The sequence below is a fragment of the Amblyomma maculatum genome, chromosome 3 (genome assembly GCF_055883805.1).
Source record: "Amblyomma maculatum isolate TAMU_Amacu chromosome 3, ASM5588380v1, whole genome shotgun sequence".
In the NCBI taxonomy this organism is placed as follows: domain Eukaryota; kingdom Metazoa; phylum Arthropoda; class Arachnida; order Ixodida; family Ixodidae; genus Amblyomma; species Amblyomma maculatum.
In genome coordinates, this window is record NC_139346.1 from 29,344,872 (window position 1) to 29,489,050 (window position 144,179).

Consider the following 144,179-nt stretch of genomic DNA (forward strand, 5'->3'; position numbering starts at 1 on the left):
CGAGTGTAGCTTACAGTGTACTATTTTATATGTGCTGTCACGCCCCTCCCTGTTCTGAAATGTTGGTGCTCCTGTTGCGGAAGTTGGAAACTGGTTTTCGTAGACTATCTTATAGCGCGCGGCGATATAAAGCGGAGGCGCTGAGATTAGCGTTACCAGCCGTGTTAGAGGGAAATAAATATGTACAGCGCATGCTCGGAGCGCAAGCTCGGCATGGGCTGTTCAGAATGAGAAGCCTGCCGCGCTGGGCATCTTGCTTTGGTGCTCCACTGCAACCCTGCAAATTTGCAACAGTGGTGACTCCTGCCTAAAAAATGACAGACCCCAGCAACCTACCCGCCCTCGGGAGACCTTCCTCCTGACCCTACCTTGCGCCAACGGGACGTCGCAGCTCTCCAGCTCCGCCTACCAACATTCTGGCCTAAGTGTCTGCAGATCTAGTTCGCCTAAGTGGAAGCCATCTTTCATATGCACCACATCACCTCGGAGGCATCTCGGTTTCCTCATTTACTTTCCAACCTGCCTCCTGAAGTGGCTCAAGAGGTGGCGGACATTATCGCTGGGCCCTTGGGCGATGCCCCGTGCCAACAACTAAAGCAGGGCCGTGTACTGCACCGCGGCGTCCGAGAGTGCTCGCCTCCAGCAGCTGCTCACCCACGAAGAGCTTGGAGATCGCCGCCCCTCCCAGCTACTAACTAGCATGCGGCACTCCTGGGCGATAGCAACGCCGACTCGAATGGCACACTGTTGAGGCAGCTCTTCCTTCAATGCTTGCCGCCGTCCATCCGCCTCATCTTGGCTGCTGCGGGGGATTTGACCCTTGACCACCTCGCCCAGCTCGCTGTTCGATTCCACGACGCGACTTCTTCCGTCGCTGCCCTCTCTTCTCCACCGGAGACCTCCGTCATTTCACGGTTAGAGGCCCGGATCGATCAGCTGGCCGCTTTTATCGATGCCCTTCGGACGTCCTCTCATTCCCAGCATGCTTTCTCCTCGAAACCTCGCCGCCGTTCGTATTCGCCGAGCGGTCCGCACTCGTCCAGTCCTCGCAGCCCGCATCACTGCTGGTATCACCGAACTTTCCAGCCCCGTGCCCGCCAGTGCACTCCACCTTGCAACTGGCCGGGAAACGCGGAGCGAGATTACTGACGGCGGCGTGTGACCTCGCTCTTCAACCTGGCCGCCTTTTCGTCATCGTAGATCGGATTTCTGGCCAGCGCTTCCTCGTCGACACTGGTGCTGAAGTCGGTGTACTGCCGTCCTCTAAGGCCGACCGTGCTTCCAAGTCACGTGGAGCTATTTTCCGTGCAGCCAACTAAACCTCCATCGCAAAGTATGATTTCCGATCACTGGTGCTGAAGTCGGTGTACTGCCGTCCTCTAAGGCCGACCGTGCTTCCAAGTCACGTGGAGCTATTTTCCGTGCAGCCAACTAAACCTCCATCGCAAAGTATGATTTCCGATCCCTCAGTCTGGACATTGGCCTGCGGCGCACATTTCGATCGGTCTTCATCGTCGCTTATGTACATCAACCCCTCCTCAGATCCGACTTCCTGACGCATTTTGATCTGGACGTCAGCATGCGTCGCCATCGCCTCATCGACAGCAAGACGCGCCTTTCCATCACTGCCGTTATATCGGCTGTCGCTTCCACTGGCATCCAAGCTCTGATTCCATCATGCCCGTACGCTCAAGTCCTGGCAGAATTTCCCGAGGTCACGCGGCCTTGTAATCTCCATCGGCCACCCAAGCGCTGTATAACCCACCACAATGTCACGCGTGGTCCACCTGTCGCAGCTCGCGCGCGCCGCCTCTTCAGTGAGCGTCTGGCTATGGCAAAAGGGAATTCGACCACATGCTCCAGCTAGGTATTATTCGCCCTTTATCCAGCGCTTGGGCCTCATCACTCCAGCTGGTGCCCAAGAAAGAACCGGGTGACTGGCATTCGTGCGGCAACTACCGGGCTCTCAATGCTCACATGGTCCACGAAAGCTATCCCCTTCCAAACATCCAAGACTTCCCTGGACATCAGGGAAGCTGCAAGATCATTAGTAAAGTGGACCTTGTCAAGGCATACCACCAAATCCCTGTTGAGCCGGCCGATATACCGAAGACGGCCATCACTAGACCCTTCGGACTGTTTGAGTACGTGCGCATGCCATTTGGACTATGCAACGCAGCTCGAACTTACCAAAGATTCATTGCTGAAGTGATGTTTGGACTCCCGGCGGTATTTGCCTACATCGGTGACATCCTCGTCGCGAGTCGTTCTCCACAGGATCGGGAGTGTCACCTCCGGGAATTATTTCAACACCTCCAAAGTTTGGTTAGGTCGTCAATGCCCAGAAATGTGTTTTTGGCTCTTCTGAGCTCAAGTTCTTTGGCCACCACGTCTCAGCGCTGGGAATTTGTCCATTACCTTCTCACGTCCAGACTGTTAAGGACTTTAAACACTACCCTACGCAAGCTCCGTGAGTTCCTGGGCCTAGTTAATTTTTCACGGTGCTTTATCCCGCACTGCGCCGAGCTTCTTCACCCCCTGACTGACCTTCTCTGCACCACCAAGTGCTCATCCTCCGCGATTTCCTGGTCTCCCGAAGCTCAGGCCGCTTTCATGGCTGCAAAACAAGCCCTCGCCGATTTAGTCGTCCTCATCCACCCTAGGGCTTCCGCGCCAGCGTGGCCCTTGGTGTGGTTCTCCAGCAGCAGATCGACTCCGAGTGGCACCCACCGGGTTTCTTTTCTCAGAAGCTCCAGCCTGCCGAGACTCACTACAGCGTATTTGGCCGTGAGCTGCTTGCCATCTACTCCACCATCCAGCACCATCGCCACTTCTTGGAGGGACAGCCATTTTACGTTCTCACAGACCATAAGCCTCTGGTGTATGTGGTCCGTACGAACTCCTCAAAGTATGTCGCCCGTGAACTTCGTCAGCTGACCTACATATCGAAGTTCACAACCGATATTCGACATATCAAAGGCACCGTCAACGAGGCAGCTGACGCACTTTCACGCATTACCACCGCCGGCGTGTCTTCACCTGCTGTGGACTGGCAATCTCTGACCCGGGCCCAGCTTGAAGACCCTGAGCTGCAAGCCCTGTGTGCCCACCCGCGCGCCTTCCATCTGCAGCTCGTGCCTCATCCGTTTGTACCCTGATCGCTCTGGTGCGACATATCATCTGCCCTACTGCGACCGTTCATCCCGGAGGCCTTTCGTCGTGCCATTTTCCATTCCCTCCACGACATCTGTCATCCTAGCATTCGAGCCACGCAGCGCCTCGTTACCCAGCGGTACGTGTGGCCGAACATTAACATCGACGTTCGCCAGTGGGCCCGCTCGTGCCTTGCTTGACAGTCCACCAAAGTGTCATGCCATACCATGACTCCCCCTCTTTCCTGATGTCTAGATTGCGCTTTGGCCATATTCATCTTGACCTCGTTGGACCGCTTACCCCCTCTCAGGGCTACAAGTATATCCTGGCGATGGTTGACGGCTTCACCCGTTGGCCCGAAGCCATGCCACTTCCGGACATTACTGCGCAAACAGTTGACAGAGCTTTCGTTTCAGCGTGGGTTTCCCGCTTCGGCTGCCCCGGCATTGTTACCACGGATCGCGGCGCCAGTTCGAATGTGCCATCTTCACTTCGCTTACACGGCTACTCGGCACTAAACACTGCCGCACCACATCATACCATCCCTGTGCCAACAGCATGGTCGAGCGGCTCCATAGCCAGCTCAAGGCTGCACTCACTGCGCGCCTGGATCACGAGTACTGGGTCGACCACCAACTCCCTATGGTATCCTAGGCCTACATGTCGTCCTGCGTCGTCATGACCTTGGCTGTTCGGTGGCCGAACGCGTCTTCGGTACATCCTTGCGGCTTCCCGGAGACTTGTTCGCACCTTCGGGTCCCTCCTCCCAGCCCCTACAATACCTTCATCACCTACAAGACTGTCTTCAGCATCTTCGCCCGGTGTCGCCTCGCTCATCTGCCCATCAAGTCTTCGTGCACCCAGACCTTGCTTCCTCGACGCATATGTTTCTCAGACGAGACGCTGTAAAGGCGCCTCTCACCCCCTCATACGACGGCCCGTACCGCATCCTGAACAGGACGACAAAGTCAGCGACAATCCTGCTGGATGGTCGTGAACAGGTCGCCTCTTTAGGTCGCATCAAATCCGCGTTCCTCGAAACACCTCCCCAGGAGCTCCCCTCAGATGTCTCCGGCTTATCTGCAGACCTGCTTGCCGCCGTGGCACCCCCGTCTATGCCGCGTTGGCGCGTACATTTCGCCGTTCCATCTAGGCGAGGGGCCCTATAGCGCTCGCCGATGCTATAAAGCGTAGGCGCTGAGATCAGCGTCACCAGCCGTATTAGAGGAAAATAAAGATGTACAGCGCATGCTCAGAACGCAAGCTCGGCACGGGCTGTTCAGAATGAGAAGCCTGCTACGCTGGTCATCTTGCTCTGGTGCTCCACTGCGACCCTGTAAATTTGCAACAATCTCAATTCATCATTGACGTGGGAGATGTTAGTACCGACTTCACTATGGTGGGCATCAGAGGCCCACCATGGCGATTCTTATTGCAGAGTCGCATAGGAATCTGCAATAAGAACGAAGAGAAGGAAGACGTGGTGTGTGAGGAGGGGCGCGTGAGATTGAGTGCCATGTTGGCATATTGAGGATCGAAAGGACAGCCGGGCATTAAACGCATTCAGAGGCACATCCTGGTGCCTGCCCTCCTAACTATAGTCATGGCTCGCCATAATCAAAGTAACCATGAATAATGATAGCCATGTTTTGTCATCCTCATGTTGTTGCAGACAAACATCGACTGACGAACTATTACTATCTATAACTGACTAATCGTGACTACAGTTATGACTACCCATAAAAATAACTAGCGCTGAGTATGATAATGACAGGCCATTATAACTAGTAGTAATAGTGATGGTTAACCACAATTATGGCTAGTCATGATCATGATTCGTCACTGTCATAGTAAAGGCATACATGTACTTGTACTTTATCATGATAAGTGGTAATCATAGTCATGTATAGTCATAGTCATGATTATTCATACTCATGATTAATCAGACATTCTCAGTAATTGGTATTTATATTGCCACTCAAACCTGACTTTCGGGTCTTACCTTCACGGTACCGTGTACCTCGACGGCTCCCTGTGGCTTGAGTCGTGACAATAATCATGAACCGTCATCACCATCCGGACTGTAGCCCCGGCAGAGCGAAAGCCTCTCCAATTTTCCTCCAATTAGCCCGGTCCGGTCCTAGCTCAATCCACTTGACCCCGGCGAATTTCTTGATCTCATCCACGCACCTAATTTTCTGCCGCCGCCTGCTGCATTTTCCATAGCTTTGAATCCAATTGCTTATTTATAGAGACCACCGGTAATCCTCTCTTCGAACTACATAAGTCCTGCCAATACCCACTCCTTAATTACGACTAGAATCTCAGTAACGTGAGTGATTTACCTTATACCTATATTTTCCGTTCTATAGCCCTCCGCATATTTATGAATACTCATAGTCATATTCATAAAAGGCATGGCTATTCATTGCCATAGTTCACCATAGCCATAATCAAGTAATGGTTAGTCGTCGCAGTCACAGTCATTGCAAAGTCATTGTAGGTCAGGATCATAGCTACTCATAGTCTGTAATAGATAATCAGTCATTTATGGTCATAGTCATGATTTATACTGGTCATGGTTAGTCATACACGCAAAAATGGCTAGTCTAGTCATGGTTGCGAACAAATTATGACTATAAACTTTCCATGACTATAGCCAACTATGACAATGGACAGCTATACATATAAACAACATGACTGAATAACAATGACTAATTTAATCATTATGATCATTAGGAGTGACTAAATTTATTATTGATGTCTCGGTAACTGACAGGTACGAAGGACATTTTCAGATCACCTAATCTTGAAACATTTTCTGGTCAAACGAAGCATAAAGCCATAAATTTCGTTACACTAAATGGAGTACTGGCTGGGTGATACCTCGCCGCAAAAGCCACACAACCTAAAAATGCCTTGACGGGTTAATTAATCTTTCACTTTATGAAACCTCACTGCTGCAACAAGAGAATGACAATGTAGAGCATCAGGAAGGCGCAAGAATTGCAACAAAGGAATCGATAATGAGAGAAACAGATTTTGAAAAATATTCGCCTTCTACATACTAGCGTGTAGCTTGCGGTTTATATATGTAGTTCAGTTTTTGTTTGGATTCTATCTATTTCACCTCCCAAGGCAAGCGCTTACCGAACGCAACAGCAGATGACGCAAGGCTGATTCACCTTTCGCACTCGCTGAGCACGTGTCTGATGTTTCCATTACTCCCCGGTTATCGAAAGGGGCGCTCCGCGCATCACTTTGGTCCCATGCCACATACTCTACGTCATAGGGTTCAGTGATGAAACTCAACATTAACAAAAATAATTAGTCATTCTTTTAACGCATGATTGTAGGCGCCACTAGAGGAATTGAAGGCCGTCCATGTCGAATCTGGGTAGTTAATTTTTTTATTTGCGACGCATACCGAAATCTTCAGTTTCACTAGTAAGCATTTTTAGCCTGTAGGGCTGGCTACAATGCACAATTTCGAAATAGCGTCGTCGTTCTGCTAGTACAGCAATTACGGAAGTCGTTTGCCATTTTTGTGCTATAAAATTAGTTTACTAAATTTTTTAGACAATACTTACAACCAGGTGTGCCATTTTACAATGCGCATTGTCGAAGCCAAATTTAGTAGCTACAAAGGGCGTGTTTTAGAACTTCAAGTGGTTTTTGGACTGCGACAACCCATTTTGCCAATCACAGTGCATACCTTGAAACTATAGATGGCGCCACCGTCAATCCTATAGAGTGGATCGGCAGCCAGGGCCGCTCGCAGAAACGCACGCGGTGTTTGTCTGCTTCCAAGATTACCGCTGGTATGTTGCCCAAGAAAACGTGCCTTGTGCAATGAATGAACGATTGCAGAAAAAAAAATTATTTGGCCCATGCTGCGATAAAACAAAAGCGAGGATTTTAGGAAACAAGGCCCTGAACGACCCGTCCTTCAGATTCACTGGCGTCGTTTGGAATGCGTTTGCATTCTACAACGCTCATTGGCCTAATATTTTGGTTGTGTACCACTTGCCTAATGACAGCTGTTTTCGTATCGCCTTTTCAGTAGCGTGAGCGTATTGTATACGTGTGTCATACGGGCAAATTTAGTGTCAAGCCCACCAGATCCAAGTTTCGTGCTCTGACCTGCAGTACTTTCCAATGAATTGTAACCTTTTCAGTAGTGTGAGCGTATCTTATACGTGTGTCATACGGGCAAATTTAGTGTCAAGCCCACCAGATGCAAGGTTGGTGCTTTGACCTGCAGTACTTTCCAATGAATTGTAACAGCCTGGTTCAAAATATTCTACTTGATTCGAGGATTAAGTTGGTTATATGTAGCACTGACAGTACACTCCCCGGCGGGGTGCCGTGGACTGAGTGCACATCAACTCTGGCTAGACAACCAGGCAAAAAATGAGCTTACTCCGACACTCTACAGGAAATCTCGCCGCACAGGAAAACTGACTATCCCGTGTACAGCGTTGCGTGGATTGTGTTTGCCTACTTTACAACAAGGCGAATGCTTCTTGCAACCAATGTCAGAGAATGTGATACTTTAGCACTGCGCTAATGACGAAAGTTCCTGAAATCGAGGAATATAAGGGGTTTCTAGTGTTGTCGATGCTGCGAACTTAGAAGTATATGGTTTTCTTACCATTTCCATAAATTTCGCTAGGTGACAGAATTTTTACACACTTTACAAAACTTCGAACTACCAGCGATTAATTTTCAATAACATTAAAGTGCAAGCTACGAATAAGTTGCTGCGCACATAGCAAAAAAGGCGCGTGGCGCTGTCATGCTTTGGCAAGAAACTTTGAGACGCTAAAGATTTCTTTATCACTATAATTATTGCGCAGTTATTCACTCTTATGTGTAGCAAAATATTAGTGTTGTTGGCAAACCTGGTGCCAGATATAAAGCTGTCACAAAACCAGTGGAGTTCAACGTATTATGCGATAATAAAGATGTATTTATTCCCGAACAAAACACCGATATAATTAAGCCCGTATGACCATTTTACTCGCTTTGTCAGAAACATCTACTTTGCTTGGTAGACAGCAGTAACACAGAAGAAAAGGGATTTTAAAGGGCTACCAGTAAAGGATATAGGTGTATTCTGTAATCAGTGTAGCAAATAGCTGCTGGAAAGATGTGTCTGAAATGCTCGAGGATCTCCCTACAGATAAATTTGCTCACTGGCCTGTTACAGATGTGTAGAAGCCTTCGTCAGCAAAAATAAAATGCATATGCACTCTAAAAAAAAAAGAGTGTAAAAGGAGGGTAACTTCGGGATTTATGCTATCTGAAACCGCATGGCTTAAATATACCCTGCGCAATCACCCGCACGGAAGACGTTAGTCTCTTTCGCATGAGGTTACACCATTTCGTCCCTGCAGCTCAAGCAAAAAAAAAGTTTGCCGCTTGTTTCTTCTTTTTTTTTTGTGATGGTAACCGGTTTCAAGCTGGGTGCGGCTGCGTTTCTTCTTCCGGTCCGATGTCCTTTCAAGAGCTACCACAAAAAGAACCCCCCTTTTTCCCCATAGGAGGTGGGGAATCGTCGAAAGTTGGGAGCATCTTATCTTCTTACAAAAAGCGGTGCCTCCCCCCTCACCTCCCCCCCCACACACACAGACACCCCTTGGTCGTCCCGTCTTTTGACTCCCACGCGAGCTTGACCGTGGAGGGAGCAAGGCCGAACTCAGAACAAGAGCGGACGGACAAGTGTGTACACTGCAAAACAGGGAGAAAGGGGAGGTGAGGGAGGAGTGGTGGTGAGGCGAGAAGCGAAGCAGTTGTTTTTTAGTTTTGTTGCTTTTATTCTCAACACAGCGTGACGTGTTCGTCGTTGCTTGAGCCTGCCTGCGTTCCCTGCGACTCTGCCAGTCCGAGAAGACGACGACGGCGATTGCCGCACGAGTCAGGTTCGTGCTCTTTGTCGTTTTCAGAAAAGTTCGGTTGCTCTCAGCGATTATTTCATCGAGTGCGCTTATCGATGCCTCACTCTAAACGACTTCGTGAAAGTGTGAACTTCGGAATGAAACGGCGGATGGCTGGTCGTCGCGGTGGTGGTGTTCCAACGGATCCTTGGCGCCAAATTTCAGCCGCGCAGTAAGTGACGTTTTCCATTTTGTCTTACGTGTTTTTCTCTGCTATTTAACTTGGCCTAAACATGTTTTGTTATTGCTTACGTCCGCGACGCTGCTTTGCCTGTGAAACGGCCTCTGAGCACGACGTCTTGGATCATGTCCTGAGCATACCACTCCCTCAGTTCAGACTTGAGGAGCGGCGCATCCCAAAATTTTCAGATGGTCACGGCCTTTTTGCAGGATGTTAACGCTGCATCTTTAGTCGTCTACGACGCTCACTAGCATATCCTTCGGTCGAAAGTATGCGTCGACGAGCGCAAATCCAGTCCCGGTGATACATATTGACGTTGTGTTTGCATGCCGCATTATTTTACTCGCTGCCTACAATCGATTTTAATCGTCTGTTGTTGCTGCTTTACGGGAACGTTGCCATAAATGCGGGAGAGCACGCAGGATGATGGGATAAGTCTACGGTTTTTTTGCCAGCAACCTGTACGTTCGGAGGCAGCGCGCTTGATATCCTAAAGCCACGCTTTCAGTACGCCGATTTAACCCCGCAGTTTTGAGCTGATGGCGTCGAGACCGGAGGTGGGACCGAGCCGATTCGTGTGCATACTGTCGCAGTGACGCAATGTGCAGGAAAGACATATCTCACGCTTTTTTTTTTCGCTGCAGGCTCAAGTCCTTCGTCTCGTCTGCGCAAGAACGTAGACTGTCGTTTCTTCAAAGAATTTGCACCTGGTCACTGCTATCCGTGCTGGTAAGTCCAAACCATTGTTTTCGTTCAGAAATGGGCGTTTAAATTGACACGCGCACTTTTGTGGCACATATTGCTGATCACTGCACATCTGCCTCAATGGATACTGCTTGGGATTCTCGTCGGAGAATATTTATGTCGCGTGCCATGTGTGTGTCTCCTTGTGTGTTGCCATTTTCGCTCATGCCATGAAATATGGTGCACGCCCAGACAGTGACTTATCAATTGAGTTTCACTGTGTTTGAGGGCGTGTGCGAGTAAATAGTGTTAGTTAACTTGCTTATCACTTATGTTAGGAACTGATCATAAATACTGGACTCGATCAAATTACTTAACAAGTGAAAAGTCTGGGTTAGCTGGTGATCAGATGTCTTCAGCACTGAAGCAAACCATGTGTCACCCCTTCTCTGCTTTAATACTGACTTTCTTTTTGTAATTGGTACATAAAAGGACCAGCGCAAAAAAAATAATAATTACGGGGACGAAGGAACAAAAAATGTCAGGACGGGCTCTGAAATACGTTTTGTGTTCCTTTGTACACGTTTTCTTTTTTTTTTTTCGCTGGTCTTTTAGGGTGATAAGTATGAACCAACTGGCCCAAACAGCTGTTTTGATTAAATGTGTTAATTTTTGTTAGCGAGCTAAGGCTAACTTTTATATCACTAATATTTTTCATTTGGGGATTTGCTATAGTTTCTACTCAGCTATTTCCATTCTGAACTTTTCAGCCTCCTGACCATAACAACACATTCTTTTCCTTCTGTAGTTTCTGTTGTCAGACATTGTGTTATACTCATTACTTCAATTCACTGGTACTGAGACATTCCCTCATTGAAGTTAATGTGTATTGTCATTGTGCTAGCAGTTTGTCATAAATATGCTATTCTAGTTTATTTTAGCAGTTATTTGAACTGTAAAGAGGTGGCAGATATTGTTACAGATATATCTAGGAACAGGAGTTGTAGCTTTTAAGCTCATTGTCAAAATATTTGAGTCATTGTTTTGGCATGTGTGTTGCCATTATTTTTTGTACTATAGTTATGTATTTACTAGTCACGAGTACCATGCTAATGTTATGAATGATACCTTTGCTGCAGCGTACCTGCCAGTGGGAGGAATACGGTGTAGAAGTGCTGTTACTCCTGCTGCTAAAGATCAACCTGCTTTCTTCAGAGCTGGACGACTACTTACGGCAAGATTTGTGTGGTATGTATTTTTCGACATAGCTGTGGCATTGTGGTCTGTTCATTGTTGCTTTATGTCTATCAAAGAGCATATTTTTCTATGCTGAGGAGCAATAGCCCTGGCATTACATTGATTTTGGAACCATTCAGTGCTATTGAGCAAATTAGCAAGGGAGGAAGTTTTTCAGGATGTAATCGATCTGAACATGGTGACTTCTTTTTATTGAGTGAGCTGCTAATGTATGCCTTTTTTCTTTTTTCTTCAAAACCTAATATTTAAATTGTTTGCACTTGGTTCTCAGCAGTAAGGTTATGATATGCTCTCTGATGTGTATAATTTTCAACAGCTCACATGCTCTTATGTTGCTAGGTATGTCCGCAACAGAATGAAATTAAAAATGAAGTACTGCAGGTGATATTTAATGGACGATATTTTAGCACTTTCAGCTTTATTGTTTCTTTTGTGTTGTTTATATTGTTTTTTTGCCATTTGTACCCGGCGTATTTTCTTTGTGTTCCACCACTACCATTTAACTAATACATATAGATATATATGCCCCCACCCCTTATGTCATGTCTATGGGCCTATAAAAGGAGAATAAATGAAATGAAATTTGCAGTAAAATTAGAACTGGATTCTTCAGCACAGTGGACACGTCTGTGGTAGAGGATAATGGTTGAATGGCTAATCAACCAAAATTAACTTTTGCATCTTAATTTTAGGGGACAGTATTATATACCAGAACTGAGGGCCCCCAATATTATAGGTGAGCCCAGTTCTTAAATTTACTTAAAGAACAATGTAGTTCAGAATATTGAACAAGGAAATGCATATTTGAAACTATTGTAGTCTTGCTTCCCCACATTGCATGTAAAAAATGTTGCTGCACTTGGTATTGTTGCCAGAATATTGTTGCTTCTTCTGCATCATCAAAAACACAAAATATGTCCATATTCTCTGAATAAGAAATGTCAGCGACACCATTTTTTAGTTATGTAATGTGGGAAAACCAACTTACAACGCTTTTAAAGGAATATTTTTGATGCTCATTGTGTTAAACCACATAGATGATTAGGAGGGTTTTAGACCTAGGCTCACTCATTAATAGCGTTCAATTTTGCAGTTTTCATATTGCTTCTTATAAACAAAAAAAATAGATAATTAAGTCTAATTCTGAAGCTGTACCAGGTACCCAAAGTCCACATTGCTGCACAACCCACCGGCAGAGACTGCACGGGTGTCTCTTCATAGTTTATGATTTGCAATCTGTAAATGTAAAGAACATAATCTTAGACAAATTTGTTGTAAACGCTTTTTAATAATCATTCTTGTATAATATTGGTCAGTATTTACAATTTCATTAGTTAGGCATCTAAAGAGATAAGCAGTGGACAGTTCTGGCAAATTGCAGTTTGAGAAATTTTATTCCTGCTGCTTGTGCTGCGAGCATTAATGAAGCAGCAATACATAAAATCTCAAGCTTTGTGTTTTGTTCAAGGAATTACAGGGGTATTGAAGGGTATTGTTTTTTGCCTCTTGAGCAAGATAATGTAGTTTTGAAGTGAAACGGTAGTCTTGAGAAGTTTTTGGCATCGGCATAAGCTGATGTGTGGTGTGAAACTAGTAATGAACTTATGTAAAAGTTGCATTTTATTGCCATGCTTTACATAATTGTGCATCTGTAACATCACTGCAGTAATGCACACGTGCAGAAGGTGCTTTGGATGTGCCTTACTATCATTACGCTTTTAGCATGAAACGTTCCATCTTTCAGAAGTGGTATCCCGCATTTTATAAGGCATAGCCTCTGTGGTATAGTCACGCCTTTTTCCAGGAATGTAAACTGCACTAAAGGCAGAAACAATAGAATGGCCTTAGACATACTCCTGTAGGAACAAGCTTCATTCTTTATATTCATGGGAAATGACAACAAATGCAAGAACAAAAGAACCCCCCCTCTCCCCCCCCCCCAAAAAAAAAAGAAGAGATTTGCAGTTGTCACTTGTGATGGATGATCAGATGACTAAAGACAGTGTAGTCTCAGGAAAAAAAATTAACACTATAGGCAATATAAGATAATGTCATGAAGTACCAGAGACAGTGTTTTCTAGGAGGGTGAGACCATAGTGACTAGAAACAAGACCACTGGTATGGTCAAGTGTGAAAGTAAACTATTATGTTTGGGTGTTGGAGTGGAAACCAGCAAACAACAAAGGTGGAAGTGAAGGTGATAAAACAAAGTTTAACATAAAAAGGTAATGATAAAAAAAAGGTCAACTGCACATATGAACGAGTAGAGGGAGGGGTTTTTTAAATCACATCTTTTGCCTTTATTAGGCTAGCTTCTATTTTATCAATATGTTTTCATTCATATTTCTTTAAATGACCCTCTGGATAGTCCAGCATCAGTGATGCCTGTGGCTTGACCCTGCTCCTAACAAGAATACGTCTCATTATATATTGTGTCTTATTGAGCATATTGTCAATTTTTTCTGAGATCGCAATGTGCTAGTTGACTATGTGTGTGCTAGTGGCACAAGTATAGCTCAGATTTGGAGGATTTTCATTCATCTATATATTGTGTGAGTTCACTTCTCATTATATAAACACTTGGAAGCCTGTACTAGTGCACTATTTCTATCTGCCTTCCTTTTTACTTGCCCTTTGTGCAGTGTTACTTTTATATGTGAATTAATTACTCCATAAGCATGTTTTGTGAGACTTTGTAAGTAACCAATTACAAGTTCTCTTTTCTGTGCAGGTCAAATACGTGGTACATCCCTTCCCTGACTGTGCGGAGAAGATTATCCAGTCCGTTGCAGCAACTTCGGTGTATAATGAGGTGAAATAAACACCACGGTATGTTATTTTAACTGATTGTTCTGTAAATTCTTTTTGTTCACTCTGCAACATAACTTACGGCTTGAACACAACATGACACAGCCTACCTCACCTGAAACATTGCTCACTGTCACACTCCAGACGACACAAAGATATTGCAATGTTTCAACATTATCTTTCCTTCCAGAAAATCTTGAAATGTATTGGTTAGCTTTATTCCTGCTTCCAGTGACCAAGTTTATGATGCAGATTGGTAATAGTACTCTTGCGTGGATAGCGTATATATACCACAAGATGATGCTTAGATACCCTATGTAATATGGCATTACTTTAAACTGCTTGAAGGGCAACGTTATCCTTCTCCTGGTGGTATAATCTTGCGCCATAAGGGTGCAAAACTTTGCGCTCTTTGTCGTAATATAAATTTATACTCTAAAATGGTAACTTTGCACCTGTGCATACAGGATAAGTTTACGCTGTCAAGGTGCAAGTTTGCACCTCTGATGGAAGGGCATGTTTATGCCATCGACAGACTAAAACTATGAAAGGTGCAACGTTATGCCTAGGTAGAATACAGTTACACTGCTTGTGAAGGTGCAAGTTTATGCTACCAGAAGCGTAATGTTACACTACATGCAATGGTATAAATACTTAGTCTTCAAGAAACAGCGTAACCTTACCCCCATAAAGGTGTCAGCTCAGCGACAAGCAGTTTACCCCCCAAAAAGACTAAGATCACACCTTTTTTTTTTAGAGTGTGGGGTTTAACGCGCTAAAGCGACATCCGCTATGACCGATGATGTAGTGCCGGCCTTCTGTGTGGTTGACCACCAGGGATGTTTAATGCGCCGGCAAATCCCACAGCAGAGGAGGTGATGGTAGCGTAAACTTATTTGACCATTAAAATGCAGATGCGGGGCAGAGCCCTCCTTCGGACCTATGGGAGGAGGAGGAATCAGCAGTTATTAGGCCTGAAATAATTCGGTGGTGCATGCAGGCACCAAACGAGGTGGTTCCCTTGTAGCGGGGCCCATATGTTCTCAGCAGCTCAGGTGTCACGAAATCGGCGCACGTGTTTATTAGTCATGACGGCACGAAGGAAGCCCGCGGGGCGCCGCATAGAAGGTTCCAGCAAATTGGAGAAACGCCTCCTTTCTCGCATGAGAGCACGTGGCATTGTACGGATCAGTTTCACCATCCTTCTCGTCTCATCTTATCTGGAATTGTCGGTGGTGCCTAACCAATGACGACGCGTGGCTAGGCGGGAGAAAAAGGGAACACTTCAACGAGTGAAGCTAGGTGTATGTACGCGTGAGCCTTGGCTCGTCGTAACAGAAAGCCGCGCGCGCGCCCTATTTATTGAAGACGTGTCGCTTGTGTGAATCAGCCAGTGTTTGAGTTACTATTTAGGCTACTTCGCAAGTGCTACTGCTTGGCTCCAGGAGTTCACCCGCTGCTGGCAAGCCCACAGGTCTGCCAAGGAGCGGCGCTTGTCTTACATGGCGGCCACATCATGATTCTCCAGGCGTAGGTCTGCGACAGTACCCGGTGAACAATTTGGTGCTTGTTTATTTCACTATCTCGTGTGTTGTTCAGTGTTGTAAAACCTCTGTGTTATTGAATGCCTCTTTAGTGACATGCTTAGCGTTGCCTTTCTGTAAACCTCTTGTCTGTGCATTTTAAGTGTTTGTGTGAATTCCTCTGATCGTCTGTTGCTGTGAAAAAGGTTGTCTATTACTTCTGACTCTGACTCTTACTGTGGCTTGAACCGGAGAAAGCTGGGCACCAGACGGCCACCCCCTTTTGTCAATACAAGGTAGTTAATTTTCGGCTGTGCTTGCCACGCCAGTCGAGGGCATCTCCTCTGAGACCGGTACAGCTACCCCCACTCACTCTAAGGGTGTCTGGGAGTGTGCGCACCATTTGTGGTGCATTGTTAATAAGTAACAATTATTAATGGGTGAAAATTATTCTGGCGTCTTCAATATTACGTTTGGTGCACTCAAGCTCGGAGGACGGAGAACAAGCTGCAAGAGTTTACAAAGAGGTCGTAAACAGTGTAGCAGCAGAGCGATAGCGACAGACGGTGCCGCGCGGAAGCGGTTATGTGGGGCTCGCTAACTAGATTTTAGGCTACATCCAAACGTTTCGCAAATCAGATATGAATCTAAAGGAGCTGATTGGGGCTGGCACCCAGCTGGGTTTTTCCGGTGCCGAACTGCAAAATGGGTTAGCCAGAGAGGAAAAGAGGAAAACAGAGAGAAAAAACAGGAAAGAGAGAAAAAAGACGGGAGAGGGCTCGAACGTAAGCAGAGGAAGAGAGAGAGCAGAAAAAGAACGAGAAAGGGCTCGAAAGGGAGCAATGCTTCCTTTCCAGTCTTGTCTTGGGTTAGTGAATCGTCTTGTGTTAAAGTTGAGCGCGCCTACGTGATGATTCTCGAAGGAAGCCGAGGAAGAAAGAGAGAGAGCAGAAAAAGAATGGGAGACGACTCGAAAGGAAGCCGAGGAAGAAAGAGAGAGAGCATAAAAGGAAAGAGAGAGGACTCGAAAGAATCGAGATTTTTCATTAGGAAAAGGAATTGCTTACTATGAAACTTCAGCTCCAAAGTTCAGAGGAACAGCAACGGTTTAGCTGAAGTGCATAGCCACAGTGAAGGACATAGCAGCTTGCGGATAGACGCAAGTAAGTTGATTCCAAAATGTCAAGTGAGAAACGACGATCTCGACGCGCTCGTTTTGCGCCTCAAAAGGATCACCACAAACACAAATTGGACAGACAGTGAATGTGCTATCATCTTGAGCGCGTGCCTTTGCGGCGAAGCACTAAGCGTATTCGGAAAACTTCATTCCTCCTGAGGATGCAGCCAGATACATCAAGGTGAAAGCTGTATTGCCTAAATGATTTAGATTCACTACAGATGGATTCCGTGCGAATTTGAGGACTGGAAAACCTATGGACGGTGAAACGGCAACGCATTATGTTGCCCGATTGATACTATTTTGACCGTTGGGCGGAAGTGCCAAAAATAAAGCCGGAGTATGGCGCACTTCGCGAGCTCTTGATTAAGGAACAATTCCTCAGCAGCTGTCACGCTGGTCACTCGTTTATTTAAACGAAAGGGAAGCTCATACATCGTGCGAAATGATGGATCTCGCAGAGCAGCCTTTGGAAGCTTAGGGAGGTGCAAATTTGAGCAAGATTGTAAATTATGAAAACCCTCGAAAGTTCGAGTTCCGGCAGACGCAAACTAGCATGAAGTCTTCCCCTAAGTGCTACCTCTGAAACCAACTGGGTCATTATGCACCTAACTGCCGCAAACGCCCAACCAACAATCCATCCGGGTGTTGTAAATGCAGACAGAAGGGCCACAAAGCGATGTCGTGTCAGGACGCCGACAACCAGGCGGCCTCCGCAACGGTTCTGTCGGAGTCGGAATGTCGATTAGAGAAAGAGGATGCTTATGACTTTGTTGAGCTCAAGAACGGCCACAAAGTCAGCGTGGTGCACAGCCTAGAGGAAGAGGAAACAGAAAAGGTTGTCGGTCTAAAGGGAAAGAAAGTCCGCGTTGTGAACACCTAGTGCATGCGCAGCCTAGGTCTGCGATGAATCGGATGCCGGTTTCGAGGGGTAAGCTATGAGGCAAATCAGTTACCATGCTGCGAGAAACGGTAGTTGTGCCGTTATCGTTTAAGAAGTTTGACTCAGGAGAGCAATCCGACTGGTGAGAAAAGCCCTGTGAAATTCTTTGACGGCTCTATACAGCTGTTGCCAGAGGCTAAATTTGATGTGCAGAATTATATTACAGTGGACCATTGCCAGCACTCTGCATGGAACGCCCTATCTATGATATCGTGTTGGGAAACATCAAGGGCGCAAATTCTCTCGAAGACATAGATCGAACTATTCCGCATGTCTGCTGCAATGAGCTTAAAAACAAAAAGGGAAGGCAAGAAAACAAAGGCCCTGAAAATTTGAAAAAAATCCCCGAAAAAGTAATGATGAAGCGTAAGCACCGCATGGTTAGGCCCAAATGAAAGGGATGACACATGAAATTGAGCCACGAATGACTAGGCAGAAGTTGGTGCAGGTGGCACAAGCGTTTTTTCGGCTCGTGTATGCTCTTTTAAGATTATTCAGCCTTCGGCAAAAGGAATACCGATGCCTAGGGAAAATTGCTACTATAGTGAGTCTTTTCATGAATCTTTGCTCGTGTACGCAGGTTAACGAGTATCCGCCAGCGCTAATGGTTATAGGTGTATCTATCGGCACCCATTGGCTGTGTGATGGGCAAAGTGACTCACAATCATGCCTTACTAAATATGCAGTAGCCCGATCTAGGAACATGGCAGCACCCCAAATGATTAAGCCTAGAGCTAAGACAGAATCCCCGACAGACAGAAGCGTTTCACGCACTGACAGCGTAAACAAGTTGGAATTAATAACGCACAGAAACCTGAATTAGGTTTGGTCTGGCGCCTACAAGTGGGGAACGGTGAAAAAGTGGTATGTATTTTACGCTGCCACATGGCGCGTTTAGTGTGAATCAGAGTACAGTGATCTGTGGTTGAGTTTGTGCGACTCTGGTCGTAAGAGGGCATTACAGTGTTGCCGAGCGCACACGAGCAGAACAAATGCTTGTGCCACTTGCTTCAAATTCTGCCTAGCAATTCCTCACTCAACTTCGCGTGTCTTCCCTTTCATTTGGTCTTCCTGATGCAGTCCTTTCGTTTCATCATTACGTTATCGGAGATTTTTTTTTTTAACTTTTCAGGATATTCCTTTCCTCTCCTTCCCTTTATTTCTTTAAGCTCATTGCAGCGCACAGGCGCAATAGTTTGATCTGGGTCCTCAGGAAAGTTTCTGTCCTTGATGTTTCCCCACACCAAATCAACGATAGGGCGTTCCATGCAGAGTGCTGGCAATGGTCCACTATAATATTGAGTGTGCACATCAAATTTAGCCTCTGGTAGCAGCTGAATTGAGCCGTCAATTTGCCTCACAGTGCGTTTCTCAACAGTTATATCAGTCTCCTTAATCAAACTTTATTTAACATTAACGACACCGCTACCTGTTTCTCGCAGCATGGAAACTGATTTGCTTCCCGTATTCCCCCTCGAAACCGGCATCCGATTTATCGAAGATCCAGGCTGCGCATGTAATACGACGTTCATCACGTGGACTTTCTTTCCCTAGATCGAAAACCTTATCTGCTTCCTCTTCCTCTAGACAGCGCACCAATAATAGTTGTCACCCGATATTAATTATTCGTTACTATACTATCGTTGCGCCAATAATGGTGCGCTCACTCCAAGACACCCTTAGAGTGAGGGGGGGGGGAGGGGTAGCTGTCCCGGTCTGAAAGGAGATGCCCTCGACTAGCGTGGAGGTCAACCGGAAGTAAACTACCTTGTAGTGACAGAAGGGGGTGGCCGTTTGGCTCTCAGCTTTCTCCGGCTCATTCCAGATTAAGGGTCAGACTCAGAAGTAACAAACAGACAAACTTTATGCACAGCAAGAGACTATAACGAGAAATTAACACGAACGCTTAAAATGCACATACAAGAGGCTTACAGAAAGGCAATGCATTCAATAGCGCAGAGGTTTTACAACACTGAGCAACACACGACATAGTCAAATAAACAGACACCAACTTGTTCACCGGGCACTGTCGCAGACCGATGCCTGAAGAGTCACCATGTGGCCGCCATGTAAGACGAGCACCGCTCCCTCACAGATCTGTCATAGAGAAAGAGATTGGTAAGGAGCGGTCACTCGGCGAAAACTGGCCCCAGGAAATGACGCGCGACTTTTTGCGCTGCCGCCGATTGATGGATGGCGGCACCAACGTGCGCATGCGCGGACGCGCGCGCGACGGCACTCTCTGCAGCGGTAGCCCGCCGGAGCGCTAGCAGACGACAAGAAGTTGTCGTAGGTTGTGTGCTCGTGCCTCGCCGCGCTTGTGCGGCACAGACCTTTTGTGGGCTGCTGCGCGGAATGACAGCGGTTTGGAACGACGGAAAGGTGAGCAACGTTTTTTGCTTAACTACGCTGCATTTCAAGCAGTTTACGCTGACCATGCCGGCCGGTGCCAATAAGTTTCGCAGCTCGTGAACAGGCGCGCCGGCTGTTCAGGCGCAGTTCGTTATGCCGTAACTCTGGCGGTTCCCAACCACGGCAAGGTGTAATATGTTGTGTTCCCGAGAAACAGCTTCATTTCGAACAGTTTAGCTCATCACGCTTGACAAAGTGGCATGTGAAGGCACCAAGGCAGGCCGTTGCGCCAAAATGGCGTGTTCGCCGGCCGGTGCGGCCATGGTGACGCAGTTTGCCGAACGGCTAGTTTTACTAAGTGTCGCGTTTAGCCGAGCAACGGTAAAGTGAGAAACGTTTCATTCTTGACTTTCTTGTCAAACTGTGCAGTATTTCAGGCAGTTTAGCTCAGTACGGCGGCGACTGCGCTTCACAAAGTCGCATATGAAGGGCAAGCTAACAGGCATGACAAGGCGTGCTGACCGCCGCGGTGACGTGACATGGCGATTTTGCGAACGGCTAGTTTTGCGTGGTGTCGCGTTGCATGTAACGGGACAACGTTAAAGTGAGCAATGTTTTACTATGCAGCAAGCTTCATTGCTTCAGCTGTTCAGTGCCCTTGAGGAAGGTTGTTAGTTTAGTGGCTGTTATTACACTGACTGTAGAAATGCATTTTCAGATAGGTTCGGTTATGCTGCATTTCCTGACCTCTACGTTGCAACAGTAGCTTTTGTATCAATTTTACAAATCACAGCTTTTCTGTTCTGGACCATAACTGCTGCTCACCACGTCTACAGTACGCATCCACATGCACATTTGTGTGCGCGGTGCAGTGGCCTTACATTTCATTGCAACCTGCTGCATCATGTTCATTCCTTTTCCAACAGCACTGAATGGACCCACGGACTGCATCCGAAGCGCGGCAGATGCGACGAGTGAACGGAGTGGCCTTCCCCCAACCGTCAGTACTTCTCTGCCCTGAACAATACAAGTTACTCTTGTTAAGGTAGCCGCGACTGAGACTGTGTAGTTTATGTATAATGCCTGTTTTGTTACATATCATTTGCTATAATTTGGAAATCAATGTTATGCTATTTTTTGTCTCAACCTAAGTGCTGTTTCTCGCCTTGTGTATTTTTATTTTTCTGTATTTTGCACATCGCCTAATGTGTGCCAAGTTTTGTCAATGCATCCGTCTACATCTGTTGCGTCTCTTGTGTGTTTTATATGCAGCAAAATAAATGTTCTTTTCACAAAGCACTTGGCGTCTTTTCTGCAATACTGTTTTGCAAAGGCTGTGGCGCAGCTGCGTTGATGGCCAATTTAGAGAACTGGGAATCTATTTTTCATGTTATGCATGCTGAACATAAATAGAAACACTAGCAGACCATGTAAAACCAAAATAATGCGCCAAAAGGGCAGCAAAGGGCGCAGCGCATGCTAGCCTTCAAATAACGCGCCTTTCAGCAAGATCCGAAGTACTTGCCGCCGGCCGCTTGGTGCACTACAGTCAAATGGGCCGCTGGGCCCTATGGGAGTGTCCTCTCTTTACCAATCTCTTTCTCTGTGGGTTTGCCAGCCGCCGGGGAGCCCCGGAAGCCAAGCAGTAGCACTTGCAAGCTACCGAACTACCCTCAATATGAAATCAAACACTGGCTGACTCACACAAGCGACGGGACCACAATTAACGGGGCGCACGCCGCGTCTGTCTGTTACGACGCGCTAAGGCTGACGAGCACATACACAGCTTTGCTCGTTTAAGCATTCCCTTTTTCTCCCACCGAGCCGCCGAAAATTCTAGATAAGACGAGCACTTTCCGGCCGGTGAGTAACCGTCGCTGCTGGTTGACGAGGAGGAGGGTGAAGCCGATCCATAGAATGCCACGCACTCTCCTCGTGCAGGGAAGGAGGCGTTTCTCCAATGTGCTGGAAATGTCTATGCGGCACTGCGCGGGCTTTTTTCGTAGCGTGCCTCCACACTACGTAGGGTTCGCCGCTGCGCCACAAGGTGGCGACTATGCTCAGTCTCGAGCCCAGTAGCTGCAAGCAACAATTCCCTTACGAACGGGCCAACCGCAATGTCGCACCTCCACTCCGATGGATGGATGGAATATAGGAGCGTCCCCATTGAAAAGGGCTAGAAGCAGTAGCTATCATGCTCATTTTTATTCCCATATCTTAATTATTGATTTTGATTGCTTAACGAAGTCGTCATTCTATCTATTAAAATTTTGTTTCTACATTACTGAAATTAGTAATTACTAACATTACTAACATCCTTCCACTAGAGCGAGTGCCATAGCCGCTGCGGCGGTAGGAGCTGGAACTTCATCACCCGGGCAGCGCCCATTCGATAGGCCTCCCTAACGGTACATGAAATGCATACGCAACAATTCTTTTTTTATACCCAGTCTTAAAAGCACAGCGTGAACAGTGAATTTGTTCCGAAATGTTAGGCAGAGCGTCGCAAAATGCCAACGCAAGCATGCTAGGTGCACTTCACCACTGTCTACCAGGTTTTAGTAATAGGGTATTTCCGCAGAATGTATGTCTTGTCAGAGAATGGCGTGCATTCAAAATAGTTTAAGTCACACAGTATATTTTTCGGCAGGATTGAATTTTACACTGCCGATTGAAAGTTAGTCTGCACTCGTCCTACCCGTCATCTCTTCTGATTGCCTTCATGCGCAATTTACCTTTCACTCGTAGCTAACCAACTGGCCCAACAAGCATCCTCTTGAATTATATTTACACAGTATGCGCTTTTATATTTAGGAGAGACTGACTTTGTTTACAGGCTTTCGAAGCCTATCGAAATGGATCCGTATTCAAATTCTCCTGTTGTTCCCTAGACACTGGGTCAATTTCAACCCGGTACTGCGCGCACACTTCCAGATTATGATGTTCTGCTTTTAAGCAGAAGTTCTTGTTTACAGAAAAAATGCAGTGGTAGGTTCTAGGGAAATTGAACTATACTTCTGTTTCGGCTAGAGGGTGTATAGCTTATTTTGAAATGAATTCAAGCGCACAAGAACAGACAGGACAGGCGCTAACTTCTCTGATTTATTCGCTCGTAAGAGAGCAAAATATATACTTAAAAGGAAACATGCGCAGTAAAGAAACACATCGTCAGTTCACAATGCTTGCTCACGATACCTGTACTCTGCGTACTAAACATTAACAAACGTGTCACTCACGCAGTCATGCCCCCTCTTCCTGATGTGAAAGGCTTCTAATAGCTCACATGACATCTTATCACCGCCTCTGCTAAGTATCTTTATCTCCTTCAGCCGCGGCTCGCACGCTCTGCAGTTCGCACAGTGCTCTGCCAAATGTGTCCCTCCACCCCTTAACTCCCGCAAATGAAGGAGCAGCGGATGAAGGAGATAAAGATACTTGGCAGAGGCGGTGATAAGACGGCACGTGAACTCTTAGAAGATAAAGATACTTGGCAGAGGCGGTGATAAGACGGCACGTGAACTATTAGAAGCCTTTCACATCAGGAAGAGAGGGCATGACTGTGTCAGTGACACATCTGTTAATCTTTTGCACGCAGAGTACAGGTATCTTGAGCGCGCATTGTGAAATGACCATGGGTTTCTTTACTGCGCATATCTCATTTTATGTATATATTTTGCTATCTTACCAGGGAATAATCAGATGAAGTTAGCGCCTATCCTGTGTGTTTCCTCTCTTGTGGGCTTGAATTCATTTCAAAATAACGTCTAGGGAAAGATGGCATATTAACCCCTTCCTGTTTCCTGTTATTTCACTAAAAACATGCGTGGCACTGGCAATGCTTCATGCTTTGGAGGGATTTCTAGCGATATTTGGCAGCGATGGTTATCGTATACTGCATCCGTGACCGTTTACAAAAGAAAATTGAAGAGCCAGGGAGTAAAAGCCGTCAAAGTATCCTTTTCGGTTTTGTTTTAACTCTCAGCACAGTTCCGCATGTCCTCATGGGTACCTTGTAGCCTAGGTGCCTCACTCCTGAGGATGTGAAGTGCAAGTATTCTGAAACTTTGTGGACAAAACAATCAGTTCAATTGTGTCCGACTCTTCGTGACCCTATGAACCATATCAGGCCATGTTTTTCGGTCTCTCACTATTTTCCTAACATCACATAACTTCATCTGCAGCGCCTCGAGGATATGCTCTAATCATCGCATTCGCTGCCTACCCCTTTTCCGGTGACCTACAACCTTTCCCAAGATCAAATCTTTCTCCAGCGACTCCTCTCTTCTCATCAGATGACCAAAGTAGCTGAGCTTTAACTTTAGAATTTCACCCTCCAATGAGTGGTCAGGGTTTATGGTCGACAATATCGACTGATTTGATCTTCAGGCCGTCCAAATAACTCTCAAGAGTCTCCGCCAGCACCACAAATAAAACACGTCAATTCTTCGGCGGTCAGCCTTCACCTGTCCAGCTCTCCCATACATACATCACAACTGGAAAGACCATAGCACGAGTTATACGGATCATGGTTGTTTATATGGATAAGACAATAGAGTTTAAAAATTGAAATAAATATATTATTCCTGTACCCAGTGCATATGGTTAAAAACTACTGGCGCACAAAATTGATTTTGTGAACGCTTTGACGTTCACAAAGCCTAACTATAACCCTTTCTCATGTTATGAGGCAAATCGAGCCTGCAAAAAATTCAATTGTAGAAGCTGTTACGATTCACTACCGCCATATGCGACAACCGACGCGGTCTCAGCGCAGCATCAGGCAAAGCCGCGAGCGTTTCGGCTATTTCGGTGCCATCCGGTCGGTCGCCCAACGCTTCCTCCCGCGGGCGTGCTTCGGCACGCCGAAGTTGAAGCTGGTCAAGCCCGGCGTTCGAGGGGGAGTGCGTCGCCCTCGCCCGTCTGCTGGAGGTGGAAGAGACGTCTGTCGCGACACCGCGGACTTGGTCATTTCAACTTGTTCGGACATGAGGTCTCTCTCTTTCCCTCTGAACTGACAAGAGCATAGAAAGCAGTGGCAGACTCTGCTGGGATAGAGACTACTTGAGACGCTGCAGAGATGACGCCAGACGCCAGCTGTGTGACAGTGTCAGTTTTCTCTCCGGGCAAGCTTCTCTGCCCGTTCCTTCAAGATGTTGTATTAAACGTTTGTTTTGTTAAACGACACCTCGTCTTTTTTGCGACCGCTGTTGCCGTCCGCCGAGCGACGAAGCCGCCAAGCCAACGCTACCGAAGGGCAGCGACCCGCAAGTAACAACCGGCAGGCAGCGGTGGGACGAGCCAGGCGAGACCGTCATCCAACAACTGCTGATCAGTGGTGGGGACGACCAAGCTGTGACCGTGGTCTGTAAGATGAGCCAGGCCTGACCGAGCTGCAACATCTGGTGGGAAGAGCTGAGAAGTTCCAGGCGTAACCTGTTCAACAAGCAGCTCAGCGGAAAGCGAAATTAGTGCAACGAGCCTTGTGTGATGACTGGTTGTCTGCGGCGGAACGACTGCGCTGGATTCTCGGCTGCGAGGTTTGGTGGGTGCGGGACTTTCTTCTGAGTTTTGCCAGACTTTTCTTAGGTAGAAAACAGAGATGGTAATTGTATTGTCGTTGTTTCTGGGTGTATTTGCAGCAAGGCAATAGTGGGTAGTAGAGAAGGCAGCACTCGGAACAGCCATGGGTTCGGATTTGAAGTTGTTGCGCAAACCGAAATTGTTGGGCCTTGCGAAGGAGTTGGGCCTGAATTTGTCCGACAAATTCAGAAAATCAGAAGTGCTAAAGGCTATTCTTGCGTTGGAAGCTGAAGATGACGCGCTGTCGGAATGCCTTGAGATCATTGAGGAGCGGCAAGATAAGAGCAAGAGGAGTGTGGACGTAACGAATGGGTAGAAAAAAGGAGCGAGACCGTCAACTCGCTATGGAACTGAAACGTATCGAATTAGAGGCGGGACGCGCTGGTATTGCAAATCGAGCTCACGGTGCAGGAGAATGGGAATCGTTCAAAATGAGTGACCTTCCGCATCATTTAAGCTTCGAGAGGACATTGGTTTGTTTCTGGTTAACTTCGAGCGAACGTGCGAGAAGCAAGGTTTTTCTCGGGAAACGTGGCCACAGTGCTTGCTCACTTTGTTACCCGGTGAGGCGGCAGACGTAATCGCTAGCTTGAAAAACCAGGAAGCAGAGGATTACGACAAAGTGAAATCGAGTCTGCTAAAAATGTGCATGTTGTCAGCAGATGCATTCCGTCGGAAATTTCGGGAGTTTGAGAAAAGCAAAAGTGAGTCGTATACAGATTTTTCCTGCAAACGTATGTATAACGTGTGAGTGGCTCAAAGAAGAAGCATATGGTGACCACGATAAGGTTCTGCAGTGTTTCGGGCTGGAACAGTTTTACAGTCGGTTATCCGAGAACGTGCGGTACTGGGTCTTGGATAGACCAGATGTTAGTACGGTGGATAGAGCTGCCGAGCTAGCTGAGGAGTTTATGGCGCGTCGGGCTCGTGGGTTTGAGGACGGTCAAAAGGGGGAATTCGGCTCGAAGTTTGAGGGACCGAAGCACACTCACTTTAGAGCCAAGGAGAATAAAGTGGTGCGGATGCGAGTGAAAGCAGTGCGGCCGACAATAAAGAGACGGTGGTAGCCGAACGGAAAAAGGGGTTCGAGGCAGGCAATCGCGCGTCTGGTATACGTGCCAGAAGCCTGGTCATTTTTCGGCGCAGTGTCCAGAGAAAAAAAAAACAGATATCGTGGTTTTGTCGTTATGTAGCAGTGACGAGAACATGAAGCGTCTCAAATCATACACTCGAGACCTCCTCGTTAACGGGAAAGAGTGTCGAGTGGTTCGCGATTTGCTGCTACCATGGATGTGGTTCACCCCTCGTACGTAGAACCAGAGATGTTTACGGGTGAGTGCGCGTGGATCCAATAGGCCGTGGAAGTTCGCAACGTGCGTTTGCCAATGGCCATAGTGCTTACTGGGGGGCCTTTCGAAGCCCTTGAGACAGAATCGGCGGTGTCATCTGTTCTTCCTCCTCAGTACCCGTACCTCTTTTCAAACAAGTGCGATGACCTCTTACGCGAAAAGGTGCTTGTGTTTGGAAAGGGTAGCGTACTGGCCTTAAACAGGTCTAGAGCTCAGGAGCTTGCTGCAAAGGCAGCAGGTCCGGAGAGGTTGTCAAGCAATAAGAAAGGGTCGGAGGCACAGCACGCTGAGATTAAGACCACGTACGCTGTAGACACAAGTGAGCCTGAGAGGTCAAAGGTACCAGAGAGTGATCTACAGCTTGGGGAAGTGACCGAGCAACGCGACCGCAGCAGCGAGCCGACCAAACCTCGAACAGCAGAGTATAGGGTTATATTGGTCGAGCCACTAGCAGCTGAGACGGTTAGCGTCGGCTCCATCATCGAGAAACCCGCAGGGACGTCGCCTACTGAAGTGAACTGCGCGCCGGCTCAAGTAGCTGTAGCTGATCCGGTTCCATCAAATGAGAGTTGGGAACAGGTAGTAACTGAACCGACACTCGAGTCAAAAGCCGAAGCTTGTATACAGCGTGGCGGACAAGGAACGTGCTAGGAAATGACAGAATTGCGGTTTCCAAAATCACGGCACGCAGAAAAACGAAGTACCGATCAGGAAAATTGCGCAGCCCACGAGTTCTGATCAGCCAGGGCAGACTCATGATGAGTGCGCGTCTACTGTAGAAAGCCGCACTTGCGCAGTTGACAGTGAACGACTAGAGCGGAGTCAGCATCATTCGTGTCCTGACACACCGGTTTGTATCCACGAAAGCAACAACCACTGCGGACGCGGCATGCATGGCCCTCAGGCAATCCGAAGCGCCCCAGCTGTCGAAAAAGCTTGATCGTGCACCGGTTAGCGCTGAGATGCGGCACACCCGGCGAACAGGGCAAACTGAGTGGCGAGCCGCCAGAGTAAATTCCTATCTTGGAGGCTGGCTTGAGTGGTGGTTGTTCGTACTTGACTAAAGTGAGTCATGCGCTGCTCGCCGCGATGCAGACGCGGCACCGCAATTTGACCACTCAGACGACGCCGGTGCCCTACTCGCTCCGGTTTCCGCCAGCTTGTCAGAGATGGCGCAGAAGAAAGCAGAAAGCTAGTATTCCAGTGCTGCCGTCGAAAAACGTGAAGGCAGGCGCGAGCAAGAATGCTGCCATTGTAAGGTGAGGAAGATGAAACTGCGATTGCGAAAGGAAAAGAAGCGACTATCCCAACGGCACAAATGCGCCCGTGCCGAGAAAATGCCTGACAGGTGCGCAAAGAGAGGGATAGGTCATTCAGAAAAGTGAGTGACTCAACCTCACGTGTTTCTTGGCACAGAAAAAAGAGGGTAAGGTTGCTCCGAAAAACGGACAGCCGGAGCTTCATTGAAAAAGGGGAGTCAGCAGAAACGCCGATGGCTTAACTCGGAGCCCCTAACCTGAGAAGCCTCAGTTTTCACTTGTTTTTCTTCCTGACACCGGATTTTGAACATATTGTATTGATTATCTTTGTTTCAAAGAGGCGTTTTTTTTTTTTCGAAAGTGCAATTTTCAAATTTGTGGACGCGTTCCAAGTGCTGCTAAGCTATCCCTTAATGTAAATGAGGGCGTAAAAGGAAACTAGTCTGGCATAACTTAGTGAAGTCCGTGCCATGCTTGCTGGCTGACCGGCTGAGTTTTTAGTGTGGTTGTGACGTTATGAGTGTCAGAAAACTGTAGCAAAGACCATTTTCAGATTATCTTGGGAACCAGAATGTGCCACGGAAGTCTTGGGCTCAAGAGAAGAAGAGTCGGACGACACCGGCTAGCAGGATCATCATAACAATCCTACTGGACAGCGGATGCAGTCCCCTGCCCTTCTGGATCTCCCTCCCCCGGCGGGGCAGTCTGTGTTACGTTTCGCCACCGCCATGTGCGACAACCGAAGCGCCGCAGCGCAGCACCAGGCAAAGCAGCGAGCGTTTCGGCCATTTCGGCGCCGTCCGGTCGGCCTCCCAACGCTTCCTCCTGCAGGCGCGTCTCAGCACACCGAAGTTGCACGCGCCGTATTGTGTGGGCATACGCTGGTTTATCCCGGCGCTCGAGGAAGAGTGCATCGCCCTCGCACGTCTGCTGGAGGTGGAGGAGACTTCTGTCGCGATACCGCGGACTGAGTCATCTCTTCGTGTTCGGACATGAGGTCTCTCGCTTTCCCTCTGAACTGACAAGCGTATAAAAACAGCAGCAGACTCCGCTTCGGGAGAAACTACCTGAGACGTCGTAGAGACGACGCCAGACACCAGCTGTGTGACTCTGTCAGTTTTCGCTCCGGGCAAGCTTCTCTGCCCGTTTCTTTTCTGCCTCTTCTTTTCTGGAACCGCTGTTGCCGTCTGCCGAGCCACGAAGCCGCCAAGCCAAAGCTACCGATGGGCCGCGACCCGCATGTAACAACTGGCGGCAGCGGTGCGATACCCAGGCGCAAGTCAAAATCTAACAACGCAGATGCAAAGGATGTTTCTGGCTAAACATTTCGTTATACTTCAACTTGCTGAAGTTATGAAGCATTGCATAAGTTACCCCCTGTGCCCTGCGCGTCTCACGTTGGAACTGATAAATACGAAGTGTAATCAATCTTAACAGGTTTGTTAAAAGGAAACCAAAAGACTGGCACGTATATTTCGACCTTCGTAGCTTTGCTTTCATTGTGCTTTAGCGAGCACTTGGCGTTCTATTTCTGTATGTTTCATTTCTGGTGATCAGGATAAATTTCTTAGGTGATATATGCAGCCACGTTAAGCGCTGAACCACAAAAGAGACACCAAAGGTGCATTTGCTTGGAAGATGACTTGTTCAATGACTCGATATACCTTCAACGCTTACAGCATTGAACGTTCAGAACAATGATAAAGCCGAGGCAAAATACTCTACGATTCTAATGACTGGTTCTTGATTCCACTAAAGCTCAAAAGCAAAATTATTTGCAATCGTATCACAAAAGACGTGGGTCAAGGTTGAAGTTCAGCGACACAAGCTAGGGTTCATTTGGCTGTGACTTATGTCGCAAGGTATTCTGAAGGAAATTAAATCCTACATGGACACAGAAGCCACTACGCGTGTCCACACACATCGGGGAAAGGACTAATGGATGCAAAAAAAAATACTAAATTGCTATGAAAGAAAGGCGTGTACGAACAAGTGTGCCGATTTAAGAATTGAAATTTCACAAGAACCCGATATGTACCAGCACCGTTAGTTAGAATAATACTGCCTCCTCGATATAGAAGGTGCGGCATGTGGCTCCCATGGTCCGTACGTGCCACAGACGCCGGAGATGGACGGTAGAATACTTTCGGTTATCACTGGGGGGGATCTCGCGTTTGCAAATCCGTGGTCAGTGTACGACCCCATTGTTATGCAACGCTGGCCTTCATATGCGCACAGCGTTGACCGACATAGCCCTGTGGCACCGTCGGCCGCGTTATGATAGCAGGGAGAGAGAGGTTGTTGATGTCCTACAAATTGGTCCTCGACTGCATCGCCCGGCTGCCCGGGATATGTGTAGTCTTCGATGGATCTTGATTCTTTGCTGCTGACTCGGAGTTGCGTTTGCTGGCTCGTAGACTCATTGACGAAGGACATCTTCTGGGAGTCGGAGAAAGCATGCGTCTCGTCGCTGCTGTACCGGTCCATACTGCGATGTGGTTCTGTAGGGAATGAAGGTGTATAAAAGTGAAGTTTTGCCGGTTCAAGAAATAGTCTACGTTCGTGCAATTAGGGTTGAAATCTTAGTGGTGATAATGCGCCGTATCAACAGTATTAATTTTATATGTGCGAAATTATAATTTCATTTTTTAGTGTTTCTGAACGCAACAAAGATAGGTTAATTTTTTTCTATACCTAAACAGACATCTATTAAAACATAGGTGTCATTTGTGGAAACTCGCTAAAGCGGGAAATAATTCCGATAATAGCGTTCTATCTGGTACACAATATCGCACCGCGCTTTTTCTCGCATCATCTTTCTCTTGATTTAGAAATATCCGGAGCCAAGAGTGGGGACTGCGCTCAGCACTCGATAGATAATAGCCAATGGATCTTAATATCTTCTGTCCGAGGTTATGTTTTGCTGCGTGTTTTTAAACTTCGAATCTTTTAATGCTTAGAATGCTCTTTTTTATAAGGCGAGGCAGAGCTTTGCACCGCTTGGTCACACATACCGAATGCGCAGAAAAGTGCCCTTGAGCAGGATAATATGTACATTAGTGCCGCTTCACTCATATCTACGCCGGTGTTTAGGCGGGACGCCTACCATTGACCTTATAAGCAGGAATTTGCGCAGCTCTCAAGTTTTGCATCGTACCAATTTCGCTTTGCATAGGGGACTGTTTGATGGGCAGGCTTGTCTTTTCGTCTTCGGGATCTTCCTCGTCGTCGTTTGAGAGCGTGGTCGTCACGGTGGTCTCGTCGAAGACGCTGTCCTCTGATTCCAACTCGTCCGTAGCAATGTGGTGGACTCCTTCCTCCTGGAAGGTGGACGACTGGAAGGCGTCGGACAGCAAGTGCAGCTCGTCACTGAATGTACGACTGCACGTCCGCCCGGCGGAGCACTGGCCACGCAGGCTTTCAGCGGCAGCTTTCCGGTCTAGAGTGGGCAGAGGGACGTCGTGTTGGTCTTGTTCAGGAGTCGCTCGGATTTGTGACGGCTGCTCCTGCTGCCGGCCGCTGATCACAACGGGCCTACTATGCTGGCCAATTGCTTCACACGGCTGTACCTCCCGAGTCAGTCTGCGAAAGAACAAGAGTCTGGCACTCTGCAGCGTAGATTTGAGTGAAAATAATATACATGTTTAGTGTGTCAGAAGAGGCAAAATTAAACTTTATGCACACTGTCAGCCTTCTCATGCTGCTATAAAATAGCGTAAACAGTTAAACCACGCATTCATAAATACCGTATTTCAAGAACCTAAGCTGTAAACATAAAGTGAGATAAGGGGCACGTCATTATACATGAAAGTGAGAAGCCAACACTCGGCGAGGCCAAGCAAAGCCTCGCCAACTGCTGGCTTCTCTCCTTCAGCTTTAAAAAGAAAAGAAAATATGGCGGAGCTTGTAAACGACAAACGTGTTCAGCCTCAAATATCAAACAAAGACCAAATTTTCAGTCGAGATCTCAGCATTTATATTAAGTACGTTACCAGAGAATCAAGTGACACGTTCAGGTGACTATCAAGTTTCATAAAAATGGCACGTTTCTGTGAGATAATACGTCGCAATAATAAGGGAGAGACAAAATGCATGCAAACGCCAAGGGGCAATCAGAACGACACGCAACAGGAGCGACGGCATACCTTCCAGCATACCTTCCTCAGTTAAAACGTAACGTCATCCCGTAACAGGGCCATATATATATCACACGAGCAGGGTGGCCATGTTGTGACATCATCTGGTAACACGAATACCCTCCATGGGTAGGTATGTAAACGATAACGCCATGAGCAGCTCTATTCATGGCATGTGGGGCTCGTGGCGCCGCAGCGGCCTTGGGTGAAAATTTAGCTTAATGCCCTAGGAATACATAGAAGCGAAAGTTTTCAAAACAGTTTTTTTTTTTTAATTTCGCGGTGCATCTGTCAGGTCTTTTTTGGATTGAGAGCAGCCATGAACATAAAACGCTATTTTAGACGCACAGTATCTTTAAAAATGGAAGTGGCTTATCTCGGCTGTGCCAGGATATACATAGCGAAAAGAAAATTTCCTAGGCTAAGCTTGCTGTAGTCATGGATGCTTAGCAATGAGAGACTTAGGGTATACAAAGCTTTTATCCATCTGTCTTGGCAGAGACGAATACTGCCCGGTAGTATGCGAAGTAGCATTCAGCGGTCCCAATTCTGTCTATACAGTATTTAGATTTGGTAGAGTCTCCAAACGCAAAATCTCATACGTTGGATTAATCACTGATGTCAAGTCCATATGGTGCCACACTCTCTCCCACACACTGCACATGTTCAAACGTATTGTTTGCAAAGTCTGCTTCAAAGTCTGGGTCGCAGATGCACATTCGGAAGGCACGAATGGCGTGATCAGTCATACGACGTGACCTCGCATCCTTTTCTGTTGGTTCCCGTTGACTGAACTCTTCCGTAGGCCCCATTTCGGCTGTTATGCGCCGTCTATTACGCTCGGAAATCTGGCATCACCGTTTGGCAAGCCGATCTTCTTTCTTTTCGGGCGTCTCCGCTGCATTATTAGACTTCTTACGCTACACCGCGAAACCTTTGGGGGGCGCGGGGGGTCAGATGGGACAGCGGCTAATAGAAACACTTGTAAACCACACATATATAGCGCTACATTTTCATGTTTCACAGAGCACCAGAAGGAGTGGACAGGCGTTGAACGTTGGCGAGAGTTTTGAAGAAATATGTGATAAATTACATTAAGTCATTCTGTGGAGAAAATATTTTTAAAACGCCGCTGCATATATATGCAGTGAAGCCGTACACACCGCAGCCAGGCTGCTCTTTATCCGCTGCGTGTCTTTCCGAATCCCGCAAGCTTTTCTTGCAGCCTGATGTGCTATCATGTGCAGTGAATTAGTTTAATAATAACAGTCGTGAAAGGTGTGCAGCCTGCAGAACTAAGTTCGAAAAGAACTTCTGAAACTGCATGAAAAAGGAAAGAGAGAGAATGGCCAGCTGTAACAGAGGGCGGAATAGGAGACGCTATTTGTGCACGCACGACGCCAGCGCCCGCGGACACTTTTGCAAGCAGATGGAGCCTTTTCGTCGTCTGCTGCTGCGTTCAGCTTAAGTGATTCTTTAATTGACTTCTACTAAAATGCTTGTATGATTTTAATGACAGTTTATAAAAGGGAATATAGCCTACCGCTACGCCATCAAGCAGCGGTGGCGTAGCACTTCTACTTCCGGCCACCGGCGTGTACGGACGCAGAAGCATGAGCTCCGGCGGAGCGGCGTTTGCGGCCCAGGCCGGCCGCGGAGACAGGTTTTTTGACGCTTCGGCTGACGAGTATCAGGTGATTCTGCCAAGTTTGCCAACCGGGCGCATTGTGCTTAATACTGTTTTCATGCATGGCAATGTGAAGGCTCGACCGTACCGAGTTGAAGACTTCAGGGACGCGTTGGTTCGTCTTGGATTGCTCCCAGAGGTGGTCGCCCTGGGGGCGTACCAAATGAACCACGTTTGGGCAGTGACGTTTAAAGACGCCGAGGCCACACGTAAGCTGCTCGCTGTCAGTGATGTGAAAGTGAAGGACCATCGCTGTGTAATCGTCGACCCCAACGACCAGGGCGTCCGGTTAAAGATTCACTGGCTGTTGCATGGCGTTCCTGACGAAGACGTGCGAGCCGCACTGTTGCCGTATGGGACGGTGTCTGACATCGCAAGGGAAAGGTGGCGCGCACAAGGCGTCACCGACAAAGGGTCAACTACGCGCACCGTGTGCCTAAAGCTGAAGACAGGGGTGAAAATTGACGACATCACACACCAGCTGCGAGTTGCCGGTGAGCCAGCGCTCGTCGTCGTTCCGGGCAGGGCTCCCCTGTGCCTTCGCTGCAAGACGACGGGTCACATCCGGAAGGAGTGCCAGGTTCCGCGCTGCGCTCGTTGTCGTCGTTTCGGCCACGACGAACCGCAGTGTGTAAAGACGTATGCAAACTTCGCAGGACCCGTGAGGAACGACGACATGTCGGAACACCTCATGGACGAGGCGGATGCGGAAGAAGCAGCTAAGGAGACAGGCACCAACCAGCTCAGCAGAAACAACGGTCACTCCCCCCTCCCCAAACGCGGACGAGGTCAAGGAGCAGGGTGTCAAGAATTTGCAAGCGTTTTCCGTCGGCGTCGCGGCCGCTAAGGTGGCCAGCAGCAGCAACTCAACTGGGGACACGGAGGTCAGTCACAACACAGTATTCACGAGACAGACAGCATGGTCGAATCTGAGGCAGCGAACTCGGCAGCGGTAGCGAAGCGGACACACGACGACACGGAGGACCGAACACCAGGTCACGAGAACGCAGATGTCGAAGGACCGCCGACAAAGACTTCCGCGGCGGTACGGCGGGCGTCCTTTCGGCCTAGGCCGAACTTGTTAGAGAAAAGAGGGGTGGCTGCACCGCTCCCACCTCAGACTTAACACCTGCCACCATGGAGGGGTGCTCGGCCACAAACATCACTAAAGGTATGACCATGCTCCCGGGTATTCGTTCATCAGCAATGATTTGTCTAGACAAAGCCGTTAGATTCGCGACTATTAATGTTCGAGGGCTCGCAGCAAGGCGCAAGCAAAATCAACTGTTTCGTCTGGTTAGCGAGCTGGAGCTAGACGTCATCGCGATTCAGGAAACTAAAGTTGATGGTGAAGAAGAAACCGGGAGAATGGTTAGCCTTTTTACTTCAAGATACAATGCCGTTGTAAGTCATGCAGTTGGAGCAGCGGCTGGTTGTGTGCTCTTTGTGCGTCAGTGCCTTGGTGTCAAAATTCAAGCGGTCACGACTTGTGCGTATGGCCGCTTCGTTGTTTGCGATCTCGTGCTGTATTCATACGAATGGCGCATCATTTGTGTTTATGCACCGAACAGCGTTGGCGAAAGGCGCGATTTCTTTGAAGGTATTCGTCAGTATTGCAACTCTGAAAGGCTAACTGTGAAAATGGGAGACTTCAATTGTGTACTCTCCGCATCAGATAAAACGAGTAGAAGGCCGCATAGTGATGCCAGCATCTGTGTTCTCGCAGAATTGGTAAATGAGTTTAACCTTGTTGATGGGGCTGGATGTCTGGAGGGTGGACGAACTGCTCAGTTCACTCATTTCCAGGCTTCTAGCCACGCTCAACTCGATAGGATGTACATATCTCTTGATCTGGTGCCTGTATGCCACGAATACCACGTTAAGCCAGTATCGTTCAGCGATCACTACTTGGTCACCGTCACTATCGCTGAGAACAAAACTAAAAGTCAAGGATTTGACTGGCAAATGTGGAAGTTAAACTCAAAATTATTATCTGATGACAGTTTCCAAGCCGACGTTGAAAGGCATATAGCAAATATGAATGACAAAGGCGTAACAAAGTTAGGGGCTAAATGGAGGTTTTTAAACAGAATGTCAAAATGACAGCATTGGAAAGATCCAGCGCTATAGCCAGACAAGAAAGGGCCGAAGGAAGGTCCCTTCACGTGAATCTACAGCGTCTAATCGATGTGGAAAGCAATAACCCCGGTTTGTTCATAGACGACATACGAGTCCTTAAGGGCAAGTTTGAACTACTCGACGCTGACCGATATCGCGGTGCCCTTGTCAGAGCTAGAGCCGAGCGGCTGATAAGCGGGGAAGGTCCGACAAAAAGGGCGTTAGGCACAGAAAAGTGGCACGCTCGAAGGAATCCGATAGATAAAATTGAATACCAAGGGACCATTACCAACGAAAAGAAAGAAATCCAGCAAGCTTTCTTCGAGCATTATCGTCAGCAGTTCGCACGGCGTGCAGTTGATATCGAGAGTTTCAAGAGAGTTTATTTACCTTTAATGCCACAAATCGACGAAAAGACAAGTGTGCTAGAGACCCCCATCACGGAGGACGAAGTGAAATGCGCTGTTGGGAATTTGAACCCCGGCAAATCGCCTGGGCCTGATGGACTTAGCGCCGCATTTTATAAAGCTTTCCAGGATTTTCTCTTGCCGGTACTGGAAAAAGTGTATAATGAAGCATATGAGCTTAATGTGCTGCCGCCGTCCTTTGCATCTTCTCATACTGTGCTAATTCCCAAAACGGAGGACCGAGGTCAATTACGCAGTGTTACCTCTTACCGGCCGATTAGTTTAACCAATGTCGACTATAAAATTTTTATGAAAATACTAGCTAAAAGACTGCAAACAGTTATTAAAGATATTGTTGGAGACCACCAAACGTGCGGTATTAAAGACAGGTTCATTTTTACGAACATTCACATCGCGAGGGCCATTCTTGAATGTTGCGATGCTGGTGGACTTGGAGTAGCAATGCTCCAAATAGATCTTGAAAAGGCTTTTGATAGAGTGCCCCACGACTTGCTTTTGTGTATATTAGACTATGTCAAGGTCGGATGCGTCATCAGAGAAGGAGTGGCTATGGCTTACAGTGCTTGTACAACTAGGCTAATTGTGAACAAATCTGTCGGTGACAGTATTGCTGTCCAACGCTCAGTTCGTCAAGGTTGCCCTCTTTCACCTCTTCTCTTTTGTATCTATCTTGAACTTTTATGTTTAAGCATTATCAAGCATGAGAAAATGCGGGGCTTCAAGCTGCATCAAGCAGAAGTGAAGCTTTTGGCTTATGCCGATGATGTCGCAATGTTTTGTGTAGACTACGAAAGCATCGTAGAAGTTGTGAAAACTGTAAAAGATTTTTGCGCTGTAAGCGGCAGTGCTGTTAACTGGGGCAATTGCCTGGGCTTCTGGCACGGTGACTGGCCAGCGACCCCAGGCATTTTTGCTAACATGAAATTCGTTACCAACCCTGTCAGCTACCTTGGTGCCCCTCTTGAATCGTATCGGGACAGTGACCCATACTGGAAAAACCAAGTCGGTGAATTGAAGGATAGAGTGGACAAATGGAATGAATGGCAGTGGTCGGTGTTTGCTAAGGCCACGATTTGTAATTTGTTTTTAGTGACAAAAGTTTGGTATGTGCTTCAAGTGTTATATTGTTCAAGAGCTAATGTCCAAAAGATGCATCGTATCTTTGCCGTCTTTGTGTGGGGGTCTTCGTGGGAACGGACAAGTCGGACAACCTTCCGCCGGGTGAAGGACGGCGGGCTTGGTTTGGCACATCTGTTTCTGCGCCAGTTAATCAATCGTTTCATGTTTTTGAGGAATGTGAAAAATCCATTTCTTCGTACGGTCTGTCAGTTACGCCTGGGTCAAATTCTCCCGGGAATTGTCGTTTCTTCTGACCGCATGTCAGGAGGTGTCCACGGGTATCTAAGGGAAGTGGTCTTAGCGTACAGGTTCTTGATGGTGCGGTTTACTTTAGGCTATTTGTGGAGTGTAAACCGGAAAAAACTGTATAAAGACTTGTGCGATGTGGTGCTTCCAGAACCGTTGTACAGAGCTGTGTACTCGTCCACAGGGGGCAAAAATATTCTTAAAAGAGTGAAGAGGATGATGGTGCCGGCAGGGGTGAAAACGTTCTTTTTTAAGCTGCACACTGGAATATTGGAGGTAAAGAAATGGAAGGAACAGAAAGGGCTTTTTGTACCCTGGGGTGTCCACTGCATAATATGCAGGAAAGAGGAGACGATTGAACACGTGTTTCTCGAATGCTGGGATGCCGTATTTTTATGGGACGTGCTCCAGAGGACGCTTAAAAAGGAACTACCCATAAGCCCACATGGTATCCGATTCTTGCCAGTAGGAACGAACAATGATACACCGTTGGATCTTTTGATGCTACTGGCTCTCCACAGCATATGAAAAATCAGAATGGCTGTAGAGCACGGTGATGTCGATGAACGTTCAGCGAGACAGCTCTTTAGAGAGAGCATACGGGCATATGTGGACGAACAGAAAGCTTTAAAACTAGAGCCAGAATGGTTAGTTAGTTTTGAAGGGTTGTCACATATGAGGGATTTTTAATGCGACAACTTCAGCTAAGGAAGGCTGAAGCTTTAGGTCAATGCTTGATCTTTTATTTTGTCATGTTATTGATGTCACATGTGTCTTTTTTTCTGTACGTCCTCGGTCAGGAAATAAAGAAAAAAAAAGCAGCGGTGGCGTAGCGGTAGAACATCCGCCTCGCATGCAAGAGGACCGGGGTTCCAATCCCTGTGCCGCGCAATTCTCCACCGGATGAAAAAAGAAATCCGCGTGTTGATGGAATTGCATAAACAGGTTTGGAGTGCGACCTGATGCCGGTGAACACCTCCGGCAACGCACTCCCTCACCAGAACAGGAGTTGGCCACCCTGGTGCAGTAATTGGCCGCAACCTCCTATGATAAGCTCCATAAAACCCCGGCCCTCAGTCACCAGCGGCTGCGGAACAACTGATCACGGCGGCGGTCAGAACTGTGACGCAGCAGGGGGTGCTAGAAAGCCTGGTTCCGCTGGACAGGCCGCCATTGGAAACTGACCCTGGCAACGTTTAATGCTAGAACCCTAGATAGTGAAGCTAGCTTAGCAGTGCTGTTAGAGGAAGTAGAGGGCATGCAATAGGATGTCATAGGGCTTAGTGAGGTTAGGAGGCCGAATGAGGCATATACTGTACTGAAGGATGGGCATGTACTGTGTTATCGAGGCTTACCAGAGAGGCGACAACTAGGAGTAGGTTTCCTTGTCAAGAACTATATAGCGGGCAATATAGATGAATTCTATAGTATTAATGAGAGGGTTGCGGGTATCGTAATTAGGCTTAATAAGCGGTATAAACTGAAGGTTGTACAGTCCTATACACCTACATGTAGTTATGATGACCAGGCAGTTGAAAGCTTCTATGAAGATGTAGAATCGGCAATGCGAAAAGTAAAGACGCAGTACACTGTACTAATGGGCGACTTCAATGCCAAGGTAGGGAAAAAACAGGCAGGAGACAAGGCAGTAGGTGACTGTGGCATTGGTTCTAGGAATAGCAGGGGGGAGTTACTAGTTGAGTTTGCAGAGCGCAATAACTTACGAATCATGAATACCTTATTCAGCAAACGGAAGAACCGGAAATGGACATGGAAAAGTCCTAACGGAGAGACTAAAAATGAAATCGGCTTCATAATGTGTACAACCCCCGCCATTATGCAAGATGTAGAGGTAATCGGGAAAGTGCGATGCAGTGACCACAGGATGGTGAGGTCCCGAATTAGCCTAAATCTAAAGATGGAACGTAACAGATTAGTAAGAAAGAAACCCATCAACGAATTAGCGGTGAGGGGGAGGGCAGAAGAGTTCAGGATCTCGCTACAGAATAGGTTTTCAGCTCTAACTGAGGATGGCGACATTACCCTAGAGGCAAGGAACAATAATTTCAGAGATATCATTACTGAGTGCGCGGTAGAAGTAGGCGGTAGGATAGTTAGAGAGGATACCGGCAAGCTGTCTAAGGAGACGAAAGATTTCATTAAGAAACGCCAGAGTATGAAAGCTTCCAATCCAACAGACTAGATCGAATTGGCCGAGATATCAAAGAATCAATAAGAGCAAGGTGGCCGATATAAGGAAGTATAAAACGGAGAAAATTGAGCATGCTGTAAAGAACGGGGGAAGCCTTAAAGCGGTAAAGAAGAAATTGGGCATAGGCAAAAACGAGATGTATGCGATAAGGGACAAAGCGGGCAACGTTATCACTAATATGGAAAAGATAGTCAAAGTAGCCGAGGAGTTCTATAGAGATCTCTACAGTAGCCAAAGTAGTCAGGACCGTAATGAAATTGGCGGTAGGGAAAAACAGTCAGACGTTCCACCAGTGACGAAGGACGAGGTCAAGAAAGCACTAGAAACTATGAAAAGGGGGAAATCAGCTGGAAAGGATCAGATAACTACAGATTTGCTGAAGGACGGGGGGGATATCGTGCTAGAAAAACTGGCCACCCTGTACACGCAGTGCCTGGTGTCATCGACGGTACCGGAACCATGGAAGAATGCAAACATTATTCTCATTCACAAGAAAGGGGACTCTAAGGACCTTAAAAATTACAGACCAATCAGCTTATTGTTTGTTACGTATAAGGTATTTACTAAGGTAATCGCTAATAGAACCAGGACAACCTTAGACTGCAATCAAGCAAAGGAACAAGCAGGGTTTTGGAAACGGTACTCTCCTATCGATCATATCCATACCATCAATCAGGTGATAGAAAAATGCTCGAAATATAACCAGCCTTATACATAGCAATGATTGATTACGAAAAAGCATTTGACTCAGTTGAAACCACGGCGGTGATGCAGGCATTGCGAAATCAGGTGGTAGACGAGCCGTACGTGAAAGTGCTGGAAGATATATATAGTGGCTGCACAGCAACCATAGTTCTGCATAAAGAAAGTAACAAAATTCCCATAAAGAAAGGTGTTAGGCAAGGAGACACAATCTCCCCAGTACTATTCACAGCTTGTTTAGAGGAAGTATTCAGAGACTTGGAATGGGAGCAGTTAGGGATAAGGGCAGATGGAGAATACCTCAGTAATCTGCGATTTGCTGATGACATTGCCTTGCTAAGCAACTCGGGGGATGAACTGCAAATAATTATTGATGACCTAGACAGCAAAAGTAGAAAGGTAGGCTTGAAAATTAATATGCAGAAGACTAAGGTAATGTTCAACAGCCTCAGGAAGGAACAGCAGTTTACATTAGGTAGCGAAATACTGGAGGTAGTAGGCGAATATGTCTACTTAGGACAGGTAGTAACCGCAGATCCGGACCACGAAAAGGAAATTACAAGAAGAATACGATTGGGATGGAGCGCATTTGGCAAGCACTCGCAGATTATGATGATGCGGATGATACCACTTTAATGGCAGAAAGTGAAGTGGAACTCAAGAGACTTCTCACGCGCGTACAAGAAGAGAGTGAGAAGTTTGGGCTTAAACTGAACATTAAAAAGACGAAGATCATGGCGTCTTGCCCTATCAAGTCCTGGAGCATCAATGGACAAGTAATGGAAGCTGTGACAGATTTTCTGTTCTTGGGCGCCAAGATTACCTCGGAAGGAGACTGCAGCCATGAAATTAGGAGACGCCTGCTTCTGGGAAAGAGAGCAATGGTTAGCCTTGACCGCCTAGTAAAGAGCAGAGACATTAGTCTGCCAACCAAGATCCGTATAACCCGTGCTATGGTCTTTCCAGTTGTGATGTATGGATGCGAGATTTGGACTGTGAAAAAGGCTGACCGCCGAAGAATTGACGCGTTTGAATTGTGGTGCTGGCGAAGACTCTTAAGAGTTCCTTGGACTGCCAGAAGATCAAATCAGTCGATATTAACGACGGTAAACCCTTACTGCTCATTGGAGGGTCAAATTCTAAAGTTAAAGCTCAGCTACTTTGGTCATCTGATGAGAAGAGAGGAGTCGCTGGAGAAATATTTTATGTTGGGAAAGGTTGAGGGTCGCCGGAGAAGGGGTAGGCAGCGAACGCGATGGTTAGATGGCATTCTCGAGGCATTGCAGATGAAGCTATGTGATGTTAAGAAGATAGTGAGAGACCGGAAAGCATGGCGTGACATGGTCCATAGGGTCACGAAGAGTTGGACACGACTGAGCGCCTGAACTGAACGCAGATTATGACTAGCAGCCTACCGGTATCGCTCAAGAGGAAAGTATACAACAGTTGCATCTTGCCTGTACTCACCTATGGGTCTGAAACGTGAAGGCTAACCAAGAGAGTTCTACTTAAGTTGAGAACAACCCAGAGGGCTATGGAACGAAAAATGGTAGGGGTAACATTAAGAGATAGTAAGCGTGTAGAGTGGGTCAGAGAAATAACTCAAGTTACCGACATTCTAGTAGAAATTAAGAAGAAGAAATGGACATGGGCAGGACATGTAGTGCGAAGAGAGGATAACCGGTGGTCGCTGAGGGTAACAAACTGGATTCCAAGGGAAGGAAAGCGTAGCAGGGGGCGGCAGAAAGTTAGGTGGGCGGATGAGATTAAGAAGTTCGCAGGGGTCAAGTGGATGCAGCTAGCACAGAACCGGGTTAAGTGGAGAAATATGGGAGGGGCCTTCGCCCTGCAGTGGGTATAATCAGGCTGATGATGATGATGATGATGATGATGATGATGATAGCCTAGTTGGGAACGTAGCATGTCGGAGAGCGCGAGAAGCTGTCGCTACTGTGAAAAGCACTCAGCGAACAGTCAATTTTAAGGTGTATATCGGTCTTTACAATCCCATCTCTTGAGGCACATGAAAAACTGAGCCCCACTATGGTAATACAGTGGTTAGGGTACTCCATTACTGTCTCGGCCGCGGCGCCCGTTTTTCGATGGAGGCGAAAAGTGACCGAGTGCTGCGCGATATCAATGCACGTAAAAGAACCTCAGGCGATCGAAATTTTCAGATTCCTTCACTACGGCGGCTCTCATAGGCTGAGATGCTTTGAGAAGTAAAGCCCACAAAACCTTAAAAATTGAATCGCTTGAAAATGGCGTAGCATGTGCTGTCACTTTTTCTGTGAAACATCAGCTAACTTCTAACCATCTGCCTTGTTTATTGAGGCCCTTCTAAACCGAGAAATTGTTTTGGTAATTTTTCCTTGTATGTCTTTCTATGAGCCGTGCTCCCTACTTACATCCTCAAACTTTTCGCGATTTTAAAGTATGCTCCGCGTCTGTGATGAGGTTTCATAATGTCACAATGTGTGGCACGATGTTAATAGCTAGTCCGCAACGAGAGTCCACATAATAGGCGCACGGTCAAATAAGAAACCTGCTTTAAATATTTTTGTTTCATGTATTCGTATCGGCGCTAAGTCTTCTTTTCACCACAGTTGGCTCAGCCTGGCGACAGCACCGCTACAGCAACTTGCTTACGTCACAGATTGATGTTGGCATATATCTACGAAATTTTACTTTCTTTTGTCTCAGTGAGCTGTACACATTTATTTAGTGCACTTTAAGTTCACAGAGCGGCAGCGAATAAGGCACGCCCAGCGCCGCAACGAAAGAGTTTTGGTTTCCTCGCCACAATGGGGGGGAAGGCTGTCGCGATCAGCGCTAAGCAAAGACAAGGTTGCTCCGTGTAAATATTAGGATTGATCCTCCAGGGCAATGAGTAAAAGTGAGAGGTCATAAAGAAGCTCGAGTATCACACGATACAGACAGGGCTTATTAGGTGCACAGCAGTCAAGTACAGAGCCTGAAATTGAGAAAGTTCATGACTATAGTAAAGAGATATGTGATTATCTGAACAGTCTAAGTGACACCATACGTGAATATTAAAGCGAGGGAGAGGATAGACGTCCTCATATGTAAATGCATAAACAGAGCATAGGGCTACCATGTCTACCTGAACGGAGCGACTGCTTTCTTTCGGCGTACGGAATATTTGGATAGAGTTAGCTGAGACGGTTAAAGACTCTCATATAGAGATTCATTTCGATGAATACGGTCAGGATAATTCTTGGAATCCTAGAAATAAACCCAAAGAAAGCGTTGAGAAAGACAGTGGACATACAGTGAGATCAGGAACGCCCCAGTAGGGCCCTCACTCCATAAACATATCCGTCCGGAGTTAATAAAAAATGGGAGGGAAGAGAACTGGGGTCTTCGAACAAGGTTCCGTAACAATGGAAGATAATGAGCTAACCTATGGAGATGTGGCCGGAGGACAATTTTGGGCGACAGTGGATCGGTCGTAAACGACCGAGAAGTGCCAGTCTCCACTGCAGCTTTCCGTAGACGCAATATAGAGGCTGCGGAGGAAGTGGATATTGCTTCAGCTTGCCAGGAACCAAAGCAGAATTCATCAGAAGCAATAGTTAGACTGTCATTCAAAATTTTAAAAATGACATAATCTCGCCACAGGAGACAGATGCTTAGCCAACATCCCCTGAACAGGAAGATTCAAATAAACGACACCCACGCACACTGCAATCCCTGGCAACGAGGCCGCTCGTGAGCTAACTGAGCAATCTTTTTTCGGGCAGCCTTGGGACCTCTCGACGACTGGGGTAATGAGGAGCGGTTGCTAAATTATAAGGAAATAATCAACCGTTATTGATTGCCGCGTTCGCTGGTACCCACGGTAGATCCAAAATTTAAGAACAAAGAAGCTGCTGCACGGAGGCGCTTGCAAACTAATACGCATTTGAATCCAGTGTTTGCGTACCTTACGTACCCTAAGAGGAGACAACATGATAGATGCGGTCATTGCGGAGCGAGAGGAACCCATGACTAGATAATATGGAAATGCCCAAAATCTCCCGGGTTGGGAAAATAATAGCTAAACGCGGGAAGAACTTTCCATGACAATCTGGTGGAAGCTACGGAGCCGAAACGCCCCAGCTCCCTCCGCGGAAGAATATAGTGCCTCCAGAAATTCCGCAGGTGATGCTCTGGAATGCTATACCATTACGGAACTATTAACCTTAATATTGTATCAGGCGTATACTACAGTACTAACCAGTACAGCGTGAGTTTATTACGTAGCGCCCATGTAAATAGCTGCGCGGCCTGTCTATAATCTAGCAAGGTGCAAGCAGCGTACGCGGGGCTGGGTGGGACGCGTCTGCCGCTTTTCTCCGCCCATTTCTGCTCGCGTTGTTAACAAGTCCGTAACGCAGGTCTGTTTTTGACAACGTTCGTCGTACGCGCCTTTGATTACTCGCGACTTTATCTTCATAAGCCATCAGCAGCCTAAAGGAACATGTTGCTGCTTAGTGGGAGCCAAGAAAACTGTTAAGCTGAACACGCATTGGCTCCGGGAACTCGGAACTACATGCTGCAGTAATACAGGGAAGCCCCGCCCCTGTAGCTTTGTCTTCATTGTCATAGAACGTTGTCCCCGAGCATAGCAGAGAGCACTTCGAGACCCTAAGCTATATAGCGAAACATCGTCCAGCTGGCAGAGGAGGCTGCTATTGACCAAGGCCTACCAGGCAGCTTTTAATGTGGCGGCCCATGTCTCCCAGACCAGCATGAAGTGATCGGCGTTTCTGGCGGTTGGTTGGTTGGTTGGTTCACAGGAAGGGAAAGGCGCAGTATCTGTCACACTTGCTCTGTGGACACCTGAACCGCGCCGTAAGGGAAGGGAGGAAGGTGGAAGTGAAAGTGAAAAGAGAGAAAGGGGAGCCGTAGTGGAGGGCTACGGAGTAATTTCGACCACCTGGGGATCTTTAACGTGCGCTGACATCGCACAGCACACGGACGCCACTTCGTTTCGCCTTCATCGAAACGAAACGAAGTGGTGGCAATGAAGTTTTTCAATCAAGCGGTCTATGTGCAGCAGACCCCGCCGAAACCTCGGTCCCGGCGTCCGTGCTGCTTCTTTCATTGGCGCTTCCTCGAACGCCGGACGATGCTGCAAGCGTTTTGAAATGTTGCCGGCGTCAATACGACGAAGCGTCCCATTCGCATGAAACTACGTTGCCACGCCTTAAATTTCAAGTATCTAGAACACAGTTGAGGCATAACAATGACGCAGCACGTTTTGACGATGCACACCGACTCATAGCGTGAGCAAAAACGACTTAGCATTCTGACACCTTTGAACGCATTTTTTTTTTACTTTTTTCAATCGTTTCGATTGACCAATAAAGTCACTGAACTTTATATCATCATATGTTTTCGTTATAAACATTTTAACACCTTTGAATCTCCTTTTGAACAGGGTGGAAATTGGGGCTGGTTGGTGCATGATCTGTCGCTAAAAACAGCGGTAACACGAGACGAAGCAGAGAGAGGGGACATGACGCTCAAATGTTCTTTTTTCAATTATTTAAAGCTATATATATTATAACTAGCGTAAACCACCATTCGCTTTTACTTATGAACATTTTGACCCCTTTGAATCCCCTTGTTCCCATGTTTATTTGTTGACTTATTTCAATTAACTTCTCTCTTCAACTGGCCATAGGGTTTTCTTGGCAGGAAATACTGGAGTGGGTTGCCATTACCTTCTCCAGTGAATCACATTTTGTCAGAACTCTCTGCCGTGACCTGTCTATCTTGGGTGGCGGCGTGACATGGTCCATAGGGTCACGAAGAGTCGGACACGACTGAACGCCTGAACTGAACTGAACTGTCTCTTCAACATTTTAAAATGTTATAATCAGCATCATCAAGTATTGGCTTTCCTTGTGAGCATCTCACTTGTTTGAACCTCCCTTTTTCCTACTTTTTCATTTTTCATTTCCTTAATTCAACATTTAATAAAATATCTACATTTCTACATTACTCGTCATCACGTATCGCAGACCAATAGATCAACAACAGCTAGAACCACATATTGCCATGATACAATTGTTTTACGCAACCCCCGATTCTTTCTGAGGTACAAAGCCGACAACTATTATCACGTGGGTGGTTTTCCTGCCGAACGACCTGTATAATCGAGCTGAGGTTAATATCAGGGCCCTACATGTTTACTAGGATATAGAGAACAAAAAGCCTAGGCTTGAGGGAATACCCAATATAGAAAGGGGTTTCAAAATGAGCACGAGGTGCGCAGTTACAGATGTGCTATGGTGACCGCGCACGCCAAGATCATAAAAACTGAGCAGCGAAGTATATGGAGCGTTTATACTTACTTTATTATGTGCGGCACCTATGTTCGATTCGAGGTGATGTACGCAAGCAAAGCAGTTTTTTTTTCGGCACTGATTAATTTGCTTCGTGCTCATTTGCTTATATGAACTATCTCAAAATCGCCCGTTCATAATATCATAATATTCGCACTCGCATTCAGGCAGTTTCTCCGAGGTGCGAGTACTTTGTCTCACGTTAGCAAAACTGGCGATTCTGTGGGAAAGGTGAGCCTCAGTAAGCTTTGCATGCATTGAGATTGCTCTTTTTTTTTGGGGGGGGGGGGAGGGGGGTTAGCATAAAGACTTCACATTGTGTTTGTTAATTTGCAGGGTAAACGGGATGCAGCTTTTATTTCCGCATAATAATTTATAGCTTGGAATGAATTTTCCGATCTTATGAGTTTCGTTTGTTTTTGAAAGCCAAGCTTATCACGACTGATAACGAATTTGAATATATCTTGTATAAATTTTTAACGTAAGTTTGAAACACAAATATTGAGCACTACTAAGTCTTTGATAATTTTGTGTTCCAAATTATACGCTTACAGACAATTTCCTGCTGGTTGCCTAAGCAAATATCTGCACTTCTGATGAACCATCATTTAAATCTAACCTTCCAGACACACCCCTACAGTAAGAAAATTCCGCTGCGTTTGGCTCCTCACGTGTTTGTATGATCCGGGAAGAGGAACAGCCACGGATGCCTCATCACCACCATGATAGTCGCTCGTAGCGTGGTCACCGGCTCCATCAGAAGGCGCACCAGGCTCCGATACTGATGCGTGCAGTTGATGTATTCAGGGAAACGAATAGCGCGGTTCATCTGCAGGCGTACCTGCGGTGATTGAGACGCTTTCTGTAGTTGTTGAGCGATGTGTAATTGTTTGTCAGCCACTCCACGACGACTTGGATTCATTCCCCGGGCAGCACAAACTTTGTGCCCAGTGTTGGTACTACGTTGGCCCAAGAATGTGATGCCTGGGTCCAAGCTATGAATTACCACTAGTATGTGTAGTTAATAAAGCAACCTTTTACTGGTGTTTAGGAAGTATATACACCAAGTTCGTATTTTGTTTCCTTCTAAAACAGCGCACATAAAACACGAAACACAGAGAAGAGCAGGACGGATAAGAGCGCACTAGCAACTGATACGTGGTCGAAGAAACACCTCTCACTCGGTACTCATACGCCAGGAAACTCAACACGTGTCTAAAACATAAACCCAAATCCAAAAAATGACGTAGTTGTGCTACGAACATATGGAACAACCCCCCACTAGTAGAAAAAAAAGGAATATAAAACCATAGTGTGACCGGAGCAAACAATCGGTACATGAGATAAGCGAAAACTGGATGAGTGTGCTGCAAATATAGCTATCAGCTATCCAGTAATCTGCGTTCTTTCTCTAGCAATAATACCGATACAGAACCAGCGCACAAGTCGTCACCTGCGGCGATTATGTTCCAGGCCTCCAATATTTCTCTGTCAATTATTTGCCTTCCGCGCCCGATGATGCTTGCCGCTCCCTTGTTGGGCACCCGCTTGCCCTCGCAGTCCTTGCATATTTGGCAGTACAGAGGACCATGAGCGGTCCTTAATGATGTAGCGTGGTCGCGCAGACTCCCGTTCACGCATTTCCCCGTCTGTCTCACGTAAATACCGCCTCAGCTAAGGGGAATGCCATACACGACACCCTTTGCACTATGAACAAACCTATTCTGGTGGTTTACCCCCCAGGAAGCTTTTTTTGTGTGCCCGTCATCAGCGAGCCTGCACAGCTTGGAAAGCTTATGCGGAGCGGAAAACACAAGACGAAAATCCGCCTTCTCGGCTACCTTCATAAGATTATGTGACACCCTGTGCATGTAGGGTATCACCTCCAAGGCCTGTTTGGAAGGATTCTGTTGCTGAGTGCACGGTTCGCCTACCGGTTTTTTCCTCTTTCGGCAGCCCTTCCGTAATGACTCAGACACGACACTAGTTAGGTCCAACGGTTCTGTGTTAATAAATTACTAGGTGTTTTATGTGCGCTGTTTCAGATAGATCGCTACCAACTAGCCCAAATTTCGACATTACTGAACTGTATTTTGTTTCGTACTCATTTTGTGGTACTTATTACTCAGTTTACCGCGTATTTCTTCAACTGCGCGACTGTTCAGTAAAAGACGTGGTGCAAAGGTGCTGTCTTGCAGCGTGTCATTAATTGCAACTCCTCGCAGAGTTCATGGCCAAACCGTATAACCACTGCATCCTGTATAATATCGCCTGACAGGTAATCAGGTTTTCAATGCGAGTAGCGCGGGCACATCAGAAGCAGTTTGCAGTTTATTTTGTGCATTTTGCGGGGGGCCCTATGGACACGAAGGCTGTGCTCATGAAGGCTCATGACGCTTGCTTCAGGCTCCCCGACGCATCGCAGTAAAGAGGATGCCTGGCATATAATCAGCTTCCTGACGACCAGTACGCCACAGTCTCCTTCACCAGTTACTTATCATGGCGCACACTCCGCGCATCTCCACCCGGCTTGAGTGCAGCACAGTCCTTCCTAGTGGCGTAACATGGCGCCTGTATAAAGTGATAGCTTATTGTCGGTAAGGACAATAAGCTTTTAGCCTAAGCAGGGATGGACAGGAGTTATCTCACCAGGAAGAAACCACAGGTGATAGGGGTACAAATAAATTTAGTCGTTATTTTTTAGTAATATTATCAGAGGAGTGCGTTTATTATTTGCAAAATAGGCTGGAATGTATGAAAGCCAGGAACAGTAAGAGTAAGGCTTGTCTCAGAAGCAGCCCTCGCGAAAATTCATCTCGTCCCTCTCTTCCAGATGCGCAACGCCGAGCAGCGAAGCATAATGGGTGTAACAAGTGTCCCTGGGGCAGATGACGCTCGTCTTCGAGCTAGTCGAGAAGATTTGGAATAGCTGTATTTCATTCGTGCCACGTCCAGCTGAGTCTCCCGCGAGCAGCGATTTGTCATGTTACTTCAGTGATAACGTACGTTACTTCACTCAACTGACTTGGAACAATAAAGGGTCCAGCGTATTGCCACAAGAACTTCAATACAGTTCGCGGCATTGAAATGGCGTCGAAATCCAAACCAAATCTCCGGTTCGTAAGTGACTGCAGCATGGGCTGCATAATATCTAACCCTAATACGGAGTTTAATCAATCAATCAATCAAGTTTATTTTGAATGAGCAAAAAAGGCGGCGGGAGAAAAAGCTGCACTGTTTGCAGCTTGACGAGGCTCCAGCCGCCAATACAGTAGACACTTGAACAACGTAGACAGTTGCGTGAAAAGAGGTGAACAGTGTTAGTAAATAGTTTTTCCACTACACAAAGCTATTTCAGGGGGAACAAATAAAAAACTAAATTTTGTATCACAATCTTACAAGGCATACACAGTGTCACAAGAACATCTCTAAAACACTCTTTTATGGCATCGACAGGAAGTATATTTGATTTCGATTTAGGGAATTGAGTATGTATGGTAACATGTTTTATTCTTTGCCTTCTGTACATTGTGCGGGAAAAGGGAATAAATATTGTTTTCTTACATCTGACGAGTATGTATTCGTATTTTGCATCAGATCTGACAAGTTTATAAATTTGTCTAATTTGCCTTCAACAGCAGAATTGCTTGTCCTTAAAAGGCTATAATTGTGCATGTTCTCAATTTTTAGTGTCATGTTTATTGAAAAGTGGCCTTTTATGTTCAGGAAAAGTATTTTCCGCAATGAAAATAGCCATCTTTTAGATCATAGTTAGTCTGTTTACGTACAACTTAGTTGTATTCCCCCACACCAATAGGCCGTACCATAGCTGGGAGTTGAGAAGAGCCTCAAAAAGCTTCCTCATTATTCCTGGTAGGTTGTGTCGGTTCGAATTCAGCAGGCCTACGACCTTGCTTAATTTGCGCGAGAAAATTAACATGCTTATTCCAAGTCGTGTGCTCGCAGAAAAAACATCGAGAATTTTTACAGATTTTTCAAGTTCAATTGTGTAGGCATAGAAAACTATTGCTCATCATCATCATCATCATTATTTAAACTATACCCACTGCAGGGTGAAGCCTCTCCCATACTCCTCCAATTCACCCGGTCTTATGCTCGCTGCATCCATTTTACCCCTGCAGACTTCTTAACCTGCAATAGAATTTTTTTGCGGGCAAGTTGGTTCATTGCAGATAAAAATGTAAACTGCGCGAAAAACGGGACAATAGGCGAAGGAACACAAACACGACAGCACCTGATCCGCCCAACTAACATCTTACCGCCTCTCCTACGCTTTCCTTCCCTTGAAATCCAATTTCTTACCCTAAACGACCATCGATAATCCTCTCTACACACTGCATGCCCTGCCAATTCCCATTTCTTCTTCTTGATTTCCACTAGGATCTCATTCACACCAGTTGTTTCGCTCACCCAATCTGCGCGCTTCCTATCGCTTAACATTACACCGACCAATTTTTGTTCCACAGTCCTCTACATTGTCTTCAGCTTAAGTAGAACCCTTTTCATTAGCCTCCACGTTTCAGCCCCATATGCGAACACAGGTAAGATGCCACTGTCGTATACTTTCCTCTTGAGAGACCGCGGTAAGCTCCTAGTCGTAACCTGCGAATACTTGCCATATTCGCTGCATCCCAATATTATTCTAGTTATTTCTCTTTCATAGTCTGCATCTGCAGTTACTACAGTGCCTTAAAGGGGCCCACAAACACCTCCCGAGCATTGCTCGCAAACTGTCGCTAGGTTATGCTGCGATACACATCTGAACGTAATAAAACACGTCTACGCGCAGCACAGGTCCCGCAATCCTATTCGAAGGTTCGCGCTCTCTTTCCTTCCACTTTTGCGGTCCCTCGCCTCCTCCGTGCAACGCGTGTACGTACACGCGTTTTCGAATGACTATTGGTCCGCTTCTTTGCGACGTCACGCATCCATGAAACTACCACTCATGCCAAAATAATTGTAATACGCTTAACTTTTAGTTACCAGGAAATAAACTTAGAATGTTTTGTAGACAGAAACATTTTTTGAAAGCTTTTTTCCTGGCACTTCCGGTGTCACGCAGGCACCGCGGTAACCACGGTAACCACGGCGCGGTCGCGCACGGCGACTGACCTCGTTTCCGTTCCCTGCGGGGCGCTTTCCGCCTGTGTATGCTCTCGTTTCTTGTGTCTCCCATGCGAAATGGACTTCGAAATCGGCTTACCGGTCTCCAGCATTAGGTCTGTGCCTTAAATGCCGTGCCCCAATGCTCCGCGCCGTACGTAGTGGAGCAAAATTTCGGAGGCAACCGCTCCGTTCCCGTGTCCACCAAAGCAAAATACGCACCTCTGATCGAGTGAAGGCGACAACATACGCTGGTAAATAAGTAATGTGTTTACTAGCCTGAATATAGCGCACAGATAAACGACGGTTTCACGGGTGCAATGAGTTAGTCATTGTTGTGATGTATCAGTACTATGGCGGCTTTTAAAATCCTACCGCTTCAACTGTTGACTTGATTGCATCAAACTTGTTTTGTCACGTAGTAAGTTTGTAGCGTATGAACGTTTGTCTTATAGTAAATTAGCTAAGACAACTGTACCTACCTGGCTCGGCCATGCGCGATTCGCGAACTCTTGGTATCATGTGCCGGCGTTGGCAGCTTTCGGCCCCTGATACTGGCGCAGATTGCGGGTTCGCATTGTACGCAGCAGCAACGAATTAAGCACCCTTACCTAACTTACTGCGAGCAAATAAAAGTTACCGCAATATCAAAGCTCCGTGTGCAGTTTCACCACAAACTACTGAGCGGTTAGGCCGGCGAGATACAAGACGCCGCGGTAAACACGTATTAGGATTCGTATGCTGTATCTGCCCCTTGCAAGGTTTCACATGACGTGCAGTGATGAGGAGGCACCGAAGAAACAAAGAAAACAACTTTATTTCGAGAGAAGGCCTACAGCATTTCTCTAGATAAGTCCTAGAGCATATTCCATTATGTCCTGAGGCAGTAAACAATTGACGTTATTAAAAAAAAAACTTCTCTCCGCAGCGAAGCGTTGTGCTTTCTTAGTCGCTCAGCATTATAAATGAGCCCTAAGAAAGCAGTATTATATCGCGCACATATTAATAATAAGCGCATGTACACTGTTGTTTTGTAACTGTGGACCTTATCGGATGGGGAACAGCGAGCCTGTGAAAAGAGAGATGTGACATGGTCACTTGTGAAGTCGGCACACTTTAATTACTTCCATTTACTTCCAGCTTGACCTCAAGAAGCTGAACAACTCTGATCGGCATAATTATTCGCTATCTAGCTTTACACACACCCTGAACCCACAGTTGCTCTGTCTTTCCTACTTTTTGTTTCAAGCGGCAGCTTTGATGAAATACTTGAAGGGCCTGCGAGCGGTCGCACACCATGTGGAGTTGCCGCGATAAGCAAACAGCAACATATTTTGTGCACACGTTTGCTTGGCCGCAGCCAGAAGCGAAACACAGAGACATGGGTACAAGACTGCACTCACTACGACAAAAAAAGTCATATGAAACTGCGCTCCAGCTATTGTTAGTCGCAGCAAACATATTGAAGCAATTGTTTTGGCTCCAGCGGCCAATGCTGTGCCTCGCTGATGCCAGTCTGTTGAGCATTTGGGTTAAGTATACTGACAGTTGTGCTGTGCAATTGAATAGTCATGATGAAGCACAAATCTGTGCCTGTGTGCAGCAATTAGTTCTTCTTTTGATGGTCTTTAATGGGCATTAGTCATAAGGTGGCGCTCTGAAGCTATGCTTGCAGCTGAGTCTCTGTGTGAAGAGCACTCAGACCGTTTCTCAGCATCCTGGAGGAGCCTCTGGACGTACGCTGCGTGAAATAGTCATCGTGATTACAACAGTTCACTTAATTTTTTGTGTAGTAATATAAGTAAAACGAAGTTTTAACTTACAAAAAGTATGCTCCATTTTCACTGGAGCGGCACTGAAATGTCATTTTCTTGGTTTTGCCATTTTCACTTTCCAGCCGTCCTCTCCTTTCTTTTTCTGTGCCTGGAGCTTAGACGAATTTTCATTGAATTTAATAATAGCCAGATGTGACCTAAAAAGAAGGTAACTATGAATTAATTTCTCATACTTCGGAAAAAATGTGTTTTTTGGTTGCAAATTATGACAAGTAGAGGCTACTATAAGAAACCATTATGCATTATATTCACATCACTGCAGTAGAGATTGCTTCTGTTTTAACTTCTATATCCAGCACCTTTAATCAAATTAAGAATGTGATGCAATGATCTTCCAGCAGCAAAATGAATGTATGACATTGGCTATACAACTTCATATCGTGGATAACCCGTGTTCCCCCTCCCTGCTCTTGTGTTCTAGCGATCATCATTAGTCCAAGTGATCAAGTGAACCTTGAGCATTCTTTCAGTTTCAATACATTAGCTTCGGGACATTCGAGATGGTTCTAGAGGGGTCGGAAACTTGCGCTGATAACTTCCAGTTCTTTAAAAACTACCTTTGTCTTGGGACTGCACTAAGATGAGGAGCACATAAGAGAGATGAGGTGTTTTTCCAGCCAGCCCTTCATGCTTGCCCTCAACTTTGTGTCATTGCAGTGTCTCAGCTCATGTCATTTCTGTCTGTATGTATTCCTGGTGCACTGTTCTTTATCTCATCCCATCTGCCTATTCTAATATAACAGCAATGACTTTCAATGAGGACCCTTGGTGGCCTGTGCAGTACGTATATAGCCTCCTGTCTCACTTTTTCCATGGAAGGGGATTACAGAATGGCTTGTGCTACCATTCTACCAAATATGCTTTTACCATATTATATGAAGCATGCTTGAATGTCAGAAGTGTGCGGTGCAGTCTCCTCCAAATGTATGATAACTACCTTTGACATGGCAGTGTTCCAGGTTTCGAAAAGAAAGACACAAGATAAGTTCAGCTAATTTTACAGCAGTGTATTTACTATCAGGGTGGAAGGATTGTGGCAGCTGGCTCATAAGGTGCTTTGGGAGCCTACTTTATGCAGAAGTTGAGATTGAGTTACGTAGTGGGCACTTTTTTTTGGCAGATGTCAGGGTCGACTCCTGTGAATCGCAATTGTAGAGTCTCATTTTACCTGGCCTGATAACATGAGAGCTTCAGATCAAGCACTGTACTAAGGAGACTGAAGTCAAGCCCAAATTCCATTAAAAGAAGGCGCCAAATGCGTCCAGTAACACAGCAGCTTCCCCCTCCTCACATTAAAAAAACAAAAAAACCCTTTGAACTCCTTTTCTCTAAACCTCAGCACTATACCATGAGTGAGACTGTTTTGAGGTGCTTGAAACTGGTCACAAAGCAATTTTTCACCCCTCCAGGGCTACTCCATAGCACGAACTAAAAGCGATCTGTTTAGTTGCAAGTTCCAATGGGCTGCTTAGCAAGTTGAAGAATCAAAAGGAGCAAAAGGAAATGGAGCAAATGTTATGAACTTCTGTTTTTCTTTTTCGCACTGTGTTCTATTTCCTATGGTCTCTGTTCCTTTTATAATGACAATATTATGTACATACATTAAAAGCTTCATGCAAGGACTTATTGTTTGCACATTCCATGCAGAAAAGTTGGACTACATAGTAACACTGGAGGGAAAATAATGTCTTAGTCTTCTCTTTCATTCAACAAACCCTAATTGCATCCCATCATCCGAGTATGCAATTGATTTGGGAACAAACTTGATGACAAAGTTGTGAAAAGATTCAGGGGAAGATGTTTGAGCTTTGGGAGACAGTTGTCGAGTGTCAATCAAAAACCTGGAGTTCATAATGGCGTTCAGCTTCTTGAAAGCACATGAATCTGTTAAAAATCTATACATAAAAAATATATATATAAATATTTGGCTGATGAGTTGCAGAGTTGATGTGTGTTCTAGTCAATCGTAGATGCTGAACCTGCTTACAGCTCCTTCATTGCAGCTGAAAACAGTTTTAGCATCATATTCTTAAATAGACCCCAGGTCTTGTACTACTATATTACGGTGAAAAGAAATCTAAGAGATGTTGTCGAGCAGACATGCTACACTTTGTCTTCTTTAAAATTGTCAGTATAGGACAGCATGGAAAATCCCATTGTATTTGTGTTCCATACTGGCATGTATAACCAAGCTGCCTCAGTATTAAAATATCTTGTAGTCTCAGCACTCACATTTACATTATTTTGTTTCTTCACTTCATTAGGGGTTTCTTTCTCGGCTATGTCATATGTGAACTTGCTGGTATGTGCGGATGTGTACAAAGTTTTTTCCGTGAAGTTCTATTTGCATTACCTATATCTTAAATTTATCATTGGTTGACAAATGACACAAGTGTGAGCCGTGCACCTTCCAAACAACATCAAAGTGAAAACTTTACAAAAAAAAAAACTATACCAAACAGATTACCTCTGCTCATCCATTGCTTGTTTTTAAGGAGCTAATGCAAGCATTTGCTGTATGGTCTATCATGGCCATTAATCTTATCGCATATGTGGTTCAACAGGCTGCACTACATGCTGATGATCAGGTCACCATTAACCTGGCCCAGGGCAGCAACATAGACTTGTGAATGTCTGGAGCCATGCGTCTATTGCTTCACAGCCCTTTGACCTGCTCACAGCTTCCAACTTCTTAAATGCAGTATAGAGTAATGTTATTACCATGTATTCGCCCTAATTATTAACGCAAGCAACTGCATGCATCTTTAGTAATGCGCCAAGCATCAAAGTAGTGTTGTATGGGCGATTTGCTGCTCTTGCAATATGTCCAGATAGCTAGGTGGCGGTCTGTAGATAGATGAATTTAAAAACTCATTACTTAATAATATATGTCAGAAAATTTACCTCTTCCCCAATGATTTGCAACGATAAAACATTTTGTAATTCAATTGTTTGTATTATATAATGATTAATTCGATTCTTTTTATGCATAGACATGCAAGCAGCACTGGCCAAGGGCACTCTTGGTGAGGCTGAAAAGAATTTCTTCTAATAATATGCAGAAATTGTCGCCTTTTGTTAAAGACTGCACTGAGACTCGTTACGTTGAGGCCATGCCCCATGCTCACACACTATTGGGCACTGCAGCTGACTTCACACAGTTAATATGAATTGCAGCTTGCCAATTTTCGTATCGCAGCATTGCCTTACCTCTCCTATTCTTACCTGTTCCCGTTGTAGAATATGGTCAGTCTGAATGATAACAACGTTGTGCGTGCAGTATTTGGCACTGTAGCCCGGGGAGTCGCAACGCCCATCTCCTGCAAGATCCCCTTCCATTCCATCCAGCTGGCTGATGATCTGCACCCGCTGTTCCTGGAAAAGCTGGGACAAAAATAAATGTGCACTTGTGAGCCACTTGTAACATTGTGCCTAACTGTGTCACTCGATCGTTGCACTACTGCATGCGCGCGCTGTTTTTTTTTTTTTTCTTTTTTTATTACGCAAGCTTGCAATAAGGCATATTAAAGAATCCGTGCAAATTATTTTCCGTTAGGAACCGGAGAAGGCTCCTGCTATTATTGCTGTCGGTGAGCCATTTGGAGAAGTCCTCTTCCCTTGTTGCGGTTTATTCCCCCCACCCCCTTTTCGCAGGAAAAATCTAGTTGTGTATAACTCCTGTCTATGCTCCTGTCAAAACCAACTCTTACACTTCCAATCGGCAGCTCATCGCTTAGGGATAAAGAGGCACAACTTTGAGCGACTAAGCCAGTTCACGCGAGTGATAACGTTTCATTCGGCCTCCCCCCCCTCCTGCTGAAGGGTAAAGCCTCTTGGCAATTTTTTTTTTCTATTTCCATCTCTTCATTCCTGACAGCGTCCCTCCTTTCTTCTCTTTCTTATCAACGCCCATCTCGGTTTTCACGTGTTTCTAATTCCTGGCCGCCTCGGTTGGTGAACTTGGACGTGGCTCCATCCGCGCGACATTTCAGGGTGCGCTCTGTACAAACCCCACACGGCGTAAAAAAAAAGAAAGAAAAGGCTACAGGGTGGGAGTCATGCTGCGATAATAATCGGGCACCGAACATAGTTTGTTTACTTCCTGTCGGCGCGCGCGGTCGCCGTTGCAGTCAGCTGACGCCGAACCGCGGCTGACAAACTACACCACAGCGCACAACTACGCAGTTCCCTTCTCCTCATCCCCTTCCTTTTTTTTTCTTTACGATCGATCGTTATCTTTCACGAAGGGGCGTCGTATAGTCAAAACCAAGAGGAGCCTAAACACGGAGGTTTCAAGGTTCGGGCAAGGTGCACTAGAGAGTTTCCCTCCGCAACGCCCGGAAGACCGCTCTCTGCGATCTCGATTCTGAATTGCTAGTCTTTCGCTAACATCTCATGCCCTTGCTGTGGCACGGATATTATGGACCCCGACCTCGAAAAGCGACTTCGGCGAATGAGTACCTAGATGGGACTCGACCCCCATAAGTACACGCCGTTGAAGAATCCGCTGCTGAACCCCGACGATTATAGTATACGGCTTATATGGATGCATTAGTGCGTGGAGTGGACTAGCATAACATTAAAAAATACTAAAATCCCATCGTAAGCTCGCCACTGGTTTATTTTGAGCAGTGTAGTTCACAGTGATCATGACAAATCTTGCTATATGCATGCCACAATGTCGAGCAAGATCGCCTGAGTTAAAAAAAAAAAATCCACACTACTGTGATAACGCGTCTAAAGCTAATATTATCACAATCTTTTCATTTTACACTTACCGGCAGGGTTGGAAGAAACAGCGTTGGTACCGCTCCTTCACGCAGACTCAGTCTTGTTGGGATCCCCAAATCGCGAACCACATATGCGGGTAAAGCAAACGTAGATAAACGCTGTCTTCACCGATGCTGGCTATCCGATGAGCTGTAGCCACTGTTTCCGGAGGTTGGCGTTTTGAAGCACTTGATGCAGAATGTTTTCTTTGATATCTCTGCCAGTTCCATCATATCCCTTGGGTTGGAAGATTTCAGGTTATGGAGTTTCTTAATCGAATCTTTCGTCTTCTTAGAGAGTTTACCGGTATCCTATCCTACAGCCTACTTCTACCGCACACTCAGTAATGACCTATCTGAAATTATTGTTCATCGCTTCTACACTATGCACATCGTTCTCGGTTAAAGCTGAATATCTATTCTGTAGGAATATCCTGAACAATTCTGCCCTGCCTTTCACCGCTAATTTGTTATTGGACTTCTTTTTACTAATCAGTTCCGCTGCCTCTTCAGATCTGGATTAATTGGAGCCATTACTAACCTGTGGTCATTTCATTGCACCTTCCCGATTACCTGTACATCCTGCATAATGCCGAGGTTAGGACACAGTATCAAGTCAATTTCATTTTAGTCTCCCCGTTAAGGCTTTTTCATGTCCACTTCGAGTTTTTCCGTTTGCTCAGGAATTAATATATTCATGATCCTTATGTTATTGCGCTCCGCAAACTCAGTAACTCCCCTCTGCTATTCTTAGAACCAATGCCATAGTAACATACTGCCTGGTCTCCAACATTCTTTTTTCCTATCTTAGCATTGAAGTCGCCCTTTAGCCTTCACTTCCCCCACTACCAATTCTACATCTTCGTAGAAGCTTTCCACTGCCTGATCATCATGACTACATGTAGGCGCGTAGGCATGTACAACCTTTAGTTCTCACCGCTTACTAAGCTTAATTACGATGCCCGCCTCCCTCTCACTATTTTTATTGAATTCTTCCAGCTATATCCTTATTGACAAGGAACTCTACCACTAGTTCTCGTCTCTCCGGTAAATCTCGATAACACAATACATGTCCGCCCTTCAGTATATGCTCATTGGGCCCCCAACCTCACTAATCCCTATAACGTCTCATTTCGTATCCTCTAACTCATCTTATAGCACTGCCAAACTACCCTCAGTAGCTAGGGTTCTAGCTAAGATTCTTTTTACTATCTTTAAAAAATATGGAACAGAACATGGACATAGGGTATAACAGTCACATGCCTTTCGGAGTTACTATGCTTGACTCTATCACCAAACTTTAGCTTCTTTAAAATCCCATCTGCTCCTGAAGCAAGAAACTCAAGAAGGTATGCTGCTTGAACTACCCGATCCCCTTGACAGGAAAGGCTGCATGTAACTCTGTGGGTGACGGATTTTCCATAGCGTTGCTTGAGCATGACCCCGGCCACTATGCCCCTTTTTCCAAGTTTCGAGTAAGTTGAGCTGTACGGAAGCAATGGTTTTTTTACTTCTGTGCTTAAATGACCAGCAACAATGGACAGCAGTAAAATGCAATTGCATGTCAAGGAACTTCATGTGGTCGTTAATTGGCACTTTTTGCATTACTTCGACCGGCGCTATATGTTCAGAAAAAACAAAACAAAGTCATTCACGTATTTACTTAATCCCGCCGTGTGGCATTCATGCCATGGCATAAGAATGTACCAATTCCTAAGAACTGAGTAGCAATGGCCATTGAGGCTGTGCAGGACCATCTGAAGCTCCTTCTACAGTCATCGAATCAGCCGGGCGCTTGCACAGAGCAGTGGTACACGATAAGCCGCATCATCAGCATCAGCACTGAAGTCTTGTGTCAGCAGTAGCTCACACTACTTCGAAGGCTCGTCCCAAAAAAACCAGAAGGGACATCAAACCAAGTACGCAACAAAGAAGGTGTTTCCTAACCGGAGGATGTTCAACTAGTTCTACAACTGTGCCCAATGTTTTCTACTGAGCGTAAGTTGCAGCCTCCTGAACTGCTGGCCATGGTAAGGCGTCTTTTCTCACGAGCCAAGGAACCTGAATCTTGCAGAGCCTTTCCCGATAGAGTGGACGTCGTGCTGCGCCCGAGATCACGCCAGGAAAAAATTGCCAAAAGGGAGGACAATTAGATACTTGCAGGAAAACTCTCTGGTTCTCTTAACGGCGGACAAGTGTATTGGCTTTGCTGTACTTTCAAGTAATGGCTTCACGTGGAAAGCAGATGAAGTGCTTTGTTCTCTTTTTCAAGAACGAGGAAAGATTAGCCTCGCGAACGCTAGATCGCAAGAGAGACGATTCTGTAAGAAGCTCAATTTGGAAGCGTTGTGTACTTAATAGAAAGATGTGAAAAACTGACTCTCCATATATTCTTCAGTGCGTAAACATAAATTAGACATGCCTTTACACGCAACTTTTTAAGAGAACGGAACATGGAAAAACTACTTCGGGTAAATTTGCAGAAGACCCTAGTTCTAACCATTGACTGTCCTTATCAGGTAAAAACCTCAGATTAAGTAAATGGATTAAAAAAATGATCAGGCTAAGCAATTGCAAGCGTTTCCTATTGACATTAGATTTGTGTTATTCCAACCCTCATGACAAATTGTTAAAATGCATTAGTGAAGGGATTGATAGCTATGGAGCAGTAGAATTTGAGAATGTTTCTGGCATTGCGGCAGGTAACGTTTTAGATCTACTACTTACCTGACTTCATTCTACCTATGCCGAATGGGAATGGAGAGTCTTTATACAAAAGAAATTGATATTGTCACGTAGTGGTGACAAGGCCGTACACACTAAAAGAAGACACCGGCGTGATGGTACTGAAATAGATCTTTATTGAGGCTGGCTTGCGTTCGTAAAGGAACTAAGCAACTCGGCGGCGGCGATAGCAACAAACGTGCTCGTCGGTCGTCAGACGAAGAATGCTCGTCACACTCGTCAACGCTCAGTTTAAAGGCTGCGCAGAACAATCTCGATAACGTCGCAAACAGCTACCAGCACGGGCTGGAACATTGTGGAAAGACACGAGTGGCCGGAATCTTCGAGATAGATCTCAGTGCATCTTGCGCTACAACGAAACTGATAAAGGTGTGACTCGCGACATCGAGCATTAACAAAGATTACGGAACTGATACGCAATCCAGAATCAGAGTGATAAGCCTGTATGCCGGCGGCTGTTGAAAAACAACAAATACAGTTTTGAAGCTTTCGCGGCACCACTCCCCCCTTAAAAAACATCGTCCCGATGTTCCAAAACAAAGCAACTTAAACATAAACACTGCAAAGTTTAAACGCCACAGATTCTTTAACGCGCGTAATATGGCTTCAGTCGTACAACGTGTACAATTTCTGGGCATGCGCGTCGCCGCTGTGATGCTGACGTTCCGACGCGGCGAATGATTTTGTAGTATCGGCGCAACAACTTTTCACTTAATCCGCGACGGCGAATTGGTGTCCAACCCCAAACTTGGTCTCCTGGATTGTACTCTGCGTGGCGTCGTCGTAAGTTGTATTATCGGCTGTCGGTGCGCTGTTGGTCTTTAATACGTAGCCGTGCGAGTCGTCTGGCACGCTGCAGGTAGGCGGCGACGTCAAGGTTGTCCTCGTTGGTTACGTGCGGTAGCATTGCGTCGAGCGTCGTCGCGGGCTCCCTGCCGTAAACAAGCTTAAACGGGGTCGCTCTGGTCGTCTCCTGGACTGCCGTGTTATACGCGAAGATCACGTACGGCAAGATGGCGTCCCAGGTCTTGTGTTCAGCGTCGACGTACATAGCGATCATGTCCGCGATCGTTTTGTTCAGGCGCTCCGTAAGGCCATTGGTCTGGGGATGGTACGCAGTTGTTCGTCGATGGCTTGTGTGACTGTATTCCAGGATGGCTTGCGTCAACTCTGCCGTAAACGCCGTTCCCCTGTCCGTGATGAGCACTTCTGGGGCGCCATGTCGCAGGAGAATTTGTTCCACAAAAAATATCTCGACTTCTGCCGCGGTACCATTTGGTAGTGCTTTTGCTTCGGCGTAACGGGTAAGGTAGTCAGTGGCCACGATGATCCACTTGTTACCCATAGACGAAGCTAGAAAGGGGTCGAGGAGATCCATTCCAATTTGTTGAAAGGGCAGGTCAGGGGGCGGAATCGGGTTTAGTAGTCCTGCTGGTCTGATAGGCGGCGTCTTGCGTCGTTGGCACTCGCGACATGTCTTCACGTAGTGGGCAACTTCGGCAGGCAATCGCGGCCAGTAGTACTTCTCCTGGATTCGACGCAACGTGCGTGCAAATCCTAGATGGCCTGCTGTGGGCTCATCATGCAACGCCTGCAGAATTTCCTGCCAGATGTTTTTAGGCACTACAAGGAGTTGCGCAGTCCTGTTGGGTGCGAAGTTCTTCTTCACGAGGAGGTCATTGCTTAACGCTAACGAAGATAATTGTCGCCTGAACACACCAGGAGGGGATGCGGTCTTTCCTTCTAAATAATCGGCTAGCGCTTTCAGCTCAGGGTCTGATCGCTATTGTTCTGCGAAACTGGTGGCGCTTACCGGTCCTAAAAAGGCGTCGTTGTGATAAGCAGTCTGCGTCGGAATGCTTCCGGCCCGACTTATAGACTACAGTCAAGACAAATTTTTGAAGTCGTTGGCTCCATCTGGCAAGGCGGCCGGAGGGATGTTTCAAATTAGCCAGCCAGCAGAGCGCATGATGGTCACTTACCACCTTGAAGGGTCGGCTGTATAGGTATGGACGAAACTTAGAAGTGGCCCAGATAATCGCGAGGCACTCCTTCTCGGTCGTCGAGTAATTGACTTCGGCTTTTGTGAGGGACCTACTCGCGTAGGCGATTGCTTTCTCCTGTCCGGTACTCTTCTGGACGAGAACGGCTCCTAGGCCCACACTGCTCGCGTCGGTGTGAATTTCGGTCTCGGCGTTTTCATCAAAGTGGCCAAGTACAGGAGGGCATTGCAGGCGGCGTTTAAGTTCGTCGAAGCCTTCTCCTTGCGGCGCTTCCCATTTTAAAGGTACGTCAGCCTTTGTAAGCTGCGTCAACGGTTCGGCGATCCACGAAACGTTTCTGACACATCGTCGATAATAAGCGCACAGAACAAGGAATCGGCGCACAGCTTTCTTGTCGGCAGGCGGTGGGAACTGTGCGATTGCAGCTGTTTTCTCCGGGTCTGGGCGAATACCGTCCTTGCTAACGATGTGACCTACGAACCGGAGTTCTTCGTAGGCGAAGTGACGCTTCTCTGCTTTTAGCGTTACACCCGATGACTTGATGGCTTCCAGCACTGTCTGTAGTCGTTTTAGGTGGTCTTCAAAGTTTGACGAGAAGACAACAGCGTCGTCCAAATATACCAAACAAATTTGCCAGAACAGTGTCCATTACTCGTTGAAATGTGGCTGGTGCAGAGCAGAGGCCAAATGGCATCATCTTGAACTCAAAAAGACCGTCCGGTGTGATGAATGCTGTCTTCTCGCGATCTCTTTAGTCGACCTCAATTTGCCAATATCCGCTCTTCAGGTCCATCGATGAGACGTACCTTGCATTGCAGAGCCGGTCGATAGTGTCGTCGGTGCGGGTAAGCGGGTAGACATCCTTCTTAGTAATACTACTCAAGCGGCGGTAATCAACGCAGAAGCGAAGTGTGCTGTCTTTCTTCTTGACCAAAACTACTGGTGCCACCCAGGGGCTGTTCGATGGCTGGATTACGTCATCACGCAGCATTTCCTCAACTTGATCGCGAATGGCCTGCCGTTCTCGCGGCGATACACGATAAGGGCTTTGGCGCAGAGGTCGGTCGTGTTCGTCCGTTATAATGCGGTGCTTGGCCAGTGGTGTTGGTTGTACCTTCGATGATGACGAGAAGCACTCCCTGTAGTTTCGAAGAAGACTGCGAATCTGGTTTTTCCTGCTGTGGGTCAGTGCTGGGTTGATGTCAAATGTGGGCTGACGGAATTGGTCCGGTGCGTCTTCCAGTGGTTGGTCGTGGAGGGCGAATACGTCTTCGAGGTCTGCTAATTCATCGAGAAAAGTGATGGTCGTGCCCTTATTGAGATGCCGGTATTCTTCAGTGAAGTTTGTTACCAGCACCTAAGCTTGTCCTCTCCGGAATTTCGCGATGCCTCTTGCGATGCCGACACCTCGTTCCAAGAGCAATTTGATATTTCCTTTCGACGATGCCTTCAGCGGTTGCCATGTTTGTCCTACCTACGCTGACGGCGACGCTTGATCAGGGCGGCACGGTCAATTCTCCGTCGAGGACATTTAGAGCGACATGTTGCGTCGAAGTCGTCGTAGCAGGTATGGCTTTGTCTGCAGAGAGCTTGATGAGTTTGGATCGGAGGTCGATGATAGCACTATTTTCATTTAGGAAGTCCATGCCTAAAATCACGTCGCGCGAGCACTGCTGCAAGACCACAAAGCTATTGGGGTAAGTACGCCCATTTGCGGTTATTCTTGCAGTACATCATCCCGATGGAGTAATCAGGTTGCCACCTGCGGTGCGAATTAGCGGGCCATCCCTAGCGGTCGATACCTTCCTGAGCTGGGAGGCTAACGATCCACTGATGACTGAATAGTCAGCTTCGGTGTCTACTAGGGCAATGACTCTGCGACCGTCGACATCAACTTCAAGGTCGCTTGTTCGCGTCCTCACATTGCACGTGGGCCTTGGTGTCCGATCTCGGCTGCGTCGTTTCTTCAGGTTATGGCCGGGGCATACCGTTGTTACTTCGCTGGGCGGCGGTGTCTGCATGCACTCTGGTCGTGTTGTCGTCGATGTCGTCGTGTGGAGCGGCAATAAAATAGCTGTGCCGTCGTTAGTGCTCGTCGGAGACGGTGGATCTTCGTCTTTTCGACGTTGAGCAATCTCACCTCCAAAGGTTTCTGCCTTTAGTTTCCCCTACTGGGGCTAGGAGACCGTCCTTGCACGTAACTGCGACCCGGCGATGCAAATCGGGCATTGTACGGCGATGGGGAGCGTGACAGACGCCTCGGCGACGAGTGCTCTCCGCTGCGCAGGAAGTCATTGATTTCCTGTGGTCGTTCGCCAGGACAGAATCGTGGTGCGCCGACAGAGAAACCACGAAGGCCGATCCGCCTGTAAGGGCTGTGATGGAGGATGTGTCCTGCCTCACCACAATGGAAACAGAGCTGTCGGTTGTTAGATGTCCTCAAGGCGTCGCATTTTCTGGGGCTTGGAGATCGTTTGTAGACTTGGCGGGCGGGGGCCAAGGGGCGGCTTTCGGAAGCAGGATGGTAGCGACGAGGGCTTGTGAGGTTGCGTCGGCTTCGGAGGTCGCGTCGGGGTGCAGGATGACATAATGCAGCTGCATAGTCCATCGCTGCTGATTCATGCTCTGGTGCCGTCGGCGTCGTCGCCTTAGAAACACCCAGCGCCTGCCGAACTTCACGGACGACGTCCGCGAGCGTCGCCACCTGGGGTTGCTGCGATGATGGCAGCATTCGGAGCAGCGCCTCTCGCACGATCTCCCGGATGAGGTCCCGAAGGTTCTCTCCGCTTGCAGATGCGCTGAGGTAGTGGCATGAGTAGTCTGGTTGAAGTGCTCTCTCGTAGTGGCGCATCCGGGTGTCCAACGTCTTCTCGATGGTCGATGCTTCACTTTCAAATTCTTCCACACTTCTCGGTGGGCTCCGGACAAGCCCCGCAAAAAGCAACTCCAATGCCTCGCATTAGAAATTTCACTCTCTCACCTTCGGTCATGTTAGGGTAGGCGCGGCGAAACAGGCGTTTCATCTCCTCTACGTAGACCAGGACGGGCTCGTTTGGTAGTTAAATCCTTGATTGGAAGAGGGCCTGAGCTCTTTCTTTTCGGACAGAACTTGTAAAGGCCATCAAGAACTGTGCTTTGAATATATCCCAATCCATGAAAGAAGTCTCTTGATTTTCATACCAAACCCGGGCATGTCCTTGAATAACAAAGTAGGCCTGCCTGAGTTTCGCAGCGTCGTTCCAAGCGTTGAATTCTGCCACATGGTCGAAAAGGTCCATCCAGTCTCCTGCATCTTCATCCGGTCGTCCATGGAAGCAGGGGGGCTCACGGGGTTGAACGAAAACAACCGGTGCTGTTGGCTGGGCCATTGTTAGCGTCGATGCCTTCCGAGATCGAATGGGGTCAGGCAGCAGACCGTGTTCGGGTTGTAGGCCTTGGAGTCGGCGGCTGGCTCGGTGACCTGTAGACTGGTTTTCCAGGGCGACTGGAACAAGGCTGGGGCCTTCGCTTGAAGGATCAAAGGCAGCACCTCCACCAGATGTCACGTAGTGGTGACAAGACCGTACACGCCAAGAGAAGACACAGACGTGATGGTACTGAAATAACTCTTTATTGGGGCTGACTTGCGCCCGCAAAAGAACTAAGCAACTAAGCGGCGGCGATAGCAACAAACGTGCTCGTCGGTCGTCGGACAAAGAATGCTCGTCACACTCGTCAACGCTCAATTTAAAGGCTGCACAGAACAATCTAGATAACGTCGCAAACAGCCAACAGCACGGGCTGGAACATTGTGGAAAGACACACGAGTGGCTGGAATCTTCGAGATAGATCTCATAGCGTCTTGCGCTACAACGAAACTGATAAAGGTGTGACTCAAGACATCGAGCATTAACAAACAAAGATTACGGAACTGATACGCGATCCAGAATCAGAGTGATAAGCCTGTATGCCGGTGGCTATTCATCATCATCATCAGCCTGATTATACCCACTGCAGGGCGAAGGCCTCTCCCATATTTCTCCACTTAACCCGGTTCTGTGCTAGTTGCATCCACTTGACCCCTGCGAACTTCTTAATCTCATCCGCCCACCTAACACTCTGCCGCCCCCTGCTACGCTTTCCTTCCCTTGGAATCCAGTTTGTTACCCTCAGCGTACATCGGTTATCCTCTCTTCGCACTACATGTCCTGCCCATGTCCATTTCTTCTTCCTTATTTCTGCTAGAATGTCGGTAACTTGAGTTATTTCTCTGACCCACTCTGCACGCTTTCTATCTCTTAATGTCTGTTGAAAAACAACAAATACAGTTTTGAAGGTTTGGCGGCAATATGCATTGGATCAATCATCTCTCCATTGCTGAGCGACTTCTTCCTTGCAATGATATACAGACCACTCGAAATGCGTCTCCTAGGTACAAACATTAAACAAACGTTCCGTTAGGATGAACTGATGACCTGTGTTCTGTTTTTTCTGACGTTATAGCGCCACTTGAAATAACACACAAACAGCCAGTTATTGACCACATGAAGTTCCTTGACTGGATATTGCATTTTACCGCTGGTCGTTTGAGCCTAAGAGTAAATAGCTATTACTTCCGTACAGCTCAGCCCACTCAAAAGTTGTAAAAAGGGGCGTAGTGGCATCATGCCTAAGCAAAGCTATGAAAATATCCTGCACCTGCAGAGTACTTGGAGCTTTTCCTGTCATGTGGATAAGCTAGCTCAAGCAGGATACCCTTTTGAAATTCTTGCTTCAGGGCCGGAAGGGATTTTAAATGTTTTAAAAAGCTAAGCGTTGGCGACAGACTCAACCATAGCAATTCCGAAAGGAATGTGGCAGTGATTCCCATTCTTATAATCTGATGCTACGTACGTCGACATTTTGTTGATGAGTGTCCCGTTTAGGTGCTTGGTAAGGCCATTTGTCTGAAGGTGGTAGGGAGTACAATGACGGTTTCGGAGCACTAGAGCTGCAAACGTTCTTCCAAGGTATCTCCAGTACATAGTCAACCGCAGTCACTTATGATAACTCGAGGCGCGCCGTGACGAAGAAAAATTTGATACAATGAAAAGTTTGACCGGCGGCTGCTCTGCCAGAAGCGAACGCAGACGTCTCCACATATCGGGCCAAATAGTCAACCGCCATGATAATCTAGTGAGCAAAGGACCAATCAGATAATTACAATTTTCTCAAAAGACGATCTAGGGGGCTTGACCGGCTGAAGAAGGTCAGCCGGTGGCGGGCTGCTTCGCTTGAGACGCTGGCAAGGGACACAACCTGCTACGTAGCACTTTGATGTCGTTCACAACCTTGGCCAATAAATTTGTTGTCGGACTCTCGCGAGAGTACGGACAAAGCCTTGATGACTTGATGTGATGTCGTCATGCATCGCAGGACGGCGCTGCGAAAAGAAGCCGGGACGACGAGTAGCAGACGGGCACCATGAGCTGCGTAGCTCTTATTGAAGAGTAGTCCATCTCGAATAACGAAGGATGTTGTAGTTACAGGCTTCCGCGCCTTATCAAACAGTGTAATCAGAGCAAGACCTACACATTGCTCTTTGCGGATCTTTACAAGGGGTGGTAATGTTTCAACCACAGGCGTCAGACAGTGGTCAAGGTCATTTTCACTGACTTCCGTACCAGGAAGAGGAAATCGGGAAAAAACAGCGTCAAAATAGCGGCGACCGCTTTTACATGACACAGAAAAGACGCATTGTTATAGACTTAAGCTCCACCGAGGTAGTCAACCTGAAGTTGGCACAGGCCAATAAACCAACATACGGAGGGATTGTCGGTGATTACGTTGAAGTGGCGTCCGTACAGCTGGAGTCGGAACGTGTTAACAGCGAAGATGACGGAGATATATTCCACTTCCGTTACGTGAAGTTGCGGTCGGATTTTTTATAGTGCGGCTTGCGTACGCGATTATATGTTGTGCGCCATTCTGGGGCTGGACGGGTACCGTGCCCGCGCCCACGCCTCTCGCATCCATGTGAACCTCAATGGTAGCAGCCGGTTCGAGGAAAAAACAAAGGAGGCGTCTTTTTGCATAAGTCAAGTGAGCGGATGAGCAATTTGGGCGAATCCTTAGATGAAAATGTGGAAATATGAAAATAACCTCAGAAAGCTTCTTAAATGTTTTGCAATTTGAGGTATCAGAAAAATCTTGCACAGCAGAAATCGTTTGGAAGTCGGGCCTTTATGATCCACTAGATATCTAGCACGAAGATCTGCCGTTTACCGAAGTGTCGCTTTTGGAGTTTAAAATTAGCCCAGCGTTCCGAGTACCGTCCAGCACGAGACTAAGCCGTTCGTTATGCTACCGAAATGTATTCCCATAGATGATTGCGTGATCTAGGTAGCACATGCATATGTCCTTCTTCAGACCATGCAAGATTGTGTCCATAAATCTTTATAAAGTTGCTGGTGCATTGCACAGCCCAAAGAGCATAACATTAATTTCAAAAAGTCGGTCAGGTGTAACAAAGGCTGTCTTTTCTCGGTTCGACGGATTCATCCGGATCTGCCAATAACAAGACTGCAGATGTAATGAGAAGAAATAAGAAGCGGATTGAAGACACTCAATGACATCATCGTTATGCGGAAGATGGTAAACGTTTTTTGTAACGGCGTTTAACCGACAATGGTCGACAAAGACTTCCTGAGTCACCATTCTTCACCAAGATGACATTCGCAGCCCAGGGAATGGAGGACTCCCGCATAACACCTTTCCTCAACATCTCCTGGGCCTTTTCGTTAATTGCCCTGCGCTCGGCTCTTCTGCCTTGTCTGGATCACATCACTAGGGATAGTCTTTTTGAGAAAAGTGAATTTGGCACCGCAGAAAAAGGCTTTTTTGGGCAAACTCGAACACAGATGCATCAGGCGAAAACATAATTTCATGTAAGTATCGCTGCTCGGATGATGAAACAGATTCGTTTATCATCCGGTTTATATTCGTGCTGTAGTCAGCATCCACCTCCGGGAGCGGATCAGTAATAAAATGGTAAGAAAGTCATAGCCATCCAATGTTGCCAACATGATGTCGGATGATATGCAAACAGATTCTAACAAACGTTTTCCAATGCACACGTGGGCACCTCCATCTACGACCTCGACGACGGCACGACGCACCAGTAATTTTTTCTTCTCGGCTCTTCATGTCAGCTTCAACAAACATTGAGACGGTGCCTGCTCGCTCGGCAAAGATGTGAGCAGGTGCAAGCATTGCAGCCATAGAAAACAACAATGTATCATTGGTGCGCTGTGACTAGGGTTAGGTGTGTCCTCTACAAAGGCAGAAGTAATATTGCAGCGAAGAGAAATTCACCTCCTGTGCAATTGGCCCCTGCTGCAAAGTGGCGCAGAAAGTCAATGCCGAGAATGACATCATGTGTGGGTCCGTTGTAAACTACAAACTCAACTCGAAACGTTTCCCCAGCAACGACGTCTGACATGCAATAGCTGTCACTTCGGTCCCAAGAAAACATTACTGTCGGTCCAATGAAATTTTTAAAATTCACTCATTACGGACACTGCGGCCCCAGTATTCACTAATGCAAACGTATTTACACAGTAACACGCAATTTATTCTTCAACATAACAGCAGACAGAGGAATTGGCGAAGATGACTTGCGCGACCTCACCTCTATCGGCCGCTCTTGCTATACTCCTGGCGGTGTGAGAGAAAGACGAGGTGAATGTACGCGCAGACTGGTTCTAAAACAAGCCTTACTCTGACTATTCCTGGATTTCATGCATCTTCTGCCTACAGAATAACGGCCTGGGGGGCGATTTGGTGCATGATGGAATTGAATGGCGGAGCAACACGGGAACGGACACAGAAAAAAAAAGGACACCACATGCTTGAGCTGGACGTATAAATATGCCACCTTTCCGTTTAATAAATAGTTGGTAGTGTGCGCATGTGGTGTCCCTTTCTTGTCTGTGTCCGTTTCCGTGTTGCGCCAGAGTTCAATTCCATCATCCTCTGCCTATTTTGTAAATAAAAAACCCAACCCCGTAACAATATGGCAGGGCATAATAATAAACCAGACCACGATTATGCCACAGTCGTCTATCTAATATGGACATAAATTGCCTGCAAAAGATTTCGGGGCCTGCCTAATGTCAACTTTTTAAGGCTAAAGGCTCCTAGTTGCATCAGGAAATATCGTTACGTGAGTGTAGTAGCGAGGTAGGCGAGCGTAGTAATGAAAGGTCAAATATGTTCTCTCGGGCACCATTAGCGGTAGCTGCCATTAGAGAAATACAAGCGGCTCCATGATGTTGACAGCTGGCGGCTACGTTTAGATGGTAGCGGAACGGCGAGGCGTCTGCGTGCTGTACGATGTCAATGTACATTAGAGATCACCAGGTGGTCGAAATCACTCCGTAGCCCTCCACCCTCACGGCACCCCTTTCTCACTTTCCTCCTACACTCCTACCTTCCTCCCGTCCCTTACGGCGTGGTTAAAATGCCCGCGGAACAAATGTGACAGATACTGCGCCTTTGCTTTCCTACGAACCAAGTGTTATGATTTCGACTCGTCTTTTGCTGAACTGTCCGCACTATACCCAGGCGTAATGCATGGGAGTATATTATCAGTCATTGGCTCAGATAGGTAAATTCAAGCTTCAGATACAAACAAGGCGCAAGAGAACAGCCACCGTGCTTTTTTCGTGTGCACAATTGCAGCATAATTAGTGTATGCATTTTATGTTTTTTTTTTTGCTTTCCTCGGGGATTCATTGAGCACCCTGGTTAAAGGTCGACTTTTATCAGTGATTATACCCACTTTGTAGCCTACCTGCATCACAATGTTCCCGTCTGGGAAGGGCAGTGCCCCGGTCATCATAACGTAGAGGATGACACCCAGGCTCCACATATCGGACTGCTTAGGCAAGTAAGGCACACCTTGCAGCACCTCTGGCGGGGCATACGCTCCGCTGCCGCAGTACGTCTCACTCAACACCATCTTCCGGCCTTCAACGGGGTCACCTGTGAAGCATAAAGGCAAAGGTAAAAGGTAAAAATTGGCCAGACATTTCAATTTATCGTACCAGTATTACTCAGCAGTATTTCTTTTTTGCGTGGCAGTGTCATGCCCGGTAGGGGTAACATTAAGAGATAGGAAGCGTGCAGAGTGGGTGATAGAAATAACTCAAGTTACTGACATTCTAGTGGAAATCGAGAAGAAAAAATGGGCATGGGCAGGACATGTAGTGCGAAGAGAGGATAATCGATGGTCGCTTAGGGTAACAAACTGGATTCCAAGGGAAGGAAAGCGTAGCAGGGGGCGGCAGAATGTTAGAGGGGAGGATGAGGTTAAAAGTTCGCAGGGGTCAAGTGGATGCAGCTAGCACAGAGCCGGGTTAATTGGAGAAATATGGGAGAGGCCTTCGCCCTGCAGTGGGTATAGTCCAGCTGATGATGATGGTGATGATGATCATGCTCGGATCATGACCTAAGGGCAGAGCTTCAATACCAGCGCTCGTCAAACTAGTTTTTGCTTACAGCCATGTTTCTTTACTTTGATGTTAAGCCCTCGCGCTTCAGGTCATTAGAATCATTCCTCTATGAAATCAATTATTCAACCTTAGAAGGTTCTAGGGGCATTACATGAGCGGCTCAGCTAGATAATCAAATAAACAGCGAGCACGAACACATACAAGATTTTAAGAACATTCACGAATTACAAACAATCTGAACAAAAAAATAGTAGTTCAATCAATGAAAATAAAAATAGAGGAGTGTAAGGACACATGTAGGAATTGTATGTCTTGGCGAATAGATATTTTACAAGATAGATATTTAGTCACATCGATTTAAACTATACGCGATGTTCAGTGGTATCATGAAATAAGTAACTCATCTACTTCTCAATCTTCGCACAAAAATGTTGCCGATGATGCTCTCGTAGCATTATCACCAATCAACATGCCACACTGGTCAACATGTGTTTTTTTTTTGGCAGCTTTGCTTGATCTGGGAGCCAAAGCCCAGTCAGGCTTGTCGCCTTTTGCCTTGGCTTCCTCTTTCTTGTAAAAAGTAAGAAATAAACTCCAACTCCAACTACATTTCGTCCACGCAAAAACACATAAAGGTTTGTTTTGAGCACACTCCATTTAGTTATGTACTTCCATGCTCTGCTGCCCGCTTAATCGTGCTGTGGTTTTCTAATCAAAATGTACGCAATATTTGAATCACTTCAAAATTGAGCCGCTGTAGATACTGTGAGGTCAAAGTTTCCAGAGCGTTAGCTCCTAATTTGCCGGTTTCGCTCTCAGATTCCAGATGGCGGCCATGTCACTTGACCATAACTACAGCATTAAAAAGAATTTATTAGCTACCAGGCGATCACTTATACAATGGGTTCACTACCAAGTCCACCATGTGTGACGTCATGGTTCCCCGTCGTACAGAAGTGCGGCTGCTACCAAACGAATTGCCGTTTCGTTACGTACACGTTGGTTTTCAAATTGAGTACCTCGGATTAAATTATGCAAAACGCGAGCTCACGCTCTTAATGGAACGCCTGCGGTGGTAGAACTCTTTTTTTTTTTGGTACATTCGGAGTTTCGAATAGCTCTTTACACAGTTGACAAGACGCCGGCGGTTCAAACCAATGGCACGCTTAAAGTTCTGTAGCTGAAACTGTTAAGTTGGGAGACAGCCCTTCCGAAACAGCAAAGTGTGATACAGGAAACCATGAGTCAGCAGTCAGCGAAGGAGACAGAAATGTTCCTTGCTTCTAAGATAACGCCATTTGAAACCATGTAGGCATAGCAGCAGCAACACATCCCCTGCGTATTGAGACTACTTGGGAGCGTTGGAAATGAGTACTGTCCCTGCCTTTCCGCGCGAATCTTCCGTAAAATTCATGCATCAACTAGCCTGCAAGAATGTTCTCACCGCTGTCAAGTACAGCTGGACAACAGCCTTGCGCTGAACGAGCAGGCTCCTCGTTCGTAGTGAGACGAGATTTCAACATCTTTCTCCTGTGCCTGCTATAGAACAAAAGGAAGAAGGAGCACTGTCTTGTCCTGACCACCTTACAAGGCGAAGGTAGTTTCAACCAAAGATTCAAGGGACGAAGGTGTGTTCGGCAGAAACCGAAGTGAGAAACTAAGGGAGAAGACTGTTGTTGGCAGTCTTCAGTGAAAGAAAATTATTTTGGCCAGCAATCGTCAAGAAAAACATTGGCTGTGGTTTAGCTCCGGTTAAATTTAGTGTGAAGGGAGAGCTTCGCTTTGCAATACGCTCAAGTTTCTCCGCCATTTTCGCCGCTATTTTGACCTGAGCCCCTTCTTTTCCCTCCACAAATATTCAGCTTGAAACGCAATATCCTCCGGATTGTCAGGTGTAGCAACTATCGCAACGCGTACGGCTGCTCAATTGCCCTTCCTCCGAGTTTATGACGCGGCGGCGTGCGGCGCAGCTCTATATATACTCGAGATTAACGTCAACGATCTTGTACTTTCCACGCAGCTGTTCACGCATTAGGCTATTTCCTACGTCAGTTGACCCTTGGCCTTCACCTTGACAATGACATTTGGCGCCAACATACCTGCCCAAAGTGGTTTTCGCTTAAGTTCCAACATGACCCCGAAGCTGTTTGATGGTAATTGGTACACACTGTGACCTTGCGTTTACCTCGCGTAGTAAAGCTCTTGCTTCAAATTTGTGTCGAGGAGGGCCTCTTGTACAAACAAATATGCAGCAACACCGCGCGGCCTTCATTGTTAATCTACTGCAGAATGAGTAACGAAGGAGGCCACGAAGAGTACGTATGGGCCCATTGATTGCATTTCACATGCACCGAATGTCCGGAGTGAATATTTGGTATTTGGCAAGATGTCACGTTTTGCCAGTAGACCAGTGAGGTACGCAGACGGAACGGATATAGCACGCTTCTTTCGTCTTTCATAGAAATGACGCTCTCGGGGGGACAACGCTTGCGTGCTATCCACTGACGGCTCTCTACTGCGCATGCTTGCTGCGACGGTGGGCAGTGCCGCATATCTGGACATCATGTCACTTCTATCGCTGGCGTCGACGGTGGAGGCTACTTAAATCAGCGGCAGGAGTCAACCCCTTGCAGACCGGTGGGGCATGCAGACGAAACGGATCTAGCCCACTACCTTTAACAGGTTAGTAGAAAATTCCTTTTCGGTTCCTTTCCGAATAGCTCCACTGATATGCACTAAACCACAACGTCTATTGAAGAAGTGATTTGCCTTGCATGTCATAAGCAAATTGGTAATGATGCCGCGTACCTCCGATGTACACAATGTCAAACGTGTATCACACCGGCAAAAGCTCCGGCGTTACTAAACCGACAATGAAAGCAATGACCGATGACGACCTCAAAACCTTGGCATGCACCACATGCCAGGTGCATGAAAGACGGAGTTCCACAAAATAATTTGATAATGCAGTAGATCAAGCCAGTCAGACGGATGTCGACACCCTACGCTTGCTTGCCCGACAGAGAACTGAAACACTAGAAAAGCTTTAACAAATGTTGACGAAAGATTGGCGTAGTAGAGAAACAGCTTAACATCCAAGATGTTAAGCAGGAAGACACTAGAAGAACAATTATTGCTATAGAAGAAAATGCTGTTTGTGGCAAGTCAGTACGAGGAAGTAACAAACTATCATCCCATAAAAAGTCAGTTGACGAACTAAAAGGCGGTGGCTTGCATACGCAACTGAAACGAAAAGATGAAGACATCAGTCAGATTAGGATAGCCATGAACAACGCGGAACTGTACTCACGGCGAAATAAAGCTGAAATACACGGTATTGAGTAGAAGGAAAATGAAAATCTGCTGACCGTGTTATATGACATTGCAGGCAAGCTTGGATTGCTCACAATGGCTACTGACAACATTTATGCAATTCACAGGCTAAAAACTAAGAAGGAAAGAATCCCACTTATATTGGTGAGATTCCGAGTTCGGGCAATTCGCGACAAATGGATAGCAAAAAAGACGGCACTTAGAGACGGGGGAAATGTTATAAATGAGAACTTGAATCAATATGTTCGAAAGCTGTGGGCTACCAAACTGAAAAAAACTGAGAAGACATGCAAATTTGCGTGGACACGCAATGGCACACTGACTGCAAGGAAAATGGAAGGAACATCAGTAATAAGAATCAAATCAGTTCAGGATTTGGCACTCTTGCAATGAACACAAAACTATTTAGAGAGTTCAGAGAATGGCTCTCTTACACTTAGCTGGTCCTCATGGAAGAAAGGTGCGTTAGGTGTATACAAGATGTCTATGTAAATATTCGTAGTATCAAAAAGCACTGGAACAATTATTTACATACTTAAGTGGAAAGCATACACGTTTGGATTTACTCTATTTAGCAGCAATAAATATCAACGAAACATTACGTAGCACGTACAGATCACATGTATTTGGCTCGCACTTCTACTGTCGAGAGAGAACAGGAGAGTTGGCGGCGTTCTTGTATTCAATAAAAAGGAACGGGTCTCGGAACAATTCGAGCTGTCCCTTAAATCTGCCGAGTCAGTAGCCATTAGCATATCGGATAAACAGTCTACATTCCTTATTTGCGGAATCTATCGTCCTCCTTCTAGTGATACCCATTATTTCCTTACTGAATTGAAACACTTTTAGGGCAGTTTGATTCCGAGAATTTTATCATTGCAAGTGATATGAACATTGATAGGTTAAGCCATTCGACGAAAGAAATAGGAGAATACCTAGACATATTATCCCAATTCTTAGCTGAGATCATCTTTGCTGGAGTGGCACGAGAGGATAGTTAAGCGGGCGAGTTGGTGTTACATTATAAAAAAAATAGCGCGAACAAACGGGGACGAAAGGAAGAAACCACAGGAACAATTAAACGCTATGGTAATATGTGATATCCAGATATACAAAATCACAGTCACGCAGGAGCAGAGATGGTTTGCTGACACACAATCTTTGCTTCTAAGACGATTCAGATTTATTAGGATTGCGGGACTTATTTTCTACCACAGAACAAATTTTATTGAGCTTATTAGGGGCCGAAAAGACATCAACTTCATACCTATGGGCCACATTTTTAAGACCATGAGAAAGGCGATGTACATAGGGAAAGACTGAGAACGTTTTCCGTTTCTGTTCTTTCTGTGCAGACGGCAGCAATGCCGGCAGTTTATGCTTTTTAATTATTTTACTGCAACCCAAAAATATAAGCTCAGCTAGATAGCCTGCTTCCCTAGGTCTCTTAGCCTGGTTATCGAAATTTTGTTTCATAGCATGGTTACAGGCTTTAGACAATGCAGAAGACAATGATGAAACAACAATTTCACATTTCATTACCTTAGAAAGATGCTGGCACCGATCATCAGCTTTTTGTTGCCAAACGTAGGCTTCGATATAAGAAAGCGCAGAAAACTAGAAGAACTTCAGGTATGATTTGGATCAAATTTTATCAGAATATGCTGTGGAAGTGAAGAATCGATTTCAAGAATTAGATCTAGACGACAGAGAGCCTGAAATGATGTGGACTGATGTTCGTAACAGAATACGAGAAGTTGCTACTAAGGTCGTTCCAAAGCAAAAGAAATGCAAGAAAGCAAACTGGTCATCTGAAGAGGCTTTGCAAGTAGCTGAGAAAGACAGGATGGCAAAAGTTATGGGGAAAAGAGAAAGATACAAGGTTCTCACAAGGAGAGATAAGAATGCCTTCCTCAACATACAGTGAGTGCCAAGCAGCTGAGGACAACCGCCAATTGAGGAACACAAGAGCTCTGTATAAGACAAACACATCAAAGGAAGCTTCTGTGCTAAGCTGGGCGTGATAAAGGACAAACGAGGCAAGGACATCACTGAAGCCTCAGATATAAAGAAGAGGTGGCAGGAATACACAGACGAACTGTACAAGAAGGACCCGGATGTGCAAACTCAACATAACACGGTTGTGATTACTGATCTCGAGCCGGGCATCCTGAAGTGTGAAGTTGAATGGGCCTTGCCAGCCTTGCTAAGAACAAAGCTAGCAGAATTGATTACATTCAAGCTGAGTTGCTTCCAAACCTCAACCATAACGCTCTTAACATTCTGTACACATCATCATCATCATCATCAGCCTGATTATACCCACTGCAGGGCGAAGGCCTCTCCCATATCTCTCCACGTAACCCGGTTCTGTGCTAGCTGCATCCACTTGACCCCTGCGAACTTCTTAATCTCATCCGCCCACCTAACTTTCTGCCGCCCCCTGCTACGCTTTCCTTCCCTTGGAATCCAGTTTGTTACCCTCAGCGACCATCGGTTATCCTCTCTTCGCACTACATGTCCTGCCCATGTCCATTTCTTCTTCTTAATTTCCACTAGAATGTCGTTAACTTGAGTTATTTCTCTGACCCACTCTGCACGCTTTCTATCTCTTAATGTTACCCCTACCATTTTTCGTTCCATAGCCCTCTGGGTTGTCCTCAACTTAAGTAGAACTCTCTTGGTTAGCCTCCACGTTTCAGCCCCATAGGTGAGTACAGGCAAGATGCAACTGTTGTATACTTTCCTCTTGAGCGATACCGGTAAGCTGCTAGTCATAATCTGCGAGTGCTTGCCAAATGCGCTCCATCCCAATCTTATTCTTCTTGTTATTTCCTTTTCATGGTCCGGATCTGCGGTTATTACCTGTCCTAAGTAGATATATTCGCCTACTACTTCCAGTATTTCGCTACCTAATGTAAACTCCTGTTCCTTCCTGAGGCTGTTGAACATTACCTTAGTCTTCTGCATATTGATTTTCAAGCCTACCTTTCTACTTTTCCTGTCTAGGTCATCAATCATTATTTGCAGTTCATCTCCCGAGTTGCTTAGCAAGGCAATGTCATCAGCAAATCGCAGATTACTGAGGTATTCTCCACCTAGCCTTATCCCTAACTTCTCCCATTCCAAGTCTCTGAATACTTCCTCTAAACAAGCTGTGAATAGTACTGGGGAGATTGTGTCTCCTTGCCTAACACCTTTCTTTATGGGAATTTTGTTACTTTCTTTATGCAGAACTATGGTTGCTGTGCAGCCACTATATATATCTTCCAGCACTTTCACGTACGGCTCGTCTACCCCCTGATTTCGCAATGCCTGCATCACCGCCGAGGTTTCAACTGAGTCAAATGCTTTTTCGTAATCAATGAATGCTATGTATAAGGGCTGGTTATATTCCGCGCATTTTTCTATCACCTGATTGATGGTATGGATATGATCGATAGTAGAGTACCGTTTCCGAAACCCTGCTTGATCCTTTGCTTGATTGCAATCTAAGGTTGTCCTGATTCTATTAGCGATTACCTTAGTAAATACCTTATACGTAACAGACAGTAAGCTGATTGGTCTGTAATTTTTAAGGTCCTTAGAGTCCCCTTTCTTGTGAATGAGGATAATGTTTGCATTCTTCCATGCTTCCGGTACCGTCGATGACACCAGGCACTGCGTATACAGGGTGGCCAGTTTTTCTAGCACGATATCCCCCCCGTCCTTCAGCAAATCTGTAGTTATCTGATCCGCTCCAGCTGATTTCCCACTTTTCATAGTTTCTAGTGCTTTCTTGACCTCGTCCTTCGTCACTGGTGGAACGTCTGACGGTCTTTCCCTACCGCCAATCTCATTACGGTCCTGACTACTTTGGCTGCTGTAGAGATCTGTATAGAACTCCTCGGCTACTTTGACTATCTTGTCCATATTAGTGATGACGTTGCCCGCCTTGTCCCTTATCGCATACATCTGGTTTTTGCCTATGCCCAATTTCTTCTTTACCGCTTTAAGGCTTCCCCCGTTCTTTACAGCATGCTGAATTTTCTCCATGTTATACTTCCTTATATCGGCCACCTTGCGCTTATTGATTAGCTTTGATATCTCGGCCAATTCGATCTGGTCTGTTGGATTGGAAGCTTTCATACTCTGCCGTTTCTTAATCAAATCTTTCGTCTCCTTAGACAGCTTACCGGTATCCTCTCTAACTATCCTACACATTATGTCAGCAAAACTGGACAGCCTCGCAGTGGCCACAGAATTGGAGGAGGTCAGTTTACATCCACATTCCAAAGAAAGGCAGTGCCAAAGATTGTTCCAACCACCGCACGAACGCACTTATTTCGCATGCTAGCAAGGGGATGTTGAAAATCCTTGAAGGTAGGCTGCAGGAGTATGTGGATCAGGAGCTTCCGGACGCGCAAGCTGGGTTTCGTAAGGGCAGAGGAACTAGAGACGAGATTGCAGACCTTCGCTGGATCATAAAAAGGGCAAAAGGATTCCACAAACCCATCTACTTCTTTTTTATTGATTATGGGAAAGCGTTTGACTGCGTAGATCACAGCAGATTGTGGCAAGCTCTCCAAGAGATGACAGTTCCAATTCACCTCATCTGTCTCCTCAGGAACCTGTATGAAGGACAAGAGGCCACAGTCAGAACTGGGCATGGTCTTACTGATTGGTTTCCGATTGAGGAAGGAGTGAGACAAGGTTGCATACTGTCGCCCTGCCTATTTAACCTATATGCAGAGTGCATCATGAGGAAGGCCGGTCTGGACGAGTCTTCAGCTGGATTGCTGGAAAACGTATCAACAACCTTAGATATGCAGATGATACCACTTTAATGGCAGAGAGTGAAGTGGAACTCAAGATACTTCTGATGCGCGTACAAGAAGAGAGTGAGAAGTTTGGGCTTAAACTGAACATTAAAAAGACAAATATCATGGCTTCTTGCCCTACCAAGGCCTGGAGCATCAAGGGACAAAAAGTGGAAACTGACAGATTTTCTCTTCATGGGCTCCAAGATTACGCCGGAAGGAGACTGCAGCCATGAAATTAGGAGACGCCTTCTTCAGGGAAAAAGAGCCATAGCTAGCCTTGACCGCCTAGTAAAGAGCAGACATTAGACTGCCAATGAAGATCCGTATAACTCGTGCTATGGTCTTTCCAGTTGTGATGTATGGATGCGAGAGTTGGACTGTGGAAAAGGCTGACCGCCGAAGAATTGAAGGGTTTGAATTGTGGTGCTGGAGGAGACTCTTGAGAGTTCCTTGGTCTGCCAGAAGATCAAATCAGTCGATAGTGTCGACTGGTCATTGGAGGGTCAAATTCTAAAGTTAAGGCTCAGCTACTTTGGTGATGTGATGAGAAGAGAGGAGTCGCTGGAGAAATATTTGATGTGTGGAAAGGTTCTACGTCACCGGAGAAGAGGTAGGCAGCGAACGCGGTGGTTAGATGGCATCCTCGAGGCGCTGCAGATGAAGTTATGTGATGTTAGGAAGATAGTGAGTGACTGGAAAGCGTGGTGTGATATAGTCCGTAGGGTCACGAAGAGTCGCACACGACTGATCGACTGAACTGAACTGATAATGATGCGACTTATAGTCCAGCAGCGGTTTATTGGCCCGTGGTGCGTAATTCCAACACATGTGCCCCTTGCCTTCAGTCAAACACAAATCTAAGAATTGTATCTTGTTATCAAGCAGTATCTCAGTGGTGAACTGCAAACCCTGTGCATTGGCTTTGAATACTAACACTGTAGACATGCGCCTAGCAAAGTCCGTTTTGTCAATAAGAATAAAAAAATCTTCGACGTATCTGAAAATTCGGGACGCTGTTCCAACCAAATCTTTCCGGAACTTCGATTCACGAATGACAAAAAAAAATTTCACTAAGCGCAGGCGCTACTCTAGACCGAATACAAACGCCCGCTTTCTGGGTATAGATTGTGCCTTCCCATTCACAGCAAAGGTAAATTTCACATAAAAGGACAACAGCTCAAGGAACCCAGTCACTGAAATACAGCAAATATACGAATTTTTCTTCATCATTGTCGGATGTGATGCAATCAAAAACGGCAGTCGTCAATTCCTTGTGGGGCAGAGAGTAGAACAAATCTACCACGCCTATGCTGAAGGCTGAGCATGAACCCGGGTTTTTCTCTTGTAAAAACTTAACGAAACACATAGAGTTTGGTACCTTAAAAGGATCATAATAGATAAAGCTGCCAAATGTTTCTGTAAATAGCCAGAAATTTTATGTTGCCAGGTACTCTTCTCTGTCCCAATGGCCCTAAATGGTAATCTCGTATTATGTGTCTTAGCAGAGAAGAAAATCTTTAAACAGTTGCTTTTTGACTTATTACACTGCCTTTAAATCGCTCCAGATTCAATTGCTCAAGCAGTTGTACAGCCCTGCATTTTACCTTCTGAAACTTAGCCGAGACCGGCTGAAAGTTCTTCTCGATTGCTACGAACGCTTTATCGGAAAACAACCATTCAGGTAAGACTACAAAACAACCCTCTTTATCCCCATTTATCAGTCGCAAGTTATTCGAGACAAGGAAGTTGATCAGTGACCCGAGTCTCTTCCCATACTTGACCCTCGTATAAGACCTGGCTAAAACCGCTGTACACTCCTCTACGCACCTGGGACGAGACTCATCCGGTGCAAGGCGAGAAATAGATCGCGCCAGGGTCACCTTATCTTCCCTGCGTAGGTGTGGCTCAACACAGAATTTCGGTTCCATCCGAAGAAGGGCGTCATGAGATTTTGGAAGTTGCTTATCACCAAGTACAATCCCTTTTCCTGGTTGCTGCGAGGTCCCCTTCTTTGACGGAAGATGCGGTCGAGTCCTGCTTCAAAAGAACTCCATGGACAAGTCAACTGTTTTGCACCCTTCACTGTACATACGAGGATGGCCATGTAGACTTCCGCTGTGCTCACAGGAAACTCTCAGGCGGTCCTTGAAAAACCGGCCTTGGTGCCACCATTCCGAAGACAGGATTTTACACACTCGGCGTGCATGTCCTTTGGACGGTTGCAGGAACTCGCAAATCGCTTGAAGTTCTGGTGGACACAAACCTTTCCTTGCAACCAGGAAGACACACGATCCTTGCCCACAAACACAGCAACCAACGAGGCCAAGAAAGCCGGGTCATCAGGAAGAGGGTTAGGGTACGTAACAGAGCCCATAGTACTAGAAATGAAATTCAACAGGATATTTAAGCGGGCGACTTGGTGATGCATAGTCAAAAAATAAAAATCAGCGCGAACAAACGGGGACGAAAGGAAGAAACAACAGGAAAAAGCGCTTGTTCCTTTGGTTTCTTTCTTTCGTCCCCGTTCGTCCCCGGACACGAGAGGAGTATCCGAAAGACAAATTAGGCAAATCGTGTATTGATCACCTTCTATGCCGATTCTCTAACCTCACTCCATTATCTGGAATAATAACAAAGAAGCTAGGTGATAAATCTCCATATCCTTAATATTATTTGTTCCCTGTGATAATGTTAAGAAAAGACATAATTTTGCTATGGAATTGATAACAAAAAAAAAACGGTTGACTAGCTTGTACAAGAATTTGAATTCGACGCCATTAGCGGATCTGATCATTTGGAATTACATTATCAGATAGTCACACAATTTAAAAAGACATATGAAAGTCTAGAAAAAGGGTCAGAATTAAACAGCGGCAGAAAAAAGAAATGGATAAACAAGGATATTCCAGCCTTACGTTGCTTAAAAGAACAAAAGGGTGACACATAAACCTGACGACATTGCACTTGTGGCGACACACACTGCGCATAATTCCGCACAGCCTCTGCTTATCATTCGTTTCAGCGTATCAAGACCACACGCTGGACTGCCTTATCGATAAGACACGGCGCCACCGCTCGTCACCTGAGGCATGCGTCACCGACGGCGGCTACAAAAATAGGCTGCCCGGCTGGAAAGCACGGCTTTTTCATTCCGCTTCGGAGACCAGTGTGGCTTAGTATGCTCGTCCGCTACCACTGTTAAGGAACTAAACAATCGTTACGCTTTTATGTTGGGATTCGTCTTTCATCAGAAACGATATCCCACACACACACACTGAATCATAAATTCAGTTGGCCCTGTAATCAAGCCACAGCTAAGTTTAGGCAAGCAAATAAAAATGTTTTTTTTTTTTTTTTTGCGGACAAACTAGAAAGATCAAAGAGAAAGCCATAAGGAACACGGTCATCGCTGAATGAATTGATGGGGAGAGGTACGCAACACACTGCAGATATTACTATTAGGAAGGGATTCGGAAGTCTACAAAATTTCTTATTTTTAAGCGATGCATTTAATGCTGCCTTTCATGCTGAGCCGGGTCACCTTCAACAACAAATATCAGCTACATAATTCCAAGCACCATCTCTGCTAAGTAATGGAAACTCAGCCTTCCTTACAGACATAACACCAGATGATCTAGAGGACCTTGTAGCATCTATCCCACAAAATAAACCTGCGGGATTTTATAGCATAAGGCCGAGAGACAACAAAGCAAATATCAACAAGCTCAGTTCTATTATTTTTCTTATTACTAAACGGTATCTTAAATACAGGACAGTTCCAAAAGAATATGAAGGCTTCTGTTGTCCGCCCTATATAGAATCAGGGTGCGAAACACGACTGCAGTAACTAAAGACCTATAACCATCTTATCAGTACTATCTCATTTGATAGAAATATATCTTGAAATGCGATGGTTAAATTATGTGACAAGTATTCCTTAATTTCACAAAAACAGTTTCACTTGAAGAAAAAAAAGCGCGATGACTGCATCAGAGCTGAACGATATGATCAATGGCGCACTTGTGAACAACAAGATTGCGCAAATGTTGTTTTTGACACGACAAAAGCGTTGAATGCCGTTGACCATAATCTGTTGATCCAAAAACGAAATTCAATATATTTTAGGGATGAGTTTAATGATCTTTTCACAAACTATTTTTCAGGGCGATCTCAGAGTTTAAAAATAGGAAATGTGTTAAGGACAAAGATATCTATTAAATATGATGTTTCAAAGTGCTCAACATTCGCACCCCTGCTGTTTGATATATATGTCAACGACCTTCAAACTTTACCTTTACCCTCCCGTGTGTATCAATATGCTGATGACACTGCCCTGGTTCTCACGCACTCGTCATATGAACAGTCTACTAAAGTTTTACAAACATACATAAGTAATCTTCTTGGTTGGATGAACTCGAATTACATATTTGTTAATCGAAATAAAACAAAACGTATGTGTGTAAGGAGCCCTCATAAGCAAATACAGCTATGCAATAAAATATACCTGCATTCTAACAAGTGTGAACGCGGTGCCAGTGTCGTCTCATAGACACTGCACACATATAAAATACCTCGCTTTACACATAGACGAATTGCTAAACTGGAACGAAAATACTACATATATCTGTAAAATCTTCGAACAGCAGCATCATACATTCGTAGACTGCGTGAGAGTGCTGGCGCTCAAACTAGGTATGAAATTATGAGGTTCTTGTGGAAAGCGTGCTTCTATATGGCATTAATGTGCAGGGCTTTTGTCGAGCTAACAGAAACGAAACAATAAACAGGCTCCGACGCCGAATTGATAATAATATTGTCTACGGCAGTAGACTCCATAACTTAAAAATAAGTGAAGAATGAATGAAATTGAAATGTTAAGCAAAGCAGCTGCACAGTTATGCGATTCTTACTTCAAGATATTACGTTACCAAAAACACTAAGACGAACAGAAAAATTCAGCATACCGTGAATTTACACAAAATATAATAAACGATTGCGTCACTAGTATGTGCCTTTTATTTTTACTCTATACCTCCCAAACTAAACGATATGACCACCCTGACGGAAGCAAGGAAGCAATTAAGCTGATGCCTTTTATCTGCATGTTTCCAGTGACATTACTTCACTGCTCCATTCGTGTTCCATGCAGACACCTGTATATGAACGCCCCCTATTCGTATTGCGTTGTACCTCTGTGCTGATTTCTGTACATCTGTTACATTTCTGTGATTTTTGGTTGCTAATGCAAATGTGCGTAAGCTTGTTATTTATATTGTATAAAAGTGTTTGCTGCCTTTAGTTTCCCGCAAATCAACTATCTTTATACTACAAAGTTTACAGCCTGTACTCTACTTGTTTAATTATATTTATATGTTCCTTTTTTTCATGTCTATGCTCTCATTTTCATAGCTGTTGTGTAATGTTGCTTCAGTGATCTGGCCGCCGGCCCGCCCACAAGCACTGCGTCCTTAGTCGGGCTGTGCTTATAAAAGAGAGAAAAGAAGAATGGAATACATTATTATTATTATTATTATTATTATTATTATTATTATTATTATTATTATTATTATTATTATTATTATTATTATTATTATTACTATTTTTTTATTCTTTTTTCCCCAAGATGGCGCCCAGTAAGGACGCATGTGCGCTGTGCTCTCGCCCGTTTTTTGGCAAGCAGCAGTTTTTACGATGTGCTGACTGTGCGAACCGTGTTCATTCGAAGTGCGTCACTTGGGCGGATAATGAGCTTCAACTCTTGAAATCTGGCTCTAGGCCATTCGTGTGTAATTTGTGTGCGTCGTTGTCTGACAGTGCGAGCCTTAGCGATGGTAGTGCGCCTGCAGCTATGCTCCTTTCTTCCGTCGCCCCGATCCTGTCCACCCACCCGACCGGTTTTTCCCCTTCAACCCTGACCGGCGAACATGGCGGTGAGTTTGCCTCGCTAAGGACTCTCCTCCTCGGCGCGCTCGAGGGGATCTCTTTTCTAAGCGATAAGGTTGCCCAGCTGCGGGAGGAGAATGAGCGCCTTCGTGGGGAGAACTCGCGGGCCTTCGCACAACAAGCAGAGGTCATTGCCTCTATAGACAATTTTATTTAGGAGGTCGCCATTTTGAAAATGTGGCGCTGTCTATGTTCTGTTTTTGTCCCTAGCGCCAAGCTGTTATGCGCGCACACATTTGTTGTATACCCACAGTGCAGGACGGCGGTGCCGCATATAGACGTTTCTGTTCTGGTTTTGTGTGTGTTTGCGTTAGAAAAGCTCCTGGATTACGGCAAAGCATTTTCTAGCAGTACTGTCGCCGTTTCGTGGAGCGATGGCCGGAACTTCGGCAGATGATGGGGCCGGAGGCAGTGGCACTCTTACCGGCGTTCCGATGATTGACATAGGTAAGCGGATTTTGTTGAGTTTGTGGACTAATGCACTACAATTGTCGCACTGCTATCTACAACGGCTGTCGAGGAAGCGACACAGACAGCGCCAAGCTTCTTTTATGCTATTTAATTGCGTTCGATAGACTATGATTGACAGCCAGGATAACACAGCTATTTCATGAATGTTTACGTTAGCAGGACTTCACTTTGCTTGAGTAAACTTGATGTGTATATGCGATTTTTATTGTTTGATCAGTACCGATACTAAACTCGTTTCGTGAAAGCTGACCGGTATACAATTCACGATTTCGAACACGTACTACAGTGCACTTCTCTGCGAGATACGTGTCGTGCCAAAATAATGCGCTCGATCCTCTGTGCGCTCTGTGTTTCAGCGGGTTATCAATGAGATAAATACTCACTAACGAGCAGATCCAGTGGTCGGTACGAGATTGTTTACTCAGCTAGAGCGTGTAGACACCGAGCGAAAGCAACGTCTACACTTGTTGGCGTCGCGTATGTCACCGTCGCTAGTTTGGGGATTTGGCCACTGAGCGATCAATGACCGTTCTCTCTACCTCGTGTTTCTTTTTTTTTTCTCGTACGTAGCGTCCTCTTTTCACTTGATGAAAGAGGAGTGTTTCGGCCGTAAATAACTCACGCTGAACAAGTGAAGTTAGATCACAGGTTGCGCGGCTACTAGCTACGCGGCAGTAAAAATTCGCCGCGCCTCCCTTTCTTCTATTGTGTTTTGGCGAGCACCGAGAGCGCTTGCAGTCCTCTCCAAGTTACGCTTTTTCACACGAGTTTTCTAGGCTTTGGTATCTTGACTGGGGCAGTTAGCGCACTCTTGTTTTGCCAAGGCCCATTGTTTGCGGTAATAACCTTGCTGTTACATTGCTTCCTCAGCATGTAGTTAGGTGATATAGCATGCAAGGAGAATTTCGAAGTGTTTTTTTTTTCTATTTCTCTTCGCTACTTCCTTCCATTGCTTTGATTATGTGCCCTTGATATTTGTCTGCAGGTCACAAGCTGTACAGCCATCCAACTGCTGTCACTGACTGGAATGACGACATAAAGAAGTGGCCACGCGTGCAGATGCCACACATTATTTTTTACCTCCTTGAGAAGAAAGCGTGTGACCTCAAGGAGGTGAAATCATTCAGGAGCATGCAGTCGTACTCGTATTTGCAGAGTGGTTGGGTTGGGACGGTGCTCATGCATACAGTAGATGAGCAATTGACATTGATGAAATGCCAAGTGCAGGCCTCACAGTCAGTCAAAGTTCTTCACGAAGCATGCGTGTGTTGCACAAGAAGTGGTGACGTTATAAACCTTCCGTTCATAGCCCAGCTTAAGCATAGGTATGGAGTTCATGGCAGTACGTTGTCCACCAACAAAGTGTTCCGAGCACACACGAGAGGCGGTCGATGGCACAAAAGCCTTTCTGTTGACGCTAGCCAGCCTACGCCGTCGCTCATCTTCATCGGACGGAAAACGATGCAGTTGAAACAGATCGCGCCCGCACTGATGCCGCAGCTGTTGATGCTGTGCACATGGCTCTGCTCCTAGGTTTTTTCGCTTACGATAGTTGTTGGAGCAGCCAACAACAGCGCAATGGTATCTTGATGACCTCGGCTCACGATTCATGGTCACAGTTTGCGTGAAAACCAAGCAAAAGCTGTTTGATCGCGCAAAAAACAGCACGAAAGGCAAGTTCTCAATGCAAATGCTATGGCCACCTTGCCGCCCGCGCATACCGGCGAGAAAGGGCAGAGGAGGAGCGGCTCCGCGCGCGCCGCTTTGAGGCTACTTTCCTCCTCGCGGCAAAAACGGTCTATACGTGCCTGCGATCGCGGTTTACTCAGGAACCTGTGTGGCGCGCTGCCTCGCAGTGCGAGAGTCCTCTCGCCGAACCCGTTGGAAATCCTACCCGTGTTGAGCAGCCATCTGTGGACTACTGCGCCGCTCTTCATCGAGGGATGACTCCCGGCGATGTTGCCGGTCCATCTTCTGCCTCCACTCGACTCTCCTAGTGCAATGAAGAAGCACCGAAGTCCAGCCATCACTGGCGCATCGAGCTCATCGGTCCTTAACGTTGCCAACCAAAAGAAGCGTCCGAAGAATATTTTCGTCTCTAAACTCAGTCCCGAAACAACATCGGTAGATCTTACTAACCATCTAAAGTCAATTAATGTTACCCCCATTTTTTGCCGCCAGCTGAAAACAAGATACGACTCGTACTCGTCCTTCCATATTGCAGTAGACGAAGAATCGTACAGTAAGCTTGTTGAGCGTTCGATGTGGTCGATGGGTTTCATTTGCAAGGACTTTCGTGGGAAGCTTCACGACAATATTCTGCATCCCTCAGAACTGACGCTAAATTGCAGTGGCCCCTAATTTGGACATTTATTATCAAAACGCCCAAGGTCTTCGACTAAGGGATATGAATTTTTTTCTACCGTTTTGTCCTGTGGTTATACCGTTGTTGTAGTTACCGAAACCTGGCTGTCAAGCGATATACCTCCCAGTGATTTCTTCCCTAATAATTACTGGTTTTCGTAGCGACCGCCCTGAAACAGGACCCAAGCGGAGGAGGTGGAGTGCTCATTGCGATTGACAGTTTTGTGCAGTGTGTTTGACGTTCCGATCTGAAAACTGTTGAAGAATGTGTGTGGCTTGAGCTCACTTTACATCGACATGAAAAACTTCTACTTGCAGCTTTCTAGATTCCTCTGAATCTTCCTCTTCCAGCCTATGATTATGTTCTGCTCTCAATCGAACATGTTATAACTCGTAATAGCAAACACAAACTTCTTATTATAGGCAATTTTAATACTCCAGGTATCAACTAGAATTCCTTTACTTCTGCTCACAGCAATCATTACATAATAAGTAAGTGTAACACTCTACTTGATTTTATAGCCTTTAACTCTTTGCAGCAACACAATTTCATTTAAAACTCATGTGGTAATATTCTTGACATCTATCTATCAAATTTTGAGTCTTCTAGTCTCGAGTTCAGACATACCGCTGACTCGCTGTGACAAATTTCACCCTCCGCTTCTAGTTACTACTGCTGTCTCTACCTCACCTTCTACTAATTCAGATCGGGTGAGGAATTCGCCCCGTTTCGCGTATTCACGTGGTGATTATGCCGGTCTTTTCAATTTCTTCTCTTCCGTCGACTGGTCCTTTTTAAATGACATTAATGATTCAGATGGACAAGTCAGTCGCTTTACAGAAATAGTTCTTGATGGTATGCGTCGGTACATACCTTTGCATACTCCTACGCGTAGGAAGTTCCCTTCCTGGTTTTCAAGTGAACTAATAACGGCGTTAAAACTAAAGGAACGGGCCCATCGTAAAGCGAAATGCCCTGGGTTTCACAATTGGGCAGATGAGTTTCGCCGCTTGCGTTCTCTTTGCAAACGTTTATACAAGCGGGACCACGACTCTTATCTAGAGTCTTTAGAGAGGAGTGCCTGAATCGTCCTAGTCAGTTCTGGCGATACGTTCACAAGTGTTCCATTAAATAAGTATCAGCTTAGTTGACTCTCTGGGGTCGGAAATTCAGGATGTTGAGGACAGTTTTGCCCAACAATGTTCCTCCGTTTAGAAACATCCACATTGTGATTCCATTTGCCTACCATCCCGTGCTCCATCTAATTTCGTTCTCTTTGACGAGGCGGTGGTAACTGTGAGTCTTAAGCGTCTGAGACCATCTTTGTTTCCTGGACCTGATGGCATTCCAGCCGCCATAACAAAAGTCTTCAGTTGTATTTTTGTACCAGTATTGACTGGCATATTTAATAACTGTTTAAAAATGCTGGTGTTCCTCGCGTGTGGAAAATGACACACGTGTTTCCTGTTTTCAAGTCAGGAAACAAATCCGATGCTTCCAATTATCGTTAGAATTCTCTTCTATGTGCAACCTCTAAGCTTTTCCAATTAGCTTTGCACAACCTACTTTCCTTCAATATCAAACATATCATAGTGCCGAATCAACATGGCTTCATATCGGATCGCTCTACATCTACCAACCTAGTCGCTGCAATGACGTATGCCTCTGCAGCAGTCCTTCAGAGAGGTCAGGTTGACACTGTGTACTGTGATATGAGCACAGCTTTCGAGGTTGTTACTCACTGCTTCTTGAAACGCTTCTACTCTCTGGCGTCAAAGTTTTACTCGTAGCCCTCCTACGAAATTATATCCTGATCGCTCCTGCTTTGTCAGTGTCAATGGACATACTTCTTTCGTTTACCCTGCAACCCGTGGAGTTCCTCAAGGTTCAGTATTAAGCCCGCTTCTCTTCTCCGTTTTTAGTAATGATGTTTCCTCGGCGATCAAGAACTCCTCGTTTATTCTTTATGCTGATGATATAAAAATATTCATGGTAATACTTTTTTTTTCAAGATTGCTTGTTGTTGCAATCGGACATATCTGCTTTTTCTGATTGGTGTGTGAAGAATCGACTTAACCTCAACTCTTCTAAAACTAAGGTTGTCTCATTCACTCGTAAAACACACACCTTTCTCTACCATTATTCTGTGAATTCTGTGCTGTTGAACAAGGTTGATGAAATTAATAACCTTGGTGTACCTTTTGACCGCACCCTAAGCTTCTCCTCTCACACTAAACGCATTGCTCAGCGGGCTATGCGCACACTCGGATTCGTTTGCAGTTTCGTACTCCAGTTTCGTTCTTAAAATTGTATCTGTCCAAATGCTTGCCGCTATTGGAGTACGCATCGGGTGTTTGGAATGGCACTTGCAGATCGAACTTGGAAAAGGTTGACAGAGTACAAAAATTGTTTTACGAATATTTCGATACTGCTTTCCTTGCGCAACTTCCTCCTCTCGCTCCACCAGGAGCACCTAACTGAATCTTCCTTCTCTTCACTGCCGTCGTGTCAGAGTTGATATCATATTTCTGTACAAACTCCTTCATGGCCACATTATGTGCCCTCAGCTCTAAGAGTACATCCTACTTCGCGTTCTGCGAAAGAGCATGAGGGAATTCAGACCATTTTAAGTTTCTCCGTCTCTTCATTCCCATTCCCCTCTGGACAGAATGCAGTGGTTATTTAACTATTTTTGTCTTCACCTTGACATCTTCCAAAACTCGCTCTGTTCATTTATATTGGATGTTCGTAGCGTTGTATTCTGAATAGTACTTCATCACATATCACTCCCACTTTCTAGCCTAAAATATTGTATTTACTAATCTTTTTGCTTTTTCTCGTGTTCAGTGCTGTCTGTATCTTGAACTGCTTTTTACCCGTTTCTTATTTTTATTTTAATTTAAACTTCATATTCGACTCTTACTGTACCACGTTCAATTTTATTTCTTTATTATATTTTCCTGTATTTCTAGCCTGTGTTTTAAGTGCCACGCACTTCTTGCGCCCGGAATGGTTGTTTATTTTATGTCTATATTACTCTAATCAATGTCAGTTATTCGTTTTTTCTTTCTATCTATCGTTCTTTTTCGTGATGTGCTCAACAATTCTCTCACTGTGTATATAAGACATGCTATGCATTGATTTCTTTCTTTCCGTGATACTTTTCGTCTCAGTTTCATTTTATGTGTCATTTCTTTCTTCTTTTGTGTTCTATCTGTTTGTGTAAAACTTGTGTGTGCATTTTCATTTTTTATTTTTTTTATTATTGCTGCAGCACAAAGACCACATGGTTGTTCCTGCATACATTAAATAGAGATTGATTGATTTATTGATAATTAATAATATTATTATATCCACATGTAATGTCTCATCAGTGACCTCTGAGAAATGATTAAAAATAAATAAATGTGCCGTTCTACTTATGGGGTCGAGAAATAGAGGCTGTTGGGTCTTATATTCATGATTGTTCATATTTTTCATGCCGCAAAACTTCAATTTTTTGACCGTTTAAACAACGTGCCAGTGACGACTCCCCTAAAATATTTTTTGGATTTGCAATAGAACAAGATAAGTGAAAATTTGTGTCTCTATTTATTCCACCTTGCTTTATTCACATAACCATTAGCACACAATGGTAACAGAACACATCACATGGATGATTGTTCGGCATGCAATATATATTGTCACGGACAACTGGGCTAGACGTGACTAAAACGACGGGACGAAGCTGTATCAGCAAGCAAAGTTCAGCGCACAGCACGCGAGTCAACTTCAGTGTCCTCTTCTTCCAGGCGTAGCAAGAACATGGGGACACCAGGTGGCATTACTCCCCCTCTTAAAAAAAAAGAAATAAGGGACGGAGCATAAGCGATGGCCAATGTAAGCGAAAAGAAGGACCAGCACATGGACAGCATAGATAACGGAGGCGGGGTAATGTGTCCTACGCGAACACGAAACAAGCGCATAGCGCACTACCGCGTGAAATAGGGCTTCATGCGGACAAGGTGCACGACCTCGGAGCGTGTTTGCCGACGCGAGGGCTTCACAGTGCCCACTGGAATAACTTCGTATGTCACTTCCGTGACTTGGCGCAGAACTTCGTAAGGTCCAAAGTAACGGGAAATTAGTTTCTCGCACAAGCCGGGCCGAGGCACCGGGGTCCACACCCAGACTTTCTCTCCAGGATGGTATGCGACGTGTCGATGACAGGTTGCAGCGGCGTGCATCCGTTCCCTGCTGTTGCTAAATGTGAATGCGGGCAAGTTGACGTGCTTCCTCAGCGCGCTGAGCAAACTGCTCGGCGTCTGGCATGAGTGGATGATCATCTGGGCAGCTCGGAAGCATGGCATCCAACATCGTCTGAACGTCACGTCCGTAGACTAGGCGAAATGGTGTAAAACGCGTCGTCTCTTGGGTGGCCGTGTTGTAGGCATATGTGACGTAGGGGAGAATTTCAAGTCAGGTTTTGTGCTGCGAGGCTATGTACATTGCGATCATGTCGGAGAGTGTTTTGTTCTCTCAGTGAGGTCATTCGTCTGCGGGTGATATGCAATAGTTTTTCGGTGGCTGGTATGACTAAGCTCGAGCATGTCGTGCATGAGCTGTGCCGTAAGCTCGGTGCCTCGATCGGTTACGACTAGGGGCGGTGCGCCATGACGCAACACGATTTGCTGCATAAAGAATTGAGCGATCTCAATTGATGTGCCCCGCTGCACTGCCTTGGTTTCGGCATAACATGTGAGATAGTCGGTCGCGACTATAATCCATTTGTTACCCATTGATGACAGCGGAAATGGGCCCAGTAGGTCGATGCCGACTTGGTCAAACGGCGTCCGAGGTGGAATAGGTTGGAGCGAACCCGCGGTCTTGAGAGGAGGCACCTTGCGGCGTTGACACTCGCGGCAGCCTCTGACGTAGCGATGGACGGCGTGAAAAAGCTTAGGCTAATAATAGGCTTGACGACCTCGAGCGAGTGTGCGTGCAAAACCCAAGTGGCCGGAAGTGGGCTCATCGTGGCAAGCAAAAAGGATATCGTCGCGAAGGTCGGCCGGCACGACAAGGAGGTGCGCTCGATCAACAGTGCTGGAGTTTTTCGTGAATAAAACGCCATTCCGAAGACAGAATGCAGACAGGTGCCTTCCAAACTGGCGGGGGACGTCAGCAGCGTGACCATCTAGGTGGTCAATGACAGGTCGAAGGTCTGGGTCAGCTCGCTGTCGCGTCATTATGTCTGAGGCATTCACTAGTCCAAGAAAACCTCTGTCATCCGTGACGTTATCGACAAATCCGACGGGTGCCCGCGAGAGCGCGTCAGCATCTCCGTGCTTCTGACCAGATTTGTACACAATGGAGCAATCAAATTCTTGAAGGCGAAATCTCCATCGTGCTAGGCGCCCCGATGGGTCACGGAGATTGGCCGGCCAGCACCAAGAATGGTGGTCAGTAACGACTTTAAACACGCGGCCATAGAGGTAAGGCCTAAATTTCATAGGGTCCCACACAACAGCGAGGCATTCCTTTTCCGTACTGGAATAATTTGTTTCAGCGCGCGAGAGCGTGCGGCTGGCATACGCAATGACCCTGTAAGGGATCGTCAAGGTGCGCGCGGGGGCGTACATTGCCCTGTAGACTGGAAATCTAAAAAAAGAGGCTGGGGAGTAAACCGGCGCTTAGCGCGCAGGTGGTGGCGCATTGCTTAGTTAATCACCTTCGAGTTCCTGAATGGGAAGCGGGAGCCGCTCCCTATCTCGTGCGAAGGAATGCGCCGCAAAGCGTCGGCAGCGTCTCTTGTGTAGAAGCGAAGGAGACAGGTGTCGTCCGCGGATGGTCAGACAGGTGCATGCCAGATGCGTGGGAACGAACATCTTCGCGAGTGCTCACAGGGTCAACCTCCCCTAAACTAAAAAAAAAGAAAAGAAAAGAAGTTCCATGGGTCACCTGCCTGTACTGTTTCAGTTTGGGAAGAGCGCTGCAGACAGCGGTGACCGGGCACGGGGCGAGGGTGAATTTTCTTGGCCCAATCACGCCGCTTATGGCCAGTGATTGGATAGCTCGGGCCAAGGGGTGTGAACCCGAGATGTAAACTGAAGTTGCCGAAGGTTCGTTGGGTGTTCTTGGTTGGATCGGGTCTTAGGTAGGTGCTCTGCACCATCGGCTCTGCCGAATTTGGGAGTCTCTCCCGGGAAGACCGACCAACAGGTTCCAGTTGTTGCCATATGCCTTTCCAACGGCACTAAATTTACTGGCGCAGTCGGACAGGACGTCTCTACGAGTCAAGTAGAGGCAAAGGCAGCGGAGGAGACTGAAGGTGACGGCAAGCAAGCTCCGGTCATCGGAAGCAGAGACAGCAACAAGGACCACGGCAGTGAACCAGCAACGCGAGGCTGCAGAAAAAGCAGCGCTCCGGGAAGAAAGGCTCACCGGTCTCCGGCGAGCCACAACAAAGCGGCGACAACGAGCACAGGACCAGCGGCGTGCGGCAGCTCATCGTAAAGTGCGGTGTAGGTGGAGGCGGACGCCAACATCATGGAGCAAACAATGTGGACTGGCGCATCGAAACCGTGAGTTTCTTCAGTCGCATTGTTCGCGCCTCTGTGTGTGTTCGAGCCGGCAGGGTAATCATATCCTAGGTGATATGGCGAGCCAGCTGGAAACAGAGAAGGCGCGCTTAAATGAGCTTTTGGCTCAGCTCGCCAAAGTGAGGAAACGCCTCAGGACTTAGAACTCAGAAAAACAGTAGCAAAACGCCAAGAGCTACAGGAGAAGGTAGCTATGCTTACACAGTTAAGAGTAGTCAGCGAGGTAGCACGGACGAAACGTTCCGAGGATAGATTACCGACGCTGGAAAACAACGTTCTGCTGGGACAGAGAAATGCGCCACAGAACATAGCTCACTTGGGTGTAAGCAGCGCGCCAGGAGGCAGTAACACCTGCCCAGTAGCAGGAACCTTTGAGCACAGTGTCGCGGAATGCGGAGACGTCCTAAGTAACGCTGGTGTGCCGGGCGCCGAATTGGCGCAAGTTTTAGAGGCGGACTCCGCGGAAGCGAAAGATAGCAAAGGCAAGGTACCTGTAATGTGCAAATTCTGTAAACGTTTAGCGCCACCCCTAGAGGCTGGCGGCGAAGACGAGCTACCCAGTCACGAGGAACAGAAGGCCATTGAGACTAAGGAAGCTGAAAACAGTCAGAGTGGCAGCAATATGCCTGTATGCTCTTTTGCCGAGTACAAGGTTGATGCCTCCAGCTTGTCAGGTGCGCGAAAAGAAAACATCCCAGTGGAATACACCGCTAGGGTATTTGAGACAGATATTGCTCACCCTGTCTATCCAGTGGTTCAGGTTAGCGGTGTGACGGTAGAGGCCAGACGCGAGGGCACTAGTGCATCGTCTTTGGAGCTGAGCTGTACGCGTCAGCAGAACGAACCTCAGAAAGGGCAGGAAAATGTGCGTTTCGATGCACGTGACACTAACGTGAACAGGAGAGTGCCACCTGACAAACGTCAGTCATCAGGCAACTGCAAGCTAAGCTCATACTCAGGTGATGCTATCAAGCCGGAAGGCGCAGGTAAAGCAGTGCGCGCCAATCGGAAGGTTTGTTCCGTCAGTAAAGGGGCTTTGTGCTCTACACCAGACAGAATGCCAGGGGACAGGCGTACTGCTCGTGTGGGGAAAGCCGGATTGCGGAACAGCACTATTCATGACGCAAGGCGCAAGCGGATAAAATCCAGCCGCACTAGTATGCACAGGAGGTGCAAGGGTGGTGCTACATGCGCGCCACTCGACTCATTCGCGCCGCGCAACGGGGAAGACCCCTCCTCGGGTCCACTGCAGGATTTGGTGTTAGAACCTAGAGGTTCAACAAGTATTTTCGATCCGGGAGGGCACAAGCCATCCAGTGTCCACCCCATTGTGGCGGTGGCCTAGCGAATAATCGCAAAGCGTTAAGTCCGTCAGTTCAGACTAGCAAGGTGGCTCAAACGCACACAGGGGCTGTTGGTGCGACTGAGGAGGCTCACATCGCTCTCAGATGAGTGCAAATGAACGTTCCGGTCATGTGCGTGTGGTGTGTTCGCGAGCTGGACGTGCTTGTGCGTGAACTGAACACAATGCGCGAACTCGGACTTCAATCAAGGAGCGAGCCGTGCATGCAACATTGTGCATTTGAGTGTGTGCATTTTGTTTTTGTTTTGGATTGTTGGGGCAAATTTTTAGTGTTTTGTTACTGGGCACCCGCGATCGAGATGATGTTGTCACGTAGGCCGATCCCTTGATTGTTTTAATTTTAAAGGTGCCATTTAGGTCCCTTGTAAAATCTTGGGGAGGGCCTGTAAGGGATCGTCAAGGTGCGCGCGGGGGCGTACATTGCCCTGTAGACTGGAAGTCGAAAAAAAGAGGTCGGGGAGTAAACCGGCGCCTAGCGCGCAGGTGGTGGCGCATTGCTTAGTTAATCCCCTTCGAGTTCCTGAATGGGAAGCGGGAGCCGCTCCCTATCTCGTGCGAAGGAATACGCCGCAAAGTGTCGGCAGCGTCTCTTGTGCAGAAGCGAAGGAGACAGGTGTCGTCCGCGGATGGTCAGACAGGTGCATGCCAAATGCGTGGGAACGAACATCTTCGCGAGTGCTCACAGGGTCAACCTCCCCTAAACTAAAAAAAAGAAAAGAAAAGAAGTTCCATGGGTCACCTGCCTGTACTGTTTCAGTTTGGGAAGAGCGCTGCAGACAGCGGTGACCGGGCACGGGGCGAGGGTGAATTTTCTTGGCCCAATCACGCCGCTTATGGCCAGTGATTGGATAGCTCGGGCCAAGGGGTGTGAACCCGAGGTGTAAACTGAAGTTGCCGAAGGTACGTTGGGTGTTCTTGGTTGGATCGGGTCTTAGGTAGGTGCTCTGCACCATCGGCTCTGCCGAATTTGGGAGTCTCTCCCGTGAAGACCGACCAACAGGTTCCAGTTGTTGCCATGTATTTGCAATCTTGTAAAAGTGTACATATGTAAATAGATGTACTACATAAAGCTCATAATCAAGTTCATCTGTCAAGAACCTTCAGTCTTGTGTTAAGATACCCGTCCTTGACGGAGCAGCACCGCTGGTGGTGCAACGGGTCCCTGCCTGGAGAACGAATCAGTTCGCGCCAACCCCTGGCTGGGCGGAACGACGGGTTATTAAATTTACTGACCCTTTCCACGCCAGCTTGGTGTTGAACGAGTACAGCGCCAAGGCCGATGTCGCTGGCGTCGATGTGGACTTCGGTGGCAGCGTCTTCATCAAAGTGCGCAAGAACAGGGGTAGTTTGCGGTCGTCTGCGCAGCTACGCAAAAGCCTCCTGTTGTTCGGCGGCCCACACTAACTGTGTATCATCCCGCGTGAGGTGGTCGAGGGGTTTGGCTATCTTGGAAAAGTAGGCGATGAAGCGGCAGTAGTATGCACACAAACCCAGGAAACGTTTTAAACTCCTCTTCGTCGCAGGAACGGGAAATTTGGCGACAGAGGCAGTTTTGCCGGGGTCTGGCCTAACGCCTGCGGCACTCACAAGATGACCAAGAAACTTCACCTCTTTGTAGCCAAAGTGGCACTTCTCGGGTTTGAGCGTCAAGTCAGCTGACCGGAGGGCATCTAATACTGCTCGAAGGCGTTCGAGGTGTTCTCCAAAGGTTTCAGAGAACAGGACAATGACGTCGAGATAAACTAAACAGACTTGCCATGTGAGGCCGGCGAGAACAGTGTCCATCATGCGCTGAAAAGTAGCCGGCGCTGAACGTAGGCCGAATGGCAGCACTTTAAACTCATACAGTCCATCTGGGGTGACAAAAGCTGTTTTTTCGCGGTTCCGCTCATCGATCTCAATCTGCCAGTACCCGCTCTTTAAGTCAATGAAGGAGAAGTATTGGGCGCGACGAAGCTTGTCGAGCGAATTGTCGATACGGGGCAGCGGGTAGACGACTTTTTTTGTGATGTCGTTCAACTTTCGATAATCAACACAGAAGCGAAGGGTGCAATAATTTTTTTTTTCACTAGCACGACAGGGGATGATCACGGACTGTTGGAGGGTTGGATAACACCCTCACGAAGCATCTCCTGAACCTGTGTCTGAATCACTTCCCGTTCGGTCGTTGAGATGCGGTACGGCTGCTGGCGTATAGGGCAGGCATCGTCGGGAGTAATTATACGGTGCTTCACAGAGGCGTTTGCCAAATTTTCGATGACGTCGCGACACAAGCACTGTATTTTAGAAGGAGAGAACGCAGGTTGTGCTGCTGTGTTTCCGAGAGATCTGTACTAATATCCAGACGATCAAGGGATGGGCGCACATTTTTAACTTCTCCGAACGTAAAACATTCAGAAACGCCCGCTAAGGCGTCGGCGAATTCGATTGCGGTAGCGCGGAAAAGATGGCGGGGTTCGTTCGTGAAGTCAGTCACCAGGAACTCAGATCAACCGTTATGGAGATGGATGAGACTCCGCGCCGAAGTGATGCCGTAGGTGAGCAAAAGGGACTGGTTGCCCTCAGCGACCGCCGTACCGCCACGTAGTTACGTAGTTGAGGTAATCGTAGTTAACAGTCACAAAAACACTGGAACGTGGCGGAATAGAAACGCTCTAGGCAGAAATTCGAAGAGGGGCGCGGCTTTGGCGGTCTGCGGTGTCAGTATCATCAGCTTTCTCGGTCGAAAAGGTTACGGTACGCTTCCGGAGATCGATAATGGCCCCATACTCCCCGAGAAAATCGCAGCAAGGATACGGTCGCGGGAGCAGTGAGGTATTACAAGGCAGCTGACAACACACGTGGAGTTGCGAATTTGGACTCTCGCCGTGCATTGACCGCTCAGAGTTACGACATGCCCGCCAGCGGTTCGAATCTGCGTGCCAGACCATGGTGCGATCACTTTTTTAGAAGCGCCGCTAGCTTCCCGCTTAAAATCGAAAAATCAGCACTAGTGTCTTTCAATGCGCTAACCTGATAGCAGTCAAAGAGCACGGGTATATCCAGCGAGAGTATATCTTCGCGTGTACGAACTGTCGTCGGGGCCGTCAAGTCGCGTTGTCAGGGGGTCTTCGTCGCGTCGATTTGAAGCGGCCTCGCCCCCTGAGGTCGCTGTCTTGAGTTTTCCCTGCTCGGACTAGGCGACCGTTGCTGCGCCATTCAGGAGGAGCTGGGCTGCGAGTATGGTCGGCGTGGAGACGAGATCGTGACTGTCGTCTTAACGTTGGCGCCATGCACTGCTGGGCTACGTATGCCTCAATATCCCGGGGTCGTTGGCATAAAGGAGGGCTACGCATGTCGATGGGGAAGCTCTTCAGTCCCAGTTGTCGATATGGGCGCTGTCGATACAGGTGACCAGGTTCTTCGCAGTGGAAGCAGAGGCGCTGCCGATTTGGGGCACGCCACAGGTCTGCCTTTCGCTGGGGTGGTCGGCGGTTGTCGATCTACGGCTCGGGGTGGGCTGAATACAGTGAGCCTTGGTCGGGTGGCAGTAATTGTGTGGAATCAGTTGGGGAACGTCGCAAGATGTCCGCATACGTTGGCCGACAGGACTCGGTGGAAAAGGATGGCGGGTTAGCAGATGGTACCGAAGGCCGAAATGCTTGCTGGAGCTCTTCTCGGACAATACCAGCGACACAGCCGACCGTCGGCTGGGGAGCACCGAAAAGCCTCTGGAGGTCTTCACGCAAAATGAAGCGGATGATGTCGCGAAGAAGATCCGGACTAGCCCCGAAAGCCGAATGCGGCTCCGTGAGCGAAGCGGCGAGTACCGGCCTGTCGTAGGTCGTAGACCGCTGCTGGAGCATCCTTTCCATCGTGATTGCCTCCGAAACTCGGCAACTGTGCTCGGCGGATTGCGCACGAGCCCAGCGAACAGTTGTTCCTTAACGCCGTGCATGAGATGGCGCACCTTTTTCTCTTCGGGCATGGCCGGGTCAGATAGTCTGAACAGCCTAGTCATGTCCTCCACATACATGGTTATGGTCTCGTTCGGCATCTGTATGCGAAAGCGTAAAGCGCTTTCCGCTCGTTCTCGGCGATCCGGGCTGGTGTAGGTGTCCAGGATGCAGCGGCAGAACTCGCGCTACGATATTAGGGTACCTTTGCGATTCTCGTACCAAGTACGAGCGCCATCTACCTGGCTACAGAAGACGTTCCTGAGCTTCGCGGCGTCGTACCACTGATTAAATGCGGCGACACATTCAAACTGGGGAAGCCAGTCTTGAACGTCTTCCGTCTGACAGCCGTGGAAAGCCTTAGGCCGTCGTAGGTTCGTAGAGTGTAATACGTCGGAGTCTGCATGACAGGTCGAGGGGCGGCTGCGTTTGTGAATTCCAACGCCCCGTGCTTAGGTGGTAGGCCTAGGTTCCTTCTGCTTGCGCGGTGAACAGGAGTGTCGATTGACAGAGGACCTGAATCCTGGGTATGCGGAGGAGTGCAGGACATATACTAGGATCGATACCCTGCGCCGACACCAAAACATGTCACGGACAGCAGGGCTAGAAATGACTAAAACGACGGGACGAAGCTGTACCAGCAGGCAAAGTTCGACGCACAACACGCGAGTCAACTTCAGTGTCCTCTTCTTCCAGGCGCAGCAAGAACATGGGGACACCAGGTGACAATATGCTCCGGCGCCATTGCAATGCAGTATCGTATTCTCAAAATTTAGAATAAACTAAAACCTCACTTTTCCCCCAAGTTGTGAAAGCGTGTCTTGTGCGACCTAGTCAGTATGGTCTCTGGCCGTCACCAGCGAGAATGTAAGGCAGCCACTGCATGGCCTTCTCTCCCGGTAGCGAACGTCAGGCTAGGGCATGGGTGATAAAGGATCATCAAATGAAGCTGCGCGCACAGGCTTCACAAGGGTGCGCCAAGTCAGTTTAGTCAGTTATGCGCTCGCAGCATCATTTTCTGGCTTTTATCGCCCTTCAGCTGGGTTGTGCTGTTCATGTAAAGATCTCGGTGGTGACGCTCTGACCCGAAAGGTAGTAGACACGCCTAAAACCTAAAATCCTCATTTTTATTTAGAATAAATTAGTTTCTTCACAAGGTCAATAATTTTCTACATCCAGATACTTGTGCATTGAATTAGGTGTATAGTTTATACCTTACATCCAACAAGCCAGGTCCTTTTTCTTATGACGAGGTCAATAATTTTCTACATCCAGATACTTGTACATTGAATTAGATGTATAGTTTATAACTTACATCCAACAAGCCAGGTCCTTTATCTTATGAGTCTTGTCGCGTTCCTGTAATTCCCGGCGAGGCCACGTGCCTGTGACGTCACGGCTTAGCCGACCAGTCATTAGTTTCACGCGAAGACGCCGCAGACTGACAGGACAACAGCGGGCATGGCGTTGAGTGGGAGCCACATTAACTCCTCTGCAACAGGGCATACTATAGCTACTGAGCACAAATAAGTAAGACTTCTCCGCAAGCGAAACTGCATAGCTATTCAACGAGGTGAAAAAACTTACTGCAATAACGAGTGAAGCTGAAATCGGCGAGCTTGACTATCAGCTTGGTGGTTAGGAGCACGTTGTCGCATTTCAGGTCGCGGTGAGCAATGTTGCGCTGGTGCAGGTAGGCCACAGCGGAGGCAAGCTGAACGAATATGTGATGAGCTGTCCTTTCGTCAAGGCGTCCAGTGCTCTGATAAGAGAATACACGTCTTGTTTGACCTACTCAACGTTGCTGAGCCTTCTGCAGTTTACTGAATTCAAACGCTGTGAATACTGGTGCTAAGCTGATAATGGCAAACTGATGCTCGCACTGCAAACATCTTAATAGAAATTATCATTGCAAAATAGAAATAAACAGCTGAGGCACATATAAATGCTATTATGGATTTGTTTTTTTATATATTTTTCATTCCACAAAATGCTGCTCAAAATGTAACGAGTACTGCATTTTTTCATATGCCGATATATTTTGCAGCGAAGCGTTTGCCCGTTGAAGGCTGCAGACTTCACGGCCAGAATGACCCTCTTTAATCACGAATGAAATCTCTGCATGAAACTATGAGCCGCTATTCCTGCCCTCACCTCCTTATATCTTCTTTTTAGTCGCTAAAGAAAAGTGCTTTTAATAGTTGTGTATAAAACTGATACACAGCCTTTCTTAGGGCAGCCAACGTGTTTAAAAAGACGACTTTGGCGGTTATTCGTATATTTATTGGCAGTTCCAGTCTCTCTTAGAAAAACGTTTGAGAATCAGGCACAAAATACGAAGTCAATTTCTTCTGAAGTAATGGGAAACTTGTTCATTTGAATATTTTCATGAAGTGGCCTGGGAGCTAACCTCAAAAAAGAAAAGGCGAGACAAAACGCATGCTGTATGCCACAAAGATTATTATTTCCAGTAAGAGTTGTTAAGCTTATATAGTTCGAATTCATAAGCAAATAAGGTCATTTTATTCGCCGTTCAGCCTGCTCAGAATGCTTGAGTTTATACGGGGCCTAGCACAACTTATCCAAGAGTATCAGCAACTTCCAAAATACGAATCTTGAGCCTAACGAAACAGTTTACATTTGTAAGTACGCCTGTTATGTTCATCTTATGTGAAACTTTTGCAGCATACCGCATGTTGCACCCTCATCAATGCTGATGTGTTAAAAATGCAATGTTCGCTGCCGCCAAAGGGTAAAATATATCGGGCCATAACGCAAGAGAAACCGAAATTACGTGGCCAGAAAATGTGGTAGCCACTACTACGAGCGCACGTTACCACTACAGCGTCCATCCCGTGTCCATCCCATGCGCTGCTTAGGTAGTGTTACACCCCCCCCCCCCCCCCCCCCTCCTCCAACTTTGTCATGTTCTTCCTGTGGTCTAGGGTTTTCGGGCGCGCACCATTTCTATTAAACAATAAGCATTTTTTCTCCCTCTCTTGTCCTACGGTAATAGACATTATTATAGACGTCGTCTACGGCCGCATGGTTTTATTTCAGACAAAATATGACCTCAAAAATTGTGGAGAACACAGTGGACAGCTTGCGATTTCGCGGAAGGTACAAACGGACATAAGTATTATATTCGACTGCCAGAAAGCTACAAATGATTTTCGAAGTATTCATTTTTTTTTAGGTTTCAAGCTAAACAAATTTTTTTTTTAAAGAAATTCAAGTTCGCTTAGTTGAGTTATAATACACAACGCAGTAACACTTCATATCAAAGCTTGAGCGGCATTTGAAAAAGAAGTTTATTATAAAGATTGCTGGTAGTTTCGAATAAGAAACCATGTATACTGAGCACACAATTGTTCTGTAAACCTAAACGCTTACCGGCGCATGCTGCTGTCGGGGCTAAATCTGACGTGATGCTCCTGGTTTGCAGCCAAAGTGAAAAAGCAACTTTCATAATGATTTACGCCTTGAAGAACTGTCTCATGTGTTGAAAAAACGCATCCGTTTAATCGAGGTAACTACAATAGCGTAGTTAACTGATAACTATTTTCTTATACACCAGAAGACCTTTTCCTGTATCAGGAAATAGCGTCATGTGCATATGTTCAAAATGAATTACGGTGTTTCGCAGTGGCCGATATGAAATGAAACCGCAGTGGAATTACCTGTATCCTTGAGAGAAGGTCACCCGCTGTCGCCAGCTCCATTACGATGAAGACCTTCTTGGCTTCGCATATCATCTGGAAGACTCGCGTAATGTTGGGGTGGTGAAGGCGAGATATGATGTGTATCTCTCGAGGCAGAAACCTCGTCCGGTACTCCCGCGTCGTCTTGGCCAGGTTCACTATCTTGCAAGCATACGCTACGTTGTCTTTAGCGACCATCCTACACAAGAGAAATGCAAGACTTCAAGCTGTGTGTGCACTGGCAGTGAAAGGGCCATTTTTACAAAACTTCCAAGAGACAGCTAGCGAGAATGGGTTAGAGACTTCACACAGTGTGACAGTTATAGATAACGAACACGACCACGCGCATGCACTATCCAACACAAAGTGCCTGAAATACGCACTGGAAACCGAAACCTTCCTTATCGACAAGTATTAAAAGACGATTCTTATGGACGTAAAATGTAGGCTCAGAGTTTTCGCATGTATACTAAAGGAACAAGGCATTATTAGTTATATCGCTTCTATAGGAAATAAGCCGGAGACGTGGGTCCTAGAATTTTGGCAGCGATATTTATACAGTTATCCACACTGCCCTGTTAGGAAGCTTTTACTGGCTCTTTTCATGCGATCAGTCTACATTCTGTTTCGTTAAGCATCTAATTTTAAGTACGTCCTAAGAATATAAAGGTTGCTCTAAAATCCCCAACCTCCGGCGGTTCCATTCAACCCAAAGCGATTTTGAATCAAGGCAAGGTGCTTTGGCATACAAAAGCATGTTTATTTACAATAAACAGCGATTTCAAACTGTAAACCTTTCCGGTAAACTGAAACACTATCCATTGTTGAATGTGCTAATGCAACATAAAGTAAGTACAGTTGCGGAGGGCTCATGAAAAACCTATTTCTACTTGGGAAATTTCGTCGCAACTGCATTGTTCGAAAACAAACGTATTCATGCTGTTACTATTCAAAGCACCTGAATGCACGTAGAAGACAATTCGCTAGAAATGGTGCAGATGAGTGTCACAAATGCAATTGCCTCATTACCCTTACAGAGTGCGCAATGCTTTGTTTATAATATTGTAACATATTGTTACACAGAAGGCACTCTGGCACTGAGAAACACCGACAACCAGTTAGGTCAGCACGAGACGGAGCAGTCCCACTTCGTCGTCGTTTCCCAATTGCCTGTTCAATTCTCCGTCGTCTCTGAACGGCATGTGTCATTGCCCCCTTCTTGGCAGCATCGTCTCGATGCTGCAAATGCGATGAAATGAGAGATAGTGCGCTAGTTTGATACGGGAAGACCACAACACAAAACGGGACGTCATCAGTCTCAAGATAAGTCGGCGGGGCGGTCGTGGTAGGGTTTCATCCGAACGACGTGTACAACGTCAATGAAATTGCACCGTTTGCGGCTTGAGGGATCTTATGTCGCGGATTCGACTTCGTAAGTAACGTGACTGGTGCGGCGGAGGACACGGTATGGGCCGAAGTACCGGCGCAGCAAATGTTCTGACAGTCCGCGATAACGAATGGGGGTCCAAATCCAGACATAGTGTCCTGGCTCGTAGGCAGCGAAGCGCCGTCCCTGGTTGTAGCGGTCAGCATCTAGTTTCTGTTGTAGGTATATGCGCTACCTTGCCAGTTGCCGCGCTTTTTCCGCACGCTGAGTAAAACTAGCGACGTCCAGGTCAAGCTCATGTTCGTAGTTGGGGTATACGGGCAGCATTCTATCCAGGGGAGTGGTCACTCGACGGCCGAAACCACGTTCGAAGGGAGTGAGCCGCGTCGTCTCTTGAAGTGACGCATTGTATGCGAACGTGGCATATAGGAGAATTTGATCCCAGGTATTATGCTCTATATCCACGTAGATAGACAGCATGCCGGTTGGAGTTCTGTTTAACCGTTCCACCAAGCCATTAGTTTCCAGGTGGTATGCCGTGGCGCGTCTATAGCTAGTGTAACAGAGATTTGAGCTAGTTGGTTCATCTTCATGGCTAGTATGTGCAAGATTCAGCGCAGCCTTAGTCAGGCGGGGCGTAAAAGCTGCCCCGCGGTCGGTAATGATAATAGCCGGAGCGCCATGACGCAATACGATGTTGTGGACAAACAATTCTGCTACTTCGGTGGCAGTTCCATTTGGGAGCGACGCGGTCTCAGCATACCAGGTCAAGTAGTCTGTCGCGACAACAATCCAACGTTTTCCATTAGTTGACTTCGGGAAAGGACCAAGAAGATCCATCCCAACTTGTTGGAAAGGAGTTTTCGGTGGAGCTATGGGTTGAAGAACTACAGGTGGGTTTACTGGTGGAGTCTTTCAGCGTCGACAGTCACGGCAGTTTTGACGTAAGATCGTACTGAAGGTAATAATTCTGTCAATAGTAATTCTCCCGAATTCTTGCAAGCATACGACTAACTCCTAAGGTGCTGGCGGACGGTTCGACGTGACGAGCGCTCACGATTTCAAGCCGTAGGTGCGTAGGGACTACGAGTAGAAATGTCTCTTCTGGTCTTTCAAAATTGCGCTTGTAGAGACCTCCACTTCGTAAAGCGTATGACTGCAAGCTATGAAAAAAAACAAGTGGTGTCCTACCATCGCGTCCTTCCAGATACTCGATGAGCGGCGCCAGTTTCGTGTTCTTGCGTTGAAGGTCAGCCATTTGGGATTGGGTAATGGCCCCATAAAGGAAACATCGTCGGCGTTTTCTACGGCAGTGGAGTCTGAGGGCCCGCGTGACAAGCAATCCGCACTTGGGATTTATGTCCCGACTTATAAACAACAGTAACGTCATACTCTTGAAGACGGAGGCTCCATCGAGCCAAGCGTCCAGCCGGGTCTTTAAGATTTGCCAGCCAGTACAACGAATGATGATCGCTGACAATACGGAAGGATCGTCTATACCGATATGGTCGAAACTTGCGAACAGCCCAGATTACCGCAAGACACTTCTCTGTGGTTGAATAGTTCGTCTCCGATCGTAAGAGTGTTCGGCTCGCGTAAGCGATAACCCGTTCTACACCTTCTTGCCACTGGATGAGCACCGCCCCAAGGCCAACGTTGCTGCTTCGGGGCGGCTCAATGATTTTGCTTCTAAGCCCCGTAACTGAGCACGTTACGCTTCTCCAGCGTTCTACATCTTGTGGTTGAAAACTGCCCTCCTCACTCTCCTCAATCGCACCTATATATTCAAGTACTGCTTACAGGAGCCTTGTTACACACCTTATAAGCGAACCGTTTGGGCCGTATATTTTTGACAAAGGCTGTGCGTCGGTTGCGGCGTCTTCACCGAAATGGGCCAGTATTGTGGGTCTGTGCAGGCGACCTCGGAACTCCTGGAAGGCTAGCTCTTGATCGCCTTCCCAAAGGGAAAGTATGTCTTCTCTAATTAGTGCAGTCAGCGATTCAGCTATCTTAGAAAAATCTTGGATGAAGCGTCAGTAGTAAGAACAAACACCCAGAAATCGCCGAAGTGCGTTTTGTCGGTGGGGCGGGGAAAACTTGGCACTGCCGTAGTCTTGTTGGGATCAGGGAGGACGCCCTGTGCACTAACCACATGACTGAGAAAGCCTAGTTCCTTGAAAGCGAAGTGGCGTTTATGAGGCTTCATCATTAGTTGCGCGCCGTTGATTGATTGATTTTATTTATTTATTTATTTATTTATTTATGGCACTGAGTTTGTCCTACGGCTTAAAAGGTGGTGGTAGAGTCACAGAAATGTGTGGAGTGCAGCCATGTGCAAGAAGTCACATAAACTGTGTGCATAAATGTTGTTTGTTATCCATAAGGGGAAATGGCAGTCATTATTTGGTGAAAGTCCAGCTTTTTGTAAAATGATCTTGCGTATATGCGAAGTTCCTAGGCATGTCCATAATAGATGCCGAACATTGGTGTCGCAAGCGGGTTCTTCGCAGTGGGGGCATTTGTCGGGAACTGGAATAGTAGTGCTTTGCCACTGGTGTCGAACGGCGAGCGTAAGGGCCACTCCGACTCTAAGCCGTCTCAGAGATACCTCCTCCACCCTTGTTAGATAGGGGGGAAGGACGTACGTACACGGGGGGGGGGGGGGGGATTAGAGCACGTGTACGCTGCCTGAGGGATGCTGATGATGTCAAATGGGTCAGGAGTGGATACGGTGGCAAGGAATCAAGAATAGGTTGCAACACATACGCTGCACAAGGAAGCACGTCTGCTGCTATGGTATTCAAATTTGTGTTGCCTTGAACCCAGTGAATGATTATAGTCACTTGGTAACGGTCACAAGTAGCATGTATAGTCTGTGCGACCCTTAGAGTGCTATGGACTTTAAATGTTTTAGGGCTTCTTTAGAGTGAGTCATTATGTGTACTTGTTTAAACGTAAGGTCGACAGGTAACGCTTCTGTGGCGTTTAAGATAGCTTGCAGTTCGAAGGCAAGAGTTAATTTGGCGTCGGTAAGGTAAGTTCGATTGGTGTTCAGGTGAGGGTGGGTTGAGCTTATAAAAGCAACTGAACCACCTATTAGGGTTACGGCTGCATCTGTGTAAATAATACCGTCATCATGTGTTGCGCAAATCGTTATTGGGAATTATGATGAGAGCTGCGACTTCTCGGTGAGTAGAGGCTTATTAGAAGTAAGGTGGTAGTAGTCCCATGGAGGTGGTTGGTTCTCTAATTCAAGACGAAGGGAAGCTTTTCTTACTCTGTTTGTCTGTCTTTGGACAGTTAATTCTGCCAACGTGTTAAGGTGGGCGTACTCCTGGAGTAGACGGATAGGAGTTAATCGTGGCAGTCCCGTAATGACTCGCATGGCCTCGTGGTTGAGTGCCTCGAGTGTGGGCCATTGCCATTTTGTGAGTTTCTGAAACTGTGCCTGGTATAGAAGCCGCGGTTGAAAGATAGCACGGACAAGTCGGCGAGCGGTATCTGATCGGGCACCACCAGAACAATTTGCTATTCTTCGAATTAGTCCCAGTGTGTTCATGGCACTTTTGCGCACATCTGATAGCCAAACTGTGCCTTTTTCTGAACAGTGTACATGGAGGCCCAACACCTTGGTATATTCCACTTCAAGGAGGGGTGTATTCTCAATTGTCAACGCGAATGGATTAGCTTTGAAACTTCTGCGGCCGGCCTTATTGCCCACATGGATTTAGCATGTTTTGGTGAGGTTGAGGGATAGGCCTGTGTTGTTGAGAAATTTTTGAAGCAGATTTATCGCATTTTGCAAGGAGTCTTGCTGCACCTGCACTGACCGGTTTGTAGACCACATAGTAATGTCATCTGCGTAGGCTAGCACTTTATTATTAGGAATTGAGGCAAGTTCATGTATGAGAGAAATAAATGCAATATTAAACGAAGTTGGGGCTAAAACTGAGCCCTGCGATACTCCACGATTAGAAATAAAATGTCCTGTTGGTTTTCCATTTACACGGATAGCAAACGTTCGGTGGGAGAGGAACGCGTGAATTGCAAGACAAAGCTGTAAGGGCATTCCAAGTGATGACATAGTATTGAGGATCGCTGTGTGGAGGATGTTGTTGTAGGCTTTCGTGATATCTGTTGCCACGACTGTGCGGACGAGACGATTGTGAGATGAACAATAAATTACTTCATTGGCAAATAGTTGAAGATCATCTTCAGATCCGTACCCAGGCCGAAAGCCAATCTGAGAAGACGAATATCTGTGATGATGATCAAGCCACCAGGATATTTGAGTGACAAGTAGCTTTTCGTACAGTTTAGAGATAGTTGGGGCAAGAGAAATGGGGCGTAGAGCACCAAGGGTTGTAGGTGGTTTTCCGGGCTTTGGTATGGGAACTACTACAGAATGTTTCCAATCTGGTGGAATTTCACTGGAAATCCAGATTTCATTGAACATTCTCAGAAGTAAGGTCAATGATTCACCTTCTAGATTGCGGAATAGTGTATAATGCACACCACCATGACCGGGTGTGGTGTTTGGGCGGGTGTCTTCAATCGCAGCGATCAGCTCAGCCATGGTGAAAGGGCTCGTGATCTTATCTTCTGTGTGATGGTTGGAGAGACTGAGTGGAACCGGTGCAGGTTGGCAGTCATAATTGGGGAAGAACTGAAGAGCTGCTTGCTTGGCAAATTCTTGCGGTGAAAGACGCAGGGCTGTTCGAATACTTTCAGCGTAGTCTTTAATTGAGGGTTTTCGTTCCATTGAATGAAACACACGCCACAGGTGGCGGTTTCCGATCGGAGTACTTATGTGAGATCACCAGTCTGACCAATGTTTGTGTAGAAGGTGCTTAGAATACCTACGGGCTTTAACGGTTGTTTATGAAGCTCTGCTATGGCAATATTATTGGACGGATGCTGACTGACGTATGCGTCCATTTGCTTGCGCCGTGCCCAGAGATTAAGGAGGTGAAGGTCAGGGTTTGGTTGGTCTTCATTGATGGTTGAAGACACGGTGTGCTGATTTAGAACTTGAAAGTGTCGAATCAGGAGTTATTGAGATGAGGCGAGCATCTGTACGTAGAGTATCCCAACAAGTAACGTGAATTTTGCGGCGAATTTTACGTAGTGTGCTTGAGGTAAAATCGATTAGAATGGGGGAGTGGTCACTGCCCCAGGTGTCTGGTTCGCTATTCCAGGGAGGATTCCCAGGGCCCAGCCCCCACGTAAGGTCCAGAGGCGACGCCGGTGCACGTGGGCGGGTGCATGTTGACAAACTCTTCAGAAGTGCAAATGTCTGGTCAAAAAATGTGTCGTAAATTTGACGTCTACGTTTAGTGTGTTGTATATATCCCCAGGCTGTGTGCGGTCCATTGAAATCTCCTCCAACAAGTATGGGTACACCTGGGTATGAGGTGTGCAGATGTGTGAGCCATCCAAAGTTGAGCACAGTAGATAGCGGTCGTACGTAAAATGATGCTAATATAACTGGAGTACGTTGGGGATTAGTAATAATGGCTGTCACTTCTTCACGGGTATTGCACCAACGGGATAGGTCTATTGGAGAATGAGGAATCGATGAATGAACATATACTGCCGCTTTACCGGGAGCAAGACCACTGCGGCGGTCGGGTATCGAGGGGCAGTGATATATGCAGTAACCAGATAGAGGTGGAATAGCATTATGCTCTTGTAAAAGGAAAGCCCAGGTCTTAAGTTTTCCTTCTTGAATACGGAGGGAGTTTGTTAGTGAGATCCCTACAGTTCCATTGCATTACAAGGGATTAATGGTTAGTGGACATTAGTTTGCAGAACAGATGTTATCATTTCAGGAAGTTGCTGCAGCAGTGTAATCAGTGACGTCATTGAAGTTGTCGCTGCAGACTTGTGAGGTTGGGCATATTTTGACTCACAATGACTGTACTGATTAGAGAAAAGATGTACTTGACGTGTAGGCTCAACAGGCGATTGTTGCGAACGTTGCAGTACGATTAACAGACGCTTGCAAAGATGATCAAGCTGTTGGCGAACTTTGGCAATCTCTTTATCTATGACAGAAATATCGTTAGGCATAAGGGAAATAATTGGTGGAAATTTATCTTCTGTTTGACGAAGAGTACGGGAACTATGCTTCGAAACAGATGCATAAGATGGGCGGATTTGAGAGGGCGGAGGTAAATATGTTGGCGTCAAGTCGGTACCATGCTCCTCTGTGTGGTTTGATAGAGCAGCAAAACGGTTTGAAATCCTGACTGCATCATAAGTAGGCTTATGCACTACACGACGTTTCTTGCGAGGGCACTTGGGATACGTAATGTCGTGATCTTTTGTTTTACAAAACGGACACTTGAAAGAGGGGAGGCCGTCCGCTGATTGTTTTGGTAGAGTGTCCTCGGACGCAGGGCATATTTTTTTTTTATGTGGCCTTGTCGTAGGCATCGGTAGCAAAACACTGTGGCAGGGCGGAAAGGCTTCGGATGAACGACCAGCCCGTTGTAGAACAAATGGTTAGGGAGTTCTAAAGGACCCTTAAAAAAGAATTGTGCCTCGATTACCTAGTTGGCGGGCATTTAGCACAGAGTTCGTGTCTGATAAATGATCCCCCATAACCTCATTTGGAGGTCCTTTAGGATCCAGGTTATAAATGACACATCTTTGCAAGCCGGGTCCAGATGCTAGGTATGCGTGCACAGGTACATATTGAGAGTCACTGATATATATTTTATCAATATGACAGATTTTCTCAGCATCGCCAAGGGAGGCTACTTGCACCGTGATTGAATTAGAGGGACGGTGGTAAATAAATCATCGGTAGCCTGTTGTACCCAGTGCGCGGTCATTAAGCTGTTGCACTGATCTCGAAGAAATCGACGTTGTCATATTGAAATGTAGGCTTAATGTGTACTCGGAAGGAGCAGTCTGCGTCAGAGAGCCCGTATTTCGATGGGGTTCTAGACGAACTATAATCATCTGGAGAGGGTTTTACCTTCTTTGCAGCTGGTTCTGTTGAATCGGAAAGAGACCGCATAGGAATGGTCACAGGAGTAGACAAGCTGTTGAAAGCTGAAGTCGGTTGATCCCCTGAACCTGGACGCGCCGACTTTAGTAGCGATGACGTAGATGCTGAGTTGCTTAAGGGACATCCTTGAGGTGGAAGGTTAGGCAAAGCAGTAGAGGTGGTGACAACTGCATGCGATCTTTCCATGTCATAGTTATTATTCATGTCGATTGACCAAGTTGAGGCTTAATGCCAACGAAGTGAACGTTGGCATTGTGATGGGTGCGCTGAAGGGGTCGTCTTGAGGCTTTCTGGAGCTCCTTGATTGATTGAAGCACAATGCGCAACCGGTCCAGATGTTCCTCGAAACTAGGCGAGGTCCTAACATCCTCTAAGTACACCAAGCACGACTGCCGCTTCTGACCTGGCAAAACCGTGCCCATCATACGTTGGAACGTAACCGGTGCAGAGTAAAGACCACCGTTTTATTATGGGCGCTGCCATTTTGTGTATGTGGCGCCATCTAGCGGCCGAGTTGTGAACATCCGCCATGCTGGTAAGTGGGGGTCCCATCCGCGGAACAGGCGACAAGTAGCACAAATTGGCATTTTGGAGCTTTCGCATGCAATGTTTTGCTTTCTGAAAGTACCTAGCTGAAAGAAGAAAACAATTTCAGGAGCAGCGAAGCTGTTCGGTCAAAAATGACAAAAACGTATGCTCCTGATCAGGCCGGCTTAAGGCTACAAGCCTGATTACAATTAGTGTGTAAATTTTATGTGGCACAGAGAGGCGGCGGCGCACCACTAGCCACGAGGGCAGCTTTCGATCTACTTTTTATTCTTAAATGATTTCTAGAGACGGCTTACTGTAACAATTTAGGGAAAGAAAGCACGCGAATGTAGCCGTTTCATGTCACGTTTAGGAGCAACACTAATCGCGCTACATTTGTTGGGTCGACCGATCGTTCATATACTCTTTACTGCTTGAGCGGCTACTGCGGAAGTTTTCACACCTCCACTGGGGTTCTATTCCTAAGTATCCATTATCCATTTCGGATCCATTTAATCTACCCTAGCTACTTTTGTTGGGTGACAATCAGGCAGGGTGTTCAAGCGTCCACTACCAGACAATCAGATTTCAGCATTTCCTACATGACTCAACCACCTGTTTGCCGGTATGTGCGGGGAGTGGCGATGACATGTCAATATCGGGAGCTGCTATTCTGCAATTTCTCTGACTGGGCGTTAGTTGCGTTTGTCTGACAATGCCGTCATGCTGACATCCAAATACAAGATAAAATGGACAATTGATACCAATGTAATAGTGACCTTAAATTATGCCTCATAATGACCTCATAGAAAGTTGCTTTTGTCAACAATTATATAGTCCATTTTTCGTCGAAGGTTTGCTTACTGCAAGCAATCACTGCTATTCCTATGATCATATTCCCCTTTATTAAACCCCGCTGGGGTGGCGCAGTGGTTACGGCGCTCGACTACTGTTCCCAAGGACACGCGATCGAATCCCGGCCTCCGCGGCCGCTTTTCGATGGAGGCGAAAAGCAAGGCGCCCGTGAGCTGTGCGATGTCAGTGCATGTTAAAGAACCCCAGGTAGTCGAAATTTCCGGAGTCCTCCACTACGGCGTCTCTCATAGCCTGAGTCGCTTTGGGACGTTAAACCCCACAAACCAAACCAAACCTTTATTATCGGCAGCACAATCTTACAAGATGCGTGTTTTCAAACAAAAAATATATATATGGTAGCGCTGTTTCACTAAATAAATTGACAATCAATTTATTAGTATGTCGTTGTCTTCAAGTGGGACCGGTTCTTTCATACTTGCATTAACCTCAGGTGACTGAATCGAAATATTTTCTTTACCTGGCAGCAGCTCGTAAATATTTGCCGAAGGAATATCATCCGCTTGTTGCCCAAAGACTGCCGTTGTTGCACGGGTATTCAGTTTTTCCGGTCCGTACTCGGCAAACACAGTGTTCGGAACTCGCACGAAAGGCTGCCAAAGATAAACATTTCCGGTTGGGGCTTGAAATTCAGAGGCTCCTCGTCTTAGCCCAATTGAGTGAGTTGTAAGTGGAACAGTGTAGAGCGATACACGTGCATGCCATATTTTCTTTACCTGGCAGCAGCTCGTAAATATTTGCCGAAGGAATATCATCCGCTTGTTGCCCAAAGACTGCCGTTGTTGCACGGGTATTCAGTTTTTCCGGTCCGTACTCGGCAAACACAGTGTTCGGAACTCGCACGAAAGGCTGCCAAAGATAAACATTTCCGTTTGGGACTTGAAATTCAGAGGCTGCTCGTCTTAGCCCAATTGAGTGAGTTGTAAGTGGAACAGTGTAGAGCGATACACGTGCATGCCACCGCTGTTATTCTTTTATCTTCTGTTAATCATCTCCTTTTGGTTGTTATGTTTTTGTTAATGCAAACAACTGAGTAAAAAAAAAAGATTGTGCTAACCGCGGCAGCTCTTAGCAGTTAAACTGCGGCCAGCAAAAATGAAACGATCAGGGAAATGTAGGAAAGAAAGGGACGAAAAAAGAAAGAACAGGGAAAGAAAGCACATCGCTCACATCGGCTAATCGGCTTAGATACTTTGCGGCTATTCAAGACACTCTGTGTCAAAAGACTGCAACGTGTGCCCTTTCTCCATAGAGTGCCTTGCCGCCCCCGCTGCTATCCGCGCGTCCACACATACCAGACAGGAGAAGCCGCGCAGCGCGTTCCGGTTCGAGGATATTTTCTTCCTCGCCGCAAAAACGGTCTATAGACTGTCGGGCGTCACAAATGCAGTCTTCTCTCGGTCTCTCTGATCCACCTTGATTCGCTAGTATCCGCTTTAGAGGTCTAATGGGGAGAAGTACCTGGCGTCGCGCAGTCGGTAGAGAGCATTATCAATCCTGGGCAGCGGGTAGACCTCCTTTTTTGTCACGTTATTCAGCTTTCGGTAATCGACACAGAATCTCAAGGTGCCATTATTTCTTTTTAACAAGGACCACTGGCGACGCAATGGGCTCGTCGAAGGCTGGATCACGTCATCCACGAGTATTTCACCCGCTTGAGTTTTAATGGCTTCACATTTCTTAAGAGAAACCCGGTATGGGTGCTGGCATACCGGTAGGTGGTCTGATCGGTGATAATGCAGTGCTTGGCGACAGGAGTACGACCGATCTTGGAGCCCGTCACGAAGCAGTCTGCGAAATCAGCCAGAAAAGCCGAGAGAAGATTCCTCTGATCGGGCCTCAAGTCCGGGTTAATTTCTTAATGCTTTGAAGAGCATGACAAGGTGCGGCCTCTTCAGGGTTGGACCCGGCGGTGAATAAATGAGGCAAGGCAGTAACATCATAAAGGAGGGCAACAGCCATGTCTTTGGCGAGATGCCGCATCTTCTTGGCAAAATTTGTCAGGAGGACATTAGCACAACCATTCTGGAGTTGCACGAGCCCTCGAGCAACGGCTACTTCCTTGTCGAGTAGTAGCGGTAGGTGTTCATACGCAGTGCCCTAGTAATCGTGAAACAAGTCCTGCCTCACAAGAACCAGCACACTAGACCGTGCTGGCACCCTCACGTAATCGTCAATTATACGCAAAGCGTTCAGTCCCGGATCTCCGTTTTCAATACACGCCGCGGCCCATTTCCTCGAAAAGGTTACACGTGGTTCTTTCAGGTCAGTGACAGAGTTATTGGTCTGCAGGAAGTCTAGGCCAAGAACGAAGTGTTTTGAACACTAAGGAAGTACGACGAATTCTGCGATGTACAGAAAACCACGGATACCGATCCGCGCTGTGCACTTGCCTGCAGGGGTAATCAAGTGACCTTCCGCCGTGCAAATTTTCGGGCCTGACCAATGCGTCAAAACGTTCTTCAATTCTACGGTATAGAGTAATGCGGTGACATCGACTTCATCAATCGTTACGCACAAATTGGAGGTAGTATGTCGGATGCTGTCGCTACCTGTCCCAAGCGAAATGTCGGCGCACCGGTCGGAGGTAGCACGTTTGATGCTGTCGCTACCTGCTACCTGCAAATTTTCGTTGGATCGACCTGACGATGACGGAGGAACTTCACATTTCCCGACATCAGCGACCCTGCCCCCGAAGGCAGCTAGTATTAGTTTTCCCGGCAAGAAATGGAAGAGCGGCGTCGGGAACAGTTTGGACTTGGCGAACGGTAGCTTGTTGGGGACGTAGACCGACGCTCTTGGTAATCGGACGTGTTAGAATACTATCGCGCAACAAGGTTGCTTGCGACCTCAGTAAGCCGTTCGCCATTCCAAGGGCAGAGGTCGTCCGGTGCAAAACCCCGCATGTCGACGCGGCGGTACGGGTACGTCCGAAAGAGGCGACCGGCTTCACCAATATTAGCAGAGGGGTCGACGATGCCGGGTCCGCCATGCTTGATCTTTACGGAGTCGCTGGTAGGTTGGCAAGGGGAGTAGCGAGGCTACATGCGCCTCCATGCGAGGTCCTCTATGCGAGAACCCTACGGCTGCATTGCTGAAGCGGCGGCATTGATAGCATGGTTCGGCGTGGAAGCCTTGCGTAGGACGGACGTGCAGGTGGGTTTCGCGTCGAACTGATGGGGAACGTTACGCACTTGCTCAGTTGCCACGCGCATCTCGTCCCGGACGATTTCAGCCAGTGAAGGAAAAGAAGGCATTTGGAGGGCTTGCAGTTCCTTCGCACGACAAAACGGATGAGATTTTGTAATGCGTCCATGCCGCTGCCGACATGCATAGGAAGTGCGTCGGACCCAATGCTGTTCACGTCACGGTTGTACTGTCGGGCTCGGTGTTGCAGCGTAGTCTCCGTGGTGGCCGCCTCACTGAGAAACTCCACCACACTGCACGGTGGACTGCTCACCAGTCCCGCGAAAAGTTCTTGCACACCGCACCGCATCAGGTGGCGTAGCTTCCTCTCTTCCGGCATTTGCGGAGCTGCACGCTTGAAGAGGCGTGTGATGTCCTCAAAGAACATACGCACGCTCTCGTTCTGGCGCTGACTGCGCGAGTGTAGAGCAGCTTTTGCTCGCTCCCGGCAGTCGGCAGTAGAAACGTGGCTTTCAAGTCACGACAGAAGGCTTCCCAGGATGTAAGATGGAAAAGAAGTCTCATGGTTTTCAAATCATGTCCGTGCAGACTCTTCAAGAGTGAAATACACGTTGCGGAGCTTACGCCCATCGATCCACCCGTTGTAACGAGCGACTCGCTCGTAGGTCTCTCGCCAGTCCTCAGCGTCCTCGAACACGTCGCCATGAAAAGATGGATGTGTTCGCGGCTGATCACACATGATGTGCGTGGGAAGCTTGCTCTCAGCTGTCATTCCACTATGTTCTGCGGCCGTCTTAGGTTGCGTCGTCCTGGTAGCGGCCGGCAGGGGTCCGAATTCAGGGGGCTCTCCGCGTAGGCGGCGGCCGAGGCGCTGATGTAACGGCGTAAGCTCCGTTGTGACAGGTTGATTATGCAGGACTGGATCGATACCCGGCAATGCCTCCGCCAAACTTGTAACGTAACGTTACACAGAAGGCACTCTAGCACTGAGGAACACCAACAACCAGTTAGGTCAGCACGAGACAGAGCAGTCCCACTTCGTCGTCGTTTCCCTATCGCTCATTCAATTCTCAGTCGCCTTCTTTGAATGGCATGTGTCAATATTTCTATATTATTTATAATTATTTTCTTTATATTGTTGCGAAGGGGGTAAGACGTCGGAGCTCTGAACAACAAGACGATAGGGTAGGGTGCTCAGCTGGTCAACGGCAGCGCGTCCGGCACGAGAGTATTCTTCGAACGTCTTTTCCCTTCACTTGTGTTTTAAACTTCATCTTCTTCTGTACTGTTACATTTTCCCCCTGGGCAGACGAAGCCCCCCGGGTGAGGTAGTTATTCGTTTCCACGAGAGTGACACGGCTTCATCCGGGCGACATGGGCAACTTCAGTTCTGACTTAACCACGACCACTTGGTGTCATACGTGCTATTTGGTAGTTCACTTCGTTGACGCGTTCAAGCACAACGTAATGCGCCAACATTTTCTGGGCTAAACCACGCTTTCAGAGAGGTCGCCAAAGCCACACTAAATCTCCAGGGGCGTAAGACACATGGTTATGCCGGCTGTCGTACCGAGCTTTTGAACGCTCTTGCGAAGCGGGAATTCGCAAACGGGCGAGACGGCGAGCGTCTTCGCTCGACAAACAGTTTCCGCGATGCACGGTTCATCATGGACGGAGTAAGGAAGAATGGTGTCTAGACAATACCGAGGAGGACGGGCATATAGCCGGAAGAACGGCCTGTAGCCAGCAGTCTCATGGGTAGCAGTGTTGGAGGCAAACGTTATAAATGGCCGTATAGTATCCCAATTCTTGTGGTCAGATGCGATGTACATAGATAGCATGATTGTGAGTGTGCGGTTTGTGCGCTCCGTCAAACCGTTGGTTTGAGGGCGATATGGTGTGGAATGCCTAAAATGCGACGCACACAAACGAAGAAGCTCTTCCACAACATCTGCCATAAACTGGCGATGATGATCACTCGCGGAGGTCCATGGCGGAGGATCACGGAACGGAGCGAGAACAGGGACACGTGGTGAGTAGTGGCTGAAGGAAGAGTTGCCGTTTCGCAGTAGCGGGTGAGGTAGTCGGCACAAACCACGATCCAGCTATTTCCGTCGCATGACTTCGGGAAGGGACCCATAAGGTCGATTCCGATTTTCTCAAATGCGCCACGTGGTGGAGTCGCAGGATGCAGCAGGCCCTGTGGCGTGGACGTAGGGCGTTTGTGTCGTTGGCACTCAGTGAAGCTCGCCACACATCGCTCAGTCGTCTGGCGCATCTTTGGCCAATAAAACCAGGCGCGAGCACGATGGAGCGCTCTTGCAGAGCCCAGGTGACCAGAAGTGGGGTCGTCGTGCATGGCGCGTAAGATGCACGAGCGATAGCTCTCGGGATCCACAAGCAGAAAATTTGTACCGGTGCTTGAGTAAACCTTTTTGTACAAAAGGCCATCATGGAGAGGCCCTTTGTAGAAAAAGGCTTACTCAAGCACCAATATTCTTTATATTTTCTTGATATAATTTGTATATATATAATTGTCTTCATAATATATTCATCCAAGGGAAGGAAAGCGTAGCAGGGGGCGGCAGCAAGTTAGGTGGGCGGATGAGATTAAGAAGTTCGCAGGGGTCAAGTGGATGCAGCTAGCACAGAACCAGGTTAAGTGGAGAAATATGGGAGAGGCCTTCGCCCTGACGTGGGTATAATCAGGCTGCTGCTGATGATGATAATGAGAATGATGGTGATATAATTTTCTTTATATTTGTTGCAACCAAGGCGCATAAAGCTAATAATAATGTAAAGTGTTGGTAAAAACGTCGAAACCAACAGATGACGAGAAAGGCTGCATTTAACTGAACTTTTTATAGGGTTGATGCGCCCACAAAAGAAGGAAGCAATTCGTCGACGGCGATAAAAGGAATCGTGCTGGTTGGTGGTCGGGCTAAAACTGTCCGCAGAACTCGGCCGCGCTGAAATTAAAGTGGACAAAGAACCATCTAGAACAGCGGCCAAAGGAGCCTGGAAACGTCTGAAACGATAAACAGCTGTGCTTCGCGGCAATTAGTCGGGCAAACCCTCAGTGCACTCGCGCTACAAGGAAAATGTTAAAGCCCAATCTCGCGCCAACGAGCATGAACAAGATCATTCTGTGCGCTACAATCACATTGATAAGCCTACTTGCTGAAGGTTTGAAAACAGCAACAAAATAGGACTTTCATTGGTTCGTGGCAACAAAAACCTAATAAGCCTTCGTGCTATCGTAAACGCCTGCCTACACTAAGGACTGAAAACAAGACATCATTATCATCTGCCGGATTATGCCAACTGCAGGGTGAAGGCCTCTCCCATATTCCTTCAATTAACTCGATCCTCTCTTAATACATTTACTTGACCCATGCGTATATTAACGCCATCAGCCCATCTAACTTTCTCCCGCCCCTGGTACCCTTTCCTTCCCTTTTAATACAATTACCATTAGCGAGCATCGGTTACCTTCGCTTCGTACTATATGTCTTGCATGTGCTCATTTATTCTTCTTAATTTCAACTGGAATGTCAACAACTCTAGTTATTTCTCTGACTCAGTCTCCACGCTTCCTATCTCCTAACGTTACACCTACAATTTTGCGTTCCATAAACACAAGTAGCGATGGCCTAATTCGAGCGCACTGTACCACCCCTCAACTACGTTCATCTGTGAGCTTTGCGTTATTTCCGTATAGACTTCGGGTTATTCCGGAACCTAACCCTTGACCTCAGATATAACAGACGTGTGACCTCGGTTATAGCCGTTGTACCGAACAGCCAAACTAGGTTATCATGAGTATGAATGCGTTCCACGTGATTCTCGAACAAAACGAGCACACAACCTTGTTTGTGCTTGTGCGTACCACCTGATATTGAATATATAAAACGCCTAACCTTCTTTATAACGAAGATGGATGTATACGAGGTGACCTCGGATTTAAGAACACGCCACGCGTTTACAACGAAGGTATGCAGCTTTCATTGCCGAGCACTAATTCTTCAACGGTTTGAGCGACTTAACAAGACCACACGGCATCAGAAGATTGGGAGGAGCTGCCAGCTTGAATTGCTCATTTAGGAGTGAGAAGGTGGAATATAAATCAACCTCCCAGTGCCCCTGAATGCAGAGTCTGGCACACTACTCCTAGGCGATGCAGGTGCGTTCGTACGGCTTGGCTAAATCGAGGCTTTATAGTCCGCTAGGTAGCCCACGCTATCAGGTTATACGATTCCTGTGTCCTACAAACGGATGTGAATGCTATAAGGTGATGTCTGATATGCTCTACACTCAAGCTCCTGCCATTACCGCCATCACAGACATTGAAACGTTCAAACAAACAATATCTTCTGCCGTCTTTTAAACGCGTGACTTATTTCTGCACTGTTTCTCGTCATGTTGCCACTCCTTTCTGTAATTTCTTCGGGCCTGGAAAGTATGTGAAATAAATAAAAAGAAGAAAAAAAAAGATGCATTTAATGCGTTCGTTTGGATTTTATGAACATATTATGAATACATTTTCTTTAAACCAGATGCATGCCTCTTAGTTATAACCAAGTCCAAATAATGTTCTACACCCATGTTCTGCAGCATCGAACTGCTCATTTTTACCTCTCTTTTATGATCCGGTTATAAATTTGCGCTGTGCCGTATGTTATAATCCCGAAATTCCCCGCTAACGTTCACAGTTCATTGTAAATCAATTCCTGATATCAATATTCCGGGCCGACGTCAATCTTTATACTGAAGCCGAGCACTGTCTTAACTTCTTCCACACGTACTCAATCCGACAGTGTTGTCAGAAAGTGCAAATATTGAACACCAACCTTGATGTTCCATTGTCAAAGTAGGTGATGGCAACCCATCAGAAGTTCTACAGCTTTAGTTTCTCATTCGCTTGCTCATGCCACTCCTGCTTGGAGGTCATAGGTCACGAGCGTGCTGTGCACTAGGTTTACTTAATGCGCTCATCTCTTTTTCTTGTTGAGGTGCGCGCTGGGAATTACTGTTTGCATATCACTGCTGTACTATTCAGGCGCATACTGATGCAAATATTCCTCAAAGCAGATACAGTTCGAGAGCAGGACGTTGCACCTGCGTTTACTACCACTCGCGTAATACCCACAATAAGCGCTAATATTGCACTGCGCGAACCTCGTTTGCAGGATGCAAGAACATGCTACCCTCCCGATGCATAGCTCGACGGCCGCCATGCGAAGGGAGGGGGGGGGGGGGGTCCGTAGCTTGCTTACATGACGGTGGAGTATGACCCAGAACCGATCTCGGCCCCCAACATGTAGCCGTTCTTGGCGAGCACGTCGGCGTCGGTGCTCAGCTGCGTGTAGTCGGAAGGCAGAGGAGATTCACTCCACATGGTAGCCATGGCAGCTGTTGGAATTTTGTTCCCGATTTCCGAGGCACCCACTGATCCTTCTTCTGTTTGTCTTCTTCTTTCTCTCCCTATCTGTCATCCGCAATGCATTCCTTCCTACACTAATGTCCGTTTGGGAACATTTGCTTCTTTGAAATCCATACCAAAATCAAGCACAGTGCATCGCTATTTTTCCAATGTTTTTCATTCCGCTGCATGTTTCAAAGCATTGGCGCATATTAGCTCTTGGCGACTCTCGCACCATCGTCGTCGTTGCTGTCCCCAACTTGTCTGTACTTTGTTGTCAGCTTTGCAATAGTTTATCCCAAGGAACATCTAGAGCAAATAGCCCGAATCGCTACCCTTCATATTTATGTCCCCAGGTTTGCGGTAGCAAGTTAGAGAAAGAATATTTCTCGATTTCACTTTCAGCGGTGACGCGAAAGAGCGAAGTTTAGGCGCAGACAAGCAAGAGGGAGAGTTGGAGGCAATGGGTGCCTTGCGGCTTGTAAAATTATGGCGTTCTCGGGGGCATGCGTACGCGGAGAGTACCTGTCATGCGACCTGCCCAGATTGTGGCCTCATCTTCGCCCTTTTAGCAAGCCCTGTTCACTTTACATGTTTAAATATGCGGCAAAGGACAAAGCGTAACAAACGTTACATTTAAAATGTTTCAGCTGCCATAGCAAAACAAAGGCGGTAATATTCGCGTTACACGAGCTTTACCGTCATCTTGCTTTCTCACATAAAACTTGTGTTGAAGGTTTGTACAAAGCCGCCGTTTAAGTCGCACAACCTGGCAGCACGCAATCCTAAAGAATGATCAGCACGAGAAACAACGCATTTTCCAGCACAGAGGGCAAAATCTAAGCCCCGGTGAAGCACTTTTCAGGGGCACTTGAGCTGGGGCCGACAAAGAGCTCTTCTGATGCAATGAGCAAATTGCTCTTGACTATTGTTATCTTGAACACTGAATATGTAATACTTCAATATGGCGGAATATAGACGTAGTCTCATTTTTTGTAGCCATAGGAGGAGCCTCCAATCTCGGCGCATAAAACCTGTTCCATGCCTAATGTAACATAAAAGCTAATAGAAACCAAATCAATCTTTCCAGGAGGAGTGAAGAAAGCTGAAGGCTGTCCGTATTAAGCATCAAATCAGGTATTCTCTAAGCATTTTAGCCCAGCGGACAGCCGCGATGTAAGCACTATTGCTGCCATTCTTACCGAGCTTTTTCTACTAGTAGTTACTTTGTTTTTGCAAATCATTTTAAAGAAAATTTTAATATTCCCATCCAAGTAAACTTGTCTGGTAAGAAGAACGCATGTTTTCGGCATGCCGGAGTCACCTAAAATGATCTTTCAGAAGGCTAAGTAATATCACTTGATCTGTCTTCTATTGGCGACAAGACAGTATATTGAACCTGGAAAAAGGAAAGAAGCTGACAATGGAAAAAGACCTCACACTGATGAGAAGTTGTAGACCTTATTTTTACGAACGGTCGGTCGAAACACTTTAGCCGCGTTGACTCAAGGAAAATCAGCCTTTTCTTGGAAGTAGGAACGACTCGACGTTTTTACAGAAACAAACAAAATAACCGCTAGCGGATGTACCATTCCCGGCTATGTGCTGCCAAACATTTCAGTGTCTAGTGGTAGGCGCTTCACAAGGGCACCCGATGCTGTTCTTACTGCAAACATCTGCACTTCACTTTTCTTAAACTTACACCAGCCAGGTGTCTTCAAACACGATGCGCAATTGGCCGCATCTCTGAACTCTAATCAGTTTACCCGACTCGCACATGACAAGCCGATATTTTTAAAAGTGTATTAAGTATAGCTTGCGCACCCGCCATCTTGAAAGCTTGTATTTCAGAATTGCTTCTTGAGACCTGTATTTTCGGAATTAGGTCTTTATATTCATGATTCACCCCTTCATGGATCACTGCGTTGTCGTGGCGGAGGGGCTTGCGAAACTCGATGAAGTCGTGAGCTTTGCTGTGTAGGGCCACCCAAGATAGACTGGTCATGGTAGAGAGTTCTGACAAAATGTTATTCACTGGAGAAGGTAATGGGAACCCACCACAGTATTTCCTGCCAAGAAACCCCTATGGCCAGTCACAATGGATTAATGATATGGCGGCGCAAGATGAGCCCCCCAGGTTGGAAGGCGTCCCACATGTTACTGGGGATGAACAAAGGGCGATTCCTAGCAGCTCCAGGACGAATTAAGCGGCTGTGCTAAAGCCAAAAGGACGCTCTGTTGTGGATGTGTTGGGAAACGACCGGAAAGTCCGATGTTGCAAGGAGGTATATCACACAGCAACATGGAATGTAAGATCTATGACGCAAGGTAGACTGGATGTCGTCAAGCGAGAAATGGACATTGATATCTTGGGTATCAGCGAGCTCAAGTGGACTGGAATGGCAGAATTTAATTCCGGTTACCATTATGTCTCTTATTGTGGGCTCGAATCCAGGAGAAGGAGTGGGGTCGCTCTCATAGTAAACAGAAGAATGGGCAAAGCAGTGCTAGGGAACAACCCCAAAAACTACCGAATGATTTCACTTCGGATCCAAGGTCACCCTTTCACCATAACAATTATCCAAGTCTATGCACCAACCAATACTGCTGAAGAAGCTGACGTTGAGAGATTTTATGCTGACCTGCAATGCCGTTTAGACCGCACTCCATCATCAGACGTCCTTTTTCTCATAGGAGACTGGAATGCTAAGGTGGGAGTGATGAAATATCCGGAATTACATGCAAGTTCGGTCTTGGTGAGCCAAATGAAGCTGGGCAGAGGCTAGTAGAGTTTTGTCAAGAAAACAACGTGACCATAGCGAATACGCATTTTCAACTGCACAAAAGGCGCCTATATACATGGACTTCACCGGACGGTCTGTACAGGAATCAAATACAAGCAGTGAAAGCAAAGCTTGGGGCCAATTGTGGCACCGATCATCAGCTTCTTGTTGCCAAATTTAAGCTTCGATTGAGGAAAACGCAGACAACTAGAAGGCCTTTCAGGTATGATCTGGATCAAATTCTATCAGAATATGCTGTGGAAGTGAGGAATCGATTTCAAGAATTAGATCTAGAGAACAGAGAGCCTGAGGAGATGTGGACAGATGTTCGTGATATAATACAAGAAGTTGCTACTAAGGTAGTTCCAAAGCAAAAGAAATGCAAAGCATACTGGTTATCTGTATAGGCTTTGCAAATAGCTGAGGAAAGGAGGATGGCGAATGTTATGGTGGAAAGAGAAAGATACAAGGTTCTCATTGCGGATTTTCAGAAAACAGCATGGAGAGATAAACATGCCTTCCTGAACATACAGTGCCAAGCAGTTGAGGAGCACTGCCAATTGAGGAAGACAAGAAATCTGTATAAGACAATCAAAGATATCGAAGGAAGCTTCTGTGCTAAGCTGGGCCTGATAAAGGACAAACGAGGCAGGGACCTCACTGAAGCCTGAGAGATAAAGAAGAGGTGGCAGGAATAGACAGAATAACTGTACAAGACAGACCCGGATGTGAAAACCCAACATGAGACTGTTGTGATTACTGGGCATCCTGAAGAGTAAAGTTGAATGGGCCTTAGCCAGCCTTGCTAAGAACAAAGCTAGCGGTATTGATGGCATTCCAGCTGAGTTGCTTGAAAACCTCAATCGTGAACGTTCCGTATACATTATGTCAGCAAATTTGGACAACCCTGCAGTGGCCACAGGATTGGAGTAGGTCAGTTTACATCCCCAATCCAAAGAAAGGCAGTGCCAAAGACTGTTCCAACTACCGCACGATTGCGCTTATTTTGCATGCTAGCAAGGTTTTTAAGGATACGTGACTGAGCTATAAACCGCTGCATCTTTTAAGTAACTCGATCTCTCCGAGCAATCCAGAAGTACCTCCCGTCCGGCGTTTCGACAGAATCCAGCCTGCATCGCTTTCCTTTGAAAATCCTCCAAGGAAGGCTGCAGCAGTATGTGGATAGGGAGCTTCCGGACGTGCACGCTTTGTTTCGCAAGTGCAGAAGAACTAGAGACCAGATTGCCAACCTTCGCTGGATCATGAAAAAATCAATAGAGTTCCAGAAACCCATCTGCTTCTGCTTTATTGATTATGCGAAAGCTTTTCACTACGTAGATCACAGCAGATTGTGGCAAGCTCTCCAAGAGATGAGAGTTCCAATTCACCTCATCTGTTTCCTCAAGAATCGTTATTAAGGGCAAGAGGCCACGGTCAGAACTGGGCATGGTCTTACTGATTGGTTTCCGATTGAGACAGGAGTGAGACAAGGCTGCTGCATACTGACGCCCTGCCTAGTTAACCTATATGCAGAGTGCATCATGAGGAAAGCCTGTCTGGACGAGTCTTCAGCTCAAGTGAAAATTGCTGGAAAAGGCAACAACCTTAGATATGTTGATGATACCACTTTAATGGCAGAAAGTGAAGTGGAACTCATGAGACTTTTGATGCGCGTACAAGAAGAGAGTGAGAAGTTTGGGTCTAAACTGAACATAAAAAGACAAAGATCATGGCGTCTTGCCCTATCAAGTCTTGGAGCATCAAGGGACAAGAAGTGGAAGCTGTGACAGATTTTCTCTTCTTGGGCTCCAAGATTACCCAGAAGCAGACTGCAGACATGAAATTAGGAGACGCCTGCTTCTGCGAAAGAGAGCCATGGCTATACATGACCGCCTAGTAAAGATCAGAGACATTAGACTGCCAACCAAGATCCGTATAACTCTTGCTATGGTATTTCCAGTTGTGATGTATGGATGCGAGAGTTGGACTGTGAAGAAGGCTGACCGTCGAAGAATTGACGCGTTTGAATTGTTGTGCTGGCAGAGACTATTGAGAGTTCCTTGGACTGCGAGAAGATCAAATCAGTCGATATTCTCGACCATAAACAATGACTGCTCATTGGAGGTTCAAATTCTAAAATTAAAGCTCAACTACTTTGGTCATCTGATGAGAAGAAAGGAGTCGCTGGAGAAAGATTTGATGTTGGGAATGGTTGAGGGTCGCCGGAGAAAGGGTAGGCAGCGAACGCGATGGTTAGATGTGGCATCCTCGGGGCGCGTCAGATGAAGTTATGTGATGTTAGGAAGATAGTGAGAGATCAGAAAGCGTGGCGTGATATGGTCCATAGGATTTCGAAGAGTCGGACACGACTGAACTGAACTGATTCATGGTTCACAGCATTCAGTATTTTTTACTTTTCAGAAAAGTGTTTCTCCCATGATACACAAGTGCATTTGCCGATCAGAATTTGATGACCTCTACAAGTTCCTTATGCGGAGTGTCTCATACTTATTTTATTGCGAAAGCAATACTACGCTAAGTAGGCTAGGCAGAACCGTTCATCATGGTAGCCAGTGGCCCATCGTACCAAAGCGATGACTCTCGCTCGCTCTCTTCTCTCTCGCCCTTGCGCTCGCCCTGCGGCGGTTCCACGGGAGGGGGTGGGGGGTATATGTGTTTCCGGGCAGAGGAGACGAGATGACGTTTCGCGGATATAAGCGCGCTTCGCTTCGGCGGAATTAGCCTGCCATGACATTTGAATTCACGTTACCTCTATGCCACGGACAGGGGCTGGAAAATCGGGTAGTTCCTTTTATATTGGAGGGTGATATCATAATCAGCCTGCCAGAATCGTTTGCATTCTCTTATTCGTTCGATACGCAGGCACGTATCATGACTTTGAAGCATGAAGCATGACTTTATACATGGCTGGTAGCTTGCACCCTCGCGTCATACCCTTAAAGATTGAGCTTAGTGTCCCCAATAAGGCAGCACCTTACCAAATCTTAACGTAGCACCTTATCACTATCGGGCGTGATAGGGGAATAATGTAGCGGTCAAAAGAAGCTTCCACCGTTGCTTTAGCAATTCAACTAGAGTTAACCAGGTCTAAGCCACAACTAATTTTTTCCCCGTTGCATTGCACATTGCACTGAGCTGTAATTGAATATCACCCTTTTTCTTTGTCTCTTATAGATCCTTCTTTAGGGTAGCTTAAATCCGCTGATGACATTCTTCGCGAGAAAACTGAATTACAATGATGGATGTATTACTGTTTTTTCTACCTGCCCGAGCAACGAAGTTCTAATAATACAATATCAAGAACCGACTTTTCTTAATAAGTAGAGTTCCTTTTTTCCCACTATTCTTCTGTAAATGGACATTTTATCCGTCTTTTTTTTGCTAAAGTCTCAATGCCGTTACCTCCAGTTATGTAGCTTTCTATAAAGCTTCTTATCGAGAAGTAGATTACTTGTGATATAATTATGCCCATCCTTAACATATTATAGCAATTATTGGTTTTATTTATCGCATTACGTGACACAGTCGCTGTTTGCGGTTCGACCAGTAAGCGACAAGGAGGCCCAAATGCGTGGGTAAAATACCATGAAGTTGAACACTTGTACTTGGCCGCGATTGTTAAAGCTAAGCGCTCCTTCTACGAAGTCGACCTACCAAAAATGATAGTCGATTACCCCAAAAAATTCCGGAAAGTGATAAACCCAAAAGAAATGCGCGCTATCACCCTCACTAACAATGCCGGTGTTACAATGACTGATACCGAATGTGCAAACGCATTTAACGCAGCTTTTTCGTCCGTTTTTACTGATGAATCCGAACTGTCCTGTTCTACATTACCACTTGTTATCACCACAGCCATGGAACCCATAACTTTCAACAGTAGCGGAATTTCATGCATAATTGATAAAATAAAGAACTCATCCGCTACCGGCATAGATGATATAAACTCAAAAATTTTAAAGAACGCTAAACTAGCTTGCTCCAGTATCCTTTGTGTACTGTTTAGGCAATCATTCTCTGAAGGAACCATACCTGACGACTGGAAAGTGGGGAAGGTCGTTCCCATCCACAAAACAGGTACTACTGATTCACCTCTTAATTATCGCCCTATTTCATTAACAAATGTACCCTGCAAATTAATGGAACATGTCATTTACAGCCAAATCATACAATTCCTAGATCCCAATCACTTCTTACATCCGTCCCACCATGGATTGCGCAAAGGATTTTCCTGCGAAACTCAGCTAGCCATTTTTCTTCATGACATTCATGCCAACCTTGACACTAACCTACAAACTGATGCCATATTCCTAGACTTTGCTAAGGCTTTCAACAAAGTACCCCATCAACGCTTGCTTCTGTGATAGAAACAGTGTCAGATGAGGTCACTCAAGTGGCCTTAATTCAGATTGATCTGGCAAAAGCTTTGGATCAGGTGTGTCGTGATATTTTGCTTCCTGTTTTGGAGAGTGCGAACATTGCTGATGTCTTTCTTAAAGGCATTGAAGTATATTATAAAGCGGCCACTACAAGACTAATTGTTAATCAAAACGTTTCCTAAGCTATTCCGCTTAAATCATATCTTCGACAGAGCTGTCCTCTATCGCCTTTGTTATTGACATTATACCTTGAGCCTTATGTAGAAGTATCATCAAAAACAAAGAAGTTCGTGGCTTCTCATTATCGCAATGTGAAATTAGGATTTTAGCTTATGCTGATGACATTGCCCTTTTCTGTGCCGGGTAAAAAGAGTGGGGCTGAGGTTCTGCGCCTAACTGAGCGTTTTGTGATAGTTCAGGGGCGTTTCTTAACATTCACAAATCAAAGGAGTTCTGGTTAGGTCATGGGGGTTGAAAGTCTACTTTTTTTGCAGGCCTCATGTGGGACTCCGAAGACTTGCAGTATTTGGGGGTTCCTTTGCCTCAATATCGCAATAGTGGGCCTCACTAGGATTCTCGGATGTCATCAGTGAGGAGACAATTTTGCAATGTCTTCCTGATTTTGAAGCTTATCTATGGGTTGCAGGTGTTGCATTGTGCAATAAACAAAGTACAGTCCATGCATGCAAGTTTGCTACTTTTGTGTGGCGCTCTCATTTTGAGCCTATACGTCGAGATAATTTGTTTATACCTCTGGAGGCTGATGAAGCTAGCCTTCACCACTTGTTTGTTCATCAACTTGTTTCAAGGTTTTTCTTTTTTTTAAACATAGCGAGCCATTCCTTCCTCCTAACTGTGTTTAATAGATGATTAAGTGCCCATTTGCCTAGTTTGTTTGCGTCCACTGGTCATAGCAGTGAGGTTCCTTTGTGGGTTTTCTTAAGGAAGTTGCCGAAATATTCCATTTCCTCACTGTACGGTTATCCTTGGAATAACAATACAATCTATCCAGAAGACAGATGACAATAGTTCTTATTGAGAGATTATTTCCTGTACCGATCTATTTGCAGCCGTACCTCCCCTTTCTAGATAGTGTATTAAAGCGGATTCAACGAATGTATATACAATCAGCCGCAAAGACTTCACACATCAACCTTACCTGTGAAAACGTGACTTTATGCCAGTACTGTCGCATCTGTCAATAGTCGGAAACTATAGATCTTTACTTTGTGTATTGCCGTGATGCAGTGTTTTTTAAATTATTCAAAGGACTCTCCAAAAGGACATTGATATTGTGACGCCCAGAAATGGAGACAAGAGAAGATGAGGTCGACGAAGAAGCGGCTCGTGCTGGGACTCTCAAGTGGACACAGCTGGGTCTTCGACATTTGTCCTGCGTCAATTGAAACCTCGCTCGCAACATCTTGATGGAGGTCCTGGGTGGACGGTCACCAGAAACCCCGAAGACGGATTCCCAGCTCGAATCGCGCCGAAGTCGCCGTCTTGCTGGCCTGCCACCATCTGAGCCTAAGATGTCTGTTAACAGCGACCCTACGAGGTTCGTGTCGAGCAGCTCATGGCAGCATCACAGGGAGCCGCGTTCGATCACGGGCTCATCCAGTGAGAACGTGAAGGCGGAACTCACTCACTACCAGCGAGTGAGCCGTTACAATAAGTAGGACTCGTACGCCCATCTAGCATCTAGCTGACGTAGTACAGCCCTAACGTGGCACGACAACCACGAGGACACTTTCATCACCTGGGACCGCTTTGTGGAAGAAATACAAAAAGTGCTTTGGAGATTCTGACTCGAAGAAGCGAGCTGAACAAGCGCTCTCTCAAAGTGCTCAGCTTTCTGGGGAAACGTGCACCAAATACATCGACGAAGGCTTGAAGCTGTGTAAGCTTGTCGATGCCCGCATGACTTAAGATGACAAAGTTTACCATCTGCTTAAAGGATTTGCCGTAGATATTTATAGTTTCCTTATCGGAAAATATGATTCAATAAAACTTGTTGCTGGGCTAGTCGGTGATACATTCTTATAAAGGTAGCGCAAGAGGACGAGCACAGAGGAAGGGACACAAACACGAACGCCACTGACAACTGGTTTTATTTCCGCAGTAGTTGACAATATTGCCGCGAAACCTTCAAAACAGTATTTGTTGCCGCCGGCGTACAGGCTTATCACTCTGATTCTGGCCAGCGTATCAGTTCCGTAATCTTTGTTTGTTAATGCTCGATGTCGCGAGTCACACCTTTATCAGTTTTGTTGTAGCGCAAGATGCACCCAGATCTGTCTCGAAGGTTACGGCCACTCGGGTGTGTTTCCACAATGTTCCAGCCAGTGCTGGTAGCTGTTTGCGACGTTATCTAGATTGTTCTGTGCAGCCTTTAAATTGAGCGTTGCCGAGTGTGACAGGCATTCTTTGTTCGACGATCGACGAGCACGTTTGTTTCTATCGCCGCCGCCGAGTTGCTTAGTTCTTTTGCGGGCGCAAGTCAGCCCAAATAAAGAGTTTCTTTAGTGCAATCATCGACCCTTCATTTGTGTCGTCGACCTCGTCACCACTACGTGACATCTGGTGGAGGTGCTGCCTTTGATCCTTCAAGCGAAGACCCAAGCCGTGTTCCTGTCGCCCTGGAAGGCCATCCTACAGGTCAACGAGCCAGCCGCCGACTTCAAGGCCTACAACCCGAACACGGTCTGCTGCCTGACCCCACTCGATCTCGGAAGACATCGACGCTCACAATGGCCCAGCCTACAGCACCGGTTGTTTTCGTTCAACCCCGTGAGCCCCCCTGCTTCCATGGACGACCGGATGGAGATGCAGAAGACTGGGTGGACCTTTTCGACCGTGTGGCAGAATTCAATGGCTGGAACGACGCCACGAAACTCAGGCAAGTCTACTTCGTTCTTCAAGGACATGCCCGAGTTTGGTTCGAAAATCATGAGGCAGCTATGAAGGATTGGGACATTTTTAAGGAAGCGTTTTTGACTGCCTTTTCAAGCGTCGTCCGAAAAGAAAGAGCCCAGGACCTCCTTCAGTCAAGACTTCAACTTCCTAACGAGCCTGTGCTGGCGTACGTTGAAGAGATGAAGCGCCTCTTTCGCCGCGCTAACCCTAACATGACTGAAGGTGAGAAAGTCAAATTTTTAATGCGAGGCGTCAAAGAATCGCTTTTTGCAAATCTTGTCCGAAATCCGCCAACAACAGTGGCGGAATTTGAAACGGAAGCGTCTGCCATCGAGAAGACGTTGTACACCCGGATGCGCCACTACGAGCGACCACTTCAACCAGACTACTCATGCCACTACCCCAGCGCATCTGCAAGCGGAGAGAACCTTCGGGACATCATCCGGGAGATCGTGCGAGAAGAGCTCCGCAGAATGCAGCCATCATCGCAACAACCCCAGGTGGCGACGCTCGCGGACGTCGTCCGTGAAGAAGTCCAGCAGGCGCTGGGCGTTCCTCAAGCGACGGCTGCGACTGTTCCAGCACACGAGGCAACAGCGATGAACTACGCTGGTGCATTACGTCGCCCTCCGCCCCGACGTGATGACTTTTGAGAGCCCTCGCCGCTACCATCCTGTTCCTGAAGACCGCCCCTTGGCTCCCGCCCGCCAAGCCTACCAACGACTCCCAAGCCCCAGAAAGTGCGACGCCTGGAGGACAGCAAACAACCGACCGCTCTGCTTCCATTGTGGTGAGGCAGGACACATCCTCCGTCACTGCCCGTACAGGCGGATCGGCCTCCGTGGTTTCGCTGTCGACGCCCCACGACCACGCCCAGGTGAACGACCACACGAAATTGACAACTATCTGCGTAGCGGTGAGATTGCGCCACCAAGCCGTCGATTCAGGTCTCCATCGCCGTACAGGGCCCGCTTTGCGTCGCCAGGACGTAACTATGATGATAGTGTGCGCGGAAGGTCCCCAAGCCCGCGCAGGGGAAACTAAAAGCAGCAACCTTTGGAGGTGAGGTTGCTCAACGGCGAAAAGACGAAGATCCTCCGCCGCCGACGACCACTAACGACGACGCAACCATTTCATCGCCGCTCCACACGACGGCAACACGACCAGAGTGCAAGCCGACACCGCCGTCCAGCGAAGTAACAACGGTATGCCCCGGCCATGACCTGAAGAAACGACGCAGCCGAGATCGGACACCAAGGCCCACGTGCAATGCGAACACGCGAACAAGCGACCTTGAAGTTGATGTCGACGGTCGCAGAGTCATTGCCCTAGTAGACACCGGAGCTGACTATTCAGTCATCAGTGGATCGTTAGCCTCCCAGCTCAGGAAAGTTACGACCGCTTGGGATGGCCCGCTAATTTGCACCGCAGGTGGCAACCTGATTACTCCATCGGGACGATGTACTGCAAGAATAACCGTAAATGGGTGTACCTACCCCACTAGCTTTGTGGTCTTGCAGCCGTGTTCCCGCGAAGTGATTTTAGGCATGGACTTCCTAAATGAAAATAGGGCTATCATCGACCTCCGATCCAAGCTCAACAAGCTCTCTGCAGACAAAGCCATACCTGCTACGACGACTTCGACGAAACACGTCGCTCTAAACGTCCTCGACGGAGAATTGACCGTGCCGCCCCGATCATGCGTCGCAGTCAGCGTAGGTAGCACAGACATCGAAACCACTGAAGGCATCGTCGAAGGAAATATTCAATTGCTCTTAGAACGAGGTATCGGCATCGCAAGAGGCATCGCAAAATTCCGGAAAGGTCAAGCTCAGGTTCTGGTAACAAACTTCACCGAAGAATACCGGCATCTCAACAAGGGCACGACGATCGCTTTCCTCGATGAATTAGCCGACCTCAAAGATGTATTCGCCCTCCACGACCAAACGCTAGAAGACGCACCGGACCAATTCCGTCAGCCCAAATTTGACATCAACCCGGCATTGACCCACAGCAGGAAAGACCAGATTCTCAGTCTTCTTCGAAGCTACGGGGAGTGCTTCTCGTCATCATCGAAGGTACATCAAACACCACTGGCCAAGCACCGCATTATAACGGACGAACACGCCCGACCTCTGCGCCAAAGCCCTTATCGTGTATCGCCGCGAGAACGCCAGGCCATTCGCGATCAAGTTGAGGAAATGCTGCGTGATGACGTAATCCAGCCGTCGAACAGCCCCTGGGCGGCACCAGTCGTTTTGGTGAAGAAGAAAGACAGTACACTTCGCTTCTGCGTTGACTACCGCCGCTTGAATAGCATAACGAAGAAGGATGTCTACCCGCTTCCTCGGCTTTGCAATGCAAGGTACTTCTCATCTATGGACCTGAAGAGCGGATATTGGCAAATTGAGGTCGACGAAAGAGATCGCGAGAAGACCGCTTTCATCACACCAGACGGTCTTTTTGAGTTCAAGGTGATGCCATTTGGCCTCTGCTCCGCACCAGCCACATTTCAACGAGTAATGGACACAGTCCTGGCAGGCTTGAAGTGGCAAATTTGTTTGGTATATTTAGACGACGTTGTTGTCTTCTCGTCAAACTTTGAAGACCACCTAAAACGACTGCAGACAGTGCTGGAAGCCATCAAGTCATCGGGACTAACGCTAAAAGCAGAGAAGTGTCACTTCGCCTACGAAGAACTGCGTTTCCTAGGTCACATCGTTAGCAAGGATGGTATTCGCCCAGACCCGGAGAAAACAGCTGCAATCGCACAATTCCCACCGCCTGCCGACAAGAAAGCTGTGCGCCAAATCCTTGGGCTGTGCGCTTATTATCGACGATTTGTCAGAAACTTTTCGCGAATCGCCGAACCGTTGACGCAGCTTACAAAGGCTGACGTACCTTTTAAATGGGAAACGCCACAAGACGAAGCCTTCGACGAACTTAAGCGCCGCCTGCAATGCCCTCCTGTACTTGGCCACTTTGATGAAAACGCCGAGACCGAAATTCACACCGACGCGAGCAGTGTGGGCCTAGGAGCCGTTCTCGTCCAGAAGAGTGCCGGACAGGAGAAAGTAATCGCCTACGCTAGCAGGTCCCTCACAAAAGCCGAAGTCAATTACTCGACGACCGAGAAGGAGTGCCTTGCGATCATCTGGGCCACTTCTAAGTTTCGTCCATACCTATACGGCCGACCATTCAAGGTGGTAAGCGACCATCACGCGCTCTGCTGGCTGGCTAATTTGAAAGATCCCTCCGGCCGCCTTGCCAGGTGGAGCCTACGACTTCAAGAATTTGACTTGACTGTAGTCTATAAGTCGGGCCGGAAGCATTCCGACGCAGACTGCTTATCACGCGCTCCCGTCGATGCTCCCCCGAAGGGCGATGACGACGACGCCTTTTTGGGACCGGTAAGTGCCAGCAGTTTCGCAGAACAACAGCGATCAGACCCTAAGCTGAAAGCGCTAGCCGATTACTTGGAAGGAAAGACCGCTTCCCCTCCTGGTATGTTCAGGCGACATTTATCATCCTTCACGTTAAACAATGGCCTCCTCGTGAAGAAGAACTTCGCACCCAACAAGACTGCGCAGCTTCTCGTAGTGCCTAAAACCCTTCGGCAAGAAATTCTGCAGGCATTGCACGATGAGCCCACAGCAGGCCACCTCGGATTTGCGCGCACGTTGCGTCGAATCCAGGAGAAGTATTACTGGCCGCGACTGCCTGCCGAAGTTGCCCACTACTTGAAGACGTGTCGTGAGTGCCAACGACGCAAGACGCCGCCGATCAGACCAGCAGGACTACTAAACCCGATTCCGCCCCCAATCCTGCCCTTTCAACAAATTGGGATGGATCTCCTCGGCCTCTTTCCATCTTCGTCTATGGGTAACAAGTGGATCATCGTGGCCACTGACTACCTTACCCGTTACGCCGAAGCAAGAGCACTACCAAATGGTACCGCGGCAGAAGTCGCCAAATTTTTTGTTGAACAAATTCTCATGCGACACGGCGCCCCAGAAGTTCTCATCACGGACAGGGGAACAGCGTTTACGGCAGAGTTGACACAAGCCATCCTGGAATACAGTCACACAAGCCATCGATCGAACAACTGCGTACCATCCCCAGACCAACGGCCTTACGGAGCGCCTGAACAAAACGATCGCGGACATGATCGCTATGTACGTCGACGCTGAACACAAGACCTTGGACGCCATCTTGCCTTACGTGATCTTCGCGTATAACACGGCAGTCCAGGAGACAACCAGAGCGACCCCGTTTAAGCTTGTGTACGGCAGGGAGCCCACGACGACGCTCGACGCAATGCTGCCACACGTAACCAGCGAAGACAACCTTGACGTCGCCGCCTACCTGCAGCGTGCAGAGGAAGCCCGACGACTCGCACGGCTGCGTATTAAAGACCAACAGCGCACCGACAGCCGACGATACAATTTACGACGACGCCACGCAGAGTACAACCCAGGAGACCAAGTGTGGGTTTGGACACCAATTCGCTGTCGCGGATTAAGTGAAAAGTTGTTGCGTCGATACTTTGGGCCATACAAAATCATTCGCCGCGTCGGACCACTGGACTATGAAGTCATTCCCGATGGAACGTCAGCATCACAACGGCGACGCGCACGCCCAGAAATTGTACATGTTGTACGACTGAAGCCATATTACGCGCGTTAAAGAATCTGCGGTGTTTAAACTTTGCAGTGTTTATGTTTAAGTTTCTTTGTTTTGGAACATCGAGGCGATGTTTTTTAAGGGGGGAGTAATGCCACGAAACCTTCAAAACAGTATTTGTTGCCGCCGGCGTACAGGCTTATCACTCTGATTCTGGCCCGCGTATCAGTTCCGTAATCTTTGTTTGTTAATGCTCGATGTCGCGAGTCACACCTTTATCAGTTTTGTTGTAGCGCAAGATGCACCCATATCTGTCTCGAAGGTTCCGGCCACTCGGGTGTGTTTCCACAATGTTCCAACCAGTGCTGGTAGCTGTTTGCGACGTTATCTAGATTGTTCTGTGCAGCCTTTAAATTGAGCGTTGCCGAGTGTGACAGGCATTCTTTGTTCGACGATCGACGAGCACGTTTGTTTCTATCGCCGCCGCCTAGTTGCTTAGTTCTTTTGCGGGCGCAAGTCAGCCCAAATAAAGAGTTTCTTTAGTGCAATCATCGACCCTTCATTTGTGTCGTCGACCTCGTCACCACTACGTGACAATATGCAAGCGTACACATCGAATGCGCACATGACACTTGGGCAACCACAGCCTTCTTAACATACAAGTAAATATACTGACATGTCTAACAATCGCTGAAAGACCGGTAACAAGATAATCAGCCAAGAAGGGCATCAAAAACAATCACCTAAAACGAAACGAGCACGCGTGTAAAAGACGGTACACTTCTTACAGATAACTCTTACAGATTGCTCTCCAGGGAAATGCGCTCGGAGGAGTGTAAATTAATTGAAGCTTTGCTAAGGCCCACACAGCCGTCGAGAGGAAGTTTGTGTGCGTGAGAAAAGGCGATGTTCGTGTAAAAACTAAGTTCATGAACTTTTGAAAAGAGCTCAACTTAGCTAAGTTAGCCAACGATATTTCCACTTGTAGAGGAAACTACTTGAATGTCTTCTTCACGGCGAAAACTCATAAACCTGATATTCTGTTTAGAACTTTAATTAGTGAAAATGACTCTTGGCAGCAATGTGTCAGTCGATCCTTGTTGAGAAACCTTAAGTAAATTAATGTTGAAGGTCATATCCTAGGTACGAAATCCCAGGAAGTAACACAGTTTCTCCATCAGGACCGTCTGGCCGGTTACGCATTTTCTGTTGATGTTGAGGAATTGTTATTCTGTCCCTCAGGCTGAACTTTTAATTGCAGTGAAGGAGTCCATTGAAAAATCAGGGAAGCTCTCCGTTCAGTCCTTAGCAGGTGTGTCTCTCGACAATTTTTTAAAGCTTTTAGATTTTTCTTTGAGTGTAACATTTATCCGTTTTGACAAGCTGCCTTTGCTCCAACGCAATGGCATTTGTCCTGCATGGCGCCTATTTAATGTATTTTTTTAAGCTTTTATTATTCGCCTTTTGGCTCAGGCTTTTAGTGGGGGCCCGATTTTGAAGGTTTTTGGAGACGTTGATGATTTTTGTATCTTTTTAGAGATCTCCAATAGGTCTACTTACGAACTTTCAGTTCGACAGATTTCGCAAATGTTTAATGACCATGGCAAAGGTTTGTCCTTCACCCATGCACTACCGCAGAATGGCGTGATCCGTTTTTTAGACCTGGAACGGAAGTTCAGCAAGGGACACACTTGCTGGGCGTACTTCCCACATGCTAAGAAAGAGCTTTTACCTTACAACTACTCCTAGTCTAAAATTGTGAAAAGAGCCATTGCTTCGCTCTGTTTGAAATCTGCGCTTCGTAAGTCATGTTCGCACGAAATGCAAATTAGTTTTGATAATCCGGTTCACAGGCTTTTATCTACTGGTCTTCCTTGTTCAGTCTTAACGGCAGTCACAGAAACCCTCCTAAAGAATGTTAGTGCTCTTAACTGGGCTAGTTGGGGAACGAATTCAGGCATGGTGCTAGCGTACAAGGAGGACACACACGGCGAGTAGGCGGACAGGACAAACACTAGGACACTAGCGTTTGTCCTGTCCTCCCACCCGCCGTGTGTGTCCTCCTTGTGCGCTGGCACCATGCCTGAACTCCAATAGAAATATGGACCTTGACTCAACGCGCTAGGGCCAAACCTGAGGTAATGCCTTATGTACACAAGGTTTCTCATTACCTCAAGAAAGTAGCCAGCAGGCACGATGTGCCGCTTGTTTTCTCGGCCCCAAATAAGCTGGCCAAAATGTACCCCGCATATGCGGGGATCATGAGCGCTGTTGCAAGAAGCGATATAAAGGAGCCTTCGTTAAATTTGTGGTTGGGAGTGGTTTACCTAATTCCGCTGTCCTGTGGAAGATGTTATATAGGGCAGACGGGGCGATGCCTTAATGACCGTTTAGGAGAGCATGCCCTAAACATAGCACAAAAAGATAGGTTTGCGAATTTGGTTTCGCACGTTCTGGTTTGATTTCGTTAGGCTTGGTTTGTAGGGTTTATGATAGTCAAAGTAAGATAGTCAAAGTTGCGGAGGAGTTCTATACAGACCTCTACAGTAGACAAAGTAGTCAGGACCATAATGAGATTGGCGGCAGAGAAAAACAGTCAGACATTTCATCAGTAACGAAGGACGAGGTCCAGAAAGCATTAGAAACTATGAAAAGGGGGAATCAGCTGGAGAGGATCACATAACTAAGAATTTGTTAAAGGACGGGGGGGGGGGGGGGGGGATATCGAGCTAGAAAAACTGGCCACCCTGTATACGCAGTGCCTGGTGTCATCGACGGTACCGGAACCATGGAAGAATGCAAGCATTATCCTCATTCATAAGAAAGGGGACTCTAAGGACCTTACAAATTACAGACCAATCAGTTTACTGACTGTTATGTATAAGGTATTTACTAAGGTAATCGCTATTAGAATTAGGACAACCTTAGACTGCAATCAAGCAAAGGATCAAGCAGGTTTTCGGAAATGGTACTCTACTATCGATCATATCCATACCATCAACCAGGTGATAGAAAAATGTTCGGAATATAACCAGCCCTTATGCATAGTATTCATTGATTACGAAAAAGCATTTGACTCAGTTGAAACCTCGGCGGTGATGCAGGCATTGCGAAATCAGGGGGTAGACGAGCCGTACGTGAAAGTGCTGGAAGATATATATAGTGGCTTCACAGCAACCGCAGTTCTGCATGAAGAAAGTAACAAAATTCACATAACGAAAGGCGACACGGAGACAATCTCCCCAGTACTATTCACAGCTTGCTTAGAAGTAGTATTCAGATACTTGGAATGGGAGCAGTTAAGGATAAGGGTAGACGGAGAATACCTCAGTAATCTGCGATTTGCTGATGACATTGTCTTGCTAAGTTACTCTGGGGATGAACGGCAAATAATTATTGATGACCTAGACAGGAAACGTAGAAAGGTAGGCTTAAAAATTAATATTGGGAAGACTCAAGTAATATTCAACAGCCTCGGGAAGGAACAGCAGTTTACGTTAGGTAGCGTAGCACTGGAAGCAATTGGCGAATATGTCTACTTAAGACAGGTAGTAACAGCAGATCCTCACCATGAAAAGGAAATAAGAAGAATAAGATTGAGATGGAGCGCATTCGGCAAGCACTCGCAGATTATGACTAGCAGCTTACCGGTATCGCTCAAGAGGAAAGTATACAACAATTGCATCTTACCTGCACTCACCCATGGGGCTGAAACGTGGAGGTTAACCAAAGGGTTCTACTTCTGTTGAGGACAACTCAGAGGGCTACGAAACGAAAAATGGTTCGGGCAACATTAAGAGATAGGAAGCATGCAGAGTGGGTCAAAGATATAGCTCAAGTTACTCACAATCTAGTGGAAATTAAGAAGAAGAAATGGGCATGGGCAGAACATGTAGAACGAAAAAAGGATAACCGATGATCGCTTAGGGTAGCAAACTGGATTTCAAGGGAAGGAAACCGTAGCAGGGGCTGCAGAAAGTTAGGTGGGCGGATGAGGTTAAGAAATGCGCAGGGTCAAGTGGATGCAACTAGCGCACAACCGGGTTAGTTGGAGAGATATGGTAGAGGCCTTCGCCCTGTAGTGGGTATAGTCATGCTGCTGCTGATGATGATAATGTAGCGTTTAACGTCCCAAAGCAACTCAGGCTGTGAGAGACACCATAGGGGAGGACTCCGGAAATTTCGACCACCTGGGGTTCCTTAACGTGCACTGACATGGAACAGCCCACGGGCGCCTTTCTTTTCGCCTGCATCGAAAAGCAGCCGCCTAAGGGGCAAGTGCTAGTCACGCTTTAATGAGGCAAATATTCTGGGCAGAAGCTCATGCACAAAAGCCAGAATTTTGCTGGAGGCTTTTCACATTCACAAAATATTGAATCACTCTATTAGCGAAGCTTCGACCAATTTATACTCCTCCGAGCGCGCCTTCTTGGAAAGCTATCTGTATGAGTTATCTGTAAGAAGTGTACCGTCCTTTACGCGCGTGCTCGTTTTGCTTTAGGTGGTTGTTGTATGATGCCCTTCTAGTCCGATTATCTTGCTACCGGTCTTTCAGCGATTATTAGATATGGCTGTAGATTTCCTTTTCTGTTAAGAAGGCTGTGGTTGCCCAATCGTCATGTGCGCATGCGCTGTGTAGGCCTGTATATTGTTTACTGCGAAAATAAAACCAGTTAGTAGCGTTCGGGTTTGTGTGCCTTCCTCTGTGCTCGTCCTTTTGCGTTGCCTTTTATTCTGAGAATTATCGAACAATCAAGCCTTGATTCAGTGGCTGACGTGATGCAGCATTGCCGCAATGTTCGAGACGCTAAAAATGCTTCGAATAACACCCAATTTCAGACTTTTGGCTGGCGTTACGTCGATAGCCGCTGTTGATGCTGCTGACGTAACATCATCTGGCGATCTGGCCTCTGCGATCCGTCAGATCGTTCGCGAAGAAGTGAGCCGGTCGCCAGAATTACCTTGGGGCTCCTCAGCGCTGCCCCCGTCGCATCCGCCGTGTCCGCCTCTTACAACCGTCTTTAATGCAGCGGACTTCGTTAATGCAGCGTACTTCGATTACTACCGGGGACCGCAACAGCTTCGGCAGGGCAACTTACCAAGAACACTCCCAAGGCAACGGACCCGCTACTACCAGTGTACTCATAACCGGTATGACAATAATCGACCCGACGCTCTTAGTGGGGACTAATTGCCTGCGCCACCAGACCTGTGTGCTATCGCTGCGGCCAACCTGGCCACCTCTGAAGATAATGTTCTCGGTGTCAAGCTTCCCGTTACGGCTACTAATCATGAACTACCCTGAGCAGCAGGGTTACAATCCTGGCTCTTCTCGTCGTTCGCGTTACCCCCTGATTCTGGGGACACATGGCAAGCACCTTTGCGGTATATTTCACCGACATCGAACAGAAGTTTGGCACCACCTCCAGCTTT

The 144,179-nt window shown here is 46.9% G+C and overlaps 2 protein-coding genes across 2 annotated transcripts; one reads left to right on the top strand and one right to left on the bottom strand.

Annotated features, from left to right (window-relative positions):
- The first annotated feature begins 33,954 nt into the window (after positions 1 to 33,954).
- LOC146194422 (uncharacterized) lies at positions 33,955 to 47,786 on the top strand. Its single transcript, XM_084596553.1, has 2 exons — positions 33,955 to 34,786; positions 47,764 to 47,786. The coding sequence occupies exons 1-2, from the start codon at positions 33,955 to 33,957 to the stop codon at positions 47,784 to 47,786; spliced, it is 855 nt and encodes a 284-aa protein (XP_084452679.1).
- A 90-nt stretch (positions 47,787 to 47,876) lies between these two features.
- Positions 47,877 to 105,847, bottom strand: LOC146194423 (testis-specific serine/threonine-protein kinase 2-like). Its single transcript, XM_084596554.1, has 4 exons — positions 105,629 to 105,847; positions 103,536 to 103,710; positions 72,498 to 72,688; positions 47,877 to 48,050 (listed from the first exon to the last, which is right to left on the bottom strand). Exons 1-4 carry the CDS (start codon positions 105,845 to 105,847, stop codon positions 47,877 to 47,879), a joined length of 759 nt encoding a protein of 252 aa, XP_084452680.1.
- Positions 105,848 to 144,179: the final 38,332 nt, after the last annotated feature.

Coding starts and splice junctions, on each gene's coding strand:
- LOC146194422 (XM_084596553.1), top strand. CDS start 33,955: ATGAGCTCCGGCGGAGCGGCGTTTGCGGCCCAGGCCGGCCGCGGAGAC. Junction 34,787..47,763: donor CCAGCTCAGCAGAAACAACG/GTCACTCCCCCC, acceptor ATACGCTTACAG/ACAATTTCCTGCTGGTTGCC.
- LOC146194423 (XM_084596554.1), bottom strand. CDS start 105,847: ATGGTCGCTAAAGACAACGTAGCGTATGCTTGCAAGATAGTGAACCTG. Junction 103,711..105,628: donor ACCTTCTCTCAAGGATACAG/GTAATTCCACTG, acceptor TTCTCTTATCAG/AGCACTGGACGCCTTGACGA. Junction 72,689..103,535: donor CAGCTTCACTCGTTATTGCA/GTAAGTTTTTTC, acceptor TATGCTTCACAG/GTGACCCCGTTGAAGGCCGG.